Source organism: Suncus etruscus, chromosome 9, assembly GCF_024139225.1.
Source record: "Suncus etruscus isolate mSunEtr1 chromosome 9, mSunEtr1.pri.cur, whole genome shotgun sequence".
Classification (NCBI taxonomy): Eukaryota; Metazoa; Chordata; class Mammalia; order Eulipotyphla; family Soricidae; genus Suncus; species Suncus etruscus.
The window spans coordinates 71,138,355-71,282,533 of NC_064856.1; the positions used below are offsets into that span (position 1 = coordinate 71,138,355).

General features: G+C 41.7%; 2 protein-coding genes across 5 annotated transcripts in view; both read left to right on the forward strand.

Moving 5' to 3' along the window:
- Window positions 1-706: 706 nt before the first annotated feature.
- SLC6A5 (solute carrier family 6 member 5) lies at window positions 707-64,481 on the forward strand. 3 transcript variants are annotated; one of them, XM_049781008.1, is made up of 16 exons: window positions 707-1,024; window positions 2,482-2,997; window positions 5,647-5,785; window positions 8,227-8,358; window positions 8,736-8,909; window positions 23,646-23,787; window positions 26,698-26,830; window positions 35,665-35,799; window positions 37,631-37,734; window positions 38,981-39,105; window positions 45,897-46,009; window positions 46,866-46,997; window positions 47,946-48,045; window positions 54,916-55,016; window positions 59,515-59,682; window positions 62,478-64,481. In XM_049781008.1, exons 1-16 carry the CDS (start codon window positions 1,022-1,024, stop codon window positions 62,631-62,633), a joined length of 2,373 nt encoding a protein of 790 aa, XP_049636965.1. In that variant the 5' UTR covers window positions 707-1,021; the 3' UTR covers window positions 62,634-64,481. The 3 variants fall into 3 exon arrangements, with proteins under 3 accessions (XP_049636965.1, XP_049636967.1, XP_049636966.1); XM_049781010.1 differs by having other exon boundaries at window positions 712-1,024; window positions 2,482-2,856; XM_049781009.1 differs by lacking the exon at window positions 707-1,024 and adding an exon at window positions 1,202-1,263.
- Window positions 64,482-84,989: 20,508 nt separating this feature from the next.
- NELL1 (neural EGFL like 1) overlaps window positions 84,990-144,179 on the forward strand; it is a 1,037,291-nt gene continuing 978,101 nt past the window's right edge. For both annotated transcript variants that reach the window (XM_049781002.1, XM_049781004.1), the window contains exons 1-2: window positions 84,990-85,098; window positions 95,641-95,769. In XM_049781002.1, coding sequence (XP_049636959.1) covers window positions 85,044-85,098; window positions 95,641-95,769 — 184 coding nt within the window. In that variant the 5' untranslated portion in view covers window positions 84,990-85,043. The remainder of the gene's footprint in view (window positions 85,099-95,640; window positions 95,770-144,179) is intronic.

Here is a 144,179-nt window from a genome sequence, read left to right on the forward strand (position 1 = left end):
TTACCCTCCTGGGAATTTCTAGGCTCACTCTGCGCCTTCACCTTCTTGGGTGGACAGGTCAGCCCTGCAGCCCTGTAGCTGCCCACTCTTATTCGGAGGGTCTCCAAGGTTCTGCTAATTTTTTTTTTACATTGAGGTCTGAATTAAGAATCAGTTTCCCTTTATATGAAAATGATCTAAGAAACAGAGCAGCATTGAACATAACGTACTTTTAAGGTTTCTTTAAGACCACTGCAGAGAAACTGGTGTAATCCACACAAGGACAGTCAGACTTTTTTACTCCAGAATTTTCTGCATTGTGACAACAGAGAGAAAATAGGAATGCTCAGCCTAGACCACAATTTTAAAACGAATCCTAGGGTCCCTTCCACTCTGGCTGTCTGGGAAGGTTGGACTTTGAAACTGAAGACTGGGCTTCCTCCTTATTATTTCGGACCCTGTGCCCCTACCAGACCTGTGGCTCTGATGCAGACCTTCTGTCGCTTTGGGAATAATGTTCTGGAATCTGCTTGCCTGCAGGTTTAGAGAGGCCGCAACTAATCTAGTGGGAGAGAAAGAAGGAAACGTGACAGTGATTTAACTGCTTCTCCCAAGCCCAACTCAGCATCCATCCACTCTGTCCGCGGCTGCGCCTCGCTTTGGGTGCAGTGGGACGTGTCCCTCCCATGTTTCCCTTAATTAGGAGGAGGCAAACTTCTGTCATCTCCTCCCACCGGCTTCGGTTTAGTAATCAGCCCCACATGAGTCACGCTGAACACGCAGCCCCCCTCCCGTCCTAGTGACAACTGGCCAGCTTACTCTCGGCTGTTGTCCCTTTAAAACTCGTATCCAAGGGGGTAATGATTTATCAAACTTGTATTATCAAGAAAATGTCAAACGAAGGGCACCTTGCATTGCACTGACGCAAACCCGGCCTTTCCCAAGGAGATATAGCAAGCGCCTCTCTGGCTGGGTCCAAGCCCAGTCTTGTCAGTAGCTGGTTTCACTCTCTACCCATTTGATCCTGTTGCGGCTATCAGACATGGTGAGTGTTGGCTTTTGTTCTTTTAAGAGAAGGAGACTTCGAACATAGGTAGGGCAGATTCATTTAGGCTATTTCTTTCTTTTAATGTTCTATGCTTTTGTGAAAAGGGGTGGGAGGAGAATGCTCATAGCCTTAGATATTTATCACCTGAGGTAGTAGAGGTTTCTAGACTGGAGCTGAGAGGTTGGAGGAGCATCGGCACTATCCTTGGTGCTGAAAAGCCAGCTGCCTTTCCGGAGGTGAGTTGCTGTGGGTCTCAGAGGTTATTGAACTCCGAGTTCTGGCTGCAGCCAAAATACTTAAAAATTTGGTGCAAATCAAAGAGTTCCAGTCTGTGCATTTGCACATATAAGAAGCATGCAGTTGATGTGAAGGTACTTTGACAATTATTAATGTAGAATGCAAATTATTGACGCTACTATTTAGGAAGTCCTTGAACAGAGAAAGCGGAGGGAAAATCCCAGTCTGGCAGTACTTTTCATTTTAACCTCAGCCGAGAGGAAGCAAATGAAAATGAAGTTGCGAGTTTTGGGCCTCAAGCAAATGTAGAGGCACAAGGATACTCCACTTCTGTGAATAATTATTCCTGGAAGGCAGGGTATTTTTTTTTTTTTTTTGTGGGGAGACTTTGCATGATCTTTTCCTTATATGGGAACTGAAGTTTATTTAGGTATATAAAATAACCGCTCCCATCACAACATTGTAAGTCTTGATAATCACTGTCATTGCGGGGTTCTTGTGATTTTGGTCATGGTCTTTGCTATTTGGTAGGGCAGAGTGTAAGCTTGTGAAATATTGCGATTTGCACAATGTTTGGTTGGTATCAAAGAATTGCAAATGCCAGGTTTTTACTTCTGTGGGTGCAGGTTGTCTATTGTGAGAGAAAGAGAAAGAAAAGAGAGAAGGAAGGAAAAAAAGAAGGAAAGAAAGGAAAAGGAATGAAGGAAGGAAAAAGAAAGAGAAAATAAAAGAAAAAGCAAGCCAGCAATGTGCATTGTTGAATGACAAAGGAAATGGGGTGGAAAATTAAAAATCTTTCTACAGTCATGATGAGGACATGAGTGTCCTACAGCCGTGATATGAAATCCAAAGAGGGTGGGAAGCCCATGGCTGTAGGGCTATTTCCACCTGCCCCCTTTAAAAAAAAAAAAAAAAACCTCCTTTTCTCTCCACCCTCCCTTCCTTTGCCATCCATCAGGGAGAGGAACATTAGCATCTTTATGACATTGGGTTATTGATGAAACAAGAAATCTGAAAAATACCGATTACAGTTATTTTTTTCAGAGAGGAAGAAAAAAGTCTAGATTCCAATTTCTCTCATCCATAAATCCTGTGTTTACGCCCAAGTTAGGGCTGTCAGTCTATTGGTGCTGATGCAGGTGTCTGATTTGATTTGATTTTGATTGCAAGCTGTCGTGACTTTTCCTTTCCCCGCGAACTTCACGTTGTGTTTGCAGGACTGCGGCGCTCGCCTGGAAATGAATAACTCCCCGGCCTGCAGCTTGGAGGCGGCAGCGGCGGTGCCCGGTCGCCACGAGGGCCCGTGCGCCCCCAGGACCAGCCCCGAGCAGGACCTTCCCGCCACCGCGCCGCCACCGCCGCCTCGCGTGCCGAGGTCCGCTTCCACGGGCGCCCAAACTTTCCAGATCCCCGATCCCCGAGCCTGCGAGGCCGAGCGGCCGGGAGCGGGGGCTTGCCAATTCGAAGGCCCTCGGGACTGGAGCGAGGCGCACGGAGCTCAGGGCGCTCCGCCTGGCAGCGGGGTGGCGGGCCCTGGCAACGCGCTGCAGTGTAAGATCCCGGCCCTGCGCGGCCCGGAGGGAGATGCGAACGTGAGTGTGGGCAAGGGTACCTTGGAGCGCAATAATACCCGGGCCGTGGGCTGGGTAAATATGAGCCAAAGCACCGTGGTGCTGGGCACGGATGGAATCACGTCGGTGCTCCCGGGCAGTACGGCCACCGCTGCCTCCCAGGTAAGCGGGGTGCGCGCGGCCTTCGCCGCCTCCAGTACCCCCAAGCCGTGCAAGGCGAGCCGGGCCGTGGCGGGTGCACGTGCGCTGGCGGGGGAGATCGGTTGGCAGTGCCAGGTAAATGGATGCCGGAGGCAGCTTTGGGGCTTTCTCAGACGCTCGCAGTGCGCTGGGGTCAGCGGTACCGGGTGGTGCAGGGGCTGCGGTGTGTGTGTGGGGGGGGGGTCCTGCCAGAAAATCGCGGCCCTGGGGGTGGCTCCGCCTGCCCCCTCCCAGCCTCAGCGGTAGTAGAAATCAGCTGAGGGCAATTTCTTAAGTCGTGGATGGAGATGCGTATGCTCACCCCACCCCTCTGGCCGATATCTTTTCTCATTGAAAATTGTCCTGAAGTAACAAAAGAAAAAGTAACCCCCCCAAAGCCCGGCCGACCAGAATTTTTAAGTTCGAGAATTCGTTGCTACTTGGAATTTCCATTCATCTCATCTCAGGGAAACTCTGAATGGCAGGTTTACTGGAGGTTAAAATTTCAAAGCTCAAGTTTCAGGGCTTGTACTGTTAGTTAGTTGTTGGAGGGATTTTTTGGGAGTGGGATGGGGGTGGGAATATATTTTTGCACCTTAACTCCCAACATCAGTTGCTTATTAGAATGTTGGATTTTTTGCCGGGTTGTTTCTTAAAGAAGAAAGCTCCCACTTGTGTCCATCTCATATTCCCTCTTGCTTCGGATCCCCTTTTAATGGAATCCTTTACACACCAAAGGCATGAAGTAAATTCCAGCCTGGGTTTAGGACTGGATTCTAAAGACAGAATTAAAATTTAGAAGCTATAGCCGGCAGCTTCCTCTCCCACACTGGCTTTTGTCTTTTCCCACCTTCTTACTAGAATCTTGCTCCCTGCCTTTCTGAACTCTTCTCTCCTCTATTCTTTTTCTTCCTCTCTAAAAGCGTCCCTCCTGTTAACTATCTAGCTCCTCTTTCTCTCTTCTATGAAGCTGGGTCCAAGGGCTAGACCTGTGTCAACTTGTGAACATCTGAACCTAGACATTGGTCAGAGTGAGATTTTTTCCCCCTCCCTCCCTAGTGTGAGATTTCTGGTTTATGAGCCCTTTCTGTTTTTAGTTATTACAGATTTTTGTGCACACACAGACACATACTCACCTATCCACAAGCTCATACCTCTGTATTATTGGGATAATTAGAAATGAGCAGAAATATAGCCTTTTCAGCACCCCTTTTGGCAGCCTACTTCCAGAGCGTAGGGCTATGTGTCTTCCCTCCCTCTGAAAGCTTGTACTAGATAGACCTCAGGAGGTAGAAGAATCTTTCTCCACCCCTGGTTTAACCTCCCCGCACTGCGCACTGCGGCAAATGGCTCTAGAACTCCCACCATTTTCCCAGCCTGGAAGAACAGGGTGGGTGGGGGGTAAGGAAGCTGAAGGATTAGAAGGAGGGAGGGAATTTGCCATAAAATTAGCCTTCCTTAGCCTGTTTCCAGTCCTGCCTGGCTTTTTGAACCAGGCCTTTCTGACAGCCACTTTAGACTGCCTTTCTCTCCACAGCCTCCTCCTCATTTGGATGGCTGAGGCCTCATCCTCCTAAACCCTTGAGGCCAGTGGAGGACACTCCAGGTTCATGGAGAAGGTGGGAGCTTTGCTCCCTGGAGGCTTTGTGTCAGTGTGTCCTGAACATTTGCCGAGTTTATTGGAGGTGACTTTACCCCCCAGTTTTCCTCTCTTCCAACCTAGCATGAGGAAAGTTCCTCAGAGTTAGCTTAGAGAGGGAGCCCCAAATGCTCATAAATAATTGGAGCTAGAAGGAATTTCAGAGAATAATGAATCCAAGGACCCCCATTTTATAAATGGGGGTACATGAAGATTCACACCCACAAGGTTTCCCAGGGCCTCTCTCTAGTTAGTATGAAAGAATTACCACCTCCTAGCGCAGACTTCAAGGCCTCAGATGCTCTCTATCTTGTCAGATTGACCATCTCCATTCTTTCTTTGTGTCTCTCCCTTTCATATTCTCCTTTGCTGTCTTTCTCACCCTACTGAAAGACATTCCACTTAAATTGCCTTCCCCCCATTAGCCTCTGCTATGGCTTTGCAGAGAGCTTGAGTCAGGAGTGATGGTTGGCTCCAGACATTGCAGCTTCTGTCTGGTCTCTGAACAATCTCCAAAGAAAAAAAAAGGCTGGGGAGGGGGTACATGGAGGGTTTTATTGGGGGGTGGCTTGCTTGCTGGGGTCTCTAGGCATGATATTGAAATCTGCTTGCCAAATATACTCTGGGTTAGGGTTGGGGGATGGAGGGACCTGCTTGCAACCTACTTCCAGGTACAAGGTGGGGGGAAGCTGCTTGCTGGTGTGGCCTGACTGCAGGATTCTGAAGGAGGACTGGGGTGGTGGTGGTTGAAGATGGAGCTTCAAGTCAGAACCACAGAGTGCTTGCTGACTCAGTGAAAGGTTGAGGGCCAAGCACCCTGCTTGTCGATGCATCCTCTTTTCATAATTGGGGTCTTGCTTGCCAATGCATCCTTATTTGGAAAGTGGGGGGCCTGCTTGCTGGAAGGGACTTTTGTTATGGGGTGGGGGAGTGGCACCTGCTTGTGGACCTACCCGGGGCTGTTATCCAACCATGTGCTTTTCCGCCCCCAGGAGGACGAGCAAGGGGATGAGAATAAGGCCCGAGGGAACTGGTCCAGCAAACTGGACTTCATCCTGTCCATGGTGGGGTACGCAGTGGGGCTGGGCAATGTCTGGAGGTTTCCCTACCTGGCCTTCCAGAACGGGGGAGGTATGGCTTTTCCGCTCTTTCTGCCAGCGGGTGTGCTGGGGTGGGCTCTCAGGGATTGGGGGCATCTAAGACTGCTACTCTGGGAGGGTAAGGAGCTTGCTGCAGAGAGAGCCCAAGTGGGAGGGTTGGATCCAGGAGGCCAGTACTTGAAGATGGAACTCTGGGGAGGGGGTGCCTTCACCTTTGCCTCCATGGCCCTGCAGGGGACAGGGGTGTCAGGAGATCATGAACTAAATGGGCATTGATGCAGGAGATTCAGGTTGTAATTCAATTCAGGTTGAATACTTGAACCACTTTAAAATCCATTTTTGTGGTTTGTTCATCGAATTATGAACATTTAAAAATTTTAATGTGGAAAAATCTGTTCAAGACTTTGGGTTGGGTGCTGGGCAGCAGAGTGCAGGGTACAAGCAGATGGGCAAAGGCTGATTTCATGAAAGCCCTTCACAATGTACATGCCCACATGTACATGCACATTCTCTCAGGCACAGATAGAGGACGAGTACTCTGAAACAGTAGGCACAATTAAAGTTCTTTCCATCTATGCTAACTTTTGAAAGAAGCACTCTGAAGGAGCGATTTCTGAAACACAGAGCCCACCCATCAACATATACCAATTGCAACTTGGCCTCTGGGTTCCATTGCACTGCTGCTGTGTCCCCCACCAACAGAAATCCCACACAGTCAGGATCCCCTATGGTTGACTTTCTAATGGATGTTGAGGTATAGGACACTGATTTCCATGTTGGCAGCCTTCTATGATAGAAATGTGTGTGTTTTCATCACAGTGGGATCAGGAGCCCAACAGTAACTCTCAACTCTTAGGCAACCTGAGGTTTTTCCTTCTGCCTTGTCTGCTGGCTCTGCTCCAGGTGGAATTTGGTGTTCAAAGGGCAGATGAGTGCTGCTCTGTATCTATTTAGTAAGATCTATTTAAATTAAAATATGTGTGACACCCCCAATTCCAAATCAGAACACAGACAAATACTTGATTGCAGACCATTTGCAATCTGGGCATCCTACTTTAAATTTAGGCCCCTCAACCTGGCTGTTGCAGGGATTCTAGATAGGACAAATGACCTGGAATATGCTCACGCCAATGGTGATGCCACAGCAACAGTGGGTGAGTTCTCTGTGGGAACTCCAGACAGGGCCAAAAATGCCATGACTTCTCTTGCTTGGAACCCACAAAGCACCAAGCTTTCCCATTTTGTGGGCTCTAAGCAGAGGCAGATTGGGTACAGTGACTTCCTGTTCCTTCTGCACTGTGACCCTAGCTTGGTCTGGGACTGTAACTCCCACACCCTCACATCTGGAGAGCTACCTCCTCCCCTAATCTTCCTGGAGTAGAAGTGAAGGATCTAGGTGATCTAGGATCACACAGTATAGGTCTCCAAAACCCTGCCACGAGCAGACCAAACTGACCCTGGCTGTATCCATAGTGCTGTTTGGTTTAGAGACTGTATCTGTGTCTTTGCTGCCACTGAATAGAAAGTTGGAGAGGTGGCAGAGAGTGGAGTAGAGAAAGGCCCACTTTCCTTCTGTGGAGTCAAAGTTGGAGTCTTGAGGCTGGCACTGGAAATGGCTCTAACCAGGTCACACATCTTCCCATCCTAAACATTTTGGAGCTATTCCTGGGGTTCCTCCCAAACAACTTTAAAGAATCCCCATAGGGCAAAATCCCAGAGAGCAGGAAGCTTGAGCACCAACTGCACCTAGTAGCTAGGAACTCTCTAGCCTGGGTGTTATGGGGAAATGAATGAATGAAGTGCTCACATGTGGCCTTGCAGTCTAGAGAGGCACCCAAATAAATAAAGCTGTCCAGGGTTCAGAATCTGGCTGAAGGGGAGGGCAGGACTGTGGGAGAACAGAGAAGGGTACATGCATGTGGTGGAGGGAGCCTTTGACTTGACCTTGAAGAAAGGAGGATTTCCATGGTGAGGAGGTTGAAAAGTGCAAGACATCTGCAGTGGTGGGAGAAGGTGGGTATGGGGGCCCCTGGCTAGCAGAGGGTATCAGGATAACTGGATATTGTGGTGGGGGGAATCCCAGAGTTTAGCTAAGCAGAGTTTAGGCCCCTAAAAGGCTTACAGGCCTATAAGATTTTACCAAAACTGACTGCAGCCATGAGAGAAAGGTATGGGTTTTGGGAACACTGTAAGGGAATACTGGAGAGATAGTGCAATGCTCCAAATAAAAAAGGAAAAAGAATCAAGCCTGACCAGCTCACCACCCCACAATGATATGGGAGAACTGCTGAAGAAAGGGGGGCAGGCTCCCCTGGCACTTTGCAGGCTGGAAAGAGCCCTGATGCCTGTTGAGCTGGAATAGCAGAAGGTTCTGCAGAAGGAGAGGGAGCCTCTGAGCAGAGGCCACTGACTTCGAGGGCAAAGGTGGGCCAAGTCCTGCTCTGGCTCTCACCTCCTGCTCTGTCTTTCAAGGTGCTTTCCTCATCCCCTACCTGATGATGCTCGCTCTGGCTGGACTGCCCATCTTCTTCCTCGAAGTGTCACTAGGTCAATTTGCCAGCCAGGGACCAGTGTCGGTGTGGAAGGCCATCCCAGCCCTACAAGGTGAGTCTAGCCACCTCCTAGCCCACTCTGGTGCTTGTGCCTTGGGGGTTGAAGACCTGCTTAAAGGTTCATAGTACTCACTTCTTCCTTCTGTTGGGTGCATCCCACATTTGGAGGCATCTGAGGAATGGCCCAAGCTCATATCTCTAGCTTGTTTCAGAGAGACTGTGTGTCTCCAGATCAGAGTTCAGTTCTCTAGAATACACAGGGGATAAATATGTCTATGAAATAGAGCCCAGCCCTATACCCAACCATGGGGATTCTGTTGTGTTCATTCCATTAGAATGAACATTAGATCCATTAGATCTGTTAGGTACATTAGATCCATTAGAATGAACATAATGATGGAATGAACCTTGGGCATCTTACTTCCACAGGCTGTGGCATTGCCATGCTGATCATCTCAGTTCTGATAGCCATCTACTACAACGTGATCATATGCTACACTCTCTTCTATCTATTTGCTTCCTTCGTGTCTGTGCTGCCCTGGGGCTCTTGCAACAACCCTTGGAATACGCCAGAATGCAAAGATAAGAGCAGACTTCTGTTAGGTAAGTCTGGACATACCTGTTATAGGTGTCGGTGATAGAAAAGAACTCTTTATTTAGGAAGGAGTTCCTTCTTTAGCCAACAGTTCATGAAGTGTGTTTTGTTTGCCAGGCCCTGTGTGTGGTACTGGGATCACCACGGTTGAGAGCAAATCCCACATTTCTGTCATTATGATAATTCTCAGCACTCATAGTCCTGAGCAGGAACAGTCAATGTGCTTCCCCTCCCAAATAGCTGGAGTGTTTGCAACATTCACAAATGAATAGGCTCATCAGAGTCTGATATATTGATTTGGGTGCATGTGGGAAATTGGTATTTGAGCGAGGTCTCCAGGTTATTGGTCTGCACAGTATAGTGTAAAAATCACTGAAGTCCTAGTCTCTGAACACTGGATTGACACATGCATGGTAGACTGGCTGGAGGAAAGGAAGTCTGCTTGGAAGCCAGGAATATGCCCACAAGAATCTGCTTCAGCCCAGATGTCCATGGAGATCTTAAGAACTTGGGTTGAGGGTTGGGGATGCTCTAAACTCTTTGGGTAATGAGCAAGAAAGTGGATATGAAAAGCCAAGAGCCAGGTTAGATATGGCATAAAGCTCTCAGGTCTGTAAGATGCTTCTGCCTTGGGGTATATGTGTGTGTGTGTGTGTGTGTGTGCATGTGTGTGTGTGCATGCATGAATGTATGTATTTGGTAACTTCACTTTGGATCATTTTCTTCATTTGAAACATAAAAATAAGAGCTGGCATGATGACAGAAATGTTAAGTCACTTCCCTTGCATGTGGCCAACCCCTTTCAATCTCTGGCACCACATATAGTCCTCTGAATACCACCAGAAATGATACCTGAGCGCAGTCAGGAATAAATCTTTAGCACAGCCAGGTGTGGCCCAACAATTCCTCACCCCATTTTCTAAAACATAAAAATAATAACCATTTCCATCATCCTACTCTCCTCATGGGACTACTATAAGAAAAGATACTGGGGGCTGGAGAGATAGCATGGAAGTAAGGCATTTGTCTTGCATGCAGAAAGATGGTGGTTCAAATCCTGGCATCCCATATGGTCCCCTGAACCTGCCAGGAGCAATTTCTGAGCATAGAGCCAGGAGTAACCCCTGAGTGCTGCCAGGTGTGACCCAAAAACCAAAAACCAAAAACCAAAAACCAAAAACCAAAAAAAAAAAAAAAAAAAAAAAAGAAAAGAAAAGAAAAGAAAAGAAAAGATACAAGAAATATGTGACAGTGTCTAGAAACTGTTATACACAATTCTACAATAATGTCATGTGTTAATACCAGTCATGAAGGCTCTGGCCATTTCACTGGGGTATGAGATGATGTCATTTCTTCTTTCTGTGTCAGCATTTCTGTTATTCTTTTAAGATGGGTCTGTGCTGAGGTCAGAATTCACAACTCTTTCTGTGATTGACTTCTGGTGGTGTCTCCCATCACCATCCAGTGGTGTTCAGGGTTTATTCCTGAATCTGCTTAGGGATCATTCCTGGTGGGGGACAATAGGATCATATAGGGTACTGGGAATTGATCCTGGATTGACTACATGTAAGACAAGTGTCCTATGTCCTATCATTTTCTTATATCTCTGGCCCCAAAGTAGCTCTTTGGCCCTGGTACTCTATTGTAGCAGAACTAGGTTGTTGAATAACAGCCCTGGATGGGGCCGGATGGAGGTGGATGACGGTGAGTTGGATGGAGGGTGAGGCCTTTCTCCTCTGACTCGGACCAGGCGTCTGCAACTCCTTCCAGCTAGTGGGTCTGAGGGTTCAGGTTTGTGTTGAGGAAGAAATTCACTGGCAGTCAGGTTTCAGGAGACATCAGCTTTATTCAAGACCCTAGCCAATATGTGTGGCTCCTAAGCTTAAGCCTTTTACACTGGGTTCATAGTCAGCCCTTGACATCCAACCTCTTTCAGCCATCTCTCTTCCTGCTGCTTCTCCCTTCCTGAATCTGTCCCAATCTTTCAATCTATCTCTCTTTCTGTCCCTGAGGCAAACCTTTTCATATATCCCAAAGACCCCTCCCAGAAATGGACATGTCTTACTAGCAGGTAAGGTTACAAAGGAAGAATGGGGGATGGACTAACATCCATATGTTAGTTGGCCATAGTTCTTTTTTATGTTTTTAATATCTTTATTTAAGCACCATAATTACAAACATGTTTGTAGTTGGGTTTCAGTCATAAAATGAACACCCCCCTTCACCAGTGCAACAATGCAACATTCTCACTACCAATGCCCTCCACCCCCTTCCTCCCTCACCCCCTACTTGTATTCAAGACAGGCATTATGTTTCTCTCACTTATTAACATTGTCATGATTGTCATGATAGTTGTTAGTGTAGTTATTTTTCTAACTGCACTCATCACTCTTTGTAGTGAGCTTCATATTGTGAGCCGATCCTTTTAGCTCTCAACTATATTGTTTTTGTGCATTATTATAATAATGTCATTTATTTTTCTTAAAATCCATAGATGAGGGAGACTATTTTGTGTTTATCTCTCTCCCTCTGACTTATTTCACTCAGCATAATAGTTTCCATGTCCATCAATGTATAGGAAAATTTTATGACTTCATCTCTCCTGATGGCTGCATAATATTCTGTTGTGTACATGTACTAGTTTCTTTAGCCATTCATTTGTTGTCAGGCATCTGGGTTGTTTCCAGATACTAGCTATTGTAAATAGCACTGCAGTGAATATAGGTATGTAGAAGGCATTTTTGTATTGCATTTGTTTTGTTTGTTTGTTATTTTATCTTATTTCTTTTGACCACACCTGGTGATGCTCAGGGGTTACTCCTGACTATGCATTCAGAAATCACCCCTGGCTCAGGGGGCCATATGGGACACTGGGGGATCAAACACAGTCCATCCTAGGTCAACCATGTCAAGGCAAACTCCCTACCACTGCGCCACCATTCCAGCCCCTGTATTGCATTTTGTGTTTCTAGGGTATATCCCTAGAAGTAGTATAGCCGAATCATACGGGAGCTCATTTATCAGTTCTTTTGAAAATCTCCATTATGTTTTCCATAAACACTGGACTAGCAGTGAATGAGAGTTTCTTTCTCCCCACATCCCCACATCCCAGCCAGCACATATTGTTCTTGTTCTTTGTGATGTGTGTCTTCTGTGGCGTGAGATGATACCTCATTGTTGTTTTGATTTGTATCTCCTTGATGAGTGGTGATGTGGAACATTTTTTCATATACCTTTTGACTAGGCCATTGTTTAACCCTCCTTTTGAACATGTTAAGAAGAAAGGCAGGGCCTGAGTGATGACAGTACAGCAAGTATGATGCTTGCCTTGCTTGAAGCTGACACGAAATCAATCACTAGCATTCCATATAGTCCCCCAAGCCTGCCAGGAGTAATTTCTGAGACCAGAGCCACTTAAGCCCTAAGCACCACAGAGTTTGGCCATAAAACAAACAAAGAGGGCCGGAGAGATAACATGGAGGTAGGGTGTTTGCCTTGAATGCCAAAGGACGGTGGTTCAAATCCTGTCATCCTATATTGTCCCGCGAGTTTGCCAGGAGTGATTCCTGAGTGTAGAGCCAAGAATAACCCCTGAGCGCTGCCAGGTGTGATCCAAAAACCAAAATGAATAAATAAATAAATGAATAAAAAAAAAAAACCAAAAAAACCAAAAAAATTAAAAAAAAAAAAACAGAAAACAGAAAAACAAACAAACAAAAATAAAAAAGCATGATGGAGCTAGAAAGATAGCTTGGGGTGTTAGTGTTCACACTGCATATTGAAAGTGGGGGAGGGCTTCTCCATCCCTAGTGCCACCCTGAATTGCCCTTCCAACAGTGAACATATAAACATCATCATTCATGCTTGACTGCTCTTTTCTGTGCAATGTCTATGTATGGGCACCCTGTGGCTTACACTTAGGAGGCTTTGAGTAAGATTGAAGTCCTAAGTGGACACTGTGATATTCAATTCAAACTGGTCTACCTAGAAGGTATTGAATATAGGGAGAATGGGGATTAGGGAGATTCTCAGGCATCTCAGATTTCATGACCCTTTAGAAATTTCTCCCTCATTCTCCTCTCTTCATGCGGATCAATTCCTTTTTAGAGAAGTGGCTCTCAATCTAAGCGACCATCCATCAGAACCACTTAGAAAACAAATCTGACCATTACTAAAATGCAACTCAAATTAGTGAAATCCAGCTCTCTGGAGCCTAGGAACTACTTTTATTTATTTATTTTTTTAATTTTGGGCCATACCCGATGACACTCAGGGGTTACTCCCGGCTATGCGCTCACGGTTTACTCCTGGTTATGTGCTCAAAAATTGCTCCTGGCTTAGGGAACCATGTGGGATGCCAGGGGATCTAACTACAGTCCATCCTAGGTCAGACGCATGCAAGCCAAATGCTTTACCATTGCACCACAACTCTGGCCCTGGAACTACATTTTTAAAAACTCCTATTGTACCAGGTCAGTAAAACAGACTTAAAGTTTGCACATACCCCTCTTGGAAGCTCCCTGGTTCATGTTTCTGTGCTGGGGTAAAGTGCCACATTGTCTTTGCTCACCATTCCTGCCAACTCATTGGTCAGTTCAGGGTCAGAGAGAATTCACTTGGTAGCTGTCCACGAACACATGAGATGCCCAGTAACATACATTGGTTCCAACATGCATTGGACTTCTAGAATGGAGAAACACCTCAAGGTTGTCTCAGAACTCTTTTTTTTTTTTTTTTTTTTTTTTTGGTTTTTGGGCCACACCCGGTAACGCTCAGGGGTTACTCCTGGCTATGTGCTCAGAAGTTGCTCCTGGCTTGGGGGACCATATGGGACACCAGGGGATCGAACCGTGGTCCGTCCAAGGCTAGCGCAGGCAAGGCAGGCACCTTACCTCTAGCGCCACCGCCCGGCCCCTCTGGTTTTATATATATTTTTTTGTTTTTTTGTTTTTTGTTTTTGGGCCACACACATTTGACGTTCAGGGGTTACTCCTGGCTATGCGCTCAGAAGTCGCTCCTGGCTTGGGGGACCATATGGGATGCCAGGGGATCGAACCGCGGTCCGTCCTAGGCTAGCGCAGGCAAGGCAGGCACCTTACCTCTAGTGCCACCGCTGGGCCCCCCTTCAGAACTCTTTTTTTTTTTTTTTGGTTTTTGGGCCACACCCGGTAACGCTCAGGGGTTACTCCTGGCTATGTGCTCAGAAGATGCTCCTGGCTTGGGGAACCATGTGGGACACCGGGGGATCGAACCGCGGTTCGTCCAAGGCTAGCGCAGGCAAGGCAGGCACCTTACCTTTAGCGCCACCGCCCGGCCCCCAGAACTCTTTATGTTCTGGCCAAACTATGTCTGGGATGGAAGTTGCCTTTGGATGAGTATTTGCTGGAAAAGGCCATAGCCTTAGTCCCCTGCTCCATGGAAGATTCCATGGGCACTTCCCCCAGAATTCACCACTCAGCAGCCTGCAACTGTAGCTCAGAAGCACTCTACTAGTACCAGACTCTACTGCCTGTGCACTATTTTATTTTAATTTTGGGACATACCTGGGTCATGTTATGTAATATGTTATACCTGGGTTAGGTTATATCAGGGGTTACTCCTTGCTCTGTACTCAGAATCATTCCTGGTGGTGTTCAGGGGATCATAGAATATCAAAGGTAGAACTCAAGTCAGCAGCATGCAAGACAAGCACCCTACTATTTGTACTATCTCTCTGATCTCTCCTTGTTTTTATTTTTAATTTAATGAGTGTATATATACTTGTGGTTCAAATGTTACTCAGGAATTCTCAACCTACTAAACCAGTAGTTTTGAGTAGAAACTCCAGATGTGGTTGGTGCTCACAGGCCTGTGGTGCTGAGGAACTCTGAGTCATACTACCAGAGCTGCATCCAGTGATACTTGTGAATCAGGAATACAGTGAATCAAGAATCAAAATTTGGATTATCCGTATATATATATCTCAACCACAGTGCTACCTCCTGCCATCCTGTGCAACATTTTTTGCACTTACTAACAGTGCCAGAGAAATAGTACAGTGGCTAGGTGTTTTCCTTATACCCAGCTGACCCAGGTTCAGTTCTACTACATATGGTTCTCCTGAGCATTGCCAGAGTCCTTAAGCAAAGAGCCAAGAATAAGCCCTGTGTACTTCTGAGTGTGGCCCAACTCTCCAAATCCTTCAAAAACAATGATAGTTCACACTACTTATTATATAATAAATGTCAGGTTCAATCTTCTATTTCAATCACCAAAGTTAAGATATACAGTAGAAGTTGATAAGATAGTACAGAAAGTTAGTCTTTTTTTTTTTTTTTTTTTTTTTTTTTTGTGGTTTTTGGGTTCCACCCGGCAGTGCTCAGGGGTTATTTCTGGCTCCAGGCTCAGAAATTGCTCCTGGCAGGCACGGGGAACCATATGAGATGTCGGGATTCGAACAGATGACCTCCTGCATGAAAGGCAAACACCTTACCTCCATGCTATCTCTCTGGCCCCTAGTCATTTTTCTTATATGTGGCCTATGTGGTCCACCCAGACACCTCTAGGAGAGACCATTAAGTGCAGAACCAGGAATGAGCACTGAGTCCTTCCAGGTGTGATTCCAAAACGAAACAAACTTGTCTGAACAGTAGTTTCCCTTCTGGGGAGCAGTCTCTTTTTTGTTTTATTTTGGGACATGGTCATAGGTTCTCAGAAACTAATCTTAGCTGTGTTCAGAGGCTGCTCCTTTCGTAAAGACTGTTTAGTGCTCAGGGGGTATCGCTTCTAGCTTGGGGACCAAATGGAATGCCAAGGGATCTGCCTGGTAAGGTAGATGCCTTACCGCTTGTGCCACAGCTCAGGTCCCAGGATTAAACTCTTGCCTTTTGAATGCAGAACATTTTCAGCCTATTGAACTAATTCACTGGCCTCTGAAAGTCAATCATTTTTGTTGTTGTTTTTGGGTCACACCCGGCAGCACTCAGGGATTACTCCTGGTTCTGTGCTCAGAAATTACTCCTGACAGACTCTGTGGACCATATCAGATGCTGGGTATTGAACCTGGGTCTACTGTGTGCAAAGCCTTACTATCACTCCAGTCTGGATCATTTTTTTTTAGGGGTCTTCCTAGTGTTCAGGAGACCCAGAGTCCCTCCTTGTAATTCTTTTAATGTTTTTCCCAGCAGTGCTTGGGGCTTACTCCTGGCTCTATGCTCAGGGATCACTGTGACAGAGTATGGGGGCGTATATGGGATACTTACGATCAAAACTAGGGTAACCACTTGCAAGGCAAGGCCCCTGCCAGCATTACTATCTCTCTGTTCTTTCTCCTGGTGATTCTTAGGCAGATAGGCTGACATTTCATCTGAGGCCCTGGGATATGATGCAGCTTGGGTAGGGTCAGGGATCACCCAGGATAGTCAGGCAGATGTTGGTGTCCTGTACAGGAAATGGCTGTACTGCAGCCATTGTGGTGGTGGGATCGAATGTGGTCAGCTGCATGCAAGACTTGTGTTTTAACCTCTGTATGCTCTCTCCATCCCTGGGAATCAATCTTAAGGGGTAAATTAGAGATGCATATAAGGACTAGGTAAAGTTGTTTAAAGCAGCCACATTAAGATAGCAGAAGCACTAGAAACAAACATGTAACATAAATTTAAATAACTATTGAATAGTCACATGGATTAAATAAATAAACCAATAGGATAAAATGATCTATTGTTATTAGAAATAAGAACTATATGTTACTATGTACCTTAAATATTACTGTGAAAGATTTGTAACTCACTTGGGCCACAATAAAAATTTAAAAAAAAAAAAAAGAAATAAGAACTATAAACCAAAAATAAGAATTTTTGAAAAATCCTCACTATGTCATGTTAAATGTAGATACCAGATACAGGTATTATAGTATAATTTTATTAGTGGTAGCAGTATGTGTATGAAAAGAAAGATATATAGGAAAAAAGATATGCACTAGTGTTTTTCAGCCTTGTTCCAATTATGACCCTCTAGACCTTGTTTCCTTGATTTGACACTGCATCCTACTGATTGACCCCTTAATCCTATGCTATAGCCCCCCTGCCTTTATATGATACTTTTATTAGGGCCTTCTTGGAATAGATAGGGGACCTATAGGGGGTTATATTGTTCCTGATTGAAAAACAATGATACACACCATATTTACTAGTAGATTTGGGGCCAGTTCTGAACTTCTTTTTTACAATTTTATTTATGGATATGTATCTTATAGTCAGTCACTTATGAATATACTTATCTTATGGTGTCTATGGCACACTTATGTATGTATTTTAAAAGCAAGCTTAGAGGCCAGAGATATTACAGCAGGTAAGGCACTTACTTACCTTGCATGTGACTGACCCTGTTATCTCTGTGTTATCTCTGTGGGCCAGAGTGTCATCCCTGAGCACAGAGCCAGAACTAAGTCTTGAGCACTGCCAAGTGTGACCCCCTGTCCCCCAAATAAAATAAATAAAATTTAAATGAATAGAAGCAAGCTGAGTGCCCTATCAGAGGCAGACCTATCAGTGGGGGCTTATAATTTTGTGTCATTTCTATTGTGGTTCAGAATAACTTAGGGAACACACTGCCCAGACATTACATGCTGTAGGTATGGAAAATTGGTGCAAGCTCTGAGTAGAGAGACAAGGGACTTCTCCTACTTTGACTGTCCCTAGATGCAGGTGGGCAAATATTACCAGTGCTCTATATTGTCTGTTAAAAGTGAGGTGTTCCACTTCACTCTTTGTGCTGCCCCTCCCTCCACCTGCCCTTTCTTGTTACCTGCACACGAACTTGTTCAATCCCTGTGCCCAGACCATCTTTCATTGAAAGCCTGGTCCTGTGGGTGGTGGGGTCACTTAAGGAAAGGAAAGCTATAGTCTGGCTAGCAGAGCCCTGGGGTGTGTGTGGGGTAGGTGGGGTTCGCAGCTATCTCTAAGTGTAGAGAGAAAGCCAGCTCACCTTACTCAACCTTCCAGGTCCCTGTAATGGAGAATGGCTTATCCCTGTCCTGCCAAGTGAGACCAGCAACTGTTCTGTGAAATTAGGAGCTGGCTGGGTCATTTGCAATGGGAATAGCGTAAATACCATTTCTATTTCTGGAATGGCTTAATTTTCATTAGAACTTTAATTAAATGATTCCCCTTTTCCCTAGTCTTTCCATGGGCTCTCATTTATTAATAATTGCCCGAGTAAAGAGAATTCCATTCAAACAGCTTCCAATTTAGCAGATCATTATCGCTGTTCTTTGTTCAGGGTTACTGGGCTGCAGAGCTCTCTGATGAGAGGGGCCCAATAGCGCCTCTGCGGGCCTACCTGCAGGCTCTGTGTGCTGGGAAGCACTCTTCTGCCGCCCAGTGGTGCTCAAGGATATTGCAGGAGGCTTCTTGCTGCAGTGGCGCAGGAACTGAGTGACCTTGGACTGCGGCAGTAAACAGCATTACGGAGGGAGCTGCTCAGACGCGCTCTCTAGGGAAGCTGCCCGGTGCTTTCACAGTGGCAGTTAGGAAGCAAGTTTGTTTGCCCCTGCTAGAGTTCTCTTTTCTCTTGCGGGATTAATGTACTTTTTGATAGAAGGACGAGAAATAATTTCTGTGCTTGCTTGAAAAAGAAAAATAAAAAAGAACAGGAACAAATTATTATTCTTAGTATAGTACTTATAAAAAGTATTAATACTAATAAAAGCTATTAACAGTTTAATGTTTTTTGTAGGCATTATTAAATGGCAGTTTATTAAATGGCAGTTCAGTGCAATATGCACATTTAATAGGCTAGATAAATCATGGCTGAAATTTAAAAAAAAAGCGATGTGATGGTGCTTTCGTTGCTTTATTCAAGTCTCCACTTACGGGGGCAATGCATCCTTGGTAAATAATTGATAGCTATTAGTTTTGTTTATTCTTTTTTTTTTTGTCACATATGGTGGTGTGCAGGAGGTTACTCCTGGTTCTGCACTCAGGAATCATTCCTGGTGGACTCAGGGCACTATATGGGACACCAGGGTCTGCTGCATGCAAAGCAAATGCCCTACACATTGTATGATTGCTTCAACTTCAGCTATTTGATTGGAACCACCTAAAAACCCTGCTCTCTGATTAACTAACATCAAATGAGAAGACACTTGGAAGACTCAGTAGCAGTGCTTATCAACCCCAGGACATTTTTCAGAAGACAAAACTCATAGACATTTGTGGTTGCTATTTCTTTTTTTTTTTTTTTTTTTTTTTTTTTTGGTTTTTTGGGCCACACCCTGTGACGCTCAGGGGTTACTCCTGGCTATGCGCTCAGAAGTTGCTCCTGGCTTCTTGGGGGACCATATGGGACGCCGGGGAATCGAACCGCAGTCCGTCCTAGGCTAGCGCAGGCAAGGCAGGCACCTTACCTCCAGCGCCACCGCCCGGCCCCGTGGTTGCTATTTCTGAGGTTGGGTATTGCTGGCATTTAGTGAGCAGAAACCAGGGATGCTGCTTAAATATCCTGCAACATAGATACTGAGATCTCTAGATACAGAGTTCTGACTTTATCACCCAGGACAGAGCAAAAGTCTTCCAAACACCACGAAAGCACCAAGGGAAGAGTAAGTGAACTTGAACGGAGTCTATAGTTAATCCCATGACAATATACTCCAAGGGTGGAGAAACCCCGTATCTCTTAGGCCAAGAGAATTCCTTTTCGAATGACCCCAATATTTACTGTGCCTGTGCAGGAGGGAAAAAAAAGGCAAAAAGCACAAACATTATTTATTTATTTATTTATTTATTTATTTATTTATTTATTTATTTATTTATTTGCCTATCTACTTTTTGTTGATTTCTTTGTTTTGGTGTGGTTATTGACGTTGTTGTCTCCATTTATATTTATTTTTTTCTTCTTTTCTTTTCTTTATGTGCTCTGCCATGTTTTTTTTTTTATCTCAAGACCATGGCTTTTTTGTGGTGCTTATCTTTATTGTTAGAGTGCTCACTGGATATTTTATTTGACACTTCTTTTTGTACTGTTGGGGTGTTTCACCTTCTTTTTCCCCACTGTCTCTCAAATCGATGATGAGAGCCTCTAGAAGGACTCTGCCCATTTTTGGCGTATTTGATTTTTCCCCAGTTTATTACTTTTCTCTTCTTCAAACAAAACCACATGACTTGAATTATCTAGTCCTGCCTCCCAGTTAGAGGGAGAAATAAGGGAGGTACCAAGACCAAACAGGTGCAAGACTACTAAGTAGTAAGCTAGGTACAGAGGGGACCACATATTCTAGCAGCCCCGGGAGTGAGGGAGGAGAATATGGGAGGTAGGACAGGAACGGAGGTGTAGGGAGGACAAATCGGTGATAGGAATCCCCCTGATTTTTATGTAATTATGTACCTAAAATATTATTGTCAACAATATGTAAGCCACTATGATCAAAATAAAAATTATATTAAAATAATATCCAGCAATATAACAGGAACTGTTCCAACCACAACTAGTTTTATGGTCCAAAATGTGAGTGTATAGCTTTTGGAGAAACCTAGTCTAAACTCTAAAGGGTGAAAAAAGTCTCTTTGTTGTTTTCATTTTTAACCAGTTTCTATCCACTCTGGAGAGTATCTATCTATCTATCTATCTATCTATCTATCTATCTATCTATCTATCTATCTATCTATCTATCTATCTATCTATCTATCTATCATCTATCTATCTACCTGGCAGAAAATCATTTATGTTAAGCCAATGAAAGGAGAGTGGTGTTAAGGACTGGAAATGAGTACCACATGAAAAGCTGGAAGTGTTGATTGCTTCAAGTTTTTTGTTTGTTTGATTTTGGGCTTTACCCAGCGGACACTCAGAGGTTACTCCTGGCTCTGCTCTCAGAAATCACTCCTGGCAGGCTCCGGGGACCACATGGGATGCTGGGGATCGAACCTGGATCTGTCCCAGGTTGGCTTCATGCAAGACAAATAGCCTAGTGTTGTGCAATCACTCCGGCCCCTGCCTTTTTTTTTTTAAATATATGAAATATTTATTTAAGCACCATGATTACAAGCATTGCAGTTGGATTTCAGTCGTAAACAGAATACCCCCCCCCTTTACCAGTGCAACATTCCCACCACCAATGCCTCCCCTTCCCCTACCCCTTCCTGTATTCGAGACAGGCATTCTACTTCTCCCATTCTTTAATATTGTCATGCTAGTCGTTAGTGTAGTTATTTTCCTTACAGCATTCACCACTCTTTGTGGTGAGCTTCAAATTGTGAGTTAGATCTTCTGGCCCTTCTAGCCATTAACTCTATTGTCTCTGGGCTTTATTACAATAATGTCTTTAATTTTTCTTTAAAATCCACAGATGAGTAAGACTATTCTGTGACTATCTCTCTCCCTCTGACTTATTTCACTCAGCATAATAGATTCCATGTACATCCACTTATATAAGGAAAATGTCATAACTTCATCTCTCCTGATGGCTGCATAATATTCCATTGTGTATATGTACCATAGTTTCTTTGGCCATTCCTCTGTTGAGGGGCATCTTGGTTGTTTCCAGAGTCTGGCTACTGTGAATAATGCTGCAATGAATATAGGTATGAGAAAGGGATTTTTGAATTGTAGTTTTGTGTTCCTAGTGATATAGCTGGATCATATTGGAGCTCAATTTCCAGTTTTTTGAGGAATCCCCATATTGTTTTCCATAAGGGCTGGGCTAGATGGCATTCCCACCAGCAGTGAATAAGAGTTCCTTTCTCTCCACATCCCCGCCAGCACATATTGTTCTTGTTTTTTGTGATGTGTGCCAGTCTTGGTGTGAGATGGTACCTCATTGTCTTGATTTGCATCTCCCAGATGATTAGTGATGTGGAGCACTGTTTCTTGTGTCTTTTGGCCATTTGTATTTCTTCTTTGAAAAAGTGTCTGTTCATTTCTTCTCCCCATTTTTTGATGGGGCTATAATTTTTTGTTTGTTTGTTTTTGGGTCACACCTGGCAGCACTCAGGGGTTACTCCTAGCTCTATTCTCAGAAATCACCCCTGGCAGGCACAGGGGACCATATGGGATGCTGGGATTCAAACCACCATCCTTCTGCATGAAAGGCAAATGTCTTACCTCCATATTATCTCTCTGGCCCCTATAATATTTTTCTTATTAAGTTCTGTCAGTACCTTGTATATTTTCAATATTAGCCCATTGTCTGATGAGTATTGGGTGAATAGTTTCTCCTATTCTGTGAGTGGCTTTTGCATCTTAGGCACTATTTCCTTTGAGATGGAGAAGCTTCTCAGCTTAATTAATGTGTTTTGTTTTTAATTTTATTTACAGGTTTTGGGACCATACCAGTGATGTTCAGGCATAATTTCCCAATGGAATTTGCATTTATATAGAGGCTCTAGAGCTCTGAATTTGATCCCTGGAACCTCATGGACCCCAAAGTAATACCTGGAGTGATCCCTGAACTGGGTGCCTGATGGGGTCTCAGAATTTAAAAAGTATTGAATTCAACTGTGTGCTAGACATTTTATGAAACATTTTATTCATGAGCTTAAGTTTATTCTAGCAACAATCATGTAAACAAGATAAAATTGTTACAGACACCAGAACCTTAGAGAGACAAAGGAACTCATCTAAATTCCTAGGGTTGGTAGTAATGGTGGTAAGAACCCATCGTTAACCCACTTTGTTATTCCATAAAGTACATCAATTGTGAGTCCATAAACCAGATCAAAGCTCCATGTGTGTTTGGGGGAATCTAAGACACTAAAAAACTAACTGTTCTCATCTACAGTATTTTTTTGTTTTTGTTTTTGGGCCACACCCGGTGATGCTCAGGGGTTACTCCTGGCTATGTACTTAGAAAACACTCCTGGCTTGGAGGACCATATAAGACTCTGGGGATCGAACCCAGGTCTGTCCTGGGTCAGCCGCATGCAAGGCAAACACCCTACTGCTGTACTATCACTCCAGCCCCATGTCCATTATTTTTAAGTGGAGAAATTTGATTTTTATCTCTGCATTTTCCACAGCTTTTTTAGAACCCCTAGAAAAGCACGACTCTAACTGCTGGTTTGCTTTAGGATTTGCCGCAGTCTCCATTGCCCCAGTTTACATCTTTCTTATTTGTGTCACCAGCTTAACTTCTGAGTATGTTTGTCTTTAGGAGCCTCCTCTTTCACAGTCAGAAGATATGCAGTGGTGTGTGTGTGTGTGTGTGTGTGTGTGTGTGTGTGTGTGTGTGTGTGTGTGTGTGTGTAGGTGGTGTGAGGGAGAGAGAAAGGGAGGGAGAGAGAGAGGGAGGGGGAGAGAGAGAAAGAAAGCACAACTGATTAGATTCTGCAGTGGTACCTGGCCTCCATCAGCAGCTTCTCTCTTTTTCTGTGACTTAGAGGAAAGGCCTAGGAGTGATAGGAGACTTAAAGTGGTTAATACAAACAGAATACCAAAAGATCATAGACTGCTAATGCTATAGATTGCGATTTGCTATTTATTTTTAAAAACTAGTATCTATTGAGATTAAAATGTGAATCAACTGATACATTTGTTTTTTTTTTTTCCTGTTTTTGTGTTGTTGTTGTTTTGGAGGCCACACCTGGCAGTGTTCAAAGGTTACTTCCTGCCCTGCACTCAGGGGTCTCTCCTGCCAGTGTTCAGGGGACCATATAGGATATTGGGGACTGAACCCTTTTCAGTCACATGCAAAGCAAACACCCTACCTACCGCACTATCTCTCAAGCCCACATGTTTTTGTCCAGATTTCACTGTTTCTGCTTCTCCTGCAGATTCCTGTGTCGTCAGTGAGCACCCAAAAATACAGATCAAGAACTCGAGTTTCTGCATGACTGCCTATCCCAACTTGACAATGGTCAACATCACCAGCCAGGCCAATAAGACGTTTGTCAGTGGGAGTGAAGAGTATTTCAAGTAAGATGGGCCTTTTTAACTTCCTGAGGAAAAAATTCCAGTGAATGAATGAAAAGCCAGCAGCAGCCTAGCGGATCAAGCAGCCTCCCTATTTGAGTGATCAGGGTGACCCTCCACTCTCTTCATCCGGAAAGTCCAACTCCTTGAGAACAGATAGTATAGCCTCATAGGCGTGGGGCAGAGGATGCTAGTGATAAGGGATTTGCTGCCACACTTTACTGTGCTGAGACAAAAAACACTGCAAAACTTTTCTTGAGGCTATCAAAGTGGACCTCCCTTTACTTAATTTAATTAGTTTTTAGTTGTTGTTTTCCCTTTGTTTTTTGAAAGGGAAGAAAGGTAAAATGAAGGAAAACAGGGCCAGAGAGATAGTATAGCATGTAAGGTCCTAACAAGGCTCAGGAGAACCTCTGTAGAGTTGAGATTGAACTTGGGTTGGCGGGGATGCAAGACAAATGCCTTACCTGCTGTGTTATTACTCTGGACCCTGGTGTTTTTTGTTTGTTTCTATGTTTCGGGCCATACCTGGCTGAGCTCAGGAATCACTCCTTGGATTGTGATTCACAACTGGAACCACTTACCTCCTGAGCTCATCTTTCTCAGTGAGTGAAAGATACTCAGTCCCCATGAAGTGGCCAAACCTGCTCTGAGCAGCTGGTCTTGTTTGAGCAAACTGATTCATCCAGGAACAGAACTGTCACCTTTGTGTCTCTCAGTAGGTTAGAACATTCTGGGCCTTTATGTCTAGTATTGGAGCATCTGGATTCTGGCTGACCATTTGCTCCGGTCAAAGAAAAATATCAGTTTGTAAACACAACACTTGGCTCCAGGATGTGAAGCAGTGTTGATGCAACTGTTCAAGCAGGAGCAGAACTCACTGTCCTGACCACTGCTTCTGTTGCTTCTGTCCATGTTCTGGCTGCCTGCCAGGGACACCTGTCATGGCCTCAGACAAGTCATGACTCCTTCCATATGTACACAGACTGCTAGCACTCCTTTTCTAAGTGCAGCTGGTAGCTGTCTTTGCTTTTTTCTATTTTCTATTTTTTTCATTAAAGATAATTTCTTTATTTAAGCACAATGTTTACAAACATGTTCATAATAGGATTTAAGCCATAAAATGCATACCCCTCTTCATCACAGCAACTTTCCCATGGTGGCTGTCTTTGGCTACACCCCTTGGCCAAGACCCAACTAGACCTACACAATATTTTATTTTATTTTCCCTGAAAGTTATTTTATTTCCCTTGAGTGTTATTTTGTTTTATTAATAATTTTTCCTCTGCATGTTATTTTTACCAGCCTCTGCCTTGGGACCCACCTGAGCAATTTAAACCAACTTGCAGAGGGGATGAAAAGATAGAACAGGCAGTAGGGTATTTGCCTTGAATGTAACTGATTCTGTTTCTATCTTTGGCACCACATAGAGACACTTCCCCCACAAGCACTTTCAAGACTCTTGAGCACAGAGCCAGGAGTAAGTCTTGAACACTTCCAGTTGTGCCTACCAAACCAAACCAAAAACGAAACCCAATTAAGTTCCAGAGAAGAATTTTGAGCAATTCAGCATGACTTCTTTGGATAAAAATGGACTCACATCCAAATACTGTTGGAATATGTTCCAATAGATGAATAGAATATATAGAATCATTCTTAACTTTTTTTTTTTAGCAAAGCAAGGTAATTTTTATTGAAACTTATTTAGATAATATGAATGGAGAGAAAGGGAGAAATGTATGTTAAAGTGAGAATACAAGACTCCTCCAGAATGGAATTCAGCTAGAGACAAACAAGCGAGATATGTGTTCAAGGAAGAACATGGGCTTGAAGAGCAAGTTCATCCCTGACCTTTTAGAATTAGTGGTATTGATTATGGGGGGGGGCAGGAGCATGGGCATTTATATAATGCCCCTACCATGGCTCTTGTCTCACCAAAAGTAAACATTCCATGAAGAAAATGAGATTTTTTTTTTTACAGCCAGCATTTATTTAAAGAGTAGACAAGGCAAGGCAAATGAGTATCCAACTGGAAATAGTGTTTGTTTAAGTAAAGGGGGGAATGATTTTAGTTTGCTTATGGTTGTGAATCAAATAGGGTTGGCTGCATGCTAGGTGAGCTCCTAATCCTATAGCACCTCTTCTACCTGAGAAAATGAAAATATCAAAGACACTTTAGCAAGAACAAAAGTAGGAGTTTATAGGGGAACACCAGACCCCTCTTTGCTTTTGCCTCTTTTTGTGGTTCTAGTATTCCTAACTTTCCTATTCTCTCTCATTCTTCTCTCCAAATACTGTGGGGTGTGTATATGTGTTTATGTGTGTATGGGGGGGTGTCCTGATTATATTTGACCTGTTCATGGGTTGTCATGGTAATTTTAAATTGTCATTACTATATGGGCATGATTTTGATATGTAAAGTAGTACAGTCAGCTCTGAGTTCTCTCTGTGATCACTTAGGGCTGACCTAGGCTGGCTCCCTAGATTGTAATCAAGGAGGAGGTCTTACAGGAGATCATAAAACCCTCATGGCATTTTACTGCTATACTTTAAAGGCTTGTTGTGCTGAGCTGTGCTGAGAGCATCTCTTTGCACTGCTGTGCCCTCTTCATGTTCTCGGCTCACCCTTGCCACTTGCAATCTGTCTCCCAAACAATAGGCTCTTCTTTGAACTGCATCATTCTAGGTTATGCCTGTTGCAGGGGCTCTTCAAGGATCCCCAGGTTTAATCCAAGAAAATATTCTCCTGGGGCAGCTCAGTTGATGGTGTTCAGAGTGTGGGGGGTGAGGAGGTGTGCCTGAATTCAACTCTCTAAATCCTTCCCTGATTTGATTAGCTCCCCAGATGGAGTTGGAATGTGGGAAACTTCTATCCCAAGACAATCATCTCCTTCTTCTCTCTCCCTCTATTAGGTACTTTGTGCTAAAGATTTCTGCAGGAATTGAGTATCCAGGGGAGATCCGGTGGCCTCTAGCTTTCTGCCTCTTCCTTGCTTGGGTGATTGTGTATGCATCCCTGGCAAAGGGAATCAAGTCCTCGGGAAAAGTAAGTGCTTGTACTTATAAATGAGAACATCCTGGGAAAGTGGGTTGTGACTGAGCAGTGCGGAGAGCTTGGGACCTGGTTCTGATGGCAGTGCTGAGCTGTTCTGCAGCTTCTGAAGTGAGACTGTGTCCCTGCACAAGGGCAAGAGCAGTGTGTGCTGAGCTCTTGAGACAGACAAGGAGTTGGGATGTACTAGGAATGTTCCTTTCCTCCTTATAAAGTGAGAGCCCCCTGCTAAGGACTTAGTAACTAACCTGTCATGTAGTTTACACATCACTTTTTGGTTTAGCTAATAGATCAGTCATGACCACTGCCAAGAAAGTCAGAGGATCACTTCTGGGTCACCACAGTCTCATTACCCTTCTCCATCCACACTCATAATCAACACTTAGCTTACTTGAACCCCCCCCCCCATATCCCACACTGAAGGGTGCTGGTGCTGCCCATGGGATTTTGTTGGGGACATATATGGCCACTAATGCTGAGCCATCACAGGAAGTGTAGGGTTCCAGAGTAAAAGGAGGAGACCACACAACTGGAATAAAGTTTTTAACACTTTAATCTGTCTGCCAACAAGATTCCCTAGCCTGGCCAGCCAAGGGCCATCCCCTAAAGGAGATGAGCCCCACCCAAGGTCATGATGAGGATTATATAGGAAAGGGATATAGGGAGGTTCCAGCTTTCTGATGATCCTTAGAACAATTGGCTCTTGTCTAGGGGTATCTTCCTACTACTTCCTTGTCCTTCCCAGATAGGCTACCTGGTACAGCTAGATAGACTGAGGAGGGATCTATGGAAATAGGCTCACAACATGTGGTCCTTACAAAATGGTGTTTCTCCCTGCTCAGAACCTAAAGAAGAAGCCTGCCATGGGGCTTTAACAAAATGGCGTCCCTCCTTATTCAGAATTCAGGACCCAGCAGAAGGTGCCAGAACCTCAACAAGGAATGCCCTGAATCATGTGCTCCTCGTCTTTCCAGGGGCTTTGGAGGAACACCTTTGTTCTCTTTTCATAGATGGAGAAGCTGGGATTGGGCTAGCTAGATTGCCTGATGTGACATAGGGATCAGGGCTCCTTTCTGTACCTATTTAAAGCCTGGCCCCCTTTTGTAGCAGAGTACATTCTCCCTAGAGGGAATGTCAGGATGGCTGAGAAAGGCAGAACTGAGGACTTTGGTATGAGTGGGGGACTCCCCTTCTCTCTTTCAGCCACCTCTATTTCTTTCCAGCTGTGTTAATCCCCACAGGCCTCTACATCTTCGAAGTCTATGCTTCTGAATAGTCTGCTGTCTTGCAGGATCTCTCTCTCTCTCTCTCTCTCTCTCTCTCTCTCTCTCTCTCTCTCTCTCTCTCTCTCTCTCTCTCTCTCCTTCCTTTCCCATTGGGGGCTGCATTTCTTGGGCTCTGTGGGATGGGAGTATTCAGCTAACCTGAGTAGGGAGGTAAACTTCCCCCTTTATATTTAACTCCTTTCTCTTATTTCACTGAGAAAATTCCAGTGGAGAGAGATCAATGAGTTACAAACAAACAAACAAAAAATACTGCCAGAAATAATGAGTCACTAGTCAGCCTCCTAACCAGGGCCAGCCAACAGAACCTGGCAGCATTGTGAAGAAGCTGCACAGAGCAGAGCTCCTTTGTGATGGAAATTCCTCAATGGCCTCATTTCTGGCAAAGGCCTCCTACAGGGGCAATGCCAGCTCAGTTCTACTTCTCCAGGCCCTAGGAGATCAGAATTGCTGAGGATGGTGCTTCCTGTGAGTCCCAGTGTCTCTTTTAGCAGCTAGAATGGCAAGGCTTGGAAGGTCCACTGCAGCTGTCTGCTTGCAGTTCTGCTGAGAGCACCAGACTGGCTTCCTGCACCTCAAATTTGAATTTGAGGTACCTCCATGCCTCAAGGGTTCAGGCAGGCAAGATAACTAATCATTACTCTTACCAAGTGTGACTCATTACTGTTTCATTCCTCTCACAGCGCTCCCAGAAACAGGTATATTTTGAAGTCTCCTCCACATACAAGGGAACAAATTGTGCAGTTTTTTTGTTTTTTGTTTTTTGTTTTTTGGGTCACACCCGGCAGTGCTCAGGAGTTATTCCTGGCTCCATGCTCAGAAATTGCTCCTGGCAGGCACGCGGGACCATATGGGACGCCGGGATTCGAACTGATGACCTTCTGCATGAAAGGCAAATGCCTTACCTCCATACTATCTCTCCAGCCCCAAATTGTGCAGTTTTAAAACATATATCTGACTCATATTTGAGAGGTAGCCCCAGGATTTATTAACCAAACTAAGGAGCTGGAGGGGGAAATGATGGCATTGTCTACTCACCACTGGGCACCTGAAAGGGACCTAGGTGAGACAAGCAAAGGCACAAGGTGTGACATTTAAGTTGGCCCTGACTCTCAGGCCTGCAGTGGAAGCTGCTGGCCTCTGAGAGTGGCTGCTGCCTTAAACTTTATGCCTGGCCTCACCTGTGTCCTGGTCTCTGCCTTTCACAGAAAGAATAAAGTCCTTGAGTTACAAAAATTTGGGAAAGCCTGATTGAGATTGATGCTTTACCTACTGATATGCTTGCCATGACCTCAGTTTTTTCTTTTTTTTCTGAAAAATGTACTAGTAGCTGACCCTTCACAGACCCTCTTTGCCCCTAAAATGATCAAGTCCAAATGACTGTTGTCAATAGTCAAGCAGGGTCTCTCCCTGCTCTTTCTCTCACCTCTTCTCTCTGCATCCTCTCTTGCTCCCTCCTAATGCTGAGGCATTGTATGAGTGGTAGAAGTGGACATGCCATACCGGTTAGGGCCAGGCTAGGCCTTGGAGTATCTGTTCAAATCAGCCACATCCAATAGCTTGTGTGTGTAATGAGAAGGACCTTCCTCTGCTGGTTTTATTTTGGATAAGGACATCACTTCAGTGCAGTCTAAGGGGAAGGGGAGAGGGAGTGTGCGAGGACAGTGGGTCAGGTGGGGGCTGTTGGCAGCCCTAGAAAGAGAGATGGGAGACTTTGCACTGCTGGGAGGAAGTAGCCAGGTCAGAGGTAGGAGCTGCCTAGAGACAAGGAGACCCTGACTAGCCTGGCTTCAGACAGAGGGAGCTTGACCTAGATGATTAATGGGTTTCAACTCATTTTAACATCTAACCTACCTTTTTGCTGAAAAAATCCAAAATGCTCTCTTTGACTTCCATGTGAAATCTATCCAGAAGTTCTGTGATTCTCCCTACACATTTTCTCCTCCCCCCCACCCCCCATCCAGTAATACAGACCACCCCTTGCCTGCCAGGATTGCAAGCCCAGGTATCTGTGTCTACCTTAGTGCCCCCTATAGGAGACTTGCAACATGGCAACTGGCTAATAAAAATCTCACATCCAGGAGCTGCTTTCTGTTTGCTGCAAGGCACTGGCCTCAGGCAGCAGTTGAAAACCACAATTGCTAGACCCTGCTGATCCTCTGCTCCAGCCCTCTGCAGATGTACCCGTGTCCCACACAGGCTTAACTTTCTACTACCCTCCTAGTGCACTGGCATCCTGTCACTAGATCATGCTTTTCTCAATATATTTGTTCTGCAGTAGGCCACAGATAAACGGCTTTGATCACACTGGTATCTGTCTCCTGAATTAGAATGTGAGATATTTGAGGGGTTTTGTTACTTCCTGATATATCCCAAATGCTTTATGAAGACTTAGAATGTAGGGTGAACTTTCCCTCATATTCTCCCCAGTACTTTCTTAGATGAATGTGCACCTCACCCCAAGTCTCAGTTTGTTTAAACTTCAGAAGAGTCAGAAGTGTCCTCACTGCCAGGCAGGTCTTCTTGCAGTCTCTGGATCCTGGGTGCCATTGTGTGTTGGGGTCTCTATATACCTTGGGGCCTGGGGTTCTTGGTGCCCCAGGAAGCAGGGTTGCAAGTCGTGGTGGGGCAGCTCTGCACCCACAGAGCTCATTCCTGTGCTCCCACTTACCTGGTGTACTCTGTACACCAAGCCCACTTTAAGGAGCAGAGTTTAGAAGGTGGGGATTGCAGAGTCAGGTGACTCTTTCCAAGTGCCCCCCCCCCTTTTTTTTTTTTACTTTTAAAAAATATTTTATTTTATTAAAACTATTGTGATTTACAAAGACTTTCATAGTTGAATTTCAGATGTACAGTGAGTCAGGGCCATTCCCACCACCAGTGTTGACCAGCTCCACTAATGAACTCAGAGTATATCCTATATCACCATTCTTTGCCACCTGGCATGCCAGTATAACAGGCCCATTTAAATTTAGATTATTAAAGTTTAGGTCTCTTGATTCTATTGTCATTGACTTGGGCTTGGATATTTAGTTCTATCCTTATTTTTTTTTTTTTTTTTGCACCAATGCAACTGAGACCAGTTGGCTCTTGACCCCCAAGCTTTTTTTTTCTTCTTAGTTTTATAGAAAAATGCAGAAATATGTGGTAAAACAAAATAATCCATGTTCCAAGGTTTTATGAAAAAGGTAGGAGCCCTTTTTAAAAGATAAGAAATGGGCCCGGAGAGATAGCACAGCGGCGTTTGCCTTGCAAAACAGCCTATCCAGGACCAAAGGTGGTTGATTCGAATCCTGGTGTCCCATATGGTCCCCCGTGCCTGCCAGGAGCTATTTCTGAGCAGACAGCCAGGAGTCACCCCTGAGCACCGCCGGGTATGGCCCAAAAAACCAAAAAAAAAAAAAGATAAGAAATTAAAAAAGAGAAAAACCAAAAGAAAGGGAGTCTATGGTATATATATATATATATGTGTGTGTGTGTGTGTGTATATATATACATATATATATACATATATGGTATATGTGTGGTAGGTTTCATCCTGATATAAGACCAACTAGAGGCTTTGGGCATACTAAGTTGTCTAACCTCAAAGTCTTTCTTTGTAGTCCCAGTAAAATTTCTTCTCAATCACTGTTGTCGCAGTCAGGGTTTTTGTTTTTGTTGTTGTTTTGTTTTGTTTTGGGGCCACACCCACTGATGCTCAGGGGTTACTCTTGGCTATGTGTTCAGAAATCGCTCCTGGCTTGGGGGACCATATGGGATGCTGAGCGGTCAAACCATGGTCTATCCTAGGTTAGTGTGTATGAGGCAAATGCCCTACCACTTGCACCACTGCTCTGGCCCCAGCAGTCAGGTTTCTATAGTTAGAGATCCTGGTTTTTGTACAAATACTATGTCAAAGTAAGGGTATCACAGTGACTTTTAGTTTTATCACACCGTTAGGTGGCAATGCAGGGAACCCTGCCCTAAAAGTAAGTTGTTGCTGTTTCCAAGTCATCAGGATGTCATATGAACCCACTCTGGACCAAGTCAGTACTGGTGCAGAAAACTGTGCTGGTCCTATAAATGAGATCCAAGGTTAATGCATTGGATCCATTGTCCAATTATTTGAAGCCTAAGCCAATTTACTATGACAAATGTTCAGTCTGAAAGGCCCCACTGCAGTATAAAATTTATGAGTTCCTATCTATTAGATAAGAACTTGTTTCCATACATAAAATTTCCCGATTTTAATGTGCCCATGCAAAAAGGAACAATGCCACATGATATACTACTGGTGCACATCAAGGTTAAAAATAACAAATTAAACAATCACTAGCACCTGGTTCTTTTTTTTTTTTCTTTTTTCTCTTTTTTTTCCTTATTCTTTTTTTTTTTGTTTGTTTTTGGGCCACACCCGTTTGATGCTCAGGAGTTACTCCTGGCTATGTGCTCAGAAATTGCCCCTGGCTTGGGGGGACCATATGGGACGCCGGGGATCGAACCGCAGTCCGTTTCTTGGCTAGCGCTTGCAAGGCAGACACCTTACCTCTAGCACCACCTTCCCGGCCCCTTTTTCCTTATTCTTAACCTCCACACAGGCTGGGTTGAGCACATGGAGGTGGAGGTGGAGGGGCTGGAGGATCAGGGATGACCCTTCCCCTTCCTTAAACTACTACCTCCAGACTCACCCACTGAAGTCATATTAAGGAGGATGAGAGAGTGCGAGAGAGGGGAGAGAGAGAGAGAGAGGAGGGGGAGGGAGAGAGAGAGGAGAGAGAGAGAGCAGCACCTCGTTCTAACATGAACTCAGACCCCAAGATCAACTTATCTGCTAGTATTTCCACTAAACAGATCCATAAAAGGGAATGGAGAAAACTACCTCTATATGGGAAAACAGACAATAATAATTTACTTATTAAGGAAATACATTTAAAGAAATATACAAAAGAAATATACATATCCCCTTTGAGTCTTTTGAACTTCTGGATGGTGGATGAATAAAATCTGGAGTACAGCTTCAACCTGCGATATGGTTTTGTGAAGTCTGAAAATGGCTCCCAGCAGTCACAGATTCAGAAATGTCCTTAAATTGGGGATTTCTCAAAAACCGAATGTGGCAGCAAGCAACAGTCCACAGTGAAGGGGAGTGGGAGAAAAGGGACCACTGAGAGTAAATCGACAGCAGCAGTTGTGGCACTTTCTTCTTGGGCTTAGGCAAGGCGGGGCTGGGAATCTGTCTTTTCACTTTGGGAGCTATTTGGCAGTTGGTTGGGGTGGGGAAATCCAAGGGCCTTTTAATGTTCATTGGGGTCTAAAAGCCTATAAACTGAATGGCAACTGTCTCACTGTTGGTGAATTTAGGGACTAGGACCAGGACCAGGTTTCAGGGCTTCATCTACAGTGCCCCTAGCCCATATCTTTTGACATGGCTAAGGATGTAGACATGGACCTCAGCAAGGGCAGATTGCATGCCACGGTGGCCCAGATCACATGCAGTTGGGATTGAAAACTGTATTCTCATCAGCTCCTCTCCCCTCTGCCAATCTCAACCTCAAGCCTTCCTTTTTCCTGAAGTTTGATTGACAGAGAAAGCATGAAGGAGCCTCCCTTGTAGTGAGGTCTATATGTGTCACTTCTTTCATCTTTCTCCATCCAGGTCTTTCCCTCTCCACTGGGATCCTTACTTAGGCATACACACTAGGCCTCTCACAATCATGCTACCTGTTCTACCAACCCTAGCCTCAACCTTAGGGAATTCTTAGGGTGACGGTCAGAGTGGGGCCCTCACACCCATGTATTACTCATGTCCTCCATTCCCTCACTTCACTAGGCCATTAGGCCTCAGTACACAGATCTTGGAGTGGACTCCCTTGTGTAAGACCATCCTGCCGTGGACGTCCTGTGTCTCAGCAATTCTCATGGGTCATAGCACTACACGATAGGAAAGCAGGAGCACGAGCGGCTGAATATGAAATATGAAATAAATGAAACCATATAGAGAATGTGGAGTCAACACGTTTCTGGGAGGAGTCCGACAAGTTTAATTTTTTGAGCAGGGGAATTTATAGGGGTAAAATTAGCCACAGGTGAATAATAATTGTAATCACAAAGTCTAGTACTACAATAACAATACCTAAGTTATGGATGTGACTAAAAATTCTAAGTTACAAGAGAGAAGGTCACACAACTCAAGGTAACTCCTTGCAAGCTTACTTTAAATGCAAAAATCAGGATTAGGAGGAAGTAAGAAATATCTAGAAATCTGGTCTTTCTAGGCTGGACTCTATTGTTTTAGAGGTTAAATGAAGGGAGGTACCAAATCCCCAGGAATGAGCTTCCCTATTTCTACAGGAGGGTCAAAATTTAAAATCTGTATTCTGGTTACGCCCTTGATTACCAGAAACTGCAGCTGCAAAGGACATATTTGAAAAGGAGAGAAAAATTGTTTTTGCTTTTAGGGCTGACTATATCCAGAAAAAGGGGTTCTCAAATGAACTTTGGTGCTGGAATTTCTGAGCCAAATTATTTGATAGAGGCTATTATTTTGCCTGATATATACAAAGGAGAGATAGTCAAATACTGGCTGAAAATGTAATGCCAGGTGTCTCTTTGGAAATTCCTCAACCACCCACGCAGGGGAAAAAAGCGTCCACAGCAGGCCTTTTGAGGAACCCCATGGGGGTTAAATTAGTTCTACCTACCAGGAAAATCTGAGGATACATCTGGTGGGCTGAGCCCACCCTAAAAGCTTAGGCATGTCCTGGCACCATCCATCCATTCCTTTTCCCTGTCTTCAGGGAGTCCCATGGGACTCCATGAGATACCTAGAACACGAGATACCTAGGCTATGAGTCCCTTCATCAGTGTCTGGCCCAGCACCCAGGATACCATGAACTGCTTGAACTCAATGGCACTGAATAACTAACTACCTGTCAGGAGGTGAAACAATGTATAGTCTGAGATTCACATAAAAATCACTGAATCTTCAGAAAGTTATTCTGAGGAAAGGTGCTCTTGTCTCTAGATTACAGATGCAGAAGCTTCAGAGTATGGAAGTGCTCTCTCAGGGTCTCATAACTGCTTGGAACTGAGGGCGAAGGACCCTTGAATCTAATTATGTGTTTTACTTTTATTACAGGTTAGTCACTTCCCAGGTCACTCCAATCAGTATACCTGTGTAGATCAGTATGGAGAGTTTAAGTTAAAGGAATTTGTCTTGAATGGTAGAGTCTGGGTCCTCAAGCACATAGTGGAGTGGAAGATAGGGTGGTGGTGATGCCTAACTTCCCTTCCTTTGTGGTTTTTTTAGGGAGGAGGACCCTCAGCAGGTTGGTGTGACATACCTGCTCAGTCCACAGTTCTGCCTGTGCCCACAGAGATTGAACCTGGGTTTCTCTAGCTCCTCTTTGGTTTCAATGTTTTTCTATGTCAGTGGGCATGGTGGGGGTTGGAGGATATGTCTCTGAAACCTTCATCAGCACGTATGAGGTATGGCATAAGAAAGGGGACCTGTCCCCACACTGAAGCTCTGTCTACAAATTATGAACTGTTTTTTTTTTGCAGGTGGTGTACTTCACAGCCACCTTCCCATATGTTGTGCTGGTCATCCTACTCATCAGAGGAGTCACGCTGCCTGGAGCTGGTGATGGGATCTGGTACTTCATCACACCAAAGTGGGAGAAGCTCACAGATGCCACGGTGGGCCCCTGCTTTTGTTCACACTTTTCAGGGTGGAGTCTGCTAGGGGAGGCTGCAGGCAGAAGAGGCAAAATCTCATCTTCACAAGCTCCCAGTGATCTTGGCATAGAATGCACCCAGGAAATTCTTTTATTGTTTTTTTTTTGGGGGGGAGCACCTCCATATGGTGCTCAGGAGGGCATGAGATACTAGGGAGATATGCATTCTGGACAGAGCTCTAGCTCTCTGCCTTGATTCTGGCCACTTAGGAAAGGTCTCCTGAGGAGAGGGCAACCGGGGATTTTCAGGTTTCTGGAATTGCTGTCCTACATCTGGGGCTGTAGATGTGGCCTGAATGAAGAATGAAATTCCCTTAATAGCTTTGGTCTCCTCACACTACTTCTTGATTACTAATTATAGTGTGCTGAAAATGGGCTTTAGCTGTTTGGAAAATAACAGCAATGAGACAAGGCACTGTGATGCTCCTTTAAAGGCTCAGACACAGTAAGCAAGGGGACACAGGCTCTCTACAAACATTTGCACTCTCTCTCTGCAGAGTCTGGGGAACATCCCTGACTCTGAACCCCTCTTCCAAAGCACTCCTCAGGAGGAGAGAATGTTTAGGAGGAAGTGGGCTTCCTCACCTTCTGAAGAGGCACACAGATGGGACTGAGTGACCTACCACCTCATGGAGAATGGACTGTGAGGTCAAAGTTGGTTTTCCACGCAGGCACTAAGATAGCTCATTGGTATGAGTTGAATGTGATAGGGTGAATATATAGTGTAAGAGGGGCTCATGCTCTTATTTTTGTTCCCACATCCTCCATGATTAGATTCTATATAGCTGCCAGTGCTTCAGCCATCAGATCAACATTCAGGTGCTCAAAAGAATAAGAAAAGGGCAGAGAAAAGTACTTTTTTCTCTTGAAAAAATTTTTTTTGGGGACCACACCTAGTGACTCTCAGGGGTTACTTCTGGCTATGCACTCAAAAATCGCTCCGGGCTTGGGGGACCATATGGGACACCAGGGGGTTCATCCTAGGTTACCGTGTGCAAGGCAAATGCCCTACTGCCTGTGCCGCCACTCTGGCTTCATTTTGAAAAATATTTTGGAGAAAGGGGTGTCTTCTCAGAAGTGCTCTGGGGCTACCTGGTAAGGATTTTGGGGTTGGCATTATGATACTGGGAAATCATACGCTGGGCCTTGCACATGCAAGCTCTGAGCTTTATCCAATTTTTTTGACCCCTTGTTGAGTCACCTTACTCACTCCCTGATTATTTATTTATTCAGTTATTAATGGAAATGATTTCGCTTTTCTGAGTCCAGAGAGATATTATATGAATGTAGATGCTTGTATGTTGTGGCTAACCTAGGTTCAAACCTTATAAGGTTTGAACTATAGTGCACCAAGTACAAGTGGTCCCCTTGCACCACATGATTTACTTCTAAGGTCCAAGTGCCATTGGGCGATTTCTCCCCTCCAAGTGTTTTATTTTATCTCCACCAATATATTTTGCAGTTGGAAATTACCTTTTCCCAAGCATATCCATCCATGGAAAGGACCTCTGCTCTGTGTTACAGGACTTAGGTATAACAGGAAATTCACCTGTGATCTGTGATGCTTCTCTCCTGTGGTTAGAATGGGGGTCATCTCTCTCAGGAAATAGAGTTCCTGTCCTACTTCCAGAGCTTGTGACTAATGTGTCTCATTTATGTGACTGCCACATCATCCTGTCCTGACCACCTTTCCCCTGGGGCAGGATATGACGCTGGAAACATCTTGTTTCTGGCCCTGGTTTCAGTCCCCTCCAGTGCTTGACCTTGAGCCTTCTCCCTGTTTGCTTTCCCAGGTGTGGAAAGACGCTGCCACTCAGATTTTCTTTTCTTTGTCTGCTGCCTGGGGAGGTCTGATTACTCTCTCTTCTTACAACAAGTTTCATAACAACTGCTACAGGTATGTGGAAGCATTTCAAGTCTACTGAGGGGAATGGGCCCAGGGTCTAAGGCAACAAAGTAGATTGAATTATCAGACAGCGAGGTCATATTTTAGCCTTCACGTGGGCCAAACTTTTTCCTGGTCAGTGGAACTTGACACAGAGAATTTGGAATAGGGCAGTTAGGGAAGATCTTTTTGTTTTTGTTTTGGGGCCACACCATGCAGTCCTTTGGGGGTACTCTTGGTTCTGTGCTTGGGAAACCACATTGTGTGTGTGAAATCCAGGTCTCCTACATGTGAAACATGCACTTAACCCATTGAGCTATCCTTTTTTCTCTTCTTCTTCCTCCTCCTCCTCCTCCTCCTCCTCCTCCTCCTCCTCCTCCTCCTCTCCTCTTCTCTCTCTCTCTCTCTCTCTCTCTCTCCCCCCCTCTTCTCCCCGCTTCTCTCAGTTTTTATGATTTGTAAATTAGGGCTTACACCTGTCTCTGCTCAGGGATCACTTTTGGCAGTGCTCAAGGTGAACTGGAGATTGATCCCTAGTTGTCTGTGAGGAATCAAGTGCCTTACCTGTAGCATGAAATAATTAACGATGGGGCTGGATGGCGATGGATGGAGAGATTCTTCTCTCTGCCATCCCAGACCACGTGGCTCTGCAACCCCATTCAGCCGGCGAGTTCCAGGCCCAGGTGAAACGCGAAATCACTCACTCACAGGCAGGCGTCAGGAAGCAACATCTTTATTTATGCCCTATCCACCACATGTGTGTGGCCTACTCATAACCTTTCAAGCATTCAGCCATTCTTGGCTAGCCCTGCGTCTTAACTCACTTCAGCCATCTTCAGGGCCAAAGGAAACGGCCAAAAGGCCCGAATTCCCTCGGTTCCAGCCTTATCTATCTTTTCCAAGACCCCTCCCAGGAATGGGAGGGTCTTGCAGGTAAGGTTACACCTACTATTCAGTTCCCAAGACCCCTCCCAGAAATGGGTGGGTCTCAGGTACACTACACCTTACCTATCTTTGGTCCTAGAGGAACTTTTTGGGGGCTTTTGGGTCCTCTTAAAATTATCTGGGGAGAGTTTATGGTCAGGAATTAACTCTGAAAATAACAGAAAACAAGGCCAGTCCATGGTGGACATCCATCAGAAAAGGGCCAACACACATAAGCACTCACACAGACCACAGGTATACACTCACACGCCCTTCCTCCTTTCTATCCATTCACCTAGCACTCACCTAATAACAAATCTTTCCTTTCTTCCAGGGACACTCTAATTGTAACCTGCACCAACAGTGCCACAAGCATCTTTGCTGGCTTCGTCATCTTCTCAGTCATTGGGTTCATGGCCAATGAACGCAAGGTCAACATTGAGAACGTGGCAGACCAAGGTACAGCACAGTCACCACCCTGTACTGCTGGGCAAGTTCCAGTCTCACCTCAGGAGCTCTGAATTGAGGCTATATTGGGAAGTGGGGTGCTTGCAGAAGAATCAAGGTGTGTGTGTAGGGGGGTGGGTTGGATCCTCCTCTGCAGAGGAAGAGAGACAAGTTCAATTGGACATTGCCACTGCAGAGATTAAACTGGCTGGTCCCTCCCCAGAGGTGCTGGGGAGGCACTTTTCTTTATACCCTTTTTATTTTTCATCCTCTCTTTCCCTTTTTCATTCAGCTCCAGCACAAATAAAGGAAACTTATACCTATGTGGGACACAGGGGGCCCTTTATTTGTCTGATGGCTGCAGAATGAATTCCTGTATCAACCTCCTACTAGTGCTTATTACGAACCGAGGGTGCAGAACAGCTTTTTCCTTACAAAGCTTTATCCCCCCGGTCTCTGGTTTTTGGGCTCTGCTTTAGCAATGCAGCCAGGCACTTTTTTTTTTTCAGGTGGGTGCATAGAAAGTTTGGATAGTGGTGGTGTTTTGGGGGTAGAGGGGAATGTATAATGAATCTTTGCCTTCCACATTGGTGATTCTTGCATTACCACCCAGTGTTCCTTTGTATAAATATTTAGAGATTTTGAGTTTGCAGAGTTATTTCTTCTCTTTCTTTTTTTTTCATGATCAATAGAAGATTTATTTAAACAATAATATATATTCTCATAATTTTCAGACCAAATAAGAGGTGGTCTATTTGTGATCCAATTTTCTTTCATGGATTAGTTTTTCTTTCCTCTTTTTAAAAATATAATACTCTGTCCTTTATAAAAACGTAATACCAGAAGAAGAGGGGCTCAATTCTGCCCAGAGCTCCTAAGATTTTTTGCGGGTGGGTCTGAAATTGGGTTAGATATTTGCTGATCTTGCAAAGGTCCAACGATTCAAGGCTGGATTTTCAATGAGCCCATGGCAGCTGGGTTTGTTTTAATGAAGCAGGTAGATCTGTTTAAGCTGGAATCTAATGACCAACCACTCAGCTTGAGCCTTCCAGGTTTCCAAGATATGTTGTATTTTGCAGGATTGAGGGTGGTAGGTAGGATAGCCTGGCACAATGGCTTGTATTTGGGGAACGATATCTTAACTGCCTGGCCCACAGTTGTGCCCTCCTTTCCATCTCATTGAATCCATATTTCTGGTACAGCATTTTGCAGCATATTTAGGATTTATCTTAAACTCTGTATTTCTTTTCCCTCAGTCCTATTCTCAAAAATGATTTGGGTGTGTTGAAGGTTTTAACCATGAGGGGGACTTGCTTTGTAGTTCTTGTGCATCACTGCTCCTCAGAGCTGATGTTTATTTATGGGACACATTGATATAGGGATTGTACCAAGAATGCCAGGAGCTGTGGGCATGGGACTGTGGGTTCCAAACCTTCCAGAGGGTACCTCTGAGTGGCTTTTTTTTTTTCGTAGTTCTTTTTCTTTAGGGGCATGCTGCAATTCTCAGATAGTAACTCAGTTGGGAGCATCAGCAAGAACTAAGCTCTGACAATGTCACCTTCTTGCGGGCGGGGATGTTGCCAGCTTTCTCTGAGCACCCCACAGATAATTAATGACTGCTTCAGCGTGGCTGATGGGGTGCAGAGGGCTGAAGAATTGAAGAGCCAGCACACCCTCAGGGAAGCTTGGATCTAAGCAGGACACTGAATTGCAGAAGGATTGGGTCTTCTTGAACTCTTGTGGGGACAGGGAGGGCCTTTGGAGAGGGGGCAAAAGATTTAGGGGAAGGGGGCCTTCTCAACTACTAAAACTGTCCTCATTTCTGTCTGGCAGGTCGCCAAAGCAGATAGGTCTTGGCCCATTTTTATCGAGTCTGTGAGACTGCAGTGTTTGAGCTCATTGAGAGCCTCTGGGCTGTCCAGGGAAATGGATGCTGACATGCTGGGTCTCATGCATGGGCAATTCTGAGCTTATCCCTGCCCCAGAAAAGCCTCCTGTTTTTAAAGCCCAAACAGAAGTTGATTTTTTCTTTGAACAAACAGCATTACATGAGGCTGTATTTCCCCTCTGAAATACTCCCTTTGAACTGCTTTTTAGTTCCTTTAAACTCTCACAGACAAAAGAGTACATACTTCTTTTTTTTTTTTTTTTTTTTTTTTTTGGGCCACACCCGGCATTGCTCAGGGGTTACTCCTGGCTGTCTGCTCAGAAATAGCTCCTGGCAGGCATGGGGGACCATATGGGACACCGGGATTCGAACCAACCACCTTTTGGTCCTCGATCGGCTGCTTGCAAGGCAAACGGCACTGTGCTATCTCTCCGGGCCCCAAAAGAGTACTTCTACCAGGTACCAGATGTATTGGGTGGGAGCTTGGTAGTTTTTTTCTCCCCTGGTGTCGGACCCACCTCTGTGGTAACCAACCTTAACGTCCACATAGCTATCCCTTCTGTCTGAATTCATTTAATCTTTTTCATAATCTTTATTTTTTGGGGGACAGAGTGCTATAGCACAGTGGGAAGGGCATTTGCTTTTCACATGTTCAACTTAGTTTGTTCCCCAGTATCCAATATGGAACCCCAAGCAGTGACAGGAGCAAATCCTGAGTACAAAGCCAGGAATGACTCCCGAGCATTGCTGGATGATTCCCTCCCCCCAAATTTTTATTTTTGTTCATTTTAAAAATGTTCATATAGATATAGTCACATAGTTACAATAGTGTTTTTTTTTTTAATGATATTCAGGGATTACTCCTGGCTCTCTTCCCAGGAACCACATCTGGGGGGCTCACAAAATCATATGGTATGCTGGGGATAAAACCCAGGTAGGCTGTGTTCAAGGAAAGTGTCCTACCTGTTGTAAATTGTTCTGGCTCCAAGTTACAGTAGTGTTAACATTTATGGTTTATTGTAAAATAAAACCCATGACTTGTAAACTCACCCCCACGCATGTATTTCTACTCCAGGCAGACAGGTCTGAAGCAGGTAGGGTTGGTAGCCATGAAGAATTAATAAACAAGCCAGTCAGGAGAGAGCCAAGGAGTCTGTGCCTCATGGTGTATCTGAGCACACCAAGCCAAAACTGAAACTTTCTTGATTATCTCAGAACAAAATCCAATCTTGTGGGGCAGGGTGGAGAAAGATCCAGGTGGGTTTTGACATATCAAAGGAAGAGGTTTGGGGTGGGGAGGAAGATGGGGAAATGCCCTTGTTTTTGGTTAAGGACAATTTATATGTACAGTGACTGCTTTTTGTTTGTTTTTGGGTTATACTTGGTGGTGCTCAGGCAGGGCTTACTCCTATCTTTGCACTCAGGACACCATATGGGGTACTGGAGGTCAAACCCCTGTCAGTCATGTGCAAGACAAATGTCCTATTTTTTTTTTACTTCCCAGCTAAGCTATACCTTAAGAATACCAAGAAAAAAAGGGGTTTACTGTGGGATCTCTGGGGCCCTGTCAAAGTGTTAAGATGGAGGGGCTGGAGAGATAACACGGCAGTAGGACATTTGCCTTGTATGTGGCCCACCCAGGATAGACAGTGGTTCTAATCTCGGCATCCCACATGATCCTCTGAGCTTGCCAGGAGTGATTTCTTAGTGCAGAGGCAGAAGTAAGCCCTGAGCGCTGCTGGGTGTGACCCCAAAACAACCAAATAGGAAAAAAAGTGCTAAGATGCAGAGCCTCTTGGATCTTCATCTCATGGCAAGAATCAAAGTGATCTGTAGCCTTAATGCATCCTGTGCTCAGGTTCTGTGTGTCACATTCCCATCAAATTTATCTTCACCATCTGCAGAGCAGAGAAGCAGCTTTCCAGTGTCTGAGGGATAGGAATGTGCTTTGACCACTGGGCTACATGGCCTCATTAGGAGAGAAGAGATACCCGTCTCTCTATACATGTCCCTGGGGGCCACGTTTTGGAACAAATGTGGAGGCTTTGACAATATATTTTATCTTGCCTTGCAACCAAGATGTAGTGCTCATCCCTGTAGTGCCAGAATAACCAGGGTCATCCCCCACTAATGCTAGGGGGAGACTCCAGAAATGTACCTGAAAATGACCAGGGGATCATGTAGTGCTAGAAATGAAAAATGTGTCAAGTATATGGTAGGCGTGCACCCTAAGTGGTATACTATCTCGTGGCTCCCCACAATCCTTTCTTTGAGTAAAAAAGAGAATCTACAAAATGATCTAAAAATGTTGAGTATTTTTTGGGGGTTGGTAGCCACCCCCAATTGTGCTCAGGTCTTACTCCTGAGCTCAGGGATCACTCCTGGTTGATGGTCAGGGGGACCATATGTGGTACTGGGGATTGAACCTGAGTCACTTAATTTGAAGGCAAGCACCTTACTTGCTATATTGTCTTTCTAGTCCCTATGAATATAATTTTTCAAAACCATTCTATAGCTATCATAGGTAACCAGAGTTTGCTAAAAACATTCTTTTCCCTGTGTACTTTATGGAGACAGATGAAATGGAAGGAGTTTGGGTATTTTGAAATCCTTTTCTACCCTGAAAAAACAGAAAAGCTCCCTGGGAAGAATTCATTTAAAGCCACCTAGACTGTCCTTGGCTATTAGCAACCTACGTCTGTATCGTGGTCCAACCACTGAACCAGCTCTTTGTATTCTGCATCTGGGACCTATTGCAACAGCAGTTTAATATAGACTTGGCTTTTATGGTCCACCAAGGGAGCTTTCTGAGACTGGTTCCACCATCCGCTCCATAAATGCAGAAAGTGGAGGGATAGTAGAGATTCTGGGCTTTCTTGAAATACCCTAGGCCCCTTGGCAACTTTAGGCACTAACAAACCACTAAATTACAGTTTAAAAGAGGACCATTGGATTTGCATTATAAAATCTCCTCTAGGTGCTGTAGTTTCTGATTTTCAGTCCTGCATTGGTTGCAGATTACTCAGCTTCTGTGTCTCTGCTCATTATTGAGAGGAGATTGGCCACTGCTGCAGCTTCACCCATTCTGGGTTACAGTCATCTTCTTGGTGAGATCAGGAAGCAGATAGGAATTCTAGCAGTTGACAGAGAGCAAAGTGTGACTCATAGGGCATACACCAAGACCACATGCTGTGTTTTTAAGGAAACCTGCATTGGAACTAGTACCTTCTAGTTAAAAGTCCATGTCTGGAGTGTGAATAATGTGAATAGTGTATGACTTGGACTTGGTGCTGTATCTTCTTCTTTTTTATTTGTTAGCAACCATGAGGTAGAAATGTCACCTCTATTTTAGAGGTGAGAAAAATCAAAGCTTAGACTACAAGGGTCCTCAAACTTTTAAAACAGGGAGCCAGTTCACTCTTGCTCAGAGAGTTGGAGGGCCAGACTGTATTTTAAAAAATTATGAATAATAGTGGACCCTGGGCCATAGTTTGAGGACCCCTGCCCAAGACTAAGAGGAGGAGTCGAGAGAGAAAGAAGGGGAGTCGGAGAGTGTGACACATACTCCATATATGAACGCTGCAAGCCCAGGACAAGTTGGCTGCAAAGCAGTACAGGCGGTAGTGGCAAAAACACCCAATGAGCAGGATAAATGTGACTTGTGGTCTGTAGTTTGAAAACCCCTGATTTATGGAAATAAAATAACTTAGCTAAGTGTGGCAGAATCTGACTATTCAAACATAAACTCTCTTTACCCTGCATAATGTTTCACCACTGCTTTCTCTCTCACAAATCACCAGGGGTGGGGGACTTAATAAAATGCCATTATTTTTGTTTGTGTGTGTTTATTTATTTTTTGGCCCATACCCGATGATGCTCAGGGGTTACTCCTGGCTCTGCGCTTAGAAATCACTTTTGGCTTGGGGGATCATATGAAACATCTGGGGATCGAACCGTGGTCCATCCTAGGTCAGCTGCTTGCAAAACAAATTCCCTGCTGCTCCAGCAGCTCCAGCCGCATGTTTGTGTTGATTTTTGAGTCACACCAACAATCGAACCAGAGTTAGCCACGTGTAAGGCCATGTGCACTTTACCCACTGTGCTATCTCTCTGGCCCAAAAAGGGAAATGCATTTTTACTAGGCTTTTAGGCATGTCCTGAACTTTAGAGCAGGGTTTCTAAAACTCAGCACTGTTAACAAGGAGGTCAGATAATTGTTTGTTGTGGGTCATCGAGTGCCTTGAGGGATACTTAGCATCCCTGGCCTCTGCTCACTTGACCTCAGTAATCAGTATCCCTAACCCCACCCAATCCTTATTGTGAGAATCAAAACTATGTGCGGGAAATGGGACTATAGCCCAGTGATGTGGAACCTTGCCATCCCTTACCCCACAGACCAACCACTACTTCACACCTAGAGTCATCCTGTAGTTCCAGTACTGCTGACCCAGCAGCTATTCATTACTGGCCTGAGCAAGGACCCATATGACCCTCACTGTTAGGCTGCATATCAGGCTGCATGTCAGGCTCCACAGGCACCTTCACAATTTCTTCATTATCAAATGCCTTTCGGGTGGTTCACTTCCATGATTAGGGAAACCCTGATCTGCGGGCTTCCAGTGCAGCCTCATGTCACCCAATAGGGCTATATCCTTGGGCTCTGTCTATACTTCTGTTTTGCCTCTTGAACCTCTCTTTGAAGTTCCTTGCAGGATAAACCTAATTGCCCTTGGCCTTGCCTTCAAATAACTTAATTGAGTGTCTGGATGGATATGAGTTTAAAGAAATAGTGGAAGAGGAAGGCATCATGTGATTAGTCATCATCACTGGAGGAGGAATGGGAATAGAGCCTTCTGGGAAGCCTTCCTGGAAGAGTGGCCTGAAGTTGACACATCATTTCTCTTATTTCCCACAGGGCCAGGCATTGCATTTGTGGTTTATCCAGAAGCCTTGACCAGGCTGCCTCTCTCTCCTTTCTGGGCCATCATCTTTTTCCTGATGCTTCTCACTCTTGGACTTGACACTATGGTGAGTCTCTTCCCCTTCTACGCTTCTGGTTTTGTCCTGTCCCCACCCTTTTGTCAGCTCGTTCTCTGGGTCCTGTAATGGGATTGGGCCCAGTGGTATCTTGTGTTTCCTGAGTGATTTGGGTGGCTTAGAGTAACTTCTATTTTGGAAGTGGGGAGCTCTGACATTGCTCCCTTTATCCCTCCCTCCATTCCTGGGGCCCAGCTTTCACTTGTGTGATTTCTACTTTGGTGTCATTTTGCAAAAACAAATTCTGAATAAGGGAGAATAATCCAAAGCCAATTTTAGGGAAATTACCATGGAACCGAGACTCCTACATATCATGCTAACAGTCATTCAAAGTTTAGTAGTTGGGTGCAAAGAGGGTTTCACCTCAAGCAAAAGAGGAACCTGCATCTTATGAATACAAAGTGATGCTTAAATGTCTTTTAGATGAATAGAGTCTGGGTCTCCAGAGCTTGCAGCACATTTTATATTTTTTTGGGAGTGGAGTTGGGGGGCCCCACACTCCATAGTGCTCAAGGGCTTCTCCTGACTCTGTGCTCAGGGGTCACTTCCAGTGGTGTTTGGAAACCATATCTAGTGCTGGGATGAAAGAAGGGTCAACCACATGCAAGGCAAATGCCTTAACCTCTGCATTATCACAGTTTCTAAAGCTTACATTCTGCCTGGATTCCCCTCATTGGGCTTGTGGTTTATTTTGGCACCACAGCCTTTCACAGCATGATTCCTTAAAACCAAGCCTAATATTCTCACAAGGCTCTCCCTGGTGGGAAGCCAGGGCTCTGGGGAGGACTAGGGTGGTCTTCTGGGTTTGGTAATTCTTCTGAAATATCTATTTTCATGCCCCTGCCAGTTTGCTACCATTGAGACCATAGTAACCTCCATCTCAGATGAGTTCCCCAAGTACCTGCGCACACACAAACCCGTCTTCACTCTGGGTTGCTGCGTTTGTTTCTTCATCATGGGCTTTCCAATGATCACTCAGGTATGTATTCTTCCGGATTAGGGATATGATGGCTTTCTGTCCTTCAGAGCCTTCAGCTCTCAGACCATAGCTCTCAGACCATCCTCAGGAAAAAATGCCAAATCACTACTGTGTGTACATAGATGGTGACAGCTCCCTTGGGATTCTGACTCAGGGAAATATGTCACTTTAGCTCTTCTGATGCTTCTAGCATTTTTGTAATTGAGATGTTGCCTTCTTGAGCCAACAAGGCAGGTGTGCCCTACTTGAATAAAATGAACTACATAAAAATACAAATATACCAAGAGGAGAAATTTCCAGTTGATTACTCATTCAAGTGTCCACGTACTTGAGCTATGTGGAGATTGATGCGTTTTGGTAAATTTAGGATGCGCTCACATCACACAGGAACGTGACTGTCTTAGGATCCTTGAATAAGTCCCTGCTTTGGGGCTTAGTTTTTTTCACCTTTAAAATGTTAGATTGAAACAAAAAGGTCTCTTAAACAGTGTTAGTTGCAGAGAGAAAAGATTTCAAGAATGAGGAAAGGAGGTAAGAGTAGGGGTGAGGAATGCTGGAAACATTTAGAGGCTGTGCAAAAGTCACTCAGATGCAGATACACAGGTTAAAAAATATGTTTAGTCTTTAAATAAGTCTTTAAATATTTTAAAAAAAATACAGAGGCATCTTCCTGCATTCATACTTGTGCTTTCAGACTCTGCCCTTGGCCTTGAATTACTTTTCTATGCTTATACTATTGATTGGCTCTGTTTCTCAGGGAACTGCTTTGCTAACACTGCAGACTTCCAGCTTTCTTTGGAACCTGCTGTTGTAAGTTATGCCACTGAGGGCAGAGATGCTGGGACTCCTGTTTATACCTGATCTATTTGAAGGATCAAGGCAGCCATGATGGGATCGAGGCAGGTCCAATACCACGGATGACATTCTTTCTCTCTCTCTCTTTCTCAGGGTGGGATCTATATGTTTCAGCTTGTGGACACCTATGCTGCCTCCTATGCCCTCGTCATCATTGCCATTTTTGAGCTCGTTGGAATCTCCTATGTGTACGGTAAGGGAACCAGTTGGAAGTTATTGAGGGAGAAGTGTGAGGCACTGAGGTGGCCTGATCAGCAGGCATTCCAGGTTTAAGAGGGCAATGAAAGGGCTGTGTCTTTATTTCCCAGCATGTTTCTAGTCTGTGACTAGAAACTGACTGGATTTCAGAGAGGAAACAAAAGATAGTTGATAGGCTCAGTAGCCTCTTTTTTTTGGGGGGGGGGCACACCCAGTGATGCTCAGGGGTTACTCCTGGCTTGAGGGACCATATGGGACGCTGGGCTAGTGCTGACAAGGCAGACACCTTACCTCTTTCGCCACTGCGCTGGCCCCTCAGAAGCCTCTTAAGGCATTGCCTAGCACCAGGAGCTCAGTGAGTAGTAGGGCCAGACAGAAGCGAGAGGAGGAGGACTGCTTTGTGAGAACAGAATGATCTTCCGACTTGGTAACTATTGTGTCCACATAGCTTCAAGTGAGAAGTAGCTTCCTAGGAGGCTCTCCTGGCTTAGTGAAAAAGGACCTTCCCCTTCTCTAATTCCTAAGAAATTTTATCAGCCTGGCTGGAACACTTGAGACAATATCTGGGTCCAGATTTTTTTCTTATGAAGAAACTTCCAGATAGTTTCCTTGTAAGTTCCTCCTACTTGCCAACACTATGGTTCTATGCATTATGGGATTCATGGGGCCTGAAGCCAGAAGCAGGAATAAAGGTGGCGAGGTGCCACCTTATACTTTTGTGTGGAGGTGACTGTGCCTCAGAATGTTTCACCAGGTGATCTCTGTATCCCTTGTACAACCTGCAACCATGGACACTGGAGCCAGTTAATTCCTGTTCTAAACTGCCTGCAGCCTTGCTACCCTCATGCAACTGAGGTCTCCATACACTCCCCAACCCCATGAAAATCCAAGCGTACTCTGACAGGGCGTGCCTTCATTCATAACTGCTCAAGAGCTCAGAGCTTCTTGAAAATTTCCATATGTAGAGGAGGTGGGAAGCATCTGACTTGCAGAGACCCTGTTATAGTGTGGAAACCTTGGGCCACATGAGTTGGGGTGGATTTCAAAGTACTTCTGACCCTAGTGAAGCATGGCAGAAATCCAGACCTCTTGCAAAACTTCACTTTTTGCCCAGAAGATATCAAGGCTTTGCCATAGGCAGGTGAGGTGTTTTTGTCATTGGTCTTCATTAAAGCCAGTATCATCAGATGATTGGCTTCATTCTCCCACCACATGCAGACCCCCTCACAGCTTGATGTCCCAAAAGGCACATTCGAATCTTTCCTAGAAACCAGGCCATATGCTTTATAAGTATCAGTGAAACAGAAGCCTTTTTACCATTACTGTTTTTAGAAGTTAAGTAGCCATTTCTCCTTCTGGGAAAATCTTATAGCAGATTTCTTGGTCCTGAAGGGAAAAGTAAGTCCTGAGTGCTCAGGCCCATGGCTTGGTTTATCTTCTGGGGATCTACACTGGAAGCCACCTCGTCTCTAGTAGGTTGGTTCCTCCAGATCCAGCAAGTTTGGTGCTGAGCTCAGGTGACCCAACTTCTGATGGCCCCAAGAAAGATACACACTACAGACTCAGACTTGCATGGAATTCCTCTATGGAATTTCAGGATGTGAGTCATAGACAGATTTAAAATACACTGCCATGAGATGAGAGGAAAAACCCCCACAAATCTATCACAGACACTTCAGAAGACAGCATATCCCCAAACACTGTTTAGAGTTGACACTGAAGGTGGTACACAAAAAAACAATCTGGTGTTTGTGGATGCTGGGGAACAACCACAACTATTCTAGTCACTGTCTGTCACCATGAAGTCTAAAATGCATTCATAGTCCACAAAAGGGGCACAGCGATCCTTCAGAGAAGGTATATGAGTCTGCCTGCTTTGTGACCCTCCCTTCCTGGTGAAAAAATTTCAAAATAAGCCAGAGTATGGTGGAGAGAATGATTTACACCTTGATTACTTCTAATCACCTCTGAACTCTGAGCAGGCAGGATGTAATTCAGACATTGTTATGTGATTTTTTGTGCTTATGAGAGTCATCAATGTTGCTCATAGTCTTGGAGCTACTCTTGGGGGTACTTGGGATTCATGTTGGCATCAAACCCAGGGCCCCCCACACACATGGCACATGCTTTGGCATTTGAGCTAATCTTTTTAAAGGAAGATAAATATAATTGGGCTAATAGTGTATAAGATTGCCTGTGCCACATGATCATCATTGAACAATCAACATGAATTTTTAAATTCTGCCTAAGTGACTCATCGTTTTTGTAACTTCAGACTTTCCACCCCTTGAGTGGGTATAAGATTAGATACCCATTTTTCCATTTTTTCATTCAGACTGAAATGGCTGTTTCAGTCTCTCAGTTCAGCAACCTTTAAGGGACAATATCTCTGTGTGTGTGGCAGCCAGATTTAAATGCAAAATGCCCTGAGTTCAGTGTAGGAACAATCTCTTGAAAAGACTGACAAAAAGTAGACTCACATTAAACAAGTGCTTTTCATTTTCCTAGGAGCAGAGACTAGGTTTGGGGTTCATGTATGCAGGGTCCCCACAATTGAATAATCACCACCTCCTGCCTGTGAATTGCAAGACGTACTTTGCACATTTTTCTCAAATGCAGTAGCTCCATGGTTTGGCTTGAGGGGCCTCCAATTTTATCTTTGTTCACATGTTCACATCAACTCTGGACTGTATGCACACTGATTTACCTCAAGCAATACCTTTCTTAGATGGACTCTATGCTTCTTTATTATCCTTTAATTCTTACTGTCCACTGCATCCTGGACCATGGCTTTTTCTCCATTTCAGTTTAAAGAAAACAAGACTAGAAAACAAACTTTTAAAGTCTCCCTTGAATCTACAGATTTCATTTTGTTCCTTGGCCCTCTCTGCCCTTTTCATATTTGTATGTTCTTGCTTGACATGCCACTGTCCTTCTCTGACTCAGGGTGCCAGGCCCCTTCTTCCACCACTCCTTTTACTGGGCTCCATTAGCAGTTGGCATGAAAGACTGTTTCATGAATGATGTGCATGGGCGTGAGTGACTAAGCAGGGTCTTAAGCACTGCTTCACGCTGCCCAGTATGCTCCACAGGAAGAGGGGGTAGGAAGCAACATTTTCTGTCCACTCATCTCCTGACAGTCAGTTCCCCAGGAGAAAAGCCCACTCAGCTCCCTGGAAATGTCAGCATTGAGCTCAGTCGGGACTGTATGCGTCACTGTGAGGAGCCCTTTAGCTGAGAGAAAGATGGAAAAGTCTAGAAGGTGGCATCTCAGAGCTCAAGAATACAACAGAAAATAGAGGCTGAGACAGGGGCCCAGTATGCTGCTAAAGGAGGTACAGAAATACTGAGCTAACTCCTGGCATACCAATAGCCAGAGACTTTCCAATAACTGGGATAATAAGGACTCAATACAAGCAGACAAACACCTCAACAGAATTTCTGGATTTTAAGATGACAATGAGATGGCAGCATTAATGGGACAGGGCTTCTCTCTAAGCTCAGGTCTGACTGATGGGTGGATGACATACCAGGAGAGGACCCCAAACTCCTGAGATCATTATGCATCAGCTGGGGGCTCTTTGTTAAGGACAAAAGTCACAGAGCTGCACAGGTCAGAGTAATAGGTTAGTGGAGGCAAGTCCTTGGCTTTGGGGTTCAGAACTAATTGGTTATAAGGGACTGGCTTTGGGCCCAGAGAGATAGCACAGCAGTGTTTGCCTTGCAAGCAGCCGATCCAGGACCAAAGGTGGTTGGTTCGAATCCCGGTGTCCCATAGAGTCCCCCGTGCCTGCCAGGAGCTATTTCTGAGCAGATAGCCAGGAGTAACCCCTGAGCAACGCCAGCTGTGGCCCCAAAACCAAAAAAAAAAAAACAAAAAACAAAAAACAATAAGGGACTGGTTTTTAGCCGCTTTCTGGACCCCAGATCTGTTTGTTAAGACTTGTATGATCTTATTGAGACTAGACCTGAGTTCACCATATCCTTTCCTCCCACCCTCATGCTATTCTTTGAGAGGCAGAGTTAATATAGGTGTGTGCATAAGTATATATAATATTTATATACATATATAATGCTTTTTTTGTATTGGGGCAACATCCACTGGAGTTCAGGGATCATTTCTTGTGGTGCTGGGGACCATATGTGGTACTAGGGATTGAACTCAGGTCAACTGTGTACAAAGCCAGCATTCTATTCACTGACTATTGCTGTAGCCTCAGGAAAGGTCTATATTATGAGGCCTCAATCACCTATGTTGAGGGGGCACTGGGGCCACCCCCGATGATGCTCAGTCCCGAGTATCAGGCCCACAGTATACTAGGAGTGTCCAGGGATCCAGCTGGTGCTCAAATTCCTTTTCAAGCCCAGCGGTCTCAGTCATCCAGACTCAAGTTCCTGTAGCAACCTGTCTCTGTGTACATGTTTAGGCTTTACCTGCTATGTATATTTAAATTTTAAATTACTATTATTTTTTAATTGTATCACCATGAGATTTAGAGCTGCAAAGTTGTTGATCGTAGAGTTTCAGTTAGAGTGTTCCAACACTCATTCCTTCACCAGTGTACACTTTCTGCTACCAATGTCCCTAGTTTCTCCTCCCTCCCTCCTCAGCCTTCCTCTATGGCAGGCAGACACTATGTTCTTATATTCCTATCTTTCTTTCTTCTTTTCCCTTTAGGAACTGTGGTTTGCAATACTGTTACGTGAGGGTATTATGTATATCACTTTTTGTTGTTTTTGTTTTGGGGCTACAAACAGTGATGCTAGGGGTTAATCCTTGCTCTGCACTCAGAAATTACTACTCCTGGTGGGATTGGTGCTCCATAGGGTATGCTTGGGATCAAAACCAGTTTGATCATATGCAAGAAAGATTACTATTGGCTGTGCTATTGCTCCAGTCCCCATATATATCAATTTACCTCCTTCCAGCACCCATCTTGTCCAGAGTGATCATTTCCAACTATTGTTGTCATAGTCATCCCTTTTCTGTCCTAACTGCCAGAAGTTTCTTGATCCAAGATTAAGTCATGGTCGGGAAGTGATTTCTCTAGTCAAGTTCATGCTATGCATGTATGAGTCCCTAGGAAAAAAGGGAAAAATTAGGCTTGGAAGGCTAGAGGGGTTTAGACCCATGGAAAGGGCATAGCAAGTCAAGAAAGCCACATTTACAAGGGTCTACATGGAAGGGCACAGTCAGCCTGGAGGGGCACACAGCTGGGCTGTGTGTGAAGCTGGCCTGGCTGGTCAGGAGGTGGCACAAGTAGAAAAGAAAGGACAGAGAAGCTTGTCTCAGGTATGAGCAGGAAGCAGGAGGCTTGCTGGGGATCCCAGCTGGTGTCCATGCACTCTCTGCATGGGTCTGGCCTGTCCACACATTGGCAGAACAGGCAGAACTGTCCTTCACAAACTCACATGACACAATTTCAGGCATCTGTAGTAAGGAAGTTGCATGGAACAGAGAAATCGGAGAGAAACTGCCTTTGGTGAACCCTAAGGCCCAGAACCAGCATAGATCACTCCTGTGCAAACCCAAAGGGTTGGGATCTCCTGACTAGTGGCTGTTGTCAGCAGGACCTCAGATATATGAGTGAATGAGGGTCACAAGGAGAGGGAACATTCTGGGTGTGGGCTCATGGTCATAGCATGTCCACATAGGAGCCAGATCTACTAAGGTAAGAGTGGACTTTATGATATAAACTTTAAAAATGGAAGTATAGACTATCTATAGAAAAATAGTATGCATCTGAGGTCAGCATGATGAAATTTTACCCCAGGTCAAGAACCCCCAAATCAAGATCAGAAATGTTATCAGCATAGCAACCTATGGTTCTGAAAACAACACATTTCTGATGAGCTCAGGAAGATGCAAGAAACTGCCTAGTACTGAAGTGTTCCTCAGGATCTGGGGCTCATTGGTGAAGCAAGCACTTGCCCTAGTTTGTTTGTTTTGACTTTTGGCTTACACTCATTGCTGTTAAGGAGTTGCTCAGAGACAGAAAATCAGAGAGAGACAGACAGAGAGAACACTACTCAAGAAATGGTTTGGAATATTTACTAAGTCCAGATACATGAAGACAATGATTGTTAACTTGACTCCGAGGGTAATCTTCTTCTTCTGCTTGTGGCTTTGAGTTGATATATGACCCAGAAAATAGTGGTCCTAGGGCTAGAATGATGTTACAGCCGGTAAGCACTTGTCATGCACACAGCTGACCTGGGTTTTATTTCTGACATCCCATATGGCCCCTTGAGCCTGCTAGGAGTGATCTTTGAGTGCAGAGCTGGGAGTAAGACCTGAGTATGTTCGTAAAACAAACAAACAAAAAAACAATAAAAAAGAAAACAGTGATTCTGTACATATGTATCAATTGGGCAAAACTTCTTGGCACTGGACCTGCTTTTGCCTACTGTCATGATCTCCAGTGAGTGCAGATAAAGTGACCTTGAAGGGTGGTTGATGCCAACAGGTCTATTGAGAATCACTTTTGTCCCAAGGCGTTTCTAACCTTCAGTGCTTGACTACCAGTTTTAATTGTTTTTTTTTTTTTCCAGAGTTACTGCAATATCCATTGTATCTGAAAATAGTGGTACTAGTGAAGATGCCAAGTAAGGCATCTAGTCAGGCAAGTTTCCTCCTTGACATTGTGGTTGCGTAGCAGTTGAAAATATGATTGCAGAGAGTATTCTATAGCTATTTAAATGTTCAATTTTCCCCAAGCTTCCTTGAACCGAGGTATTATCTGCATATTAGGGGGTCATGTGGACTGCAGGCTGGTGTCAGCCCCAGCCCTAGTATTTGTTTCATAACCCCACTTTTCCTTTTGTCATTGCTCCTCACCTCGGATCTCTGCTTCTTGTTTTGCAGGCTTGCAAAGATTCTGTGAAGACATAGAGATGATGATTGGATTCCAGCCAAATATTTTCTGGAAAGTCTGCTGGGCATTCGTCACCCCCACCATTTTAACTGTAAGGATCGAGCCCATTATGGTGCCTAGTGGATATGAATCCAGAGTTTTTGGTTTGACTGAACTGTGTGCCCACAAATGAGCCAGGAATGATAGTGTGTCATGCTCTTTCCTTGCAGAAGAGGAAATTGAGGTTCAGAGTTGAGGCAACTCACCAAAAGGTGCTTAGCAGAGGTGTTCTGAAAATCATTATGGTAGCATGCCCATGATTCCAGCCTGCCTGGTGTACTGATAGCTGATAGATTCTGTGGACTAACGAACTACAGTCAGGCTCTTACAAATAGTTTCCTGTGGCCCACCATGCCCCACCTCCCAGTAGGCCTGATGGGTGGATATCACACTTATCTCTATTGAGCAGAGGAGGAAACAGATCCCCAAATGTGGGTCATCTGCTGGCAGTGGTGCCCCTCCAGGTTAGCATTTGGCACCAAGGCATGCTGGACCCAAAAATGTTGCTTTTCACTTTTTATCACAGCCTACTTGCAATAATTATAATAGGAATTAGACTTCTAGCGCCTTTGAGGTTGTTTCTGTAGCTTTTTTTGGTCTTTTATTGCTTTTGACACTTTTACCTCCCAATCTCAAGCAGAACGATGTCATTGCTTTGGATGTGTTTCCTCTTAAAGATCAGAGCCCTCCCTGTGCTGGGACCTCCATGCACATCCTGTTACCTCAGTACCGTATGAAAGGCTCCAGGCTCTGTCCTGCTCTACTTTTTAAGCACAATAATTGACAGAAACCTTGTCACTCACCCTCACCCACCCTTTTCTCCTCCTGGCTCTTTGCAGATCTCCTAGAGCTGCTGGAAACAGGCTGTAGTTACTATTAGGGCCAGCAGGTGGCAGTAGAAACCAGACTAACACCGTTGTTAGTTTAACTCTAGATAGCTTCTCCAAAGGAAAATCTTAGGATGAATGGAAACTTGTGATGTTAAGGTACCGGTACATTCTTCTTCCTCCACTTCCTACCTGACTTTTAAAATTTTTATATTCCAAAGAGTTTTTTTTTAAAACAAATAACCTCATTTCTTTCTGAAACGTATTTGTATTCTTATTTTAGAGACTTTTTTTTCTTTCAGAAAACCCCACCTAATTTGGGGCCTGAGAGTAGAAAAGGATAAGGGTAGAATTTTCAGTTTCTGGAACTCTGGACTGAGCCTGATATGAAGAATTCAGATTTTTTTCTGATAGTAAAAAGAAAATACCCTTTTCTATTCTCGGTTGGGTTTTGCCAATTTTCCCCAGTTACTACTACAGTAGATTTATTCTTTATTTTGTTGTCCTAGGCTCTACTTTTCTCTCCTGTCCTAAAAGATTAAGCTTCAGAGGATTTTTTAGGATGTTCTGAAGAAGCATTATCATATAATCATAGTCAGCACTATGATCTGTTGAGGTCTGTTACAGCGAAGTGCCTGAACATTGCCCTTTGAGCTTCTTACTAATATGCACAGTGGGTGATTGTTTCTTTTATATTGCTTGCGCTAAATGTTGAGAAGCTGTAGAACTTGCTCAAGGATAAGGAGCTTACAGACCACTATACCACAGCATTGCCAGAGGTGATTCCTGAGTCCAGAGTCAGGAGTAGAAATATTGCAGGGGTGACCAAAACACAAACAAAAAATTACAACCCACCCAAATTGAACTGTAGGCTGATTAGGCTTTAAGACCATACTAAAAATTTTCTGAAAGCCCAGCAATTTAGTCTTCTAAGGTAGTTTGTGGGTTAAGATAGCCACAATCTTCTTTATAAGCAGAATGTCAGGGAAAGGGAATTCTCAAAGGTTGTCTTTTTTTTTTTTTTTTTTTTTTTTGTGCCATAGCTGGTAGCACTCAAAGGTTACTACGAGCTCTGTGCTCAGAAATCACCCCTGGAAGGCTTGGGGGACCATATGGAATGCCAGGAATTCAACCTAGGTCCATCTGGGTTGGCTGAGTGCAAGACAAACATTCTATCGCTATACTATCACTGGTCCCTGCTTTGTTTTCTTGAGAAAGTTCCTCAACTTTGGTTCACTTGACTTGCATAATAAAATTCATGTCAGATATCACTGAGAAGATCCAGAAAATACCATAAACCAGAACCCCTTTCTGTGTGGTTTTGGGAGATGAGGACACTTTATCTCTTCCTCTTCAAAGGTAAAATCTTTCTTCAGGGATTTAGTTTAACAACCCATAGTTAAAGATCAAGGTAGGCCTGACTCAGTGGTTAAATGCTCATCTCTCATATTTAGGCTCCTGTGTAGACAGAGCTTGAGCAAAACTGACGTGGCCAAGAGGACAGTTAGGGCCAAGAAAAAGTGTGCATAGATAAGCTTGATGTGGTATTTGTGCTCCAGGAAATGAGTGCTGGAAAGGCAAGTCTCACTCTTGCTTTGTGTCATTTGTCCTTCTGTGAATGAATATTCGTAGTATGCTGAAATGTACTGATTATGGGTTTAAATTACTTCAAAAACCCTGGAAATAAAATTGATCATTTTTTTTATATGTGCCTTCATGGATTTATAGAGTTATAAATATTCCCTATGTAATTACTATATTTATAGTCAGGTCACGTTACTGAAGTATGCACACACATAAGCAGATGTATTGCTATTTATATAGTAAATGAAATGGAGCAACTTACCATAATTACATTAGGCCATACTTCCAATAGACTGGTTAATAAAGCTTATAACTCTAGAGGCAAATGTTTGGAAAGGGACCAAGAGTAGGTACCTCTTATCATAAAAGCATTTTTTTTGTTTTTGCTTTAAAATAAACAGTTGTTTTTAGGTTCATGTTAATTCAAATCAATACACTGAATTATTGTTGCATTGAAATATTCACTTGCCCCAGCAACCTGTATTTTTCTAGCACTAATACCTATGTAACTGAAAATTACATTTGTTTAGTATTTCACCCTCCCTCTCCCCGCACCTATGTATCATCTTTCCATGTAGTTCTTTTGGTGCAATTATTTTACCGTTTATCATGGAGAGAGGTGGGGAGGAGAAATCCCTGTGTCTGGGTATGTTATTCTAGGCTGATTCAACCATCAGAGGGATAAAGCAGGAAAAACTCAATTGTTTAGGGCATCGTCTCACCTTCCCATAATCTTCCAAAGCTTAACATGCGCTGTGAGAACCTCAACTGTCTTTTGGGTAGCAATTCTTCTTGATACTGATGTTCCCTATTTGTCAGCCCTGTCTGAGGCTCTAGGGTTCTCACTGCTGTGGTTGTCCAATGTTTAGTGATGGGAGATAATGGACAGGATAGTCAAAAAGGGAGATAGATGGCCAGAGTGGTAGCACAGAGGTAGGGTGTTTGCCTTGCATGTGGCTGACCTAGGACGGACTGCAGTTCTATCCCCTGGTGTCCCATAGATTCCCCAAGCCAGGAGCAATTTCTGAGCACATTGCTAGAAGTAACCCCTGACCATCACCAAAACAAACAAACAAACAGAGACAGAGAGACAGGAAGACAGATACTGAGACAGAGGCAGACAGAGACAGAGACAGAGAGATGTAAAATGCCTGTCCCAGAGGCAAGCAGGAGGAATATTGAAGGGGAGTGGGAGGGAAACTGGGGACATTGGTGGACAACTGGTGAAGGGTGAACAATTTTATAACCAGGGTGCTTTAATGAAGTAATTATAAAAAGAAAAAGAAAAAACATTCTAATTTCAGTAGACAAAAAAAAAAAAAAAAAAAAAAGAAATTGGGGCCACTTTTAAAACCAGAAACTTGAGTATAGATTTTCCCTGAGCCTTCCACCCCCACCCCCAATGTTGTCTGCTAGTTGTGACATCAATCATATTAATGCAGAGAACTCATCCCTAAAAAGCCCCAGTGCTAATCAGCTGCAGAGCCCAGGAAAACCTGCAGGAGCGCTGGCTGCTAGCTAGCCCCAGCTCTCTAAGCCTCCTTACTTGCCTGACACAGAAGGGCAAGATGGCCCTTTCCTTGATCCCGGGCTAATCACAGGAATCAACTTCCTGCTCAGTAGCTCCCTGCTTAATCCTTCTCATTCATCTTCAGAGGTAGCTTTTAAAGACCTGCCATTCTCACCTCAAGGAGAAAGCAAAGTAAATTCATTTGTAAAAAAAAGTACATAAGCTTAATATATTTTTTCCCCAATTGCAGAAACTTGATTCTCCATTTTGGAAAGTGCAGAGAACCCTCATTATTCTTCACCCACCTCCCACCATCAGTCACCTTGTCTTTTTACCAGCAACTCTAATCCTATCTGCAGATGCGGTTGTGAGTCTTCTATTCTCTGGATCAGCAGTTTTGCGTGTGTCCTCACCCTGCAGTTCCTTGACGGTCACTGCTTCAATTGGAAAAGGGATGACTAAGGCTTTCCTTTCAGGCTCCTCGTGGGTATAAAATGAAATGCCAAACACAAAAGCCTCAAATAAACAGCCAGGATTCTGGGCATGGCTATAGGATGAGCCATAATTCAATATCTCACATTGTCTGTACTCCATTTCCACTAACGCTTGCCTTTTTCTTTCTTTCCTAGTTTATCCTTTGCTTCAGTTTTTACCAGTGGGAACCCATGACCTATGGCTCTTATCGCTACCCTAACTGGTCCATGGTGCTCGGATGGCTGATGCTTGCCTGCTCTGTTATCTGGATCCCAGTCATGTTTGTGATAAAAATGCATTTGGCCCCTGGCAGATTTATTGAGGTAATTCTATCTGCTCTCTTCCTTCATCATTTTCTCTTGGGGGTGGAGTTGAGGACAGCTCCTTGCAGTCAAGAAACCAAAAATGGTTTAGTAAACTTATTGTAGAAGAAGAGTTAGTGATGAAGTGATTACAGTTGCCACTGTTTGGATTAAACCCATTTTTATTAGTCTGCAGGCCAAACCATTATTACACCATTGCTCAGTGCAGTGGTAGCTCTGGGGAATAAGTGACCAGAGTAGCTTCTCTTTCCTGGGGTTTCCTCTTGCTCCTATTGCCTCATCTATAGTCTAAATTCCACTGTTGGGTGTAACCACATTGCAGCATCCCTCCTTCCCTGATATTTCTCTTTTTTCCTGCCTCCTCCCTCCTCCCTCTAGTACAGGAGGTTGAATCCCACCTTTCCAGGACCAGGAGGTGCAACAGGGGTTAAGGCTTTTGCCTTGTTTAAACCCAGGCTTGATTCCAGGCACTACATGATCCCGAGTGCCACCAGATGGTGGAATTAATTACTCTCTGATTGAGAACTGGGGAGCGGTCCCAGTACCCCTTCCTTTGAAAACAACTTGGGAACACCCGTGCTCCCCAATCACCACTCCTTCCCTGTGTTGGGGTTGGCTGAGGGCTGAGCAGGTGAAAAGGTTACATTGCCTGAGGAACATAACAAGGGATGCAGAGCAAGGTTGGTAGGAGGAGAGACTTATATTTATTTGTAGTGAATCCCATTCGGGTGATTTCCACAAGCTCCCCCACCCCTTCAAGAGTGTATACTCTTGGGGCCAGTGAGGTGGCGCTAGAGGTAAGGTGTCTGCCTTACAAGGGCTAGCCAAGGAAGGACCGCGGTTCGATCCCCCGGCGTCCCATATGGTCCCCCCAAGCCAGGGGCGATTTCTGAGCGCTTAGCCAGGAGTAACCCCTGAGCATCAAATGGATGTCGCCCAAAAACCAAAAAAAAAAAAAGAGTGTATACTCTTGGATCCATTTGTGTCAACAATACTGTAGAGTCAACCAGGCTTTTGTTGTGTGGGAGAAACCTCTACATATATGTGCTAGGGAAGGATCCACACCACCTCTGCCTGGAGAATCTAGGGCTAGATCTGCATCCCCCATGCTCTGCCACATGTTTGGTGCCCCTTAACTCTAGTTTGGGGGAGGTGAAACATCACAAGCCTCCAGAGAACTCTGATGCCCAATCGAGCCCAAACTTACTTTTGAATTCCATGAGACTTACACGTGGCCTCACTTGAACAAATTCAACAACTGATATCTACATCTCACCCACACCCAGGAATGATTCTGCTGTAAAGGTCTGTAGTCTGGGTCCCCCAACCATAGTGCTCAGGATATTAGAAATATATTAGGCAGTGGAAAGATTTTTCAGGTGACTCAAAGAAAGACACATAAGCTCTGGCAGGGACCTGGGACAGGAGGAGCTGTCCAGCTGGCTAGTGGAGGATCAGCCAGATTGAGGAGGAGGAGGAGGAGAACAGGAACTGGCAATGATATGATGAATACATAGACTTGCAGTGGGGCTTGGGCTGCAGAGCCTTGTCTTTTGGGGAGAAGGAGGCAGCTTCTTCCCAGCAGGGTCTATCCTCAGGAAGCTTTTATCTATTATCTATTATTTTCATGAGGTCAAACTTCTGTGCTTGGTTCCCAGGTTGGTTTTCCTTGTACCTGAAAAAAAAAACCTTCCATTAAACCTATCCAGAAATCCCTTTCCCTCTGAACAGAGGTTGGTTTAGCTCTGCCACTTGTCTTAAAGGATTCTCTGTGGCATTGTTTTTCATTCTAATTTTCCAACCCTTCTGACCTGGTTTTCTTCCTGTGCTGTTCCTGTCCCCCGCCCCTATCCCCCAGAATCCCCTTTACTGGCAGTTGACACTGACTCTCATTCTGTATCTCCATTGATGAGATTTTCACCTGTGGCCCCTTGGAATATCCTGGGGACCCACAGAGGGGTTATACAGTCGCAGTGGAGCAGAGCTGCTCTGCGTGGATGAGTTGTCTGTATAAATGATTATGGTAGATCTGGGACCTGAAGGTTGCAAATGGATGATTAAGGGGGATTAAACTAACATCTCGAAGAAGTAGCTTCACTTTAATAGGTAATAAACATAGAATTGTTCCCTCTTATATATTCAGAAAATATGTTTTCTTTTCTCTTCCTAGAAAATGTTTCCAAATGTTTTCCGTAAAAAGTTCTGGTGAAGGGATAGACATGATGCTGTTATTTTTAGCTTGCCTGCTGAACCCAGCCAGAAGCATCTATTTTTTTTGTCAACAGATAATTAAAATCTTTTCTCACTCTTGGCACTGTGTCTTTGGGGTTAGGATATCTTCTACCCCCACCCCAGCCATTTCTATGCTTTGGGGAAATATGCTAAACAAAATTAAATTATTTTAATATAGCTACCGATTGTTGAAGCCATGGAACAAAAGTAATTGAGCACATGTCCTTTGCTGACTGTGTTTTGCAGTGGAGAGAGAAGATTGCAGATTCTCTCCATTTGGATGGGGGAAATACAAATAATTAAAACTTGGTCTCTTTATCATCTATTAATCTTGTGCAAAGCAAACCTTTAGCAATTCTAAAATCTTTGCCAGGGTGTTGTAAACAATTTTAAGTGTCTTTTTTAAATGACCCGTTTCATAGATAGAACTGATCCGCCTCTCTGCTTTTCTTGGCCCAAAGTGTAGTTTTGGTAAATGTGGTCACGTGGGTGTGAGTTGGGACAGTGGCCCAAGGGGAGGAACATGTATTACTTCTGTGACTTTGTCTTTGGCTTCTTTACAGAGGCTGAAATTGGTGTGCTCGCCGCAGCCGGACTGGGGTCCATTCTTGTCACAGCACCGTGGAGAGCGTTATAAGAACATGCTTGACCCCTTGGGAACCTCTTCGCTGGGACTCAAACTGCCCGTGAAGGATTTGGAACTGGGTACCCAGTGCTAGTCTGGTGGTATAGGCTGGCCCTTGGTCCCATTTCCTCTCTGCCTCCTTCTCATGTTTTCCCCAGCTTCCTTCCCAGTTTTCTTCTTCCTTCCCACATCTGGGTTCATATCCGTGCATGAGAGTGGTAATGTAGAAAAGTAGGCATAGTATCGCATGCTATAGAGAAGAGACAGACCACTTGAAGTGCTGTTTGCCTGTGTTCATGGTGTCAGAGCCTGGTAAGATTGGTCCCCAGAACACACGCTTTGCCCCAAAGGTGTGAGTTAACTCCATGAGCGCTTACCTGTGAGGTCTGAAGGATATGTGATTCCGCCAATAGAGCTGTCGCCACTGTGTTTTGTCTTGGGTGGAGCCATTTTGGTGGGAGAGCAATGGTAGAATGACTAGGCAGTTAATTAGGATTTAAGCATATTGTTGATTTGAGGGGAGCAGTGGGCGACCTCATTCAGACACAGGATGTTTAGGGTCAGCAGTGGTCAGAACACCATGTTTTAGATGGAGACAAGGCTTTTGAATGTGGACACCACAGAGGTGGTTCCATTCACTTTTCCGTTCACAGTTGGGGATGTTTCCTTCATTTGGTCATTGCTGTGCCCGGCTGATCAGCTCTCAGACACTTTACTTTCTGCATACTGCAGAGCTCAGTGAAGACTCAGTCATCACTTTTATCTGCCATCTTTCTTTTGTGTGTGCATATATATGTGTTGCTTTATTTTTAGTAGCTGTGTTAGTGCTTTTGATCACTCCCCCCAACCTTTATGAACTAGCCATGGTATAATTTGTGCCTAATTTTGTAAATGCAGAGTAGAATTTCACTCTAGTTTCTTCCTGACATTTCATGCAAAATGGTTCAACAGCATGGCACCATGTTTCTTCTTATGTCAATGTCTCTCAACCTCTGGGAAAACAAGACTTACCCTGGTTCTGTCTATATATTATATATATAGGACACAAACTCTTGAAACAACTTCTCAATTTTTACTCTAACTTTTTTTCATTCACAGTAAATGCTAATTGTGGTCATAGAGAATTCAAAGAAACTAAGAGTTTAATAGAAAGTAACCACAATATTCACTGCGCTTTTTTAGCTCCCTGTATTTACAGGCATTTCTGATAAATGCAGCTTAGGTTAGTAGTGAGTGAGCCAATTAAGATTATAGCTTTTAAGACTACATTTAGCCAATTCAATTTTAAGAGTTCCCAATTCACCATTCTCATAACTGCACCCTAATGAGAGCAAATCATATGTCTGCAGAGATTGGCGAAGCTATAACCTTTATTATCTTCTTGTATCCTGAACATGCATATATGAAAAATTTTAAATGTGGTATGTGTTCATGTAGTATGTATCATAGTGGTGTTTTCTGTCCTTATAAATATCTTATGAATCACTATAGAGATGATGAATTTAGAATAGTATAGTCAGGGTTGTTTTTCTTTTCTTTTCTTTCTTTTTTTTTTTGCTCTTGCAGTAATAATATCCAAACCTAAATTGTTTCCTTTAGGGGACACTATTTCAATCATTTTCTTATTTGTTTATTTTCATATTACAGGGTCTCAGGCAAAGTTTTCAGTTCAAATTTGTAGATTAATGTGACATTTTCATCCTACTCAGTGACAGTGAAACAAACCTTAATTTAAGTTTTTTTTAAAATGAGTTTATTTGTTTAAAAAAGTCTCAATGCTTTATTGAGTTCTTTCTTCCCTAGGGAAAATATTACTATTTGCCAATAGCAATGTAAACTTCTGATTTTTTTCATGAGTGGAAACTTTTAAAGGAAACAAGGATGGGTTTTGAACTTTGGGTTGTCATTTCCTTTATCTGCAGCTCATTCTTATTCTTCCCCCTCCTTCTTTGCCTTTTTCTGCCTTTCCCCTAAAGCTAGACCTTGCTAGAATTTATTACAGAGAGCAAACTATGATTTTCTCTTAAAGATACATTTAGATGCTTAGCTGTGACCTCTTGGTTCCAGTGGTTCTCTAGTGATCTATCTCTCTCGAACACTGGTTTCTCCATGAAAGCCATATTGATAAGATATTCCCAGATCTAGTCAATTTCACACTCTTGTACCAAAATTTCAGTAGATGTAGATATCTCTCTCTAATTGATAGCAGTGGAGTGGGAAAGTCATGGAGGTATAACTTAGATTTGAAAACTCTGCAGGTTTTGCAATGTGAAGGTTGAAGAAAAGAGCTAAAAATCAGTTAGTCTTTTCTCAAGGGACAGGTATGTTTGTGTCAGGACAAATGGTGTTTGGCTTTTTTTACCTCTTGGCTAACGTTTGAATCTGATGCTGAATGCCAAACCAATTTCTGCTAATTATTGCTGTTGTGATTAAAAGAAGGGGGGAAAAACCCGCACATGCTGCCAGGCTTGTTTAACACACTGGAAGTTAATTGTGAGAATGGAGAGACCTTCCCACCAGCTACTGTGTTTCCCCTTTGGAAGCAGCTACTTGTGCATGTATTAGGGTTAGTCCCATTAAGATCTGGAGTGAGGGTTCTTCATTAAGATCTGGGAGTTATTCCCAGAAACAGTTGGATTCTTTTCCCTTTCCCTTATGATTTTCAAGACTTGGGGTAAAATTTGGTTAAAGAAAGGCTCCTTCTTGATTTGGAAATGGTTATCTGCTCAATGGAGTTTTGAACCTGTCTAAAGCTGTGTCCAGTTGGAGGCCTTCCTGCAGAGATGTGTTCAGGGTTGGTGCTGTTTCTAGCCCGATGGCATCTCCCCCACTGCCCCTCTGTACACGGACATGGCTAGGATGGAAAGAACCGAGATACATATGACTAGGTTGTTTTACTATGAAAACAGTCAATTGGAAGAGGAAAAAATGAGTATAAAAACAATTATATGAATAGAATTGCTCTAGCATTGGCACCTGAGTTGCTCTTTAAATTGGGGATAAGGCTGAGTAACTGAGGACAGACTCAGTAATTGTGCAGAATAGTAGGGTGTTTTCCACAAGTGAGATCATTTCTTAATACCAACAAATGCCAGAAACCCATTCAGAGAAAAAAAGCCATATGTTAAAAACCTGAAAAACCCTGAAATATCCTTCAAGGAGGAAAAAAAAATGTATATTTCCTACTATTGATGTTGTGGCTTCTTATGCAAATATTTGTCTTGCATATTGAGAATTTTTTTATGTTTTTAGGATTGTGTTTGTCATGTACAAATGTGTCCAATTTGGTGTTTTGTTATGTTTTTCCTTTATACTTATTGCATGAAATTTGGGGTCAATGAAAAAATCCCAGTGACCTTAATGTCTTTGAAATTTCCAGTGTGTGATTAATATGTAAGACATGTAATCAACTTGTATTTCAGTAAGCAGAACTTTAAAGGTTTTTTTCTCTTTTTATTGGTTTATCATTGATTGAAAACACTTTAGAATGTCAGGAGTATAACTTCACACCTCTAAGTGTATAAACACAATGAACTTTAAGGTGGCAAGACTGGGATGGTGTTTATGCTAATGTATTATGGAGTCGTTTTCCTTTAAGCTCTTGTTTTGTTTTCTACATTCGGCTCAGGGCTTCCTGATGACCTTCACCTGTCAGCATGGTTGGTCATGTCTAGAATTAAGATGTTCCGTTCCACTATTTTTTTTTTGTCCAGTGGCCATCATTTTCCTCTCCCAAAATTGCACAGCAACTGTTGTTTAATATATATATGAGAGCAAGCTCATACAGCTGCTTTCATACCTGGATTTGGGATTCAGTGTGGCAGGTTGTCTTGTAGAAAAAAAAGTCCAGGGCCGGAGAGATAGCATGGAGGTAAGGCGTTTGCCTCTCATGCAGGAGGTCATCGGTTCGAATCCCGGCGTCCCATATATGGTCCTCCCGTGCCTGCCAGGAGCAATTTCTGAGCCTGGAGCCAGGAATAACCCCTGAGCACTGCCGGGTGTGACCCAAAAACCACAAAAAAAAAAAAAAAAAAAAAAAAAAAAAAAAAAAAAAAAAAAAAAAAAAAAAAAAAAAAAAGAACTAGTATCTTCTCTCCCACTTGGTTTCCTGTTAGAAAATATTCAGGCTGGGCTCAAAGGTTTGAGTGATTTCATCTTGACGTCAATTTTGCTGAAAAGTGGCCCTTGGATCTGTACAAGCAGAGCTTCTCATCTTTCTCAGAGTTCGCTTCAACTGTTGAAAGAAGGCAAGTAATTCTGAATTGTGGTCTCTGCTTGGATCACCTCTGAGCAGTCTGCAGCCAAAGAGGAAGTGTTTTCAGGTGGGGGTTGAATCGCCTCTGAAAGGAAGCAGTGTTAGATTTGCCTGCTGTGGAGTAAATACATCTTCAGGTAACCATTTGCCTTATAGGTGTATTTTAGTGTTTGTATGATACTTAATAGTTGACTAGAAACTATTTTGTGATTAGTTTTTTTGGTCTTTTGCACTTTATTATGGACCTATCATGGAATAGGTTTATTCTTAAATTGTGCGCTTGGCTAAAGTCCTAAATGCAGGCATCTGATGTGGTACTGTTGCCTCTGAATAAAGATATGTTCCTTAATCAGGTCCTTATATTTTTTCATTAACTGTACATGAAGAAAATATATGTTATAAACGATGCATCATATATATCTTATAGAATACATATTATATGCTGTGCATTATTCATTTAAGAAGTCATTATTCTTGAGGCCCTACCTCAAATTTTGTATTTATGTGTACAAATGCAATTTATTGTATTATATATTTGCCTATTATATACTGATATAAATTAGAGTTTATCCTGATGATGTATGAGTTCACCAAATCCTAAATAAATGTCAGTGTTTAAAACATCATGATTACAAGTATTGTGTCTATTACAAATATATTACCCACCAGCTTGCTTTCTAAACAAATGGCCTTCAGGTTGCCCTAAGATTGATCTGTTTTATTGGGAAAAACCTAGATCAGCAAAGGAGAACTGCCCTTCTGGGAAAATGAGATATTGCACGACTGCAGAAACAAATATCAATTAAATTGTTGTATTTGTAACCATCAGAATACGATATTGTTTGCTGAATTATTAATTTCCTCTCTTAGGGACTGGTGGTAGGGTGGGGAAAGAAAACTAAGTGAATTCAAACAGATGGATAAGGCAAGTTAAATCCTTGCTTTTGTTTCACTGATCTTCAACAAAGTCTTCAACTTTATTTCAGTTCGCCAACATCATGTAATTCTTGCCAGAAGTTAGACTAACAGGAAAAATTGAATAAAAATATGAGTCCCAGATTTTTTAAAAGCCTTGTAGAAAGACTGCCTATATTAAGTAAATTTATAAATTAAGCAATCATTGCTGGGGGTGGAGGCCGTAGGTTCCTTGTCCCAGAAATGGGCTTTGAGCCCTGGTATCCTCTTGATATTAATTACTGAGCTCTTGAGAATGCCCATATCAATTTGAGATCCACTCTTGTCCTCAAACATCTTCATCTGCAGGTCACAGCAAGAAGAGATAAACTCTTACATATGGTCACTAAAAACCACACATGGGGCCGGGCGGTAGCGCTGGAGGTAAGGTGCCTGCCTTACCTGCGATAGCCTTGGACGGACCGCGGTTCGATCCCCCGGCGTCCCATATGGTCCCCCAAGCCAGGAGCGACTTCTGAGCGCATAGCCAGGAGTAACCTTTGAGCGTCACCGGGTGTGGCCCAAAAACAAAAAAAACAAAAACAAAAACAAACCAAAACAAACAAATAAAAAAAAACCACACATGGTAAGCATATATCAACTGTGTCTATCCTGTGAGTAAGCTCTCGCTGGGAATGAGTCTCTGATAACCAGACATTATATGCTCATGCTACCTGTAATGCCTTCCTTCATCAGTTTAGGGCCAAGTAACAAATGCAAGATTCTGTCTTGAAAGAAGTGTATTCAAGATCTAAAGTTCAGAGCTTGATGCAGGCTCATCCCACATCTTCCCTGTCACCCCCCATTTTCAATTGCATTTTCTTGATTTAAGAATATTTTATCTGGGGACCGGTGAGATAACATGGAGGTAAAGCATTTGCCTTGTATGCAGAAGAATGGTGGTTCAAATCCTGGCATCACATATGGTCCCCCGAGCGTGCCAGAAGTGATTTCTGAGCATGAACCCCTGAGCACTGCTGGGTGAGACCCCCCCAAAAAAAACTAAAAACAAACAAACAAAAAAGAACATTTTATCTGAAAAATTCTTAAGTGTACACAAATGGAGAGACAAGAATAATAAAATACCATATTGACATGACTTAGTTTCAACAATTATTAAGTCACACCCAACTGTATTTTATTTATTCTCTCCATCATGAACTTTATTTTCTCTTTTGTGGGTGGAAGAAGCTCCTATTGGTACTTGGGGGGAGGGCCTGGGGTTTACTTTTGGAGATGCTTTCTGATTTGACTATACATGCCTGATTGTTTGGTGCTAGGGTTTGGTAATGCTAGGTTCCATCAGAATCACTATGACTGTACTCATGGGGCTACTGAGACTATATTCAGGAGTTCTAGGCACCATGTGGTGCCAGAGATAATATTTGGGGATCTCAGCATATAAAACATTCACACCTTTTTCTGTGCTATCTGCCCCTTAAAAATCTTGATTTTTGTATTTCAAAGCAGATCCCAAATGCCCTGGGATTTTACTTGGAAAAGCTCTGAGGTGCTTTTATACTCTGAAAACAGTTCTTTTCCCCCTGGGAAGAGTAATAAAATGTGGGAAGCATAGAACTCTTGCATCCATAGCATAACCAGGCAATGCTGGGTTGCAACAAAAGAGGGTCCATTCTAACATCTCTCCTGCATCTTTTGTTCTGTTACTCATCTTGTTTTAACTTGTTGATCCATCATTAAACACCCTACACTGTGAAGCACTTAAGCAGCTTTCTCTAGCTACCTTTTATTTTCTGTTTTTTTTTGTTTTGTTGTTGTTGTTGTTTTAATGCTGCTTTCTCCCCTGCTTCAGAAATTGTCCTTGGAACCTGGAATCCAAAATCTCAGGTGCACAGAAGCTCAAGGTCATTGATCCCAGCATCTCTAATAAACAGATTCTCCTACAATGATTTCACTTGTGATCTGAATTTACAAACTTACACATGTGGGATGTGTGGTTGCTACATTTGCTTTTAGCCACCCTCTGAGCCCTTTATAGCAGATAATGTCTCCATTTGTTTTGAGAATGGCCCCACTTTTCAAAAATTAGGGTTAACTCTCATCTCTGTAGACTGCTGTGTAAAATAGAATGTGCCATTGGAACCACTCCTTTATTGCATTTTAGTATAATATGGATGTCTAGTAAATTTTTTTTTTTTTTGGTTTTTGGGCCACACCCAGCGTTGCTCAGGGGTTACTCCTGGTTGTCTGCTCAGAAATAGCTCCTGGCAGGCACGGGGGACCGTATCGGACACCGGGATTCGAACCAACCACCTTTGGTCCTGGATCAGCTGCTGTGCTATCTCTCCGGGCCCCATAAATTTTTATATTAGTCATTTAACCCACCTCTGTTTCCTTTTCTAGGAAAGTTCTCCAATATCTGGTAAGAGAAAGAGAAAATCATGACTGGAACACAATATGGCTCCCAAATGAAACAGAATCATTTTTTTTTTTTGTTTAATTTTTGGGCCACACATGATGGTGTTCAAGGTTTATTTTGGGCCTTGTGCTCAGAGATCATTTGTAGTTGTATTTGGGTTACATTATGGGGTGCTGTGGATGGAACATGTTTGGCCACATGTAAGGAAAATGGTCTCCACACTGTATTGCTTCTATGACTCCCAGAATCACATTTTCATCCTTCATTGATCTACTTATTTACACTTGACACTCAATGTTTTAGTTATATCTCCAGTTCCAGTTTGTGACAAATAGTTGATTTTTTCAATGATTGTGTTTTTGAATCGAATAAGCAAATATTGATATTGGTTTATGTAAGAAACAAGAGAATGAGAAAAAATGACACCAAAAGGGTCTCTCTCTTTCTCTCTCTCTCTCTCTTTCTCTCAGAGGGCTTTAAGAAAGGTCTACACATTGTTATAGCACAAAGTATTTTCCATAAAGTGAAAATTACTGAAGTTCACAAAAGGATTTAGAATGATTACATGCTGAATGAGTACAGAGGGAGAAACGCCTTCTGATGGGGAGAAAACAGGGCACCTGATCCCGACAAGGAGTCTGTCCCCAAGGTGGATATTAGAATTGGCCTATAAGATGGATGAAAGCAAGTAAATGATGCTGTGTCAAAAGGAGACCATTTTAAGAGATGGTGATGAATGAAATAGCAAAGCATTACCAATGCTTACAGGAAGCAAAAACTAAAACAGGGTATGACAATCTTCAGGATATGACAATCTTCAAAGATTGTACAGTTCACTGGAACTAGCCTCAGGGATTCATTGAAGGTTGTTGAAGTAACAAGATGTCATTCTGCCTAGTAGAAACAGTCAGAACAGGGCAAATGTCAGCTCTTTGCCTTAGTAATTCAGTTTCCATTTTTCCGTTTGTAAAATTGGAATGATAGTGCCCAGTTGCATAGTGGATGTGAACATTTGTACATAAAATTCTATACCAGACATCTACCCAACATGTTTGCTCTTAGGATCAGTCTTTCTTGGCAGATTAAGCTGGTTACAGTGTCCAGAGTAAGCAGAGAATGGAAGTAAGACAACTGCTTTGTATAAGAAGCCACCCTTTGCACATCAGAACTCTAAGGCAGTTGATTATAAGTCTAAAAATATAGGGGTCCTTTAGCAGATAATATCTCTTCTATGACTCAAGTTATGAGTCACGAATGTTATATTAAAAATGTGGGCAATTAGAATAGAGATGACATCAATTCAATAGGAACTGACAAAACAGTCAGCCTGGGTTCTGAGTATCTTGCTCTGATGCATGTTGCTGCATTGGTTTCTAGAACATGTCAAATCATGAGTGAGTCCAAGAGGGGCTCTGCGGCAGGTCTTGAGGTCTCAGGACACTATGGATATCTTTATTCCAGAGCTTGTTTCCTCTTGCCTTCTCTCATTCAGGAAACAGACTTGAGGTTCCATGGTTATTGATGAGGGATTATTATTTGCATGATTTATCGCTAGACTTCCTGCTGTCTCCAACAGAGGCTCTTCATACTGGCATTGGGATAGATGCATGGAAAGAACTTGGGGGGCCTGCTTTCTCAGGTTGCCTGAATTTAATCTTTTTTAGCAGAAGTCTTGAAGAGTGCAGTGTTTTCAACCACTGCTGCTCCGTCGGCTAGTCAACAGGTATATAATGTTAAAAAGCCACTGATCATATTTATTTGTTTTTTGGGTCACACCTGGCAATGCTCTGGTTATTGGCTCTGCATTCAGAAATTACTTTTGGCGTTGCTTAGGGGTCCATAAGAGATGTTGGGCTCATACCCAGGTTGGCCATATATTCAGGTAGGTAAGCGCCCTACCTGCTATCTCTCCAGCCCCCAATGGACATATTTAATAAAATAGAACAAAATACCCAAGCTCTGCTTGCCTTCTCAGAAAGGGAGAGCACTGCTCATCCTATGATTCCTTAGAATACCTCCAGCAAGGGCACAAAGTCAGTCCTGATGATTCTCTGCCAACCAGGCCAGATAGTTCAGTTCACTTTGCAGTGAGTATAGTAGATAGAGTGCCAGCTCTACTGTCCTGTCCTGACTCAATCCCAGTCTCAGTCCCATTAATGGGTAGGTCTAGCCTGATTACAAACTTGATTGTAGTTGGGTCTTAGTCATATAAAGACCTACCTTTACCTGTGCAACATTCTCATCACCAATGCCCTAAATCTCCTTCCTCTCCACTCCCCCCACCCCCCGCCTGTACTTGAGACAGGCTTTCTACTTCCCTCATTTATTCACATCATTATGATAGTTGTCAGAGTAGTTATTTCTTTAACTGCATTCACCACTCTTTGTGGTGAGTTTATATCGTGAGCTGGACCTTCCAGCCTTCATCTCTATTGTCTCTGAGAATTATTACAAAAATATCTTTTATTTTTCTTAAAACCCATGATGAGTGATACTATTCTGTTTCTGTTCTTGGTTTTGGACTTTACTAGTCTTTGTGAAGAAATGAAGTGTGACTACTTTGGTTTAGACTTTAGGAGACTTTGCCTATTCTTTTTTGCTCATTTGTGCTTCTTTGTGCCCTGTGGAAGACTTTTGGTCTAAGGATGATAAAGCATACATGGGACAGATCTCTTCACTGATCCTGGGCAGACCTAAGAGCATTGGAATTAACCGTCCCTAGAGTCTGAAGCAGAAGGGTCCAGACCAACAGTTGTGTTGGCATATTGTGTAAACAAGCTGAGTCTTCACGAACTGAGAATACATAAAAACACACACTCAGTATAATATCTCATTGGAATTTTGCAGGTGGTTGCTATGCATCAATAACTAACAGAAACTTTGGAAATGCCCATGTAACTAGGTTCTGCCAAATATAAATAGAAGTGATAAATGGGACTTCTGGTCATGCTGTTCTCTTTTATTATCATCCATATTTGTTACCTGGAATGTAATACAATGGGCATATTAATGGATAGCCATATTGAGCCAGGAGGGCAGAAACTCAATCAGCATTTCAGGGAGGGTGGTGAAAAGATCTGGAAGAAGCTTGGCTTTCTAAAAACTTCATAGAATTTCCAGATTAAACCTGGAATGCCCAACTCTAGAATATTTTTACTTGAGAAAAAATTAAATATCGCTTAGATATATAAGTATTTTTCTATTATAGAATGACATGTAGAATCCTTAAATTAATTGGAACTAGTAGAAGGAGACTCAGGGAACTAATGGAAAATGTAACACACTGCTTTGTTGGTGGGGAGAATTTTGTGACCCATGATTCTAGAAAACAGTACGAACACTGGACATTTTTGTTATATGTTAATAGGCAGATCCAGTAACATGAGTTGATATAATTAGTTGTTGAGCAAACTATCCCTGTCCAATTAGAAGTGTACTACTCCCTTTGTAACCTGTAAACACTCCTGTTATATTCCATTGCTTTGAGTCAATTTACCTGTGCATGGAGCTGAACTTTAATGGGGACTGCCCCATCATTTGCAAGTTAGGGTGAATTTGTTGAAAAGTATTCCTTCCTTCCAATTTTCTTGCAGATTAGTGCTAACAGGTTTATTTTTTTTGGTGAAAAATGGCATTTTCTATTTTATTTTGGTATATAAATAATTTCTGATCTGATATATGTCAAGTGTGAATTATGTAAATACCTTATAGATTGTGGTTAAATAAAATCAAATCAGGAAGTACTGACCAAATACCTAAATAGAACGGTATAATAATAATAATGGACATGATGGTCAAAGCACACCTCACAATTAACAGATTTTACTTTATATGATTAAAAATAGTAAGACTGCTTTTAGTGCAACATTTTATCAAATTATACACCAGATACCATGCCGAGGGGACTACAGTATAAAGGAAATGTAGCCAGGGTTTTATTCAAAGTTGAAAGGGAAGATATGAAACATAAAATGTTTACATATTTATATTGATTTAATGGCATTGTCCAATGACAAATTAGTTATAGGTTTTGCTGACTCATATATCTACTAGTTTGCATAACAATCCAGATATTATATATATGTGAACACATATATATTTTTCACAAAGATCTACTTATGAATAAAGTAGAAAAAGATGGTGTTAAAAAACTTCATATTCTTCAATTTCCATGTTTCAAATACCAATGTATGAATGCCTCTCTCTCTCTCTATATATATATGTGTGTGTGTGTGTGTATATAAAACAAGAATATATATATTCTTGTGCTACTTTTAACAACCACACTCTTGAGCACTCAGGGCCTGTGAGTGATGTGGGGATCTCAGCTGTCTCAAGGTACATCTCCATACTGAATACCTGAGCCCATTCTTTCAGGGTTCAATTCACCTGATTTAATTTTGTTAAGTATTTTTCTTGCACACCGTACAAAAGCCTCTTCCACACTCTCCCCAGTTAGTAGTGCTAACAGTTTCTAAACACTTGGGTTTTTTTTTAAACCAAGAATAAAGAGTCTCTTTAAGAACTGGAAAATATGTGATGAGTGCTTTTTGGGCAGCCAGGACCACTCACCCTCAGGAGCATTTATAAAGGAAAATTAGAAGTTAAAGATATCACTCCCACACCCACTTTTGGTTTCCATAGCGAGGGTTGTTCTTTGAACACTGGTGGCTTTTTACTAGCTTCGTAATTTCTCCCACCCTTATTTATGTGGGGTCAGTCACTGATCCTTATTTCAAGGAGTCATCATTGATTTACTCTCTTTACACAGATTAGTGTAAGCATAAGACCATGCCAATGTTTAGCCTGGAGAAGTGGAGATGGATTGACTATTTCTGTTGTCACACTAGGCTGGCTGTGCTCTCCCAACCTCATCTTTCTCAGGGTAGTATTAGACCTCTTAATAATTCTCTCAAAAAAAAAAAAACAAACAAGCAAACAAAAAAACCCTCAAAACTGAGGCAGAGGCCAAGGCTTTTGTTTATTACTTTTTTTTTTATAAGACTTCAGCAAGGAGAATGAATTCATTAGCTCTATCATCAGAGAGGTATATAGTTTACTAGTGAAGCACATGGTTTCTGGAGATATAATGCCTAGAATTGAAGCATGGCACACTCATTTCTTTGTCAAAGACTGAGTCCCCAAATCTGTAAATAGATACAGTAAGTGCATTTGCTTCTCTGGGGTTATAGAAAGCACCAGAAGCAGTTACAAATGGAACTATTGTCATTCCCATCACAGTTAGGGTGTGGTCTGTATTCAGGGCTCCTGCATCTACTTTCCCTAATCAATAGGATGGGTAACTTGTGCTTACAGGAAACCTAACTAAATTTGAATATGGATGTGTGCACCTTGGCTCTGTCATCAGAAACTTGAAACACATTCAAGATTATTGATGTATGGATCAGCAGTATTTCATTGAAAAGATTATGAGATGACTTTCTAGGTCTGCAGATTTCTTTGTCTTCCAACAGATTCAGACCTAACTTTATCCCCCCAAATTTGTTCCCCAAATAAAGACACCTTGAATATAGTGCTATTGGAGTTGATTGTAGTAAAATATTTTTTTGTTTAAAAAGTTTTTAATTTAATTTACAATGTTATTAATAGTTGGATTTTAGGCATATACTTTTTCTTTTCTTTTCTTTTTTTTTGTTTTTGGGCCACACCCGGCGGTGCTCAGGGGTTACTCCTGGCTGTCTGCTCAGAAATAGCTCCTGGCAGGCACAGGGGACCATATGGGACACCGGGATTTGAACCAACCACCTTTGGTCCTGGATCGGCTGCTTGCAAGGCAAACACCGCTGTGCTATCTCTCCGGGCCCGCATATACTTTTTCAACATCAATTCTACCACCGGTGTCAACTGCCATCACCAGTGTTCCCATATTCCACAACCTCCAACCTGCTACATTGACAGGCACATTACAAATTCAGTGGTTGCAGATTAGATCTCATGTTTTCAGTGTTGTTGAGGCTGTGCTTTGGAGTTAAAGTGATACCACATTCTCACATTGCCAATATAACTGAAGCCTTGACACCTGTCTCCTCATTACTTCCCTGATCATCTTCCTTTCCTCCTTGATTTCTTTTCTTCTCTGTTCTTCTTCCTAAGCTCTGAGATTGAGTGATCTAGGTATTCCCCCACTTTACAATGTTACTTTTCCTCATCCAGTTATTCTTTATACGACATATAAGTGAGATCAACCCATGTTCATCTTTCTTCTTGCTTACTCAATTTGATATCTTCCAAACAGGTTCCAGCAAATTGCACGATCACATAAAAAAAAACCCAATTTCCCCATAAGTTCATATGCTCATATTAAAGCAGGGTATGTGTGTGACTACGTTCATCCAACCACTCTTTGTAGTTGCACATGTTTCCAGAAATAAAAAAAAAAAAACTGCCCATGCCAGGGTGGCAAATTTCCAAAGGGGCTGTTTGATTTGTGCAGGAAACTTGGGCATCTGTTAGCTTTCCTCAGTTCTGCCAGAAAATTGGCATTTGTGTTAGTTGCCTAGGGTTGCCTTAAAAGAACATGGCCAATTGGAAAGCATATGACATTGGAAGTCTTGGCTCTCACAGTTTGGGAAACTTGGAGTCTTAAAATGAAGGTGTGAGCAGGCTGAACTTTTTTCCCCGACTTTTTCCAGCCTCTGTAGATGCGGACCTTTTTGGACTTTTTCTGAAGTACTTCCTTGTCATAGAGGCTTGTTCCCTTTTCCTTTTTTTATTTTTGGTTTTTGGGTCACACCCAGCAGTGCTCAGGGGTTACTCCTGGCTCTGTACTCAAAAATTGCTTCTGGCAGATTTAGGGGACCATATGGAATGATGGGATTCAAACCACCGTCCTTCTGCATGCAAGGCAAACATCCTATCTACATGCTATCTCTCTGGCTTGTTCCCTTTTCTTATGAGGAAAAATTTTTATATTGAACTTGATTACTAATATTCTTATCTTAGCCCAGTTTCCAAGTAAGCCCACATGCCTAGGTTCTGGAACTTAGGTCCTCAGCATGTATTTCTGAGGGACACAGTCAATCCATACCAAACCTATCCTCTTTTCTCTAGGGTTTCAAGGAAACTTAGACTATACATTCATCCTTCAGTGAGGGATGAAAGCTGTTCCAATGGAGGAGTATAGCTTTGAGAGAACTGGGTGATGGTGGGAACAGTAAAAAAGATGAATTTAGTTTGGATTTTTTTCTCTTACTTCCTCTGTGCAAGCTGCCATCATATGTAGAGAAAAGCAAGAAGTAACTCTGGGGCCAATTGTACATGTGCTCTGATGCCTTGATGAAGGACAATACCCAATGCCCATTATTCTGGATACTTCCCTGAAGAGTGTCCACTGATTTCTGGAAAACAAATATGTTGAGATCCTAAAATGTGCCAAGTAGTGCATTAGAGGCAGATCTATTGAACAAGAAAGCCAAAAACTGCTCTAAATTTGTGTCGTATGGGTAGAGATAAGAAGTTAAAAACTAGGCCATGATTACAGATGATACTGAACACTGTAAACAGTAAAGCCAGTCAGAGGAGAGAGGCAGCATCTCTTTAAGGAATCAGCAGTCAAACATCCAAATCAGACCTAAAGAGAGCCCTCCAGAGATCTTTAGGATGGATTTAGGGAGAGAGAGCAGCAAACATAGAGACTTTGAGGAAGGTGTAAATTTAGGATTTTTGAGGAAAGTAAAAACATGCCTTTGGAGTGAACAAGGAAGAAAGGGAAGAAAGAAAGCTGGGAAGGACAGAGACCTTGTAAGATAGTTTTGTTTACCTCTCAAAATACAATAAAAATGTGGAGGGATATTTTTGAGCATAGAGATTTCTATTTCTAAAATGCAAGAGAGGGGACAGTGAAGTAGCTTAAAGGGCTAATGTTTGTGCTTTGCTTATATAAATATTGGAGGCTTGGATCAAATCTGGCATTATTGTATGGCCCTATGAGCATTAAACCTGGAGTAGATCCTAAAAACTCTGATGTGCACCTCCCAACAACAACAAAAAGCAAATAATAAGCAGGTTAGAGATAGCACAGTGAATACGGACCTTATTTGCAGTTAACCTGGGTTAGATCCTTGGCACCCCATATGGTTCTCTGAGTCACACCAGGAATAATTCCTGAGTGTAGAGCCAGGAGTAAACCCTGAGTACCACTGAGTGTGTCCCCAAAATAAAACTGAAAAAAGATTACTTGATTTTGAGGATATATCTCAGTAATAGATAGCTTGGCTTACATGTTTGCGGCCTTTGCTTTGATCCTGAGTACTACAAAATAAAATACAAAGAAAAGGAGACAATATAGATAGTATAGTAGGCACTGGCTTTGCATGCAGCTGACCTGGATTCAATCCCAAGCACCACATATGGACCCCAAGACCTGCAGGGAGTGTGCCTGATTGCAGTGCCTAAGCACACTGGGTGTGGCCCCCAAACCCAAAATTAAAAACAAAATCCAAAAAAGCCCCCTAAAATACATGAACAAAATCCAAACTAGGGACTAAGAAGAGAACGCAAAGGTCTAGAGAACAGCTTTCTATGTGGGAAGTCAGGGATTGAACTCAAGCATTGTATGATCCCCAAGACACTACAGGAAAAAATCAAGACGTAATTAAAAACAGCTATTAGTTGTTACTAATGACTGACTTACACAGGATAAACTAGAATAAAGGCAAAGAGAACAATTTACAATCTTCAATAGCAGCCCAGGGAAGGGACCATGAAGGACTAGAAGAAGGGAGGATTGAGAGGTGGTAAAAAGTGGTGGAGTTGGAACTTCTATTTAAGATATCATGACAGAGCTTTGGTGGCTGGACATGGGTTAAGGGGAAGCAAGTCAAGGATGACCTCAGGTTATTCAGTTGAACACTTTGGAAAGGAGGTGAAGTGACATTCCTCAGTAACAGTATTGTAAAGCAGCCTAAAAAGGAAAAAGGAAAAAATGCCTGCTGTGAAGGCAAGGCTGGGGGCAATTAGGAAACTATAGACACTGGTGGAGGGATGTGAACATTGGTGAAGGAACTGGTGTTAGAATCATGTATGCCTGGAACTCAATCACAAGTAATTTTGTAATTCCGAGTGATTCAGTAAAAAAGTAAAATTCAGACACCTGTTCTGACTTCATCTAAGTCAACAAGTAGCAAATGGGGAGAATAGTAAAATAAAAAGAAAATACTCTCAGTCATACTGCAGTTTTTATTTCAGAATCATTAAAAATGTTTTAATAAAGAGTTTTAGTGATACACAATACACAAGCTTTGAAAGTGCACAACTGAATGGCTTTTAGTAGAACTCTGAATTTTTCATTCATCCCATCAATTTAGAACATTTTCATTACTGTTCCAATAAACAACTCATTCCTCATCGCAGGCTATACCTTTTTTCCCCTCTCCTCTAAGTTCTAGGCAACAGTACTATACTACTTTTTCTCTGCAGAGTTTGATTCTAATTATTTTAGATAAGGTACCAACCATACAATGGGTGGTCCTCTGTGATTGATTTCTTTCACTTAGAATAATGTATTCAAGGCTAATCTACCTGTAGTATGTATCAGTACTAGTTCGTTTCTCATGATTGCCAAAAAAAGGTTCCATTGTATAAATAAATTTTGATTATCCATTCATCAGTTGATGAACATTTGAGCTATTTTAAATTTTTTGGTGATTATGAATAATGCTAGTTGGGCATTTGTGTACAATTTCGTGTGTGCACTTATATTTGAATTTATTGTGTGAATGTATGTAGGAGTAAAAAAATGCTAGAACTTTATGTGGAACTATTGGAAAAAAATTATATGTTGCCACCAGCAGTTTGTGGAGGTTCCAAGAGTGTTTTACTTCCTTTTAATCATTTATTATCTATCATTTTTATTTTAACAGCCCAGTGAGCATGAAGTTATATTTTGCATTTTCAGTTGCCTTTACTGAGAGCTAATAGAATTGAGCTTATTTCCATGTGTATTTTTATGATTTGTATTTATTTTATGGAAGAATATCTATTAAGATCTTTAACCCATATTAAAATTGACTTGTTTTTTGTTGCTAAGTAGAAATAGTTTTTAAAATTTTGTTTAGTTATTTGATTTACATTACTGTCAATAATAGAATTTCATGCATATAATGTTTCATACAATAATTCAACATCCTCTAGAGTGTTTGCTTCTTTCACTATTGTATCAGGGTCTAGCACCATGATCTATAGATCAGTTCACAGATTCTGTTGCTCTGTGTCATTCCCTTATTTTGCCTTTTTATATCTCACATATAAGGGAAATCGTTTTCTTTCTTTCCCTCTTCTGGTTGACTTTGCTCAGTTTGATATGCTCCATCTCCATTGGTATAGTGGTATATTGTATGATTTCTTCTTTTTATATAGTCCAGTAGTATACGATTGTGTACATATACCACATTTTGAATAGCTTCATATTTTTCTCACCCAATTTCTGTTTCTGGACATGAGTTGTTTACAGATTTTGGCTACTGGCTACTATGAATAGTGCTGCAGTGAATATAGAGTGCAGATGTCTTTATTTTCTGGATAGAATTTTGGGTCTTTGGAGTAGATAGTGCAATTACTGGGTCATATAGAAGCTCAATTCCTAGGTTTTTTTTTTTTTTTTTAGAAGTGTCTACATTACTTTCCAAGAGGGCTTGGCGAGTCTACAGTGGATGATGTTCCCTGCTTCCTCACATCCATGCCATCACTGGTTGTTTTTATTTTTTGATGTGTACAAGTATTATTAGTATAAAGTGATGTCTCATTGTTGTTTGCTTTTCATTTTCCTGTTGATGCAGAGGAATTTCTTATTATCCCACTGGCCCTATGTATGCTTCTTTGAGGAAGTTTCTGTTTTCCTTTTTCCATTTTTTGATGAGTGGGGTTGCTTATTTGTTTCCTGCTAAGTTTTATAATTTTAAGTAGTTATAACACACTCATCCCTTTTTATTTTGGTAATATTCAGCACTGTTAAGGAACCCTGGGATGTTAAGGAAGGGGGATAGCAAACTTGGGCTTTCTGCACATCCTTCATGCACAGACCACTTTCAGGTCTTTGACATCTCTGGGTTCCTGAAATAGTTTTAAATAAATAAATAAATAAATAAATAAATAAATAAATGTTTAAATCTGATAAATGACCTGCAATTTCTTCCCTCAGTCTTCCAGTTGCCTTTTCACTTTCTGTGTTTTCCTTTGAAACAGAAATATTTTTAATTCTGAGGATATGGCATTTAAGCATTTAAGGTGCTTAATATGTACCTGGATATGTAATCCTGGGTTTCAAAGAAGAGATTGGGAATGGCGATACACATTTGAGAATAATCAGAAATCAGTGTTTAAAGGCACAAGGCTGGATAAGAATATAGGAGAAAGATGAAAGAAAGAGAGCTCAAAGTCTCCCCAGTATTTAGATATCAACAAGAAACAAGGGATGATTGTAGAAAGCTAGTGCTATTGGAGAAAGTATGGAAAGGGCCATAAATTGCATGAAGGACTGGGTGGACTTAGGATATGGCATTAATACTCCAAGTCTTATTGCTGCCACCAATGAGTATAAGTCAATATTCTGCCACAATATCACAACTTTAATCAAAATAGACACAATTATTATTATTTTTTGGCTTTTTGGGCCACACCCTGTGATACTCAGGGGTTACTACTAGCTATGCACTCAAAAATTGCTCCTGGCTCAGGGGACCATATGGGATGCTGGGGATCTAACCAATGTTTGTTCTGGATTGGTCACTTGCAAGGCAAATGCCCTACTGCTGTGCTATTGCTCCGGCCCAATAGACACAATTATTGCCTTCACTAATTTCACAGAACCTGGCTGTGACTACACTACTACGTAAATATAGACATAGGTGTACCAACTCTACTTGGTAGTTTACCAAATCTACACTCAAAAATTCCACTCAAGATATGCACTTCTGGTAGATTCAAGTACTTAGTTATCTAAGAAGATTTATAACCTTGTTGAGGTGAACTCTTGTTACTATTAATGGATGTGATGCTGAAAAGCTTTGACAGAACATATGTCTTGCTTTATTTTTTAATGGAACAGGCTAAAAGCCCTATCCCATAGGACCAAATAATTACACAGGGACTGTGAGCTTTAAAGGTCTTAGCCAGACTACCACCCTTTCCTTTTGTTTGGGTCATTTGCAGCTTCTAGGGATTCTGGGATTTATACAATCAATGAAAAGGGCCTTTGAAAACAGCCCTTGGAAACCACTAAAGGTTGCTGCTGCTGAGTTCAAAGGGCAATGTACAGGCTTTGAACACAGGGGGTCTGAGTTCAATCCCAGCAACACCAGGAGGGACCCCTGAGCACTTCTTGGGTGTGGCCACAAAAAATTCATACAAGCTCTTGAGTAGAGGAGGTCCTTTTCTAGCACAACATAGATAATGATCATCCTCATTTATAAGGCCCAGTGGAATAAAAAAAATCATTTTTTTAGTGGGGGGCAACTTTTAAGTAGTACTTGGGGACCTTAGGGGTTAGATGGTTCACGTTTAGTCTCATGAGCCATTGCATGCAATCCCAGAGGTGCTGGGGGAAGAATGTTCTTCAGAACAAAGTTCTTCAGAACTTTGAGTTATCTCCCATGTTAGGTAATTTCCCTTCCTCCCTAGTGTGTGTGTGTGTGTGTGTGTGTGTGTGTGTGTGTGTGTGGTGGATTTGGATCACATCCAGCTGTGCTCAGGGCCTACTTCTGGTAGTATGCTTAGGAATTACTCTTGCAATGTGGGAAACCACATCCAGAGATTGAACTAAGGTTGGCCATGGGCCAACGGCCTCTCCATCTTCCCTAAAGTCTCTCTATAAATATTTGGTACTGCTCAACATGTGTGATTTTTATGGTATTTTTATTATTATTATTTTTTAATTTTTTAATTTTTTTTTTTTTTTTGGTTTTTGGGTCACAACTGGCAGAGCTCAGGGGACACTCCTGGCTCTATGCTCAGAAATCACCCCCGGCAGGCTCGGGAGACCATATAGGATGCCAGTATTCGAACCACCATCCTTCTGCATGCAAGGCAAACGCCTTATCACTGTGCCATCTCTCCAGCCCCTATTATTTTATTTTTTTAACGGCAGCTTTAAATGTATCAAGCTGTAGGTGGAAGGAGAATAATAAAAACCCAGACAGATCATCTTGGGCTTGAGTTGAATCTGACATGAGTGGGAGTTCCATTTTAGGCTTGACATCAGTTTACCTCTGAATTTCTCAGCTCTACTTCTGGACAGCTAATGTGCTTCTTTGTTGAATTCCCTGTTGCAGCAGCACTGAGGAGCGAGAATTTACCTGCTTGTTCACTGTCTTTTATCTGCCTAGAGAACACAATGTAAAGGGCCAAGTGGGACATCGGACTTGCAAAAATACCCAGATAGGCCAAGGACTGGAAAGTCAATTTTCTCCCTTAATAAGTCGTGTTTATTTGCTAATGTGGTATCCAGAGATTAAGAACATGGGAGGTGGAAGGATACCAAAGAACTGAGAGGGGCTGTGTAAGGGAAGAGGATTCTGGCACATTGAAGTGGTTCCCTGTAAATGGGGGACGATGGCTTAGCTAGGCCCCTTCTTCCTCCTCAGGCATCCTCACTGCCTAAAGTAAAGGGGTGGGGTAGCTCAATCAGTTTAGATGTGCCCCACTAGGAGAGTTTTAAATCTGGCAAGGCTCACTGGGTATCACTGAGAAGCTCAGAAATCTCTGATTTCAAGAATCATACCCTAGTTAGAAATACCATTCCTGAAGGGAAGTGTAGCAGTCCAGGGAGGGATTCCAGAAAGGGAATCTACTACTCTACCTACTAATACTTTTCTGAAAAACTGTGCCCAGCTTTTCTCTGCAGAGACCTGACTAGCAGGGGACTTAGAGGCCAAAAGGAAAGTCCGAGTAGGACTTTTGACAAAACTATCTAAAAAGTCAGTGGAGGAAGAGAATTGGTTAGGAATTTCCCCTATGTGGCAGCATTTGCCCTGCAGAACCGGAAGGCTTGCAAATAGACTCCTTAAACCCCAAGAGTGACTTGCTCGCTCAGGCGTAGGGTCTCTTTCTTACACCCTGAGCTTTTGCACCCTCTTTACGCATGTCCGAAGCCTGCACCCAGCCAGCAGGGTCGTCGGGAGAGAGGGGACAGAGGACAGGTGCTGAGCCTTAGGTCTATATTCTCCCCTCCCTCGACCTTCCCAGAGCAAACCCCGAGCAATTATTCCCACGGAAGGGCTGGGAGCGCTCAGCGTTGGCGACGTCCACTGGGGTTTTATTTCCCTCGGGAAGGTGGGAACCCACCAAGGGGTGTGTGTGTGTGGGGGGGGGCGTCTCTGCACTTCTACATCTCTGTCCTGGTGAACTGTGACAACTTAGCTAGCCCCCACTGCGGTGCCAAGCCAGAGACGGCGACAGGGGCGACAAGTGGGCTCGAAGCAAAAAAAGAGGCCCCGTGCGTCCCAGCTCCTCCCTTTCCAGCCGCGGGTCCCGGGACTCCTGCTCGGGTGCTCTCCTCGAGTCCAGCCGCTTGGGTCCTTGAGCAAAGAGGGAGCAGCTTATCGGCGGTCCCCAGCGCCCAACGCCACCTGCCCGAGTGGAGGGGCCGAGCCCAGCGCCATCGCCCGAGCGCAGCCGCAGCGGGGAGCCGGTTGCATTTCGCCCCGCGCAGCATCCAGCCGCGGTGGTGGTGGTGGGTGGGGGGTCTGGGGGCGGGGCAGCCGAGGCCGCCTTCTCGGGTGCGATCCCAGAGCGTAGCACCCCGCGCTGCCGAGCCCCCTCCCACGCAACCCGCTAGCAAGTTTGGCAGCTCGTCGCCCGAGCGAGCGAGCGAGCGAGCGGTTCGCCTTGGAGAAGCCGGCGCGTTGCTTTGCTTGCCTCCTGGTTCCGCGCGCCGCGGTCGGCGGGGACTCTCGGGAGCGATGCCGCTGGATGTGATTTTAGCCGTGTGGATCTGCGCGTGCACCGCCCGAGCAGGTAAGCAGTACGGCCGGGGGGGAAAGAAGGGGAGCCCCAAGTGTAACCCACGAGGACACAGGCGTCGGGAGATTGAAACGGAGCTCCGGGGAAGGGAGTGTGCGTCCCCCCCGGACCTCCCTGCGCTGCTCCGGGCGGCAAGGCGAGAAGTGGGGACTCGGAGGCTGGAATGTGCCCATCCCGGGAAACCAGGCTTGGTGGGCGCTGGAGTGAGGGGCGCTGCCGACTGTGACACTCTGTTTCCGGGATGTCACCGGCTGCCGGGTCGAAACCCACAGCAGAACCGGCCCGGGAGTCCCCACACACCCCTTAACTTGCAAGGCGCAGTAAAGACCCCCTTTTCCCGGCGCCTTCCTATGCGCGTCTTAGAGGGGGCTCTTGGGTCCGGCTTGAGTAAAGAGCTGCGGGCTGCCGGCCCACCCTGGGATCCCCATCTTTTATTTATGTTTTTGGGGGATCACCTAGAATGATTCTTTTCTGGTTCCACCCCTCTCCCCGGGGGTGATGGTACAGTTTCTGGGGGCGATTAAAATTCTGGAAATGGACAGGGAGAGAGGTTCTCAATCTCCGAGCCAGTTTCCCCTAGTTCTAATGATAGGTTAGGGCTCCTGGAACGGAGAGTGCTGGGGACAAAGATAATCTGCGTCATTTTGCTCCGGTCCCCATGTCTTAGGACTCTAAGCATACCTCCTATCGTCCCCCCTCTACTCAGCGGTCCCCTCCTCTGGTTTTGGATAATCGCTCTCAACCGTCTCCTCTACGGGACTTAGAAGTCAGTGTGGGGAGAGGAGGCGAGGGTAGGGTGCGGAGTTGGCAAAATTAGGGTGTTCTGGTACCGGTAAGGGGTTGGGGGGGTGTCCTTTAGTTTTTATTCCATCCTCTGTTGGTGCCACCGACTTTGTACCCCAGAAGAATCAGGGTGGAGCCCTTTTCTCTGCCTTATTTCCCCCACCTCTTTCCCCCTCTCTTGTTCCCTTTCTCTAGGGGTGCACCTTCCTTTCAGGGCTGGGGAGTAAGTTGAAGCTGCGAGGACTGGGGAGGGGCACCGGCGTTTAGTTGGCTCAAAAGTTACCTCCGCTGGTGCTCGGGCCTCTGGTTTTCGACCACCCGCCAAAGGATAGCAGAGTTGGGCGTCTGGGAGCTTCCCGAGGGCCTTTCCCATTTCTCCAGGACGCAGTGGGCAGGGTTTTTTCTTTGCTTTATTAATCGTAGAGCGGAGGGTGTGGACTTCTCCGGGACAAAAGGAACCTCTATTCTATTTCCCACTTCCAGCCGAGCTTCCCAGGCAACGGAGAGGCTCTTGACAGCTGGGAATAGTTGCTGGTTGAGTTCAGTCCATGGCGCTGGGTTACTCGTGTAGAATCAGAAACACACTAGAAGGAACGTGCTTCTGGTCCAGGAGACCAGGACTGGCGACTCTAGTGCAGAGGTGGGCCATATGCTACTGGGGACAGTGCACAGAGGAAGCTAGAGGAAAGCTAGATGCGACACTGGAAAGAGAGAGAGAGGCCACGGGTCATTTCATATCCTCAAGTGTACTCCACCAACTAGCGAATCAGCCTAAAATCCTTTGTTCTTTTCAGACCTTTGAAAAGTCAGCTCAAAGTGTCTCGTTAACGAGTGTTGCCAGTCTCACTGCTTGTGGGGCGTTTTTAAGAACAGGATCTCCCCATTTCACTCTTTCATCCCCCCCACCTTCATTCTTAAGTTCCTTTACATCTTGTCCAAATTCTGTTTGCGGCAAAATTCATTCATATACTTATTCATTCATTATAAAATGCCAACTGAGTGTCTTGCCGGCTACTAAGATTGCTTAGACCAAAATGGATTTGGTGTCCGACTTTGAGGAACTTGGCGCACAGCTGAGAATCTAGCTAGAAACTGGAAAAGCTTTTGTGCTATACAGCTCCTGGGGGGGGGAAGGGTGTTGGGAGTTTAAGCAGCGGATATTAAGGACTTGGGAGCAGGAACCAGTCAATTCCGCATTTAATTATGGGGAGGGGTGATTGGTGGTCCAAAAGGGGGGGGGTAACTGGTGGTCAGGAATGCTCTAACTAGGTGGGAATATAGGAGAATTCTGGGGGGAGTTTTCCAGGAAGGCAAAATGAGGAGGCAGCACGTGCTAAGGAAGCGGTGGCTACATCTGTCCCCATGGTGATGTCAGTTGTTAGAACATACGTTTTCCGTGCGACTTGGCAGTATATAAACTCCAGAGACCACGTTACTTCCACAGAAATGAGAAGAATTGGAAGAGGTGGGGGAATTGAAATTATACCTTCATTCTTTTACTTACAATTTCTTGAGCTTGACGGGGGGGGGGTATAATTAGCAATTTGGTGATGGGAGCCTCTAATTTTCTTGGGAACAGTCCTCCTGTAGCCCATTCCCATTTTCTTACTTAGCAAAGGCTGCCTGGTGATTAGTTTATCAGGACCCAAACAGCTGCTTGGAAAGTTTATTTGTCAAGTGGGACAATTGTTGTCTGGGGTGTTAATAGACCAAGATGAAATAAACATGTGGTTCACTTAGCGAGCTACTCAGCTATCGCTGCCTTTTAATGGAAATGAATAGATGATATCAGGCACATTTAATTAAAGCTGCGCTGCAGTGGGGTAGGAGTTACATATGAAGATCTCATGATAGGTGTCACAGAAAGCTGTGTAAATTGCTCATTGTGCAGAAAATTTGTTTTAGTAAGTCAAGCGAAGTCAAGATCTGGATCATGTTATTTCTGGGTGAAAAATGCACATTCTAGGTGCATCATTGATTTTCCCAGATTATGAAAATTTAGAAGGCTTTAAAGGATTGCAATGATATATCTGTGCCGATGAAGTTTTTTTTTTAAGTGTGAAAAACCTGAAAAATAAAAGAATCTCATAAAATTCTCTCACTATCAAGTTGGTTAGCAGGGCAGGGGCTGGGGTAGATGGAACTGGAGGGGCTGGGAAAGCACCTTTTGCTGCCACCTGCTGGAAAGGAGAGTTTCTCTGTGAACACAATCCCAGGCCTCCCTTGGTCTTGTGAAAATATCAGCCCACTTGGAAAAGGCAGAGAATGTCGCCCTCCATGTTATCCAAGGAAATTGCTTTTGGGGTATTAAGACACTGGAGCAGCTGATGGTTCCAAATTCAATCAAGTGGTTGTGAAGTCCTGCTGTGAAACCAGGACTGGAGTCTTGCTTCAGCATCCCTGTCTCTGGACTGACCTAGGGAAGCAGCTGCATTCATGGCCAGTGCTCTGGATCTGGTTTCATGTGAGCTATACCCAGGAAGACTTGTTTAGGGACTATGCAACTCTGGTTCTGGGAACTTTCACTACTAGAGTGGGGAGGAGACCTGGAAGCCAGGGCAATAGATACCTTGGTAGCTGAGGTGGAGGTTCCTAGTCTCAGGACTAGGCCTACAGTACCTTTAAGCTGCTGACATATGGACTTCCATGTTTAAAGAAATTTCTTCCCGGGCCAGAGTGATTGCACAGTAGTAGGGCATTTGCCTTGCACCTGGCTGATCTAGGACGGACCTCGGTTTAATCCCCAGCATCCCATATGGTTCCCCAAGCCAGGAGCGATTTCTGAGCGCATAGCCAGGAATAACCCTTGAGCATCATTGGGTGAGGCCCAACCGCCCCACCCCAAAGAAATTTCTTCCCAAAAAGATCTTTATCTTGCTTAATTCTAATTTTCAGCTTCAACTCTTTGTTGAGCAGTTGGAGCCAGAGTAGAAAACTTGAATAGTGTATTCTTGGAAAGGGCAGACTTTTGGACAAGATGTAGAAACATGAAACTGAAAAATAGTTTTCTGGAACCATCTCTCTCATCCTATATAAGATTCAGGAGAGGTCATGTAAATGCTCACTTATTAATAGTTCTTCTAATTCCCTAGGCAGTGTGCAAAGTGCTACCTCTTATATTTCCTGCTTTTGGCACGAGGTATTTGCATCTTGAAGGGGACCAATTAGAGGGAGTAGAGAAAACTCTCTGGGAGTCTAATTGATTTCTCTTGTTCTGTCTTTTATGGGACTGTTTTATGTCAAAAGCAATACAACTATCCTAAAATTAGGGAAGCTCCTTCACTTGTGAGTTATAAGGAGTTAGTGAATTACATAGATTTAACATAAATTTCACAAAGTGCAGCCAGAGTTCAACTATATCTAATACATCAGAAGTTGGGTAAAAGACACCATGTTAAATTTGATTGGTTTCGGGGTGGGTGGTGGCGCTAAAGGTAAGGTGCCTGCCTTGCCTGCGCTAGCCTTGGACGGACCGCGGTTCGATCCCCCGGTGTCCCATATGGTCCCCCAAGCCAGGAGCAACTTCTGAGCACATAGCCAGGAGTAACCCCTGAGCATTACCGGGTGTGGCCCAAACACCAAAAAAATTTTTTTTTGATTGGTTTCATGAAAGATGTAGTAATTCCTACTGGGTGCCAATTCTGTGTTAGAAAGAACTACTAGGAGTGTTCACAGAGTTATTCTTGAATATTCATGAGCTTGGGAGAGAGTATTCTCACTCCCATTTTATGGATGAGGAAAGTAAAACTCAAAAATATTTTTTTATTTTATATTGAGGATACAGTTGACAGTAGGAAGAGAGACAGGACTGGCATGAGCTAAGTTGAGGGTAGTTTCTACAACATTTTCTCAATTGAGTGCGTTATTGTGTTCTCAGTGTTGGCGAAGATCTTACGGATATATTCTGATTTTTAGATCAGTTGCAAGATTTAGATCTTTAAAGTCAGTTGCAAGTCCTCTAGCCTAGGAGATTCAAGCATCTTAAAAATGACTATCCTGGGATCTTTAGCTCCCACATTGGTCAGCAATTGACCCAGTGATATTACATGAAAATTCAGTGACTTAGGCCAATTTCTTTTGATTCATTTGTCTTTATGTTGGGTTGGTGTTGGCCCCTCCAGACCAGGTTTGATTGGGTTTGGTTTCAAACTCAGGGTACTACTTTCATATGTCTTAATGTTCTTGATGAGTGGCCCAGCATGATCAAATCAGAGGTACAAGAGAATTAACTCACATCATAGGCACATTTGAGCATAGGTAATGTCACTGATTTCTCCTAGACTTAATATGCATGAATAGACTCAAAGACAAGGGGTTGGAAGGTTTACCTGCACTTTAGTGACAGGAACTGCAAAGTCAGACTCCAAAGAATGTGCCTGTGAAAAAAGAAAAAGCTTTGGAGCTTATTATTATTCAGTGAGCTAGTCTTTTTTGTTTTGGGGCTCTACCTCCTGATGCTCAGGGGCTATTCCTGGCTATTGCTCAGGAGTGACCCTGGTGATGCTCAGGAAAACAGGTGTGGTGCCAGGGATCTGCACCCGGTCTGCTGTGCAAGCAAGTGCATTACCTCTAGTATTCTCATTTTTTCCCCTAGAGTCATTTTAGGATAAAAGTTTCCTTGTTTTAAATGCCATTCTGAATTATTATTTATCCCCAAATATGCATAACACCCCCAAACAATGATCCTGCATCTAGTCACTGATTAGTTAGTCAGCCCTAGATTAAGGGTGGGTCATATGTCAGGTCCTGGAGCCCCACAATGGGCAAAGGGACAACAGGGCTCCATCTGTCCTCCTCTATTCACCTAAGGTTACATTGGCTGGACCACTTTCCAAATTCCTAGGCAGGGAAAGACGAGGAGGTCCTTTGAGATCACTCTTGATTTAATTTCTGCCATACTGGTATAGAACACTATAGATCAAGCTGAAATATGAGTTCTTTTCCTGTCTGTTCAAGGTGATCACAGAACTCCTGTTATGGAGCTCACTGGGAGAAAAACAACACCCTTTTCTGTAAAAGTCTCTTGGACTTAGGAAGACACCCAGAATCTGGCTGCTTTTTGCTCCTAATAGCACAGTCACTGTTGTGCACTGAGTCTATGGGAATGAATAGTATTAGGCAGGTAGTATGCAAAGTTGCTAGATCAAATTATAGATGGGAGCATTTCTCACTCTTTTCCCCCATTACTCACCCTCTATTTTTCTATTATGTTTGTTTGTGCATCACACCTGGTGATGCTCAGGGGTTACTCCTAGATATACATTCAGGAATTACTCCTGGAGTTGCTGAGTGAATGATATGGGGTCCTAGAAATTGAATACAGGTTGGCTGCATGCAAGAAAAGCATGTTCCCATTTTATGCATAATGTGTATAGGCACATTAAAATGGGAAATTATATACAAACACGTTCTTATCTTATAGAGATGGGAACACACAAATTTTCTTAAACGGTGACAATTGTGTCCACTGTCTTAAGTTAGATTGTTTATTTTCCCCACTTTTTATCTTTTTTCTCTTTATGATCTGTTCAATAAGGGATTTTGGTGAAAGAGTCTCTCAGTTTAATGCTTATGTTTGAACCAAGTCACGGGGATTGTTGGACTTGTTCTTGCAGCCCCCTTATGTTCTGATAACGCCAGGTGGCATTATTCCTTGTTTGCATGGGCACATTACAATGGAAAATACTATACATACAAATAAGTTCTTATCTAATAAAGATAGAAACACACAAATCTTGAGGTGCAATGGAACCTTACACCCTGAACATTGACATGATGACCTGGCACAGGTCTCAGAGGTTTGGGCATTCTCCTTTCACCCCTGAACCAGGGAAGCCATCTACGAAACATTCAAAGTTGTCTATGGCATCACCTGGAAGCAATCTTCTACCAGGGAAGACCCTACTGCTGCTCTGACATAGATTTACTCAAAAGAGTCTTCCCTTAACACTGAGAAGATTTAAACAACAACAACAATGACCTTCGTACTGGACAGGGCTTTCTGCATTGCCTGTTAATTGTGAGTTGAAACTAGACACCGCTCTGCACCATCCTGACTTCAATGTAGGATATACAGATTCCAGGATCTTCAATACAGAAACATGATACCAACAACAGAGACTGTGTGAAAAATATAACTGTATGGGCACTACACACAATGACCTGAATTGAACAAACTAGTTTGCCTGGAGCCTAGAATTGGTCTTATGTCAGGAAACTTCAGGGGTAGGGTCTCCTTGTAGTTAGGCCAAAGGTTTTCCTTTACATGTCCCCCATACTTTGGTGGGCCCATGCAAATGATAATTGCCACTCTATCATTGTTTTTACAGTGCTCCTTTGACTCTAAACCTTCAAGAAACCACTAGTAAAAATATCTGGAACTGCAAAAAGAAAAGGTTTACATTAGTGTTAACATATATGCTTTTAGTTACACTAGCATTCTGGGGGATAAAGGAGGGAGATAAGGGATATATGCTTGGGAACAGGTATGAAGGGAGGACAACACTGGTGGTGAGAAGGCCCTCATTTATTGTCACTGTGTACCTTAAACATCATTGTGTAAGATTTGTAATTCACTTTGGCCACAATTAAAATTAAAAAAAAAAAAAAAAGAACTGACACAGTTCCCTGCAACAGCACCAGGAATCGAAATTCTTCTGAGAAGTTTCTAAGACTGCTCTGGCACCATCTTGTGTTAGGCTAGATTGATACAATATTCTAACAATGAGGAACCAGCAACAACTTGATCTAAGGGCAGGTTGCCCTACTTCATCACCTAATGGTGAGATGAAATCAGAAGACACTCTGTCCTTTGATCTGCACAAAAACCAAAATCACTAAATACAGAAGATTGACTACAACTACCATGGCAGAGCACAAATTTTGGAGCCATAAAGAAAGACTTTATTTTAGACTTCATCCTAGAATATGAGCAAAAATCAGAGGACTGATTTGACAACCACAACTTTTTTTTGACAAACACAACTAAGCAGAAGATTTCCTAGCATCCTAAAAAGACTTGGGGCTTTTGACAATGAACATGTTCAGAGCCTGTAGTTGTTCCCATGACAATATGCTTTAATGGTGGAGAAACCCTGTATCTCTTAGGCCAAGGGAATTCCCTTTTGAATTTTCCCAGTACTTACGGTGCCTATGCTAAAAAAAAAGTCTAAAGGTGAAAAAAAAAAGAAAGAAAGAAAAGCATGCTCCTAGTTGTACTATTGATCTGCCCCCCCCAGTTATTATTATCATTACATTTTTTTGGTCATACCAGTGGTGCCCTTGAGTGATCCCTTCTGTTGTTTAGGGGGCTATCTATGCTGACTTAACTGGAGTTGGCCACATGCAAGGCAAATGCCTTAACCCTTATACTATCTATCTGATTCTCCAGTAATAATTCATTTAAACCAGGCTAGCATCTGCCTTCTTGTTGTGACCCAAAAGGCAGTGTTTGTTATTTGGCCACATTTTTCTACTCCTCTCTCACCTCCACTTCTTATTTGGCGTATGATTTTAAGACACAGGGGTCTGTGCTCCATTTATCAAATGAACACTTGGTTTTGGTTTGCATTTACTCTTCTAGAAACCCAGTGAGCCTCCCTACCACATCTTACCATTTTTGTTCTCTTGCTGCCATTATTCCAGAAGAATTTCCCTGACTCCTATTTCTAAAACCTTTACTAAATGTTTTCTATTCTATTCATTGCATTCAATTAATAGCAGTTATTCCATCACAAATGACTATATCAATTCTTTATTTATTTTGGGGTTTGGGAACCATATTTGGTGGTGCTTGGGGGCATCTCATCTCTGTTCTAGCATAATATGGTACTGGGAATTGGAGTGGGATTAACAAGGCAAATATCTTAACCTCTGTATTCTCTTTAGCTCCTTTGATCTTTCAAAATTTGTTTGTTTCCTGCCTTCTCCTCTGCTCCACACAGGACAGTCCAAGTGATGACTCTGAACACGGGCCTCCCATTGCCCAGAAATGTGTCTTAGGTTAAAATAAGTGTTCAGTGCTTGTTGAAAGTGTTGACTGTAGAATGAGTGAAAGAAGAGATTGTCTTTGGAAAGAAAAAACCTACTAAACCTTCTGTTTAGTATATTAGAAGGAACTCAACAAAATAGATGAACTGTGTCTTTCAAATAACACTTTAGGGATGGAGACAATATTGTGGATTGGTGGTTGCTTTGCAACCTGGGTATGATTTCTGGCACACCAGATAGTCCCTTGGTACTGCCAGGAGTGGTCATTGAGTGCAGAGCTAAGAGTAAGCCTTGAGTACTCATGGGTCTGGCCCAAACACCTTCCCAAATTAAATAACCCTTCAGCTCTCTTAATGGTGGCAAGTGTCACCTCCCTGGAATTTTTCTGACTCCCTTCATAGACAGTAGTCTGGTTTGTAGCAGCTCCTAATACCAAGTGGCAAGAAGAGGTCAGTAGATGTTCTTTTTTCCACCTCTATGAGATAAGGAATGAAGGTGGAAGGGCAGAAGAATCTCTTCTGTGAGACCTCAAGCTGTACCCCCAAGAACAATTATGGAGACTCTGTGACGAACTGGGTGCAATCTTTTCAGATATTGCCTTAGTGACTGAAATGTGTTAGCAAACAAAATGGATAGCAGTTGCTGTTGGAAATATTTCCAGCTGTGCCTCTGAATGGCCCTGTAGAGATGTTCAGCTTGGACAGATATTGCCTTTAGGAAAGGCGTAAACATGAGCCCTTAGAGCCATATTTGTCAGCCTAGGCCTGTATGGATATTTCATACAGAATGTGGGCCCATAATATGAGACTAGGGGGGTAATTGATGGCACTTTGGTGGGCCTGGGAAGAAAACAAAGTAACAAAAATGTGCAAATCACTACCTTAGAGTGTGTTTAGCCTTATTAATATATGTGATTAGAAGCTGCTTTCAGTCATAAGTACACCTATGTGGAGGATAGTGAGCTTTTGGATATAGACTCTGAGCTCTGTCCACAGTCACTGAAGTTCTTGAATAGGTGTTGTCAATGTATAAATTTCCACTGAGGAATCTCCAAAGAGTTCTTCTGAGGTTTTCCTTTCTTACCAGCCCCTCCACCCTGCACTTCACAGGGAGGTGGCTCTCTGTCCTGGCCCTCTTTTTCAGTGGGCCAGGCTTTATTACTTCTCTATGAATGGGGAAATCTCCTGGAGAAGTTCTGGGGTGACAACTTCCACAAAGCATCAGGCTCAAAGATAGGAAGAGCACAATTCCATCTTATGCAGTCCCAATATCTAAAAAAAAAAAAACCAAGAAAATAATCCCAAATTTCTTTTGTACTCACCTAACTGTGAGCCCACCCCAGAGCTGAATTCATTAGGTGGTAAAACTTTTGTGACATTTGCTTCAACTCTTAGAAGTTCTCTGAACAATTGAATGAAAATGTCTTGTTTCTATGCTCCAGAAAGATGGTATCCAATGATGGGGTCCTAATTCACACTTTCTGAAGGGTTTTACATAGGATGTAGTGTAGGTCTTGTTCACTTGCTCTTATGTGATTCTAGTTGTGGGTTTTGTTTAGTATTTTTTTATTTTGATATTTTGGGTCACACCTGGTGGTACTTAAGGCTCATACCTGGCTCAGCACACAGGGATTACTTTTAACAGGGCTCAGGGGACCATATGATGTACCTGGATTTGCAAGGCAAATACTTAAGCAGCTGTGCTATCTTACTAGCCAATACCACTCTGCACTTTAAACTAAGACAGTTCTTGGTTGTTTTGCAGTTATGGGTATTGGGACAGACCCAGACCTTCAGCTGGACATTATCACAGAACTCGACCTTGTGAATACCACCCGAGGAGTTACGCAGGTGTCTGGATTGCACAATGCCAGCAAAGCATTTTTATTTCAAGGTAACAACACTTCTTCTTTTGTGGGGGCATGAAGCTGGGACAGGTGGTGGGAGATGTCTCTGAGTTGATTCAACTGGTGCATTTGAGAAAATCTCTGCTATTTGTCTAAAGTGGTTGTTCTGAGGAATGTTCTTAAATGTTGAAGTTCCTTGGAGGAGGCTCAGAGTACTAGAGGACACTAGGGGGCAGGGTGGTGAAATATTTGCTCTGGCAAGGAGATATTTCTCTGGGGATTTTGGTGGGGTTCTAAAGTACAAAGAATTTCCAAAGTCCCAGGAAGCCATTTTCCAACCATATTATTTCTCCAATGATTATTTATATTTTTACTGTCCTTTCCTATACTTACACTGATATGGGTCTCTTCTATTAAGTAGATTCCCCAAACTGTGGGGCCATTTTCTTTAGAATACAGTTGACTTAGCTCTGCCAACTGTAAACTTGACCATATATCATCAAACTGTTCAACAAGGATTCATAAAGGCTGCAGAGGGAACTTCTTAAAAGCTTGGCCTTTGGAACCCAACTTGGGATCAAATTCTCACAGCTACTTACTTGCTTTGAGAAGTTGGACAATTAGCCTGACTCTGCCCGAGTACAAATCTAAAAACAATAGAATCTACCTCATGGGGGATGTTCCAAGGATTAGAGGAGCTAATCCATTAAAATAATACAGTAGTATATCCTCAGTAATAACTAGCTGCTATTATGAAGTAGATACCATTGTGTACTGGAAAACAGACTAATAGTAGGATTATCTATAGGAACATAGAAGGCAGATGCAAGTTCTCATTCTGAAACAGGGAAGAGGTCACTACACAAGGGACTATGGAATCACAGTGAAGGGATGCATGTTCAAATGAGAGTGGTTCAGGGGAAAATAACTTCATGGGTGTGAATGTTGGTGATAAATGTTGGATAAAGTGATATTATCAGAGACTTGAATAATAGACTGAAACCTGTATCTAAGAAATGAGGTGTCAGCGTTCTCAACAGAGGAAATACTATGTAACTTAGGGTAGAAACCAATGGAAGGGTAAATGTTGACTTGAGCTTAGTGAGTGAGTGGGATGGTGGGAGGGTGCTAGCTCACCTAGAACCTGTAGGCAGAACTGACAATTAGTTTCAGGTTTGGAGGACCAATGAGTATGGTTAGTGTCTGTTCTAATTGGGAGGAGATATGAACTTATGTAAATATCACCCCTGCTTTAGATCTTGCTAAATGGCCTCCTAGTACAGGGGCCTGGAATTTGTGGCAGATGAAAAGATGTGGAAGCCTGACTATTGTTTTCTGAAAGCTAGTGGCAAGTTTCTTTTAACTCAATTCTAAGAAGGCAATAAAAAGGCAATAAAAGGATTATTTCAGGATGACTGGACAAGTATTATGGCATGAGATTTACATATTTAATGTGCAGAAAATGTAACCTTGTCAATGATATATAGCAAATTCACTGACATTCTATAATGATACACACCCAAGCATACAGATACAGATTCCATTTACGATATTTTGTTGCATAATCATCACAGATTTTATGCCATTTTTTTCTTAAAAAAAAAAGGCAGGTCATGACCATTATGTGATGCTCTTAAAACAATTATTGTACTGAAAAAACAAGGTGAGATCATTATGCAATGGTAACAAATTTGGTGAAGTCCAGTAATCTTACTAAGGTATGGGGTGCAGGAGATGCGGTGGGTATGGCTAAGGTATGGTTGCATTAAGCCCTTTGGATGGGCTTGGATGGTGGTGGATGGTGATGGAGGCCTTTTTCCTCCAGCCCAGGAACACGTAGCTCCACCTTCTCCATCAGCCGGTGGGTCTGCAAGTTCAGGTGATTGTGGCAGCTAGAAAACTTCCACAGACAGGCTTCAGGAAATATCAGCTTTATTTGCCCTGGCCAACATGTGTGACCTATAATCTTAAACCTATTTAAGCATGGTCTTATCAGCTTGCCCTGCATCTAGCTTCTTTCAGCCATCTCTTCTCCAACCTCCATCTATGCAAATTCTCACCTAACACTGAGGCCAAACCTTTTGAAACCTCCCCAAAACCCCTCCCAGAAATGGGAGGGTCTTTCTTGTAGGTAAGCTTACACAAACCTTTTGAAACCTCCCCAAGACCCCTCCCAGAAATGGGAGGGTCTTTCTTGTAGGTAAGCTTACACAAAGAATAGGGATAGGGTTACAGCTAAGAGATTCAAAATTGAACCACACTTCTCTGCGTTGTGTAGGGCTTTGCAGAGTTACTGTTGAGAGTCCTGATGTTCTTAAATTGAACATTGATGCTGACACTTTGTCAAGGAAGTTGCGAAAGAACTGGCTTATCTGTAAACATCCCCAGGGCAGAAGTCATGGTTGTCTAGTTACCTCAATACCCCTCAGGACAAGTATTGTGTCTAACTTGTCCTAGGGAATTGATATACATTCCGAGTTGAATTACAATGTGCTCTGTTCTGTGTGTTCTAAATAAGACTTGTTACCTGTTTTACTCACTGTTCAAAGCTCATTCATTGATTTCCTCCACAAGTGTCCACTTCTTGGGCTGAAACTACTAAAATTTTTGCATTCTCTCTGTTTTTCAACTGCTTTTGGAATATTTGCTAGGCTTTAATGGGGAGGAATCTCCAGCTTCTTTGGTAGAGTAACCTTAACGTGGGAGTTTGAAGAGGGTTTTCTCTGTTTGCACATAATGAATGAGTTACCTTTTTCTCAAAATGCCTTTGAAGGATCAGAAGGTATGAATTTTTTTAATCATCCAGAGATCTGAGCTCCTATCTGACGTTGGAAGAAATAAGCAGTGTGATTCAAGGATTCTGTCAACTATTTCAGAGTTCAAGAGTGGGCCTAGGATTTATCTGAGAAAGATCTGGGGAGCAGCCTTTTTCTAGGTTCTTGAGAACGTTTTACCACAGAAATGCAGTGAAGTTGGACTGAAGGGAACAGAAAAAGCAAATGAGAGGACTGACAGATGCCAAGCATTGTTTTACAGGAAGGAAATATGTTCCTAGTAACAGGTTGCTACTAACACATGCTACCTCTCATCAAAAGGAAAGGATGAGTCTGGAATGAATCATAGAATTAATTCAGGCTCTAAAACCCAGCTTAGTATGCTCCTGCTGGATTTCAGAATATTGAGTGTTGACTTCATCTACTTCTATGCATTTTCTCTCTTTTGTACAGGAGTATCTTTCATTGGCATCCTATTCTTGTTCCAATACTGACTTTTGGAAGCAGATTACTTGGTTTCTAGTTTCGTAGATCTATAGATAGGGAAAATTTTGCTTCCAAATGGATATTACTCATACCTGATTTGTTATTTCTACTAACAATAGCCACACTGATTTAAGTCTTCTCAAAGACAATTCTAATTTTCTTCATCATGCTCTTTAATTCATAATGAATCCTCACTCTCATAGTGTTTAACATCTGTATTTCTACTAACAGTTTGTTCAAGGCAATCAGGGTTTTCTCAGGCTTCTCAAAAATTTTCCAGTTTGTGCTTGTCACCCAATGCCAACATCATTTCTACATTTAAAGTCTTTTTATAGCAGCTCCATACTTGGATGTGCCAACATTTATATTAGTTTCCTATTGCTGCTGTAACAGAGCAGCAGACATTGATCACTTAAAATTAATTTATTATCTTACAGTTCTGGAGGTTAGAAACCCAAACTGTATATAAATGTTGTATTGTTTTTCATACATTATAAAATAAAATGTCTCACACATTATAGCACATGCATGATTTTATGCATTCTAAAGATAATGTTCTTTTTCATATATATGTTAGAAGTATTTTTTCCTTTATTTAAGCACAATGGTTACAAACATGTTTTGTAGTTGGGTTTCAGTCATAAAAGTCATAAACGTGGGGCCGGGCGGTGGCGCTGGAGGTAAGGTGCCTGCCTTGCCTGCGCTAGCCTAGGACGGACCGCGGTTCGATCCCCCGGCGTCCCATATGGTCCCCCAAGAAGCCAGGAGCAACTTCTGAGCACATAGCCAGGAGTAACCCTGAGCGTCACAGGGTGTGGCCCAAAAAAAAACCAAAAAAAAAAAAAAAGTCATAAACGTACACTCCCTTTACCAGTGCAACCTTCCCATCACCAGTGACCCCCATATTAGAAGTAGTACTATGAATAATGGAATAACTGGATACATGGAATAACTGAATAAATGGAAAAGTTTTCATATTAATAATTCTTAAACCATTAACAATTTAAATTTTTGTACAATTATGATAGGCTTTAGGGGAATAAAAATCAAGATGTTAACAGAGCTGTGTTCTTTGTTTTTTTATTTCTTTTCCTGGGAGGGGTGCACACCCAGTGGTGCTCAGGGATTACTCAGAAATCACTCCTGGAAGGCTCAGGGGTCCATATGGGTTGCTGAGAAATGAACCCAGACACACATGCAAGGCAAACTCCCTACCTGCTGTGCTATTGCTAAGGTCTATCCTTCTGAATCCATTTCAGTTTTTCACCTTTCTGTGCTTCTAGAGGCTCCAGAGGTCGCCACATTCCTTGGCTTGTATCCCTCCCAACTTCAGCTTTTGTTACATTTCTGCTTCTATCCTCATATTCTCTTTTCTAATAATAACTCTCATTTACCATTTTTTCTTCCTTATGAAGATCTTTTTATTACATTGGACCATCCAGATATTCTCATTCTTCTCCCCCCTCCTTTTCTTCTATAGTTTTTGCTCTGTGCAGAGGGTCATACACACGTGGATGTAGGGTGCCAGGATTTGCACAGAGTTGTGACTCCTCATACCTCACTGACAAAGGTCGCAGTGATGCGATGTTTACTGAGAATAAACAAGGGTTCTCATGTATATAAGTAGGTGCTGTACCATTGAGCCACATCCCAAAACATTAAAATTTCATTCTTTTAGTATCCTTAATAATCACATTTGCAATGCCTCTTTAATTCCTTATATAAGACAACATATTTTTGATTTATGGGATTGATATGGACAGTCTTTTTTACTATCTTGTCTACTTTTGTCATGTTTTACTTTTATATACAAACATAATAGACTGTTTATGTTTAATTATATCTTTTTAATCGTATCTTTTGATCAGCATTAGAAAATTAGAAAATAAATCATAGTACCCTGTAAGTAGTATTTATGTGTTCTAGATTCTTATACTGATTCATAGTTCATTAGTTCAGTAGTTTAATTCATAGTTAAATCAAGTATTTATTATTATTATTATTATTATTATTATTATTATTATTATTATTATTATTTTGGTTTTTGGGTCACACCCGGCAGTGCTCAGGGGTTACTTCTGGCTCTACACTCAGAAATCGCTCCTGGCTCCTGGCAGGCACAGGGGACCATATGGGATGCCGGGATTTGAACCAATGACCTTCTGCATGAAAGGCAAATGCCTTACCTCCATGCTATCTCTCCAGCTCAATCAAGTATTATTTTTATCTTGTTGGAAGGACTTTATTTTTTTACTTATTTATTTGGTTATACCTTGTTCAGGTATCACTCCTGGCTCTGTACCTAATAATAACTTCTGGTGGGCTTGAGAGACCATATGGCATAGGGGGATGCTGGGGATTGAATCTGGCTTGGTTGTATGCAAGGCAAGCACCTTATCTACTGTACTATCTCTCCAGTCCTAGGAAGGACTACCTTTACTATTTCTTAAAGTATATTTTTGTTGGAGATGAATTCTTTCAACTTTGGTATTTCTGAAAAAGAAGTCTTCATTTCCTGAAAGAATTTATATATATATATATATATTTTTTTTTTTTTTTTTTGAAGTTCTTCCAAGTAGTGCCCAGAGGCAACAGGAACCACTCTATTATACTCTGTCAGCTAGGCCATGTGATCCAATTCTGGGGACTGATAACTTAGTGCTGCTCAGGCACAGCAGTGCAAGGTAACACTAATGTCACTTCCAGTGGTGCACAGGGATTTATATGGTACCAGCACTCAAATGCAGATTCTTTTTTATTCTTTTTGGGCCACACCCGGTGACGCTCAGGGGTTACTTCTGGTTATGCGCTGAGAAATTGCTCCTGGCTTGGGGATCAAAATGCGGCCTGTCCTGGGTTAGTGCATGCAAGGCAAATGCCCTACTGCTTGTGCCACTGCTCTGGCCCCATCAAATGCAGATTCTTATGGCACCTGTCCCCTTAGCTCTCTCCCAGGCCCTGATACGTGTATTTGCTGGGCTGACATTTTTTCTTCCATTAAGCATTTAAAGATTTGATCTATTATTCTCACATTGTTTCCAGTGAGAAATTTGTTCCCATCATTGTTTCTCTGTAGGAATGTAATTCTTCCCATTTTATTACTTTAAGAATATCAGTGAAGGGCTGGAGTGATAGCACAGCAGTCGGGCATTTGCCTTATATGTGGCCATCACAGGATGAAACCTTGTTTGAATCCCGGCATCCCATATGATCCCCAAGCCTGCAAGGAGTGACTTCTGAGCACAGAGCTGGGAGTAACTCCTGAATGCCACCGGGTGTGACCCAAAAAACAAAACAAAATCAGTAAATATTTCATTCTGGTGTGCTTTGGTGTGTGTTTGTGTAATATATGAGCTTTCATCCAATTTGGTACAAAATTTGGCCATACTGTCTTCAACTATTTTTTTCTATTGGTTTGTCTCTGCTTTCATTAGGAACCTGATTATGTATGTATTAAATTGCTTAAAATTATTCCACAACTCACTAATAATATGTTCATTTACATAATTATTATATATTACCTTTTAATTATTTTTGTGTGCTTATGGGTCTCACCCATTGATGCTTAGGGAATGCTCCTGACTTTGGGCTGAGAGATTTCTTTCAACAGTGCTTGGAAGTTCATGTGCTAACAGGGATCACACCCAGGTCCTGCTTGCAAAGCCCATGCTTTTTCCTTGGCACTTTTCCTTCTCTATGGGTAATTTATAGACCATTCAACTTTCCCTCTGTATTTAATGCTGTTAGTATCACGGTGTTTTTAATTTAATATATTATAGTTTAATTTTTTTTGTATTTCTGGATTTTTAGGCCACACCCAGTGTCTACTTCTCTTTGCTCAGGGGTCATTCCTACTAGTACTATGATGATGTGTGTTGGTGGGGATTAATATAGGATTGGTCTTATGCATGGCAAGTGCTTAACCTCTGCACAATCTCTTGATTCAGTTTCATTTCTATTTTTCCCCTTAAATTAATTTCTTTATTTTTAAACACTATATTTTACAGAACTGCTCATAATATAGTTATTTCTGGCAATCAATGTTCCAACACAATAACACCACCTGTGTAATATTCCTTCCACCACTGTCCCCAGTTTCCCAAATTCCCCCAAGTCTGTCTCTTGGTACTAATAATTTATTTAGGATTGCTTGCTACAACTAAATGGTAATGGAATTATAGAAAAAAACTTCATTAAAATAAAATTTGTGAAAATCGCCACATATTGTGATGGGGTCATTATGTCAGTGTTTGAAGGTTTACTAAGCTGTTTATTGCTAGTTGAGCATTCTGTTGTTGGCTTTGTTTATTGAGTTTATGTGATTTCTATGATAATCTCACATCTGCTTTGCTGTATTCTTACTGGGTAGTCAGTATTAAAATTATGGAGATGTCCTGTGGCTACTTACCAGTCCAGGACTTTGAGGATCTGTGGGGCTGGGCCAATGAGCTCAGAGTGATATAGTAGTGGTTTATGTCCATAGCTGCTGGGATTTCTGGAAGTACAGAGGCCCAGGGTGAGGCAAAATGCCTTGGCTGCAAAGAATCTCTGGAGAGGCTACCAATAAAACTGGCATAAGTAGAGTGGTTGGCAGTTAGGAGTCTCTGTAGAAATTAGTGGTAGAACCATGAATCTGTACCACTGGTGTGGCAGTAGGTAGGTCTGTCTGTGTGAGTTCCAGGTCTTGAGCAGGGTGGGTGACTTGCCCCACCCCCTCCCAAAAGGCTAGTATATTTATGCGTTATTTTGGCTTCTAGTTTCATTCTTTAAAAATATGTTTATTAACAAACCTTGATTTATAAAAAATAAGATCCAGTTTTATATAAATTTAAACTTAAAAAATTTTACATCTTCCTATAACTCTTTGAATAGATGTAATATGGTTTATTTCTTTTTGACAGTTAATTTTGATTTTTGTTTCATTGCTGAATTGATTATGTTTGACTTTTTCTCTTGTCCTTTTTTGTATAGTTTATCATTTTTTGTATTTTAAAATAAATTTATTTAAAGAAAGTGCATCACATAGTTGACATAACTGATCATAATACATTTGTTTCAAGATGACCAAAAGCAAAGTTATTAAAAATATAGAAAATAGAAGGAAAAACTAAAAAAAATGGAAGAGGAAAGAAAAAAAGTTCAGTAGCAAGTATATTTGTGAAAATTATTGTATCATGAATGAACTCGTTAAAGCTCTTTTTTTTAAAGAATAAGAGTTAAAAAAACAGTAAACAAAGGTTTGAGAGTGGCAATTGTTGTTGTTTGCATAGGCCCAGCAAAATATGGGGGAAATAGAAAGGAAAAGCCTTGGCTTGGCAAGGAGACCTTGCCCCTGAAGTATTCTGGCAATAAAGCTAACTCTGGGCTCCAAGCATATTAGGTTGTCCTACCCCTGAGTCATTCTATGTGGTCCCAGTAAAATTTTTTTCACACAATTGCTATTGTTGGTGTCAGGTTTCTGCAGATAGAGATTCTGGTTTCTGTGCATATCCTACATCAAAGTCAGGATGATGTGGAGCGTACTCTAGTTTTACCTCACCATTAGAGGGCAATGCGTAGAGCCCTGCCCTGAAAGTAGGTTGTTGCTGTTGCTAAGTTGTCTGGGTGTTAAAAGGACCCTCTTTGGAGTAATTCAATGCCAGGGCAGTGAAAGGATCTTCCTTGGTAGAGGTTTGCTTCCTGGTGATGTTATAGACAATCGTGCTATCCATGGTTCAGGGGTGAATGGACAATGCCTGTTCTTCTGAGGCTTAAGCCAAGTCATTATGACAATGTTCAGGGTGTAAGGCCCCACTGCATTACAAAATTTGTGTATTCCAATCTCTATTAGATAAGAACTTATTTGCATATGTAATATTTTCCCATTTTAATGTGCCTATGCAAAAAGGAACAATGCCACAAAGTATTATTGGTGCATATGGGGGCCGGGGGGAACATGTCCAACAATCCCTGTAACAAGGTTCTAACATGAACTCTAAACAGAGAGACGTTTCTACCAGAATTACTCATTGAACAGATCACAAAAAATAAACAATGAGGAAAATGGTCACTATATAAGAGGATATTCAATAAGGGTTATACCTGTTAAGGAAATACATCTAACATATTCAAAAGGAGATATACGTGTCCCTTTTAAGTCTTTAGAATTAGGCAGGAGGAGGGTGTGTAAAATGCAGAGCATCGCTTTGATCTGTGATTTGGCCTTATAGTGTCTGAAAAATGGTTTCCAGCAGTCCCATATTAGGAAACGCCCTCGAGTGGGGGACTTCTCAGAAACTGAGTCTGGTTATTATTTTTGACTGCACACTAGACACTTTACCTTGATTGGTACTGTGTATTTTGAATTCTCTCTCCCGCAACTTTCACTATGTTTTAAATTTTTATTTTTTATTTAAACCATTGTGATTTACAAAGTTATTCATAGTTGGGTTTTGGACATACAATGTTGCAGGACCAATCTCACCACCAGCGTCAACCTCTTCCATCAATGTTCTTAGAGTGCATCTCATGCCATCACCCTCCCTGCCACTTGCCAGCATAACAGGGATGTTTTAAATTCTGGTTGGTAAAGTTTGGGTCTTGTAAATTAATTGTTGATTTTGGCTTGGATATTTGGTTCTGTTCTTTCTTAACACGACCAATGCACGTGAGACCCTTTGACCTGTCCTCTGACCTTTCATATTTGTATTTCTCTTCCATTCAATTTATTTCCTTCTCACTATACTCAATGGCCTAGCATGTGCTTGACAAACCCCCATTTAAACAATTGCATTTTCATGCAGTTATCCTAAATGTCATATATAAATGATATCCTGTATTTAACTTTATTTAACTTAATATCTTTGAATTCCATCCATGTTATAGTAAATAGCATTAAAGATTCATTTCTTACAGCTATTTTGTATTTCATTGTATATATGTATCACATTTTCATCATCCACTCATCTGTTGTGGGGCATTTTAGATATTGTACTGAGTGCTGTGATGAATAGTTGTGTACATACATCCTTTTAGATGAATGTTTTTCTGTCCTGGAGATAGGTAACTAAAAGTGGGATTTCTGGGTCACATGGCAGTTTGATTCTGAGTTTACTTGAAATCTCCTTACTGTTTTCCATAGGGGGTGGACCAGGCACATTCCTACCAGTAGTAGATGAAATTCTTTTCAAACCACATCCTCGCTAACATAGATTGTTCCCAGTATTTTTGTTTGATATGTGCCATCCTCACTGGTGTAAGATGATCTTTCATTGCTGTCTTGGCTTGGATTTTCTTAATGATAAGTGATGAAGAGCATTTTTTTCATGTGTCTGTTAACCTTCTGTTGGTTTCTCTCAGAGAAGTGTCTGTTAATTTCCTCTCCCCATTTTTCATGGGGTCTTAGATTTTGTGGTGTTAATATTTATGTGTACTTGGTATATTCTAGATATTAACCCATTACCTTAAATGTTGAATGAAAATATTTTCTCCCTCTTAGCTGTCTTTTAGTTTTAGCCTATGTTTCTTTGGCCATACAAAATCTTTTTAGTTTGATGCAGTCTCATTTATTCAAATTTATTGAGCCATTGGTATCCTGTTGTTGAAGACTCCTAGGTCTTTAGTTCTAGGTCTTGGGGAGTATTCTGCCTATGGTTTCCTCAATGTACTTTATAGATTTGTGTGTAATCTCAAGGTCTTTGACCCACTTTGTATTGACTTTTGTGTAAGGTGGGAGATGTGGATAGATCTTTAATTTCTTACACTACCACATTTTAAAACATTTTTACTTTATTTAAATGTTGTGATTAACATAATTGTTCATAATATAGTTGTTTATGGCATTCCATGTTCAAACACCAATTATTCTACCAGTGTAACATTTCTTCCAATATTGTTCCTAGTTTTCCGCCCACTACCAAGCTCATCCACTTAACAGGCACAACATTTTAGATTGCTTGTTACAACAAAATGATAATAAAATTATTAAAAAAACCAGTAAAAGAAAATTTGTGAAAATTGCCATATCTCAAAATGGGGGTAATAAGCACTTTGTTGCTAATTGACCATTTTGTGTTACTAGTTTTGTTTATTGACTTAGGTGCCTTTTATGATACTTTGACATCTAATTTGGTATATTCCTATTGGTGTATTAATATTAAAAAATTGAAAATGTTGTGCAGCCTCATTTGCAGCCACACACTCCAGGAATTCCAGGATCTGTGGAACTGGGATGATGAGCAACATGATGGTGGTGGTGGAACATGATTGTTGCTGCCAGGGCTTCTGAGAGTACAGAGGGGTTAGGGAAGGCTGCCCGCCATCACTCTGAGAAGACACTACCTTTCTCAGCCCCCAAACCAGCATACTTGGAGCTCTTGTCAGGTGTCTGTAGAGATCAGTAATAAAGCCATGAAGTTAGGTCATTGGTATAGCAGCAATTGTGGTGTGTTGGTGCATCTCCCTGAAACTTGTATACTCACTCTCCTAAGATGGCCCCAGTTTTCAACAATGTACCCATTAATTTTTGTGTCTTATATATCTTTTAAGAATAAAATGTGGTCTATGGAACTGGCTGATGAGCTGACATGGTGTCATGGTTGTGGAACATATCTTGTATTTTGTTTTCTTATAAATATTGTTGAGTTTTGTTCTTGGATATGGTTAAAATAACTTGGAAATTTTGTCCTTTTGGATGGCACTTAAATTCGGTGGACTTAGGGCTAAAAGCTATGATTAACTTCTCCCCATTATTGCTGCAACACTTTCTGTATACAATCCCCAGTGTCCATGGATTATGAGATTTCACATTTGACAGGTAGGGAGAGGTACTATTTTTCTCCCAACCTGTATGCAAGGCACTGTTGTCTTTTGGGCTATTTTTATATCCTTGGGTAATTGTCTCCGTAATTCTTTGGTTGTGAACTAAATACTGAATATGCATCATGTGAGAGACCTATGCTTTTCTCTTAGCGCTGTTAGCTGTTGTATATATGACCCTGTCAAATGTTGGAGCCTGGGTCTTCCCTGGCTCTTAACATTCTTAGATCAAGTCAAGATGATTATTGGTATTTGCCTTTCTATGCCACAGGGAAGCTCAGTAGAGAGCTATGGGTAATTAAAGTTCTTCTGTTTTGTTTTCCAACCTTAAGCAGCCTTTCACTGAACTGCTGTCCAGTGTGCTGAAAATCTGCAGTTGCACTGAATATTCATTTAAATTAACATTCAAATTAATTCAAATAAAATAGAACTTGAAATTCATCTCCTGAGTCAAACTAGTCATATTTCAAGTGTGCAATCACCATTATCAGTTAGGAATTGATGTATTGGATAGGACAGAAATTTTACTTTTGCACCATAGCTCATTTAATAGGGATGGTCTATAAAAGTCTACCTTTAAAAGCTAATATATAAACGCAACTAGCAAGCTTCTTAAGTTTTGTACCTCATCATACTTCCATTTACTTATTTATGAAATGGGGCAATAATATTATCTCTTATATAGCTGTATTGAGGAGAAAATACATTTGTACATATAAAGTGCTATAACACTAGTTGGTATATTAAATGTGATTTAATACATTTAAAGTAATAGGATAATACTTTGCTAGTTTTTCCTATGTGTCACCTGTCTTTTGCATTATTAATGTTAAATTGCTACCTGCATAGGTAGATTGGCATAAGAAAGAGGTTTAAAAAAGAGGTAAAATATTATGAGTCTATTTTTTTATGTGTATTTTCATTAATTTGTCCTTACTTTACCATATAATTTTTAAGTTCCTATTGCCTTATTTTATCAATAATTAAAGAGAACTACTTTGAGATATTTCTTAGTGGTGCAGTATTCTGGTGGACATGTCCCTCCATGCATACACACATTGTGTGTGTGTGTGTGTGTGTGTGTGTGTGTGTGTGTGTGTGTGTGTGTAGAATTTAATGTAGGTCCTCATACTTGCAAAGCATGCATTCTGCCACTGAGCCATATTTCTTGCCTAGTTTTAATGTCTAAATGTCTAAAAGTTTCACCTTATTTATCTGGAAATGGGAGGAATACACATATTGAATGTAAGAATTAAAGGAAAATGTCTGAGAAAGCATGCATTTGTTTCAATGTTGGTATATGTGGTCAGAGTGATAGCACAATGGCAGAGCATTTTTCTTGCATGTGGCTGACCCAGACAAACTTGGGTTTGATCCCTGGTATCACATATGATCCCCCTCGCCAGGAGCCATTTCTGAGCGAATAGCCAGGAGTAATCCCTGATCATTTCTGGGTGTGGCCCAAAATCAATACAAACAAAGAAACGAACCAAATGTTGGCTTTTGTGAAGTATAAAAATAAATTCATTATTTTTCTTTAGTTTTATTTCATCACTCCATCACTATTCAAGTTGATGAATATATTGAGAGAAAAAGCCTTTTTTCAACCAAAACTATTAATATTCATAAATTTAAGTGGAAAGATAAGCTTAAGTGGACGATCCCTATTATATCAACTGCAAAATCTGTAGGCTTTATTCTGTGTCTAGTCAGATATTTAAATTATCCTCATCACTGCTGTCCTGCAGAGAGCAGGGTATTAAATAAGTAAGGCTTTTTGCCTGAAACCAATTTATGTTCTTAGTGATTGGTACTGGGGATAGTAGAATGAATAGCTATGGTTAATATTGGCATATATTTTATTTAAGCAGCAAAATGTTCTAAATACTAGCTTTAGATTTTCAGAATCGTATAGGAATCCCTTTGTTTTGAGTGGAACTCAGAGATCTGAGCTTGGAACTGTTCTTCTCTTTGATATGTCTTTTTGTTAAGGAATTGGGAGACTGTCATAGGTAATTCATTTTCTAACTCAAAATTAGAAGATGCAAGAGTGCAAATTCTTGTGTGTGTGTGTGTGTGTGTGTGTGTGTGTGTGTAATCACACTTAGTAGTGTTCAGGAGTTCAGGAGTTACTCCTGGATCTGAGCTCAGGGATTGTTCTTGGTGGGGGTGTCAGCACCATATGAGATGCAGGAAATCTAACTCAAGTCAGCCACAAGTGCCCTACAAACTGTACTATTGCTTGGGTCTAGAAGTGCAAGTTTTTAATTCATCTTGCTGCCTTTCCCCAAGGAAACACCCACTTTTCAGATATTGAGTTTGGAAGAGTATCTAAAAAAAGAAATTTATATATTTTTAAGTAGCTTGAAAAATAAGGAAAAGTGACAAAATAGTGAAATGGCAACTGTAATCTTTAAAGGCAAAAGCTTGAGACTTTTGGTTCCTATTTCTGTTCAGAGTTTGGGAAGAGGAAGACAGCAAAGATCCTGGCCTGAATAAGGTCAGCTTTGAGAAGGGAGCACATCCAGCATACCCCAGACACTGAAAGGGAGAAACAGTTCCTCCTGGATTTGACTGGGTATTGCCAGGTTATTGGATAGTTTCCTTCTTATCCGCTAGGAGACACCAAGAGGAGGTTGTACTTGCTCAGACCAGGAAAGACTGAAATTTAGTTTGTAGTTTCTGTTTGATAAGGACTTTTACCTGTGGGTAATCATTTAAATGAAACCAGTACTTGAAATTTGAGCTCTGGTTCCAAACGCTTAGAAAATTGGAGTAAATGAAGTTACCCAAGGGGTTTGTTTAATGCTGATGATCCAGATTTCCTGCTACCCACTGTTGACTATGTATGAATTGTATTTTTTCTGTTGATTGGATGGGCATAGTTACTAATAACCTCTGGGAGCATTTCTGAATCAGCTCCACTTTGTGTGGAGTGATTTAGTATAACTTTGCATTTAATCAATTAGTGGGATACTTTCGTCTATAGCCCCAATATAGATATTTTTGTTCTTGCCAAATATAAAATTGAAAGAATAGTGCAGGAGTAGAGTGGGATTTCGAGCATTTCTCTAGAGCAAACTAACACCCACATTAGAAGTCTGGAAAAGCATTAAATAGCCTTATGACTAAAGAGATATCAGAGTGCAAACAAACCATTTATTTCTCAAAACAACATACATCTAACTTCAATGTATAACTCTATTGCTGCTGCTCCTAACAGCTGAAGAAAAACAGCAGAGAATGTTATAATAGTTTTATTGAGGAGTGAGTGGAAGGACATCATATCTGATGGTGTTTGGCAGCCCCTCCTGGCAGTGTTTGGGAAACCATGAGCTGCTGAAAACTGGGCAATGGGCCTGGACTTGGGCCTTGAGCTTCAAAGTGTGTACCCTTTGAGCCATTTTCCTGGCCCAATAAATCTTTTGTTGTTGTTGTTGTTGTTGTTGTTTTGGATCACACCAGGCAGTGCTCAGAGGGAATCTTTTAAATTATTTTTCTTTGATTTTTGTCACATGTAGTACTCAGGGCTTCCTCCTGAGTATGTATATATATATATATATATATATATATATATATATATATATATATATATAAAACAGCATTATATCTATAACAATATTAGGCAAGTGAGTCAATTCCATTCTAACAGATCTTGTACACATTACCTGTTGGAATGAAATATTTTTTGGTGGGCCATGCTTGACAGTGCTCAGAGACTACTCTTGACTCTGAACTGAGAAACTATTCATGGTGCTGCTTGAGGAATCATTTGAGGTGCTGTGGATTAAACCTGGGTCAGCCTGATGCAAGGAAGATGCCTTACCCACTGTATCTACTCCAGCCCCACCCTGTTGGAATTTGTTCCTTCATGAAACAATGGGTAATAATGTCCTGGGTCAGCTGCATGCAAGGCAAATAAATTCCCTATTGCTGCATCACCGCTCCGGCCCCTGTAATGTAAGATATTTTTAAGGGTTTGTTTATAAACTATTATAAAAATTAAAAAATTAGTTTAAATATCAGTCAACATTGAGTATAAAGTTTATATTTTTATTAGAGGACACTTATTGGAGATATTTAATGGGTGCTTTTAAGCATAAGTATTTCCCAGCACAAGAAATACTGTAGTAAACATATCACTTAGACTCATAAAGAGAAACAGACAATAAGCAAATAAGTAAGTATGTCATCCCAAATAACAGGAACCAATTTGATATTTAAACTCAGGAAAATCTTTGTTTCATTTACCCTAAGGAATATGGACTAGTAATTGCCTCATATCTTTAATTCCTAATAAGCATGGATAGCTGTTGTCTAGACTTTTTTAAAAGTAGATTATCTAAAATCTACCTTTAAATCCTTCCACCAATACTTCTGCTTAGGAAGTACTTTATATGCATTACATAGATCACATATTTTTGATATACATAATATAAAATTATATATAAAATTCATATTAAATCTATATCAAAATATATTATGTGCATTACATAAATCGTATAGATTTTGATATTTTCACACTATGAAGTATTTCATATGCATTACACAGTATTTTGATATAAAGAATGTAATATGCATTATGATGTTCATTAAGTAGAGAGGAAACTGAGAGCTAAAGTTGTAGTTATTCACACAAGCTTGTGACAGACACAGGGTTGCATCTCAAGAGTATATTCGTTAAAGAAAGGCTCTGGCCCAGGGGCCAAGTGGTCCCAGATGCATTGTTGGGAAAACAATAAAGACAGAACTAAATATCCAAGCCAAAGTCAATGACAGTAGAATCAGGAGACTTAAACTTTAACAATCCAAACTTAAATGGGCCTGTTGTCTGGCAGGCCAGGGGCAAAGGGTGATAGAATAGTCTGCATTCTCGCTCCATTGGTGGAGGGAGGTTGACACTAGTGATGGGAGGGGCCTTCACTCACTGTATATCTGAAATTCAACTATGAAGAACACTAAAGATCATAATTGTTCTATTTTATTTTATTTTTTTTGGGTCACACCTGGTGACACTCAGGGATTACTCCTGGCTATGTGCTCAGAAATTGCTCCTGGCTTGGGGGACCATATAGGACGCTGGGGGATTGAACCGTGGTCCGTCCTAGGCTAGAGCTGGCAAGGCAGATGCCTTACCACTCTGCACCACTGCTCCAGCCCCAGATCATAATTGTTTCAATTAACAAATATATATATTTCTTCAGAGTAAGTGTCTTGACCCAAATCAACTTGCCTTGGGAGAGTGGGACTAGGTAAAAAAAAATAGGGAGAGGAGATGGTGTCTCTTCAAAGAAAGTAAATGGCATCTTCCAAAATAGTTTATGGCAGGTATTTGAAATCTCACAGATACATGGTTGACTTGTTTATTGGTGAATTCCATTTAATAAAATTTTATGGTTTCTTTGCCTGGAGGGATCTGCTGAATACCCGAAGATGAATTCCTGACCACCAGTTTCACTGCTTAAAGTGCATGTGCAAAGGGATCAAAATTAGCCATGACTTCACTTTAACATATATCCATTTATGGGGTCTCTGTGACTGATTGACCAGACTTTTCATGAAGGGGAATTTGTGGGAAAATTATATCTGTATTGATGGCAGTGCCTTTTGCTGAATGCTGGGCTTCTTAATTGGGCTTCATTTTAACATATTGGGACACAGTTCTTTTCTGTGGGAACACATGTCCAAAATTAGAATATAAATCAATGGAAAGGATATGAGTTGATATGCAAATATTTTATTTAAATACAACTCTTTACGGCTGTCACCAGTGTGTGTACTGGAGCCAAGATGTACTGATAAGCTAGGTTGGCTCAGTTCTCATGCCCACAGTCTGTCAGATTATAAGGCACACACACACTTGGCAGCATGTGGCTCCTAAGAAGGCTTGTAGCCACATGTGTGGGACCCCGGTTCTAGGGTCAAGGCTTGGAGTCTTTATAAATCATAGAATTTTTTAGCCTGGAAAATAATAAAATATTCTTGTAGAGAAAAATATGAAAAACATGAATGTTGATATAATAGGTACCTCTGTAATCTCTCCCACAATTAACAAGTGTTTATATTTAGTCATGTTTACTTAATGCCTATAAAATATGACAATGTGCCCAAGACAAAGTCAACAATATGGAATCAAGAGACCCAAACTATAACAATTTAAACTTTAAATGAGCTTGTTATACTGGTAGGCTGGGGGACAAAGGGTGGTGGTTGGGATATACTTTGGGAATATGGTGAAAGGAGATTGATACTGGTGGTGAAATTGGCCCTGATTCATTGTATGTCTGAAACCCAGTTATGAAGGACTTGTAAATCACAATGGTTTCAAAAAAAGGAAAATTGACAATTGAAGTCTTGATGTTTTCCTTTTTAGTTCCCTCCTTCCTCAGTCCCTTAAAGCATCATTCATACAGTTAATGGAATATTTATATCATGTGCATATAGAATACTTGTATCTCATACCTCATTTGTAAATTTTTTGGGTCTATATATGATGTAAGGATGACCTATATGTAGTGGCTAAATGGCCTCCAGAGATGATTTAAATTAGCCAAAGTTCTTTCACTAGCTTTAAGTTAGTGGAAGCTAGGGCAAATTCTTTAACCTTTTGTTCCCTCATTTCAAACCATTTATTATGGTGGTAAAATTGTGTCTTATAGACTAGGATAAATAACATATGTTCATATAATGTATTGTTACAATATTTTAATTATTAACTATATATTAATATTTATTTATATATTCTATATCAATCATTTATATAAATATATAAATTAATTATATTAAATACATTATAAAATTATAATAATATATTATTTTATATGTCTCAAAATATTAATTTTCTGAATGCATTGGTTGTTTCTCAGTGTGTTGGCTTTTTTTGATGAATAATAGAAAATCTACTCTAAATGTACAATATTCTTTTAAGGTATTTAATGTTTGACATGTTTCTCTTTTTCTTAATATCTTTATTTAAAAACCTTGATTAAAATCATGATTGTGCGGGCTGGTGCGGTGGTGCAACAGGTAAGGTGTCTGCCTTGCCAGCGCTAGCCTAGGACGGACCACAGTTCGATCCCCCGGTGTCCCATTTGGTCCCTCAAGCCAGGGGCAACTTCTGAGCACATAGCCAGGAGTAACCCCTGTGTGTGGCCCAAAAAAAAAAAAAATTAAAACCATGATTATGGTTGGGTTTCAGTCATTTAAAGAACACTCCCCCTTCACTGGTACAACACTTCTATAACCAATGTCCCAAATCTCCCTCCTCCCAGCCCCACCACCGCCTGTACTCTAGACAGACTTTCTATTCCCTCATTCATTCACATTGTTATAATAGTTTCCGATGTAGTTATTTCTCTAACTTCACTTATCACTCTTATTGGTGTGCTTCATGTTGTGAGCTGGAACTTCCAGCCCTCTTCTCTTTTGTCTCTGAAAATTATTGTAAAAATTTCTTTTATTTTTCTTAAAACCCATAGATGAGGGATACTATTTTGCATCTATCTCTTTCCCTCTGACTTATTTCACTCAACTTAATAGATTCCATGTACATTCATGTATTGGAAAATTTCATGACTTCATCTCTCCTGATGGCTGCATAATATTCCATTGTGTTTATGTATCACAGTTCCTTTAGTCATTCATCTGTTGAAGGGCATATTGGTTGTTTCCAGAGTCTGGCTATTGTAAATAGCTCTGCAATGAATATAGGTGTGAGGAAGAGATTTTTATGTTGTATTTCTGTGTTCCTAAGGTATACCCCTAGGAGTGGTATAGCTGGATCATATGGGAGCTCAATTTCCAGATTTTGAGGAATCTTCATATTGTTTTCCATAAAGGCTGGACTAGATGGCATTCCCACAAGCAGTGGATAAGAGTTCATTTCTCTCCACATCCCCACCAGCACTGCTTGTTTTCATTCTTTCTGATGTGCGCCAATCTCTGTGGCATGAGATGGTACCTTATAGTTGTTTTGATTTGCATCTCCCTGATGATTAGTGATGCAGAACATTTTTTCATGTGCCTTTTGACCATTGTACTTCTTTTTTGTCAAAGTGTCCATTTCTTCTCCCCATTTTTTGATGGGATTAGATGATTTTTTTTTCTTGTAAAGTTTTGTCAGTGCCTTGTATATCATAGATATTAGACCCTTATCTGATGGGTATTGGGTGAATAGTTTCTCCCACTCAGTAGGTGGCTCTTGTACCCTGGGCACTGTTTCCTTTGAGATGCAGAAGCTTATCAGCTTAATATATTCACATCTGTTTATCTCTGCTTCCACTTGTTTGGAGAGTGCAGTTTCCTCCTTGAAGATGCCTTTAGTCTCAATGTCATGGAGTGTTTTACCTACATGTTGTTCTATATACTTTATGGTATCAGGTCTGATATCGAGGTATTTAATCCATTTGGATTTGACCTTTGTACATGATGTTAGCTGGGGGTCTAATTTTGCTTTTCTTGCAAGTAGCTAGCCAGTTGTGCCAACACCATTTGTTGAAGAGGCTTTCCCTGCTCCATTTAAGATTTCTTGCTCCTTTATCAAAAATTAGGTGATTGTATGTCTGGGAAACATTCTCTGAGTATTCAAGCCTATACCACTGATCTGAGGGTCTGTCTTTATTCCAAAATTATGCTATTTTGATAACGATTGCTTTGTAATACAGTTTAAAGTTGGGGAAAGTAATGCCTCCCATATTCCTTTTTCAAAGGGTTGCTTTAGCTATTTGAGGATGTTTATTGTTCCAAATGAATTTCAAAAGTGTTTGATATACTTCTTTGAAGAATGTCATGGGTATCTTTAGAAGGATCACATTAAATCTGTATAATGCTTTGGGGAGTATTGCCATTTTAATGATGTTAATCCTGCCATTCCATGAGCAGAGTATGTGTTTCCATTTCTGTGTGTCCTCTCTTATTTCTTAGAGTGGAGTTTTATAGTATTTTTGTATAGGTCCTTCATGTCTTTGGTCAAGTTGACTCCAAGATATTTGAGTTTGTGTGGCACTAATGGGGTTGTTTTCTTAATGTCCATTTCTTCTCTATCATTATTGGTGTATAAGAAGGCCATTGATTTTTGTGTGTTAATTTTGTAGCTTGACACATTGATATATGAGTCTATTGTTTCCAGGAGCTTTGTGGTAGAGTCTTTAGAGTTTTCTAAGTAGATTATCATGTCATCTGCAAACAGTGAGAGCTTGATTTCTTCCTTTCTTATCCGATTCCCTTTTTCTTGCCTAATCGCTATAGCAATTACTACCAGTACTATGTTGAAGAGGAGTGGTGAGAGTGGACAGTCTTGTCTTGTGCCAGAATTTAGAGTAAAGGCTTTTAGTTTTTCTCCATTGAGAATAATATTTGCCACTGGCTTGTGGTAGATGGCCTTAACTATATTGAGAAAGGTTCCTTTCATTCCCATCTTGCTGAGAGTTTTGATCAAGAATGGGTGTTGGACCTTATCAAATGCTTTCTCTGCGTCTATTGATATGATCATGTGATGTTTATTTTTCTTGTTATTGATTCTGTGTATTATGTTAATAGATTTATGAATGTTAAACCATCCTTGCATTCCTGGGATGAAACCTACTTGATCGTGGTGAATGATCTTCTTGATGAGGCATTGTATATTATTTGTCATGATTTTGTTGAGGATCTTTGCATCTGTGATCATCAGGGATATTGGTCTGTAATTTTCTTTTTTGGCAGCATCTCTGTCTGGTTTTGGTATCAAGGTGATGTTGGCTTTATAAAAGCTGTTTGGAAGTTTTCCCATTTTTTTAATTTCATGAAAGAGCCTGGCCAGGATTGGTATTAGCTCCTCTTGAAAGATTAGAAAGAATTCATTAGTAAATACATCTGAGCTTGGGCTTTTGTTTTTGGGCAGACATTTGATTACCTTTTTAATTTCCTCAATAGTGATGGAGATGTTTAGATATACTACATCCTCCTTATCAAACTGTGGAAGGTTATAAGAGTCCAAGAATTTATCCATTCCAGGTTTATTTATTTATTCCAGTTTCTCACGTTTAGTGGCATAGAGTTTCTCAAAGTAGTCTCTGATTACCCTTTGAATCTCTGCAATATCTGTAGTGATCTCCCCTTTTTCATTTCTAATATGGGTTTTCAAATTTCTCTCTTTCTTTGTGAATTTTGCCAATGGTCTATCTATCTTGTTTATTTTTTCAAAAAACCAACTTCTACTTTCGTTAATCTTTTGGATTGTTTTTTGGGTTTCCACTTCATTGATTTCTGCTCTAAGCTTTGCTATTTCCTTCTGTCTATTTTTGGTTCCTTTTGTTGATCATTTTATAATTTTATAAGTTGCATCATTAAGCTGTTTCAGTATGCCCCTTCTTCCTTCCTGATGTTTGCTTGCAAAGTTATAAATTTTTCTCTCAGTACCGCTTTAACTGTGTCCCATAGATTCTGATAGTTTGTTTCTTCATTGTCATTTGTTTCCAGGAAAGTTTTGATTTCCTCTTTGTTTTCACCTCGTACCCACTGGTTGTTCAGTAGCAGGCTGTTTAATTCCCAGTTGTTAAAGTTTTTCTTCTGTGTCCCTTTGTAGTTCACAACTAATTTCAGAGCCTGTGGTCAGTAATGGTAGCCTGCAAAATTTCTATCCTCTTGATTTTATGGAGTTACGTTTTATGTGCCATCATCTGGTCTATCCAGGAAAAGTACCCATGTACATTGGAGAAGAATGTATAACCAGGTTTCAGGGGATGGAATGTCCTCTATATATCTACTAGTCCTCTTTCTTTCCTTTCTCTTTTCAGGGCTAGTATATTTTTGTTGGGGTTCAGTCTGGTTGACCTATCAAGTGTTTACAGGGCTGTGTTGCGGTCTCCCACAATTGTTGTGTTTTATTGATGTCTTCTTTCAAATTTGTCATTACATTACATATATATGTTACATATTTAATTTAACATTAAATTATTGGACATATAGTAAATATTCAGTTGAATGTTATCTTTTGCTTTGAGTGGTTTAATGTAATATAGAAAGGCTGTCAGTTTGGAGTTTTCTGAAGCTTAGCATTTCACTTGCTATTCTTCTTGAGGATATAGTTTGACTGCCACATAACATCACAATGTATTCATCCATTTGACAACTGATGGAAGCTTGTCTAGGGATGGGTTTCTGACATTTGTGTACTTTGTGCAAAAAAACACACACAACTATTTTAATGCAGCTTCCTTTCCTGTGCTTCTTAAATTATTGAATCACATACAACAGTCCTTAATTGTCCAACAATTTACTCTGGTTCATGTTTGGGCAGTTCCTTTGATGAAACAACACTACTCACGAGGAAGCTCTTATTGTTTTTGGATTACTTTGTTAGAAATAATTAAGAGGGGGGCTGGAGAGATAGCATGAAGGTAAGGCGTTTGCCTTTCATGCAGAAGGTCATCGGTTTGAATCTCGGCGTCCCATATGGTCCTCCATGCCTGCCAGGAGCAATTTCTGAGCATGGAGCCAGGAGTAACCCCTGAGCACTGCTGGGTGTGACCCAAAAACCACACACACACACAAACAAATAATTAAAAGGAAGACAAATATTAGTTTAATGCACTGCCAGCAAAATCATTCTAATCCCATGGACAAACTTTGGTTCCTTGAAGACCCCAAGATTTTCTTTGACTGATGCCATCTTCCCTGCTTGCCTTTTGCCTAGAGGGCACTTTCTATGCTTGGCTATTAATCTGAAATTGATTTTTTTCTCAAAGGAGATCATCTCACTGTGTTTTGCAGTCAGCATCTTTATGTTGTTTACCCTTGAGGATTTATAAACTGGAAATGATTTATTTTTTAATTTCCTTTAATTTTTGGGGGCCCAGTATACGATGGATCATTTATTTATTACACTTGTTTAATTTTCAATTATAAATTAGTGCCCAGAACAATGGCTGCCCTTGTATTTGGACCTCAAGAGAGATTCCTGCAGATGAGAAAACACAAGATTCAATAAGTCATTTGTGACCACAGCGTTGAAATTCATTTATTATGAGATAACTTCTCAGGAAAAAAAATAGCTTTCAAGGTCTTCCTCACTTCCTTTCTCTGGCCTTACCACTTCTGCCTCATTGAACCATTTCTTGATCAGGTAGCATTTTAAACTGTTATATTTTCACTTGCTTTAGTACTTGGATGTTTGTCCCTAATGATGTTTGCTGTCTGAACTGAACATGGTTCTGTCAGTCTGGTTATCTAGGACACTGCAACACATCCCTTTCTTGTTGAAGTTCATCTATTTTTAATTACTGCAGTTCCATCACAGAACTAACTTGGAATCTACTTGGTGGATATGTGGAGTGATAGAGATCAAATCCTGAATTCAGTGAGGAAGAGTGAATTCCACTTTTCTCTCCTGCTTTCTCTCTGCTTATTCATATTGCTTCCCCTCTAGATACAGCTCAGTCCACAGTTCTGCTTTTTTTTTTTTTAGGACACCAGTCATGTTAGAGTTGTCTCCACTGAAATAACTTACACATTATAAGACATCATTGTAAGTCATTGTAAGTCATCATTGTAAGTCATGCGTCTTCAAAAGGTACATTTTAAGGCACTGAGGAATAAGGCTTCCACATACAAGATTTTTTTTTTTGGGCCTGGAGAGATAGCACAGCGGTGTTTGCCTTGCAAGCAGCCGATCCAGGACCAAAGGTGGTTGGTTCGAATCCCAGTGTCCCATATGGTCCCCCGTGCCTGCCAGGAGCTATTTCTGAGCAGACAGCCAGGAGTAACCCCTGAGCACCGCCGGGTGTGGCTCAAAAAACCAAAAAAAAAAAAAAAGGTTTCTTTTTTTGTTTGTTTGTTTATTTTGGTGTTTGGGTCACACCTAGCAGCACTCAGGTGTTTCTCCTGGCTCTACACTCAGAAATCGCTCCTGGCAGGCTTGGGGGACCATATGGGATGCTGAGATTCGAGCCACCATTCTTCTGCATGCAAAGTAAATGCCCTACCTCCATGCTATCTTTCTGGCTCCACCACATACAAGTTTTTTTTGTTTTGTTTTGTTTTTGGGCCACACCCATTTGATGCTCAGGGGTTACTCCTGGCTATGCGCTCAGAAATCGCCCCTGGCTTGGGCGGGCCATATGGGACACCAGGGGAACGAACCGCTGTCCTCCGTCCTATGCTAGCGCTTGCAAGGCAAACACCTTACCTCTAGTGCCACCTTCCCACCCCCCCCCCCACCACATACAAGTTTTAAGGTGATGTCAATCAATGCTTAACTTCTATTTTCTTTAGCTCTTGTCAAATGCTATCAGTGGTGATCAAGACACATAGCACTTTCTGTTTTTCCAACTGGTCAGGTGTGTTTTTCCTCTTTCAGTTTATTTTAGATGAAGCCTATAACAAATGTTTCATCCGTCTATAATGCATATCAGCATTTTCTAGCTTTCAGTCATGATTTCCTTTCTGCCCACTGCCAGAGACCCGGGACACCTACTTTAAGTTTATTTATTATTGTATCCATAGTGTACACCTATACAGGACGGGTACACAATATAGGAAGTAGCACCCTACTTACTGTTTCAATAAATGGAGCAAAGCAAGGTGAGGTAGTTTTGCAATAGCCTTGACCTCATAATGATCTGCAATGTCAGGAATTTATTTGTTGTTCAAGCTGCCTGAAGATCCATTGACCACCTCACCTTCACTACCCTCTTTGATACCTCATGATGCCCCTGTCTCTACCATGGCAAAGGAAAAGCAAGAAGTATCTATTCTAAATGTTACTGGTTAGAGATGATATGTGTCATTTCACTTCAGATTTCACTGACCAAAGCAAGTGATGTGGTTCACATTTAACTTCAGCAGATGGAGAGCACCCTTCTTCCCCCCAGCAACTAGTAACCAAGTTCTGAACCTGGATACAGAACAGCAAGCACATCACTGCTGTAATAATTTGAGAAAATTCAGACAGAGGGGGCAGAGTTTGCTACCTCAAGATAGGCAGGTAGGAAGACTAAAACCGGAAAGGGGCATAGAAAGGTTTTGATTTTGTCAAAATGGGACAACAGAATTATAGGATTCTTATTAGGGACTGAATAGGTTAACTAATATGTCAGGGTTGAAAGGCTCCTTAGAGAGGGAAGAGTCTGGTTTACAACCTAGTAACCTAGTAACCTAAGTCTGCCACTTAGTAGCTTGAAATCAAGTTACTTGATTTCTGTTTCTTATCTTTCAAACAGAATCATGTTATGACTCCCCTCAGATAAGATATCTTTAAATAAATTTTGTAATTGAATCACATTCAGATACAGTTATAAAGTTGTTCATAGTTGAGTTTTAATTATAAAATATTTAACACCCATCCCATCACCAGTGTACATTTTCTGTCACCAAAGTTCCCAGTTTCTATCTCCCCCTGCCTTCTCTCCTGTCTGCCTTGGTGGCAGTGGCAGACAATCTCTCTCGTTTTTCCTTTTAGGCACTGTGGTTTGCAATATTGTTCTGAAGGGGTATTATGAATATCATTTTACCTCTTTTCAGCACCAGAGTGATAATTTCCAGCTACCGTCGTCATAGTAGTCCCTTCTCTGCCCTAGTTGCACTTCTTCACTAATTGTGGTATGCTTCAAATCATAGACTAGTCCTCTGGCAATGGTAGTGTTTTGAGTATTTGCCTTTCCTTTGTAGTAATTGTGGAACCTTGCAGAAGGTACTTAGCTTGTATATATATATATATATATATACATATATATATGTATATATATATATATATATATATACACCCCTTTCCTCATGCATAAGATGGAGATAATAATAGTGCATATTTCATAAGATTGTTAAGAGGACTTAATGATGTAAAACAATAAACCTGAACCTGGCTTATAACAAAAGCTTAAATGTCAATGGTTTCCAATGTAGTGGAGGAGAGCTGGGATGATACGCAGCATCAGATATCCACTGAGGGCACAAGACATAAGGGGTAATCATTTACAGCAAGGGAACTTTATGGCAGATTGCTGGCTTGAGAAGCTGTAATCAGGAGTGGGGAGGGAGGCAGAGAAGAATGGTGTATGCACAGGAGAATTTATTACCAAGCAGGTCACATTCTCCAGACAAGCTGATCCCCATTCTCCCAGGATGCTTTCATGGATTTACCCTTTCCCATCATTCAGTGAGAAAGCAGAAAAGAGTAATTTATCAATTGATGCCCAGCTCCCATGGGTCCCCATTTGCCCTTGAAACTTCTACCAGCTTAGACTTCTAGGTTGCACATGTGTGGATTCTGCACATGTATGGATCATGACATGCTGCTCTCTCCTGTCTATATGGGGTGGCCTTTCCCACATCTAGCCTGAAAGATAGAGTCATGAAGAACTGGTGGATTATGCATTCGGGAGCCTCACACATCATGGGAGCTGCATTTCAGGTGGGAGCATTTGAATATGCAGTGGTGCTTGGTGGATACAACAGTGGCCTAAGGCTGCTTCACTGAGAGAGGTTAGAACCTGTGTATCCTCAGAGGAAAGAAAGCCCAGAATCTGGGCCATTCTATAAATAGAAGCCCTCTTTTAGCCCAGCTCTTTCAATGAACAGGTGAGGAAATGGATCCTCAGAGTGGGAAAGAATTTATTTAAGGGTGTTAAAGTTTGCTATTTGCAGAGTGAAATTTAGAATCCTTATTTGGCAAAAAATTCTTTCTGAGGCTTCTTGCACTGGGTATTCAAGCTCATTTGCTTATTTGTTTATCCATCCAGCCTCTCTCTGCTGGGTACTTACAGAGGAGCCCCCTTATTTCAGTTCCTTTTACCATCTGCTGCCTTAGAATAGGCACCTCTAATAAGAGAATGTGCTTGTCACTCTTCTCTGACTTCATGTTCTCTGCTGCCATGGTGGTTGGCTAGGCCAATAGTGTGGGCCAGCCAATAGGGAGGAAATTGGATTGCCTAATAGAGGTTGTTTAGGCCAAGGGGACAGGAAATCAGTGTTTCTGTTTCTGGCTTGAGCTCTTGAGCTCTGATGCTGTGGCAGCAGCTCTGAATCATAGGATGGGAAATGACTCGCTCTGGAGGCTGCAGAGGTTTTTCAGATCCTATAGGACCTTAGGCTTAGCCTCCTCTGGGAACCTAGTCATCAGTGAGGCTGGTGACTCAAACTGAAAATCAGTGTGTAGGCAGGTCCTTGATAGGTTTCCTGTTGTTTGGGAAATGAAAGGGTACTTGGAGATATAAAACTGTATGAAAGATTATTCATCATGCTGTAGCTTTAATATCAGTAGTTAAGGTATTAGGCTGAGCTAAGGGAATTTGTTGTAGCTTAGCCATCTTGCATTTGAGTGTGTGGCACCTGAGAAAGCCTTCAGGACCTCCCTTTCCAGAAATTGCTTGGAAATATTGGGATATACTGCCCCGCTCTACAGGAAAATACCATTGTTTGCATCCTGAGATACTTACAGTCACTTTCAGATGGAAGGATTCAGTCATTTTATCCTCATAGTGGCTCATTTTTCAGATGAGAAAACCAAGCTCCAAGAAAGCCAAGGAGTTGGGTTGAAGTAAAAGTACAGAGAGTAGGGAGCTTACTTTGCATCTGGCTCTCCCAGGTTCAACCCCTGACATATGACATCCCATATCATCTCTCTAGTAGTAATTCCTTGGTGCAGAGACAGGAGTACCGCTGAGCATTATTGGGTGTGACCCCAAACAAAACAAAACAAGAGCTAGTAATTAAGTTCAGGCTCCATATACCCCCACACCTTGCACTTGACCCACTTTCCCATGGTGCCTCACTGGGGAGATCAAGGCATATAGTACTCAGTCCTTTCTCCCTTCTCTGACTTCTGCCCAAGGATGCCTGTGACTTAAACTCTGGTCAATTCTGGGGGTATATAACTGGGAATCTTGAAGAGAAGGAGGTGCCCAGCATTTTTCTGATTTGGGATCTTTCTTGTGTCACAAGAATTTGCAAGAATGGAATAGATAAACAGTAGGGGTGTATGAGGGATCTCAGTGGTCAGGGAACCTTCCTGGTTTGGCTCTGAGGAGACCTCAGGAAGTGCTGCTCCCATTTGATCATCATAGATGAGTTGGAGGAGCCTGATTGATGCCTACAGGAAAGGAGGTAGAGAGGAGGTGGTCTTGTGATTACAGACTTCAGGAGAGAAGGTCAGACGAGAAATCAGCCCTAGTGGCCCTGGAAGAAATTTTCTTTTCTTTTTCTTCTTTCTTTCTTTCTTTCTTTCTTTCTTTCTTTTTCTCTTTCTTTCATTCTTTCTTGCTTTTTCTTTCATTCTTTCTTTCTTTCTTTCCCTTCTTTCTTCTTTCTTTCTTTCTTTCTTTCTTTCTTTCTCTTTCTTTCTTTCTTTCTTTCTTTATTTTTCGTTCTTTCTTTTTCTTTCTTTCTCTCTCTTCTCTCTTTCTTCCTTCCTTCCTCCTTTCTCCCTCCCTCCCTCCCTCCCTCCCTCCCTCCCTCCCTCCCTCCCTTCCTTCCTTCCTTCCTTCCTTCCTTCCTTCCTCCTTTCTTTCTCTTTCTTTCTTTCTTTCTTTCTCTTTCTTTCTTTCTTTCTTTCTTTCTTTCTTTCTTTCTTTCTTTCTTTCTTTCTTTCTTTCTTTCTTTCTTTCTTTCTTTCTTTCTTTCTTTCTTTCTTTCTTTCTTCTTTCCTTCTTTCCTTCTTTCCTTCTTTCTTTCTTTCCTTCCTTCTTTCTTTCTTTCTTTCTTTCTTTCTTTCTTTCTTTCTTTCTTTCTTTCTTTCTTTCTTTCTTTCTTTCTTTCTTTCTTTCTTTCTTTCTTTCTTTCTTTCTTTCTTTCTTTCTTTCTTTCTTTCTTTCTTTCTTTCTTTCTTCTTTCTTTTCTTTTTTCTCCTCTCCCCTCCTCTCCCTTCCCTTTTCCTCTTCTCTGCTCCTCTCCTCTCCTCCCTTCTGTTCTTTTCTTTCCTTTTTAGTTTTTCGGCCATACCTGGTGATGCTCAGGGGTTACTCCTGGCTATGCACTCAGAAATAGCTCCTCCCTCCCTCCTTCCCTCCCTCCTTCCCTCCCTCCCTCCTTCCCTCCCTCCCTCTCTCCCTCCCTCCCTCCCTCCCTCCCTCCCTCCCTCCCTTCCTTCCTTCCTTCCTTCCTTCCTTCCTTCCTTCCTTCCTTCCTTCCTTCCTTCCTTCCTTCCTTCCTCCTCCCTCCCTCCCTCCCTTCCTCCCTCCCTCCCTCCCTCCCTCCCTTCCTTCCTTCCTTCCTTCCTTCCTTCCTTCCTTCCTTCCTTCCTTCCTTCCTTCCTTCCTTCCTTCCTTCTTTATTGAATCACAAAATTAAAAAATTATTAATAACTGAGTTTCAGGTGTACAACACTTCATCACCAATCCCTTCACCAGTGTCCACTTTCTTCCATCATAGATCAGAGACTATGAGTGTGAGTCCAGACATAGCATAGTGCTATGGACAAACATAGGACCATCCAGGATCCTTGATTCTTCAATTATTCCTTTAGAAAGGCAAGAAGAAGCAAAGATGATCAAAAATTCACCTGCAATTGAAGAATTTTATTTTCCTTCTCCCCAGTGGATCCCAAGTGTTTGAGAAAGTGGATGTCAACTGAGCTTGAGCTTTGTGTCTCCGAGGGTTGAAAGAAATAATAAAATCATCCAGTATATTTGTCAAGAGAAGGATCTTTTCCTTGTCTTGACTGAATTTTGAAGAGTCATTTCTGTAGAGTCTGGTTGAAAGCCGGTAAGAGGGGGAAAAAAGGAAGCAAAGATCTCTAGCCAATAGAAGGAAGGTGTTTTCGCAAAATTTTGTTATAAAGAGGAACCATGAAACAATTAAAAGGCAATAGCAGGGGGAATATTGGGGCATAATGAACTGAGAGAATTGTGAATGTGGAGGACAGTGAACACAGTGCCAACTGGTATTGGTCTAGAGATGGAGCATAGAGGTATAGCACATGCCTCACATGTATGAGGTCCTGGGTTTTACCCCTAGAATTATAAACAAAATAAAAAGTAAAAGGTACAGAGATGGACTAGTTTTCTATTTTCCCTGTGTAATAACTTATTTCTCAGCCATAAAATGAGGTCAAGTTGGAGGTGGTGGAGATTTGAAGTGAGAGAAGGTGAGAAATAGAAGAAATAAAATGGGGTTAGGAAAATGCTAGTATTCCCCCTCTCTTCTTGAATAGGGTGGGCTTGGAGTTTTTTCTGTGGGGCACATGACCATTTGGAGTGTCCAAGCAGTTCACAGCTGATAGTATACTGGTATGGTACAAACATAAATCAAATGGATAGGTTAAAACAAAAATAAATTAAAACATTTTAAATGGTTGAGGTAACTTACAAGACTGCTAATGACAGTTTTTGATGCATTTAGGGGCAACAACACACCCATACCCACTTCCCTCACCCAAGACCCCTCTCTGACAACAACCCCCTTTAACAAAGTTCATTTTTGTGGATTAGTTCTTCCTCGCAAACAGGAAAAATGTTCCTAATCAGGAAAAATATTTGGCACTTTTCTGAGTATTAGTGCTCAATATCTTCATTGTGGTTTGGGATGGTCTTTAAGTTTGAGAACCTTCTTTGTTTTTCTCCTTAACCATGGGAGGCAGTAGTCTACTCTATGTGTTTTATGATACTGTTTCCCAGACCTGTACTGGTCCTCAGGTAAAAAAAAATAAGCTTGAAAGTCACTGGTTTACTCTGTCTCTGAGATTACTAAGATCAGCACCTACTGATCTTAATTCAAAGTCCAGCATTCTACTTTGTAGACCATTCTGTGACTTTTTATTTTTTAATCATAAAGTTCTTTATTTCCACTGTAAAAATACCCCCAGAAACAACCCTAAAATGTCTAGAGCCAAAGTTAATGAATTTGGGACTTTCTCCATCTTTTATACCACAACTACCCCTAAATCTGCTTAACTTCTTCCTCCTCCTTGTCCTCCTTCCTCCTCCTTGTCCTCATTCTCCTCCTTGGCCTTGTGCTCCTCTTCATTCTTGTCCTCCTCCTCATCCTTTATTTTTTTTGGCTTTGGGGCAAGGCAGAGTCCCTATTTGCTGTGCCCCTATACCTATACCTTGCTCTGACCCCTGTACCTCTTAGTTTATATATATATATATTATTTAAACACCTTGATTACATACATGATTGTGTTTGGGTTTCAGTCATGTAAAGAACACCACCCATCACCAGTGCAACATTCCCATCACCAATGTCCCAAATCTCCCTCCTCCCTACTTAACCCCACCTGTACTCTAGACAGGCTTTCTATTTCCCTCGTACATTCTCATTATTAGGATAGTTCAAAACGTAGTTATTTCTCTAACTAAACTCATCCCTGTTTGTGGTGAGCTTCATGAGGTGAGCTGTAACTTCTAGCTCTTTTCTCTTTTGTGTCTGAAAGTTATTATTGCAAGAATGTCTTTCATTTTTCTTAAAACCCATAGATGAGTGAGACCATTCTGTGTTTTTCTCTCTCTCTGACTTATTTCACTCAGCATAATAGATTCCATGTACATCCATGTATAGGAAAATTTCATGACTTCATCTCTCCTGACAGCTGCATAATATTCCATTGTGTATACGTACCAGTTTCTTTAGCCATTCACCTGTTGAAGGGCATCTTGGTTGTTTCCAGAGTCTTGCTATGGTAAATAGTGCTGCAATGAATATAGGTGTAAGGAAGGGATTTTTGTATTGTATTTTTGTGTTCCTAGGGTATATTCCTTGGAGTGGTATAGCTGGATCATATGGGAGCTTGATTTCCACTTTTGGGAGGGTGTACCTCTTAGTTTTAACATCCCCTTCTGCCCTGCAAGCTTGCAAATAATCTCGTCTGGTATCCTAGTTTGAGTCCTGGCCCTTCATGTTGCTATTTTGACTCTAATGTTATGCTCTAAGGAGAGTAACTATAGTACTTTGAATATAGCTAATTACCAAATTTGGGTCAGGGGAATATCAAGATGCCCTGGGACATCAGCTGTTAGGTTTATCTAGGTTAGTACAAAAATGGCCAAGAGGCAGATTTGAAAGAGTTCCCATTGGCCAGATTGGGATCAATGATTACAATCCTTTCAAGTAAACTGATTTTAGAAATAAATTTTTGATACTGCTCAAAAGAACAATGACCCTAAGGAAATTCTTAAACAACTTTGTGCCTCAATTTTCTAAGCTATAAAACAGGAAGACAATAGTAGTATTTGCATCATGGTACTATTCTTTTTTAATTGTAATTTTTTTGTGGCTCACTTCACAATGCACAGGGATTACTCCTGTCTCTGCATCAAGAATTATGGCTGGCATTGCTTAGGACACTGTATGGGATACCAGGGATCAATTGAATTGATCAATTGAATTCAAGGCAAGCGCCCTAGTGGCTGTACTTTAATTCCCACTCCCTCTCTCTTTTTTTAATCTGTTTTTATTGAGGTATTGGAATTTATAACACTGTTAATCATACTTTTCATGCATATATCATTCCAATAACTCATCCATCTCCCGGTAATGGTCTAAAGATTATGGCATATACTTCCTGCAGAGAAATCAAGTGCTTGTCACCTGATGTTCAGTTAGCATCGGTCATAATTCACAGTATTTCAATTTTCATGGTATCATCTGCGGGAGTCTATGAATAATATTCCAAGTACACAAATTCATAGTGGGGAAAATCAAATATTTAATGAGAGCTACATTTTATCTGGGCACAGATCAGTGCTCAGAGTTGGAGCCACCTGGGATTATTGTTTAGATAATCTGGAAATTTGTTGGGTGGTAGCCTTCCACACTAGCTTTTATGCATCATGGATTTAAGTTCTTTGTGATGTTTAGCTGCTGTATGCTGGCAATAGGAATAAGATTTGTTAAATGGGGTAATGAAAAGCACTCAGTTGAGTAGCAGAGAGGGGAATTCTACAAACCATAAGCAGTGTGCGAAGTGGAATCTAGAGAGTTATGGGGCTGGAGTAGACATTTCTGCTGCAAGCTTCTGCTGCAGGCTTGAGGTGTGACTGGGCACATGCAGGCATCTGATATGCTTCCTGGGACAACTTTCAGAAAAGGTGCAGTGAACCTTGCTGTGGGAATTAAGGAGTTGGCAGGAAAAACTCTGGGCAGAGAAGCTAGAGCCTGGCATTGAGTTGCCTCACAGCAGTGCCTATGAGTGCCTATGATAGTCCAAATGAGTGAATGGGAGAAGCACAGAGGTGCTATCAAAAAGCTGGGGATATGGGGGCCCCGGGAGTTTGCAAATGATGGTGAGCCTCTCCTTGTTTTGAGCAGTAATGTGCCTGCCTAGACACAGGGTCCTAGTTCTGAACTGTTATGGAATAAAAATCTGGGTCATGTTGCTGCTTCTATTCTTCCCAAGAAATTGGATGATTTTTTTTTTTTTTTTGCAGAGGTTTGTTCCTTTCCCCTTTCCTCTTCTCTATTGAAATGGAATAGTAGCCCGAGTTTTGTGCTTGGTGGATCTTGAGTCAGGTTCCAGCTTGGCCAGGACTCATGCACAGACTTGGGTCATGTCCCTCATGTACAGTTAGGGAAATAATAACTATTTCTTGAACTGTTATGTATCTAACTTAATAGCTGGGAAGAACATCTTAAACTAGTAGAATGTTATGGAGACATGAGGGATAAGGCTTAGTGATTTTTATCCCTGTAGGGCATCTGCCCACTTGACCCTTCACCCTAGGAAGCGGGACCAAACATGGCCTAGGTCAGTCAATGTACTCCCAAATTTGTGCTTGCAGGTGTCAGAACTGGGGTGAGAAGAGCAAAAAAATATTTCTTCCTCCCTCCCACCCTCCCCCTCTCTTCCTCTCCCCTTCCTTCCTCCCTCCCCCTCTATCCCTCCCCTCCCTTCTCTCCCCTCCCCTCATCCCTCCCTCCCACCTTTTCCTCCCTCCCTCCCACCCCTTCCTCCCTCCCTTCCTCCCTCCCTCCCTCCCTCCCTCCCTCCCTCCCTCCCTCCCTCCCTCCCTCCCTCCCTTCCTTCCTTCCTTCCTTCCTTCCTTCCTTCCTTCCTTCCTTCCTTCCTTCCTTCCTTCCTTCCTTCCTTCCTTCCGTGCTTAGAGCTTATTTCAAGCTATGCATTAAAAGAATCTTGGCACTGCTCTGGGGTGCCAGAGATCGAACACAGGGTTGGATGCATGCAAGGCAAATGCTCTCCCCACTGTACTATTGTGCTGCCCCCTAAGACTTTATAAACATAGCACAGAGCTGTGCTGTGTTCTACCATAGCCTCAGACTCCTGTGGCTCTTTCAATTTAGACCAATGAAAACAAAATCAAATGGAAAAATCCATCTCCTTGTGGGTACATTTCAAGTGCTGAGTGGTCACGCTGTGTCGAGTACTGTATTGGATAATCCATTTGCCCTTTGAGAAGGGATCCTAGGTGCATGGCCATGAAGGGGGCAGTGAGGGAGGTTCTTGCCTGCAGCACTGCTGTGAGCTACATGGGGGCTTGATAGTGCCTTATGGGGCCTGCTGACAATGCCCTGCAGAGAGTGAGCCCTTGAGTCATAGTTATTGCATCCACCTTTGTTTTCACGCTGTGTTTGGGATGGACAGAGCACATATCTCAATGTCAGGCTCTTCTTGGGAGCCAAGCACTCCCCATAAATGAGACCTGCTGTGCTTTGTAGCTTTTTAAACATTGTTCCCAGCAGACAACAGCCCAGTTTCTTGTCAGCCTGAATTTACATTTTCAGAGGAGTTGGGAGAGAGAGTGAGAGAGCTGTAGCATGACAAAAGCACTCCCATTTCCATCATTCTTTTCATAGTGCCTTGTCAGAAACCTGTGACAGTGATGGGGGACTACACTGAGATACAAAGGGGTTTGGGTGTGGAGACTTTGTCCTACTCCGCACTGTCTTCAGAGCTTAGCAGAGGGAAAACTTAGTGCCCACTAGTGGAATGGAAGGAAGAAGTTACTTGGAATGAGAGGAATGAGGGGAAAGGCTTCAGATAATCAGAGAGAGTTTTTAAAATTTATTTTTATTAATTTTTTTCTTTTTATTTTTTAAGTATTTTTAATTAAATATAATTCTTATTTTAATCATAGTGGCTTACATATCATTGACAATAATATTTTAGGTACATATTAACATAAAATCAGGGGAATTCTCATCACCGAATTGTCCTCCCTCCACCTCCTTTCCCGTCCTTCTTCCCATAACCTCTTCCCTTACCCCTGGGGCTGCTAGAATAAGTGGTCTCCTCTGTGCCTAGCTTACTACTTAGTGGTCTTATACCTATTTGGTCTTGGTACCTCCCTTATTCCCCCGCCCCAATTGGGAGGCGGGACTAGATAGTTCAAGCTATGCGGTTTTGTTTGAAGAAGAGAAAAGTAATAACCTGGAGAAAAAAAAGAAAAAAAGAATCAGATACTCCGGAAATGGGCAGAGTCCTTCTAGAGGCTTTCATCCTTGGTTTGAGAGATGAAGGGGAAAAAGAAGGTGAAACACCTCAACAGTACATTTTTTTGTTTGTTTTTGTTTTTGTTTGTTTTTTTGGGCCACACTTGGTGGTACTCAGGGGTTACTCCTGGCTTTGTGCTCAGAAAAAGTCTCTTGGCAGTCTCGGGGACCATCTGGTATGCTGAGGAACCTGGGTCAGCCACTTGTAAGGCAAACAAACCCCGTACTATGTGCTATTGCTCTGACCCAAAAAAGGGTTTATTTTTAAACTAGAATTAGCCAGCTTTAGAGATAGTACAGATACTTGTCTTGCACAAACTTGATCTTGGTTCAATGACTCTAGCACTGCAATAAATAGCCCCTGAACACTACGGAGTGCAGTTCCAACCCTCTCCCCGTACCTCCTCCTTTCACCAATAAACCTAAGAAAAACCCAAACACAAAGAAACAGTGACCCAAGCTTTGTTACCCTCATGAACCCTCCTTGAACTAGAGAGAAGGTAAAGAACATGAACATCTCCCTCACTCAAAGGATGTTTATTGAGCATCTGCTTGTTGCCACCATTGTTCTAGGGGCTTGTGTGGTTGCACCTCTAGACAGCCACCCTGCCCCCATGGAATTTTGGAGCCAGGATGGTAGAACTAAACATGCTGAGTGTGACTGTCAGGAACATCTAGTTTTCACTATTCTTTAAGTGACCCGATGTGATTGCTGTTATCACTGCCACTTTCAGAAGTTAGAGCCTTCTTTCAGATTGCTGGTGGCAAAGCTGGTCCTGATGGCCTGGTGGCCTTCTCCATTTGGCCATGGGCTTTTCTGCTCTTTTTTGTGGCAGGTATTCTTGGAAAAGAAAGACAGCTTTCTAGCCACACCTGGGGTCAGGAACACTAGGTTTATGACAAGTAATTATGTCAGTAGTCTATGTTTCCTTGGTCCCTGGCAGCTCCTCTTTGTGCCACTTTCCAAACTCATGGATTCCTGAAGGTTGTTTAGCTTGGAGAGGTTACATAGGGGTCCACAGTGCACCTGGGTACCCTGGTTGGGAGTACTCAGAGGCAGGAACCTTTACTTCCTGGATCCCTGATAGAAAAACCCAAGGTCACAGCCCAGACCAATAGTGCTTTTCCCTCAGCATTTCATTTCTGCATAACTAAGTAACATCTGTTATAGTGATATTAGGAATGTTCTTTATTATAATTTTTTCTAATATTGCTTTGCATAAAAAATCTGAATTTCATTTTTCTAAGTTTTTCCACTTCCCTCTGTTGTTTCTTTGTACTTTCTGCAGGTTTTATTTTAATATATAAAATCTTTGTTTAAGCACAATGATTATAAGCATGATTGCAGTTGGGTTTTAGTCGTAAACAGAACACCTCCCTGCACCAGTGCAATATTCCCACCACTAATGCTCCCCTACCCCAGCCCTACCTGTATTTGAGACAGGCATTCTACTTCTCTCATTCTTTAACATAGTCAGGCTAGTTGTTAGTAGTTATTTCCCTAAAAAAAATTCACCACTCTTTGTGGTGAGCTGCAACTTGTGATCCAGTCCTTCCAGCCCTAAACTTGATTGTCTCTGGGCCTTATTACAATAACATTTTTAATTTTTCTTAAAACCCATAGATGAGTGAGACTATTCTGTGTCTATCTCTCTCCCTCTGACCAGAAGTCAGTGGTGGGGCATAGTGACAAAACTCAATGAAATGAATGCTTCCCCTAGAATACTGCATTCAGCAAGACTCACTTTCAAGTTTGAAGCTTCATGGCTAAGCAACAGCTCAGAAACTTTGCAGACTCAGGTTTAACTTAAAAAAAAAAAGCTTCAATATGTTTACTGGGTTCCATTTATGCAACATATTTTGGGGGTTCTGGTATCCAACCCAGAGTATCTTATACATGAGGCATGAATTTTGCTGCTGAACCCCACCCATACTTTCTTACTACTCTTTACTAAATTTTAGACTTAATACTATTTCATGGTACTGAGGTTTTCCTCCTTTTTGTTTCTAACTCTTCCTGTTTTAACTACATGACAAAACCAATTGGGGGGGGTTAGGCCACATTCAGTGATACTCAGGGGTTAGTCCTGGCTACGTGCTCAGAAATCACTCCTGGCTTGGGGGGGCATATGGGATGCTGGGGGATCGAACTGAACTTTGTCCTAGGCTAGCTTGCAGACGCCTTATGCCTTGTGCCACCACTCTGGCCCAACAAAACAAAATTTTTATGCCTTCCTAGGTGTATGATGCTTTCTTATGCTAAGTACTTACAGTAACTTTGTGGACCATTAATTTTTGAAGCCTTTTTGCCCCTGATGTCCCTTTTCCTTTAGTCTGGATTTTTATATGACCATTTGTTTCCAGACATGAACCTTTTGCCTTTTTTCTTCCTGAACATTTTCCTGTGCCATCTACCACAGGTAGATGTCTCAACTCAGTATTATTTTCACTTTTATGGAATTACTACTTTCATTTAAATGCATCAACATTGATGCATTTTTATTATTATCTGGGACTTTTCCCCCAATTCTGTCTGATGACCTTCTATTGCATTGAGTGATACAGCTGAAAAGACCCTTTCTCTAAGAGGTGAGTGTTATTTCCACCTGTTCATCAAATAGTTCTTAAATGACTATCTTAGTGGATAAAGACTTGTGAACAAAGCATCTTTCAAGCTGAAGAAGGTTTGGGAAGGGCATCATTTCTTACTTATTCGTGGCTACAGACAAAGAAGAGTATTCAGAGATTAATGCCAGGAAGCCAAGCAGAAATGACTGGAGCCCTTCTGATCAGTAGTAAACACACTGCCCTTTTTCTCCACCTTACAGTTGTGGCTTCTACGGGGTCAGACTTTGCCTTTTCTCATGCCACAATGAACACTATGTTCTGTCCCTTGGTATCAACCAGTCCATAGCAGGGTTCTGTTTGGAATTGTGTTAGTGAGGGAAGAGCTCTTTCTGTGATTGTGTTCCACCTAATATGAGATCAACAGAAGTCCTTGCAAGATTTTCTGTGTAGATAGCCTCTAACCTATGCCATGCCACAACAATATTCTTCAACCTTTTCGTTGGCACCGTCCTACATTACAACAGGCAGTTGTAATCAAGGTGGTAAACCAGTAGTTTTGATTTATTTACATCTGTGAATTGTTATAGGTTCATGAATCAGTGGAAACCTTAGTGGAAGGGCTTATCAAAACTACCAATAGGGGCTTTAAGGTCAAGAGTATCCAAGAACAGATGTACAATAGAGATGTTCTACGTGTATTTGCATTCATTCATAATTTCCTAGTAGCAACTTTAGTGCCAAGGATAAGGTGATCTGGTTAGTGTTCTGTGAAATTGTGTTTGGAAAGGATTTGGCACCAAGTTTGAGCAGGTCTGGATGCTGATAAGCAGCACATGGTCAAAAGTGCCATGGCAGGGGATGGAGCAATGGCACAGCAGTAGGGCATTTGCCTTTCACGTGGCTAACCCAGGATGGACCTCAGTCCTCTGGCATCCCACATGGTTCCCCAAGCCAGGAGCGATTTCTGAGCTCATAGGCAGGAGTAATCCCTGAGCATCACTGGGTGTGGCCCCCTCCCCCAAAAAAGTGCCATAGCAGCTCTGTGCCTACATTGAACTTTCCCAGATTGTAACTTTGGGTATAAGATTGTGAATGCTCAGGGATAACATTTCATAAAGGTGTCATAGATGGATATTGACCTCATGAGAGCCCAGAGAAAACTGAGAATACATAGAGGATGACAAGCAGTTTATAATCATAAGTGCCTAGTGGTAATGGAAGCAGTGGCAGTGTGCTTAGTTTGAACAGGCCTATGGGTGTATGTAGGCCAAGGCTGAGTAGACCTGGAGGGTAATAAATAGTCCACAGTCACCAGTGCCTAGTGCCATCTCAGTGCCAAGTTTGAAAAGACCAGAGGTCAGCTTAAGGTTGAAGATATTGAGTATTCAAGAGTCAGAGAGATAGTACAGGGGTTAAAGCACTTGCCTTGCATGCAGCTAACTCTGGTTCAATTCTTAGACCATTTATGGTGAGTTCTTTGAACACAGTAAATAATGACCCCTGAGTTCAGAGACAGGAGCCCTGTTCACTGTCAGATATAGCCTCCTCCTCCCCCAAACAAAGAACCACCAACAAAAAAAAAATACAAAAATAATCTTGTGTGACCAGTAGCACATGTGCATCTAAGGCTGACAGCCTCCAGGATGATTTAAGCATGATATTTCTCTGTTAGCTCAACTTAGAGGTTGAGATGGAGTGGAACTCACCTCAGAACGTTTCTTTAAGGTCTGTGACTAGGATGTTATCTACAATATGACTTTTGCAAGCAAGGTTTTCAGAGGTTACTGGGATGCCATCTGCTGGTGGTGACTCTTACTGAAGAAACTGTCATTGCAATATGGTGTTGATGAGAAAGGTTTGTAAGGACTTATCAAGACTTATCAAGACTTATCAAGACTTATCCTTTGGTTTTGACCACTGTGTATATCCTGCAGTTTCTTGCTTCCTGTTCCAGTGTTGTAGTTATAGGGATGTAAAAATTGAGGTGCTAGGAGTTAGGTTAACAGTACATAAGGCCTTTCTTCAGGTCAAAGTTCTGGTCTTTAGGAATAACTTCCTGACTCCAATAAGAGAATGCTTCTCTTCATTGGAAATTTTGTTCTTGATGAGGGCATCCTTTTTTCCCTAGTTCAACTGAGTTCTGTCCCTTCTTGTGGATGCTTTGCTTATCAAAGTATCCTTCTGTAGATTAATCTGAGTTCTGGGGTAGATTTTGCCATGATTACAGGAAAATATAAATACAGGTTCACACCACGTAGTAATCTTGGATCTCCTGTTCTAGTTATTATATTCCACACATGAGTGAAAATATCTATAATGGTCTTTTACCATTATTTTTACTTTTTATATTTTTACATTTATTTCAAATAACTCAGTTATATATTGTAATTGCAGAATAGTATTTTATTGAGTATATAAACCACAGCTTCTTTGGTCATACAGTGATATGCATTTAGGTTGATTCCATATCTTAATTATTGTGAAAAATGCTGCAGTGAACACAGAGGTGCAAAAATCCTCACAAGTTAGTGTCCTCAGGTGGTTCTTCAGAAAAATGCTTAGGAGTGGTATAACTGGATCATATGGTATTTATAGTTTTATTGTGACCCCCCCCCCGAATTTCCATTAGTGGATATACCTATGTACTTTCACCAATAATGTAACAGGGTTCTTTGTTCTTCATATTTTGCCAACATTTGTTGTTTGCACTTTTTTTGGTGCCACATTCAGTGGAACTCAGGGGTTACTCCTGACTGTACTCATAAGTCACTCCTGGCAGGCTGGTGGGACTGTGGGTGGAACCTGGGTCCATCCTGGGTCCTGGGTCCTGGGTTGGCCGCTTGTGAGGCAAACATCCTATTGCTATTCTATTGTTTTGGCCTCATTGTTTGCACTTTTAATACAGGCCATTCACACACTGCTGTGAGGTGTTCTCACTGTCACTTTGATTTACATTTCCCTAATACTAATGCTGAACATTTTTGTGTGTGTCTGTGGGATAGCTATACATGTATTTTGTTTATTTTTTGTTTGTGCTGCTTTGTAAAAAAGCTGTGTGAATTCTTTGCATGTTTTTGGATATCAGACTCTTTGCAGACACAGAAATTGAAAATATTTTTTTCCCAATTCCTAGGGTGTCTTTTTGATTTATGGTAGTTTGTTTTGATGTATAAAAGCTTTTAAACTTGATATAGTTTATCTATTTATTCTTGCTTGTTTCCTTTGCCAGAGCTGTCCTCAAATACAGCTCTGATATTGATGTCCTAGAGAGTATGGCTTAGTTGTGTTTTATTACATTTTATGGTTTATAGTCTAATATCTGTCTTTAATTCATTTTGAGTTTTGTGCTAGTAATGGAGTTTTATTTATTTATTTTTGCATGTGTCCAGTTTCTCCAAAAGTGTCTGTGACAGAGTCTTTTCTTACTCTATTGAAGTTCCTTTTTAATATATTAGATGTGTGGATTTATTTTTAGCCAGCCTATCCAATTCTTTAAGTCTAATTACTGTTCCAAAATAGCTAAGGACCAAAATGCTGTGGATACAAAAATGCATCATCACATATGGTAAGGTCAATCAAATGACCCATTACAAGCTAAGTTGATAATTATGGAGCTTGATAAATGTTAATTTATAAGTAGCCATAATAACAATTGAGAGCTATAATCAACAGAAGATAGCAGTGATGATGATTACAACAGTGTATTCTTCCTAAAAATTGTAGGTCTTCCAACCAGCTGCTCATGTTCATCTATTGTAGGAGCCTTGAATATTTCTAGTATTTGAGCCCTTAGTAAACAAGGAAGAAAATTTTATTTTATTGTACACAATTTACAGTGCCCTTACTAGTAAATAACCTTCAGCTATTCATAAACTACAACTTAAAAATACTTTATTTTTCAGCCTTGGGCCCATATTAAGAAATTCTCAGGGATCACCATTGGCAGTGCTCAGGTGAACCATATGTCATGCCTAGGATCATACTAGGGTTGTTCTCCACAAGGCAAATAACATAACCACCTGTACTATCCAGTCTCACAAAAAACAACTTTTTGTTTGGTTTTGGTTTTCCATTACACTTGGTGGTGCTTAGGTGCTACTCCTGACTGTGCTTGTGGATTGCTCCTGGTGGTGCTCAATGTACCATGTGGTGCCAAAGATTGAATCTAGGACTCCAGCATGAAAGCATGTGCTCACTTCTTTAGTTATCTATCTGGATCCTAAAAATAACTTTGAAGTGGGATTCCCTCTACTTACCCTTCAAGAAAATATTTATTCTCTATCCCTAGATGGTGGACTGTATTTTAGGAATTTTTGATTTGGTCCAATGGCATCATTTTCTTGAAGATGATATTGAAATTTAAAGCAGGGAGATTACTTGCTCAAGAACATCTGGGTACTAATGGGTAAAATATTACTCTGCTGGGGTCGGAGAGATAGCATGGAGGTAAGGCATTTGCCTTTCATGCAGAAGGTTGGTGGTTCTAATCCTGGCATCCCATATGGTCCCCTGAGCCTGCCAGGAGTGATTTGTGAGCATAGAGCCAGGAGTAACCCCTGAGCGCTACCGGGTTTGACCCAAAAACCAAAAAAAATATATATATATTACTCTGCTTATCTTAATTTGATTTTGAGGTCTCATATATTGTTCTGTCCTGGACTTCTTATGAAAAATTAAACTATCTTTACATGGAAGCTTGCTTAGTGTTTAAAGCCTGTTCACATTTTTGGGGGGGAGGAGTCACACCTAGAGGTGCTCAAAGCTTACTTCTGTCAGGCTCAAGGAACATATTAAAGTGTTGGGGATCAAACTTGAGTCAGATGTGTACAAGGCAAATGGCCTACCCACACTGTATTAGCATTCTGGCCCCAAGCCTGCTCATTTTTGATTATTCAGTTATTCCATGAGGCTGGAAAGAACATTTAGTTATGTAATAGTTAGGGATACTGAAGCACTGGGTTTTAATGATTGGCAGAACCTACTAGAATCTTTTTCTTCTCAATAAGAAAACATTCTTGGTTATGGGATCATGCTTAACTTTTAACACTGTTCATTGACAAAGAATAGAGCTCAAGGTTGTAGGACCTTTGACTTTGCTCCTTGCCATGGTCATGGACTGAAGGTTTTGGAAATCATTAGACAAAGTTCTCCAACTTCAAATGGTATGGGCTAGTAGAAATAAACATATAAGATGGAGACAAACAGATTTATGTTTAAATCCTGCTGTCCACTTTTTAGTGCTCCTGAATGTGTGTAGTACTGAGGATTGACCCACTTCTCAATTATTCTTGCTGACAGTTCTCAGGTAAAGGGCTTTGAAGGTTATATCTTATTTATATGCTGTTTCTAAGATAAATTTTAGATCAATTTCCTTGTTCACTGATGAAGGTGTTTAGTATTTGTCTGTTTTGTTCATTTTTAAGTGGAAAAATAGGTGTGTAAAGGATATAGTTTTGGCCTATCCACATGACTAAAGTCAGCTTCTTACAACATTCTAGAATCTAGGCTCATGAAAAACTCTCCTTTGCCTTTTGAAGAACTCCACTGTTAGCTGGTTTGGCTTATTTGTCTCAGGGACATGTATTTAGTTACTTGACTAACTTCTTTCTTATAAAACCTATTGCACATATATTAATAATTTTGCTTAATAATTATAAACTTAGAGTGGGAAATGCTGACTAGGATGACAACTGAATGCATTTAAATAGTGATAAAACTTTCATGTAAGTCTATGTGGGAAGTGTATCTGTTTGAGTTTGGTGTAGAACTCTTTAATTGTGCAGTCATGCTTATTTGGGAGGTTTTATTTTTGTAAGGTATGAATTATTGGTGAATGTATTGAATTTTCTGAAATAAGTATAATCATTATTTCAAGGACCATATCTTGGTCAGCAAGATAAGGAAATCTAGTTGTAATGAGAAGAGCTGTAGGTAGAGTACAGTGCCATAATAATTTATTCATATGGAGACAGAGAGATCTATATGTTAGTAGGAAGTCTAGGTTTCTGAATTGTAGACCTTTTTGAACCTGATAATTAAGTATGGCTTCTTTTGCTTGTGTAGTTGGAACCTGAATATAAGTAATTCATATGCCCTGACCTGTGTCATCTCTTGGGATCACTGCATAAAAGAAAGTTTGTCTTAGAGGTTTATAATGTCTAGTTTATATTATTGGTGACATTTCCAACTAAACTGCTATTGTCCAATTCATTCTATTTTGCTTGTAGACTTGAAATTGTATTATGTTATAGCATGCCATTTTAGATACATGCTTTAATTCCAAGGTTTCTTTCAGCCATAGAGCAGGTTAGGATCACAATATTGGTGATTTCTCATTGCCTTTGGGAAAAAATCATAGCACAAAGATGTCTGACTCCTGCCTTTAAATTAGAAAGTGTCTTCTAAGTTACATTGATATTTCAGTAGCTTGTATGCCTCATATTTTCTCTAGACTTTTGAACACTTTTATATTTTTCTTTCAAATAATTGATGCACAGATTTATTAGTTAAGTAAATCAATGACACCAATAGTTTAGTTCAGTGCATAGGTTTATTAGTTCAGTAACTCAACAAAAATCATGGTTTTTATTCCTTCTTTTTATCCTATCATTTAAAATATTGGTTTTGATTCTTCATACATGCAAGATTGTTGCCACATTTTGAGGCAGCTCATATAAACATCATTATATACATAAATAAAAGAGAACACATATCCTCTCTCTCATATGTCTCTTTTTCTCTACCAGAAATCTGTGTCCTAATCTGAGCTCTGTTATTGACTATAGTATACTGATGAAGTTAATTTCCATGGGCCTCTCTCTTTCACCACTCATGGACCAAATACTCCTTAAGAAAATGCTAATTCTAGTATTCATCTATCCATTCATCCATCCTTCTAACCAATTATCATTATTTGACATATATTTATTGAGGATACATTGAAACCCAGAAATGATTCTAGTCAATAGAACTAGAAGGATAAAAGATAAAGTCCCTGTTCTTATGAAATGTATATCATGATTGAAATAGGCAGTAAATGTCTACAGATAATCCAAGACTGCTATGAGACTCAGTTGTTTCTGGTCTGTCTGCCCTCAGCTGAGTGACAGTGCTTAGTTTGATTAAGCTTTGTGAACAAGGGAGAAGGTGGATGTATCATGCTATAGTAAACTTCAGGAACTATGACCAGCAAGAAATATTTAACATTTTGGAAAATCAGAAAGACATTTAAGTTTTTATACATTAATTTTACCCCTTTTTAAATTATGAAAAACAAAGGAAAAATTACACATTCTCCTCAATTATTAAAAGTACATGTAGTATATTTAAAAACATCACTTTACATATTCTTAATATAAATAAAGGTATACCTATTTATTTTTCCATTTGTCTTCTGTATTTTTCCCTCTCCAGATTTTTTTTATTATATATAATTTTTATTTTAAACATATTGGCTTACATATCTTTCACAGCAGTATTTTAGGTACATATTAACATTGAATCAGGGGAATTCCCATCACCAAATTTGTCCTTCCTCCACCCCCATTCCCATCCTGCATCCCATATTCCCCATTCTTTTTTTTTTTTTTTGATCCCCAGCACTCCAAACCCCTGGAAGGAGTGAGCCCTGAGCACAGAGCCAAGAGCATCACTGCATGTGGCCTAAACACCATAAATCATTGGGCGGGGATTATGGGAGGGAATTTGGTTTTGGTTTGGAAACCAGATGGGTGGTGCATGGGATCTTCTACTCTCAGCTCAGTGTTTAATGCTCCTCCCAGAGGTGCTGGAAGTAACATGGGCCTTCTGCATGCAAAGCCTGTACTCAGCTCTACTTGCTACTTTCTTACAGTATTGACCTTGCCATATTAATAAAAATATATCATCACTTTTCAAATAGCTTAACATTTTATCTTCATCATAATAGACAAAAGATAAAGTCTAACAGAAACCCAACTACAATTTTGCATGTAATCATGGTGCTTAAATAAAGAAAAAAAATTAGAAAAGGAAAAAAAAAGAAAAAGATAAAGCCTAGCAATAACTCAGTTGGTCTTTTCTTTTCTTAACTTCTCCAGGTTCAGAAGGCTTGAAAATATGTTCATTTCCCACTTATCTCGTGCCAGCATTATGTGGGGCTTTAATGTAGCAGCATATACATTGCCTGTATATCAATGAATTTTTCCTATGGTATTGCATTTCTCATTTTCTTGAAGTGTAATAATACATAAATGTATTTTGATTGTTACTTTACAGTGTTATTAACTTTCACATATTGATCCTTTCCATTGATATTTTTGCTAAATCCTTTTTCTTTCACCGACTGTAAGAATCTTCATTTGCAATCATGTCATCTATTACTAATGACAACTTTAGTTATTTTTTTATAATCTTTTGACTTTGACATCTTTTCTTTTATTATAGTATTTATTAGAATTTCCATTGCAATAAGGAATAGAAATAACACTTAAAAAAGAACATAGAACAAATTAGTACAAAGTCAAAGGGAGGGCTGGAGTGATAACACAGTGGGTAGGGCATTTGACTTGCACACAGTTGACTCCAGTTCGATTTCTGGCATCCCATATGGTCCCTGGAGCCTGCCAGGAGCTATTTCTGAGTGCAGAGTTGGGAATAACCCCTGAGCACTACAAAGTGTACTCCTGAAAAACAAACAAACAAAATCTCAAAGGGAAACATTCATCATTTCACCATTAGATACATTGTTACTTGTATGTATAGAATTCTTCCCCCTATTTAGTTGTCCTCCCTTTATCAGAATCAGAAAAATTACTATCTGCCTCTAGTTTACTAAGATTTTTTTCTATCATTATGGATGTGGATGGTTATTGCATTTTAGTCAAATACTTTTCTTCCATCCATTGAGATAAGCTACTGCCAGCTCTAGATTTGGCCTGCCTGGGAGCAGCTATTCAGTAGCAGACACTGTAGAAGGGCAGCATTTTATAAACATGTCTTCCATAAATAGCAGAGAAAAATATCTTGTTTGAGAGTTTTATGTTATAATTGATGAGACCACAACATTACTCTTTACTCAAATTATTTCCTTTTTTTTTTTTTTTTGGGTCTTTTGGGCCACATCCGTTTGACACTTAGGGGTTACTCCTGGCTATGTGCTCAGAAATCGCCCCTGGCTTGGGGGACCATATAGGATGCTGGGGGATCGGTCTGTCCTAGGCTAGCACTTGCAAGGCAGAAGCCTTACCTCTAGTGCCACCTCTCCGGCCCCTCAAATTATTTCCTTTTAAGTAGAAAACTTTTGAGGTATGTCTCATCAGAAATTACTATGTTTAAAAAAATTTTTTATCATTTACTCTAGATAGAAGATAAAAACTTTTAGTGGATACTGTGCTTGAAATAATGTCAGTAGAGGACACAGAGAGACTGACTCTCATTTGGTTCAATTTCTTCTTCTGAAAGAATAATCTTAATATGGGACAGTGGAACATAAAACTTAG

What these genes read in the sequence shown, in the direction of transcription:
- SLC6A5 (XM_049781008.1), top strand. An exon ending in CTCTTGGACTTGACACTATG is followed by an intron (nt 46,010 to 46,865) that starts GTGAGTCTCTTC and finishes TGCCCCTGCCAG; the next exon opens with TTTGCTACCATTGAGACCAT. An exon ending in TGGAATCTCCTATGTGTACG is followed by an intron (nt 48,046 to 54,915) that starts GTAAGGGAACCA and finishes CTTGTTTTGCAG; the next exon opens with GCTTGCAAAGATTCTGTGAA.